Raw genomic sequence first — 121896 nt, 5'->3', positions numbered from 1 at the left:
CGCTTGCCTAGCAAGCGCAAGGCCCTGGGTTCGGTCCCCAGCTCCGAAAAAAAAAAGTTAGGAAGGATCTGGGAGGAGTTAAGGGAGGGGAAAGAATATGATCAACATATATTAAGAAATTATGAACCAAAAAACCCCTTAAAAATACCAGGCAGTGATGGCATATACCTTTAATCCCAACACTTGGAGCAGAGGCAAGAAGATCTCTGTGAATTTGAGGCCCGCCTGGTCTACAGAGTTCCAAGACATCCAGGGCTACATGAAGAAACCCTGTCTTAAAAGAAAACAAACAAAAAAATTAAAAAGTCATTGTATTTTCATCTTACTGGCTAATGAAATGTTTAATTATTCAATATTTTATATCATATTAAACCAGAAACTTCAATTTAGTTGGCTTTATATTATTGTGTTTGTACATTTGCTTGTGTTTTATAGTTACAAGTTAACAGCCAAAAATGATTTAAATTTTATATTTTATAAATCTAAGTGATCTCACAATTATAAATAATGCTTATGTTAAAATACGTATTTTTCCAACTATCATGTTTATATACAATTTTTGATTGATACTCTGTTATGTGCACTCACAACTAGATATCCTTAGTAGATATTACTCTTTAACAATAACTCTCTTTACATATTTAAAGAGATTTTGTCCTTTCAAATATCACATTGTCATTTTTGATGCATGCATATCTATTGTCATTGATTACAGAATGCCAGATAAAACTACAAACTATTCAAATAAAGTTAACTGTTAATAGTATATTTTGTATTTTAGATCTTTCTTGACCTATGCATTCACACACATATGAATTATAAAGTTTTAAACAAGAAGGGGAGATAATAATATATATGTTTATATAGAGAGATGTGCACACATATGTATATATTTATGATTTACATATGTTGATTTATTATACGCTTCAAATCCTCTTTTTGTTATAGAATAGAGGAATAATATAACCCATGCATATCTCTATCTCTTAAGTATTATTTTTTGTGATTAGTGGAACAGTCTTTGGTATGTTGTGAAGTACTCGGTAGTTTTGTAATATTTATTACTTAAATGTTTTGATATTTTTCCAGAGCACATGATAAATCTCTATAAAATGACTTTTCCCTTCAGTATTCAAATCACACTCAAGGCCTCGTGTATGCTAGGCAACCATTCTCTCACTGAGTTGTATCCCTAGTCCTATAAGGATATTTTTAATCAATTTGTTATAAAGTGACACCTAAGTAGCTTAGAAATTTACAGGTATTTATTACAGCTTTGTTCATCACCTTCTATCAGGTTTTGTTCAAATTTGGCAGTTAAAAAAAGAGGAGACAGGAGCAAAGAAAAATGTCATCCCTATTCACATTGTATAAGTGCTTCCATGGAAAATCTCAAATATCATACACACACACACACACACACACCTCTAGTAAATTTGGAAAGGTTTGTTAATGTAATATTAACACATAGAAACCAAATTTTTCTGTCCTAATAACTATTTTCATTGTTTTTTGACACAGGGTCTCACTTCTGGCTGTCCTGGAACTCACTGTATGGACCCAGCTGGCCTCAAAGTCACCAAGATCCACCTCCCTCCTAAGTGCTGGGATTAAAGGCTTGCACCGCCATGCCCCAGTGTATACTAACAACTTTTGATGACTCAAAAATTTTAGAATGTGGGTGAAAAGCTAACAAAACATTCAAAATCTTTATGATAAACACCTGCAAAGTGTTGAGAAAGAACTGTCCAAATGCTAAAACGAATGGATGGTGCATCATGCTTGTGGGTTATAATTCAAAATATATTTTTTTCTTCAAAAATTCTTTCTTTTTTTTTTTCAAGGATTTATTTATTATACAAGTACACCGTAGCTGTCCTCAGACACACCAGAAGAGGGCGTCAGATCTCACCACAGATGGTTGTGAGCCACCATGTGGTTGCTAGGATCCGAATTCAGGACCTCTGGAAGAGCAGTCAGTGCTCTCAACCGCTGAGCCATCTCTCCAGCCCCATCAAAATATATTAAAGATAAAGGCTCTATCCCAGTTTCAAACCTTGTGTGCTAGTCCCTTCTGTTGAGTCTCCTGGATCCTAACCCCCTTGGACCCAAACTGCAGGCCTAGCCTAAGACCAACAGTTGGGCATGGACCAAGCTTGGTGAGACACTGGAACCTCAGGAAAGTCAGTGAGACTTTACCTGCCTGCACCACTTCCAACCTTCAGGGCTTTCTTTGCTTGCACAGCATGTATGCCATCCTAGGAAGAGGGACTCTAGAATATTACACACAACCAATTAAAGAAGTCCATATGTTCAGTCTCATCACAAATCAGAAAATATGAAAGGCCAAGATAGTATATTTCCCCAGAAACCCAGCATTTCTATGAAAATATTCTCCAATGACAATTACCTAGATGAACACCAGGATACAGAACTTTAAAAAGCAACCATCAAAGAATCCAAGGAATTTTAAAAAGGTAAGAACAAATAGCTCAATGAACTAAAAGAAAATAACAATAAATGCCTGAGAGCGCCATGAAAACGCAAGTATCTGAGTGAAATGATAATGATGTTGATGAAGGAACTGAAAACTGAATTCACAGTAGAAACATTGAAGAGATCTTAAGCTAAAATGAAGATGCAATTGAAAAACTCTGTAATCCAACTGGAAAATTCAGGGCAAGGCATTACAAGTAGAATGGATCAAATAGAAGATAGAATATTAGAACTAGAAGATAAAGTAGAGGAATTAGAACACATAAGTTAAGAATAAGAAAAATTTTAAAATAACACATGAAAGAAATAAATATGGGATGTGGGTCACCATAGAAAGATTAAATCTTGTAATTATAAGTATAGATAAAAATCCCAGGTCAATGGAATAGACCAATCTCCAACAAGATCATAGAAGATAACTTCCTTAAATTAAGGAAAGACATATACACACCCATGCAAGGAGCACAAAGAATATCAAATAAATAGGACCAGAAAAGAAACTCCTCTTGACATATCATAGTTAAAATACTAAGTGTCCAGAACAAAGAAAGGGTAGAGAAGTATTGAAGAGAAAGGCTGCAAATCACACATGAAGGAAAACCCATGAGGATAACACCTGATTCCTCCATAGAAACTTGAAAAGCTGAAGGAGCCTGGAGCAATGCACCCCAAGTTCTAAAAGATCACAACCGCCAACTTAGACTACAGCACCCAGCAAATTGTCATAGTAGCTAGTAGAGGAGGAAAGAAAACCTTTCCATGATGCAAACAGGATAAAATAATTCATGCCCATCGAACCAGCTATACAGAAAATACTGGAATCAATACTTCAGACTGAAGAGGCTATAGAAAGAAAATAAACGAAGCTATAATGGCTGAAACACAAAATACTACAAAGACCACAAATAGCCAAATGCCAAACCAAGCGAGCAAGCAAGCCAATTAAAGGACTGCAACCAATACACAATTTTCAGTAACAAAACTACAGGCAACTGATGACTGTTGAGAGCAAGAATGTTAGCCTTTCCCGGGGATGAATCACCTCATGGTTGTCTAACATATTGTGCTCAGTACACAGAGCAATAAAAATGAACTCAATGGGTTATATCTATATATTTGTGCATATACATACATATACACACAGCACCTCTAGCAGTAGAAATTGGAGAAAGAGGAAGTTATTAGTTTGGGGAGGGGACAGAAAGGATTTGGATAGAGGAGACATAGGAGGTTCTATGGGGACAAAAGGGAAGGGAGAAAGTGATGTGATTATATTTTAATTAAAATGTACTAAAGAAAATAATATTTTTTTCTTTTCTTTTTTTCGGAACTGGGGACCAAACCCAGGGCCTTGCGCTCGCTAGGCAAGCGCTCTACCGCTGAGCTAAATCCCCAACCCCTAAAGAAAATAATATTAATGGTCTCATCTCCCCAGTAAAAAGAAGAAGGTTAGCTGAAATAAAGTAGGAAACAAAATCCATCTTCCTATTGTCTACAAGAAACCCAGCTTAGCTGTAAAGATAACCACCACCTTCTAGTGAAAGAATTGAAGAAATACACTCCAATCAAATGGAACCAGGAAACAAGCAGGGATTGCTATCCTTATATCTGGCAAAACAGACTTCATACTAAAACAAGTTAAAAGAGATTGCTTTTTAAAAGGACACCGCATTTTAATCCAGGAAATAATTCCCCAAGAACACATTATCATTCTAAACAAACATACACCGCACCAAGCTTTGGCATATCCACTTCCATAAAAAGTATATTATTAGACTTTTTTAAAACCAGAAAATAAAGAATGTAGAAATAAACCTAGTCAAGGAGATGAAGTTAGGCACATCCAGTCAATTGGCTCCAGTGTCTCTATGACCTGTGGCAATGGCTCCATTTTTTAACCTTAATTCACCGAAAAAGAAACATCGCAGTTCAGTATGGTTTCATAGAAAAGTACTTACTTTTCCTCTATAAATGTACCTCACTAAAATGCGTTAGGATTGCCTAACTTATTTGGTATTGCAGCATCAAAAGTAGTTTTATTCTCATTCTTTTCTATTCATTGAGGAAAATTAGCCTAGCAGTGGTGGCACTCGCCTTTAATCCCAGCACTCTGTGGGAAGAGACAGGCAGATCTCTGAGTTCAAGGCCAGCCTGGTCTGGTCTACCACCCAGGACTACACAGAGAAACCCTGTCTCGAAAAACCAAAAGAAAAAAACAAAAACAAAAACAAAACAGGATTTCATCTCAATAAATTAGTTTCATAGGCTATGCGTACTTTATGACCTGTTTGGAAACACTGCGCTAAGGATTAAGACATAATGATCTCTAATTCCAGAAGTATTTCAAGAAGGCATCAGTAGTAGCCTTGTGTGGGATGTTGTAGAGACCCAACCCAGGACAATGCTTCCACAATCCTATTTTTTCCTTCATCAGCCTTCCTGACCTCAGAACTCTGTCATCTAAATCAGTTGCTTTAGCAATGGGAAGGCCAGAGGCCTATTGGGTTATACAAGGAAGTCTGAGTTGTCCAAGCAACACATTTGGCTGCAATTAATTCCTGTAGTCACCTGCTTCAGCCTAGTTGATCTTGCTGCAATTTGCACTGGAGCCTGTTGTTGTTGTTTTTTTTTTTTCCTCCATCTTTATTAACTTGAAAATTTCTTATTTACATTTCGATTGCTATTCCCTTTCCCAGTTTCCGGGTCAACATCCCCCTAACCCCTCCCCATCCCCATCCTCCCCCCATTACCACCCTCCCCCAACAATCACGTTCACTAGGTGTTCAATCTTGGCAGGACCAAGGGCTTCCCCTTCCACTGGTGCTCTTACTAGGCTATTCATTGCTACCTATGAGGTTGGAGCCCAGGGTCAGTCCATGTATAGTCTTTGGGTAGTGGCTTAGTCCCTGGAAGCTCTGGTTGCTTGGCATTGTTGTTCATATGGGGTCTCAAGCCCCTTCAAGCTCTTCCAGTCCTTTCTCTGATTCCTTCAACGGGGGTCCCGTTCTCAGTTCAGTGGATTGCTGCTGGCATTCGCCTATGTATTTGCTGTATTCTGGCTGTGTCTCTCAGGAGCGATCTACATCTGGTTCCTGTCGGCCTGTACTTCTTTGCTTCATCCATCTTATCTAATTGGGTGGCTGTATATGTATGGGCCACGTGTTCCTTCTGTCTCTGTTCTAAATTTTGCCTCCCTATTCCCTCCCAAGGGTATTCTTGTTCCCCTTTTAAAGGAGTGAAGCATTCGCATTTTGGTCATCCTTCTTGACTTTCATGTGTTCTGTCCATCTAGGGTAATTCAAGCATTTGGGCTAATAGCCACTTATCAATGAGTGCATACCATGTGTGTTTTTCTGTGACTGGGTTACCTCACTCAGGATGATATTTTCCAGTTCCATCCATTTGCCTACGAATTTCATAATGAAAGCCGTGCTAAGAGGAAAACTCATAGCTCCGAGTGCCTGGAGCCTGTTTTTTCTTGCTTTTCCCAACAAGGATTTCTTCAACCTTGTTACATAGATGGATGGGTTCTTATTTCTCTTCTCTACCCTCATGAATGTTTGGACTCTGGCATATATCTCCTTGGCACTCTCCGCATCGCCAAATACTTGATTTGACATGATTAAACCTTCACATAAATGTATGGTTTGCATTTTGTCCAAATCACAAATACTGTCTGGCACCATGAACTCAAACATAGGCAGGTCCTAGCTGCTTACTTGGAAGCCTGAGTAGGGGACTACACTCCTTCCTAGAAGAAGTAGTGTCGCTCCATCCAGCTGAATCTGTCACTAAGAAGGGCACATTCACACAGCCAGAATCTCTGAATGTTTCTAGAGAAACCATTAAAAACTGTTTTTATATGGAGTGTACCAATTTGTATTTGCTAACAATTTAAAAATATTTTTTGAAAAAAAATGGTGGACCAACTCAAACACATCCATAGTTTGGATCGCTTCAACAAGCTACCAGTGTGCAGGATCTGTTTAAACCTCTTTTATCCTTTTGTCCTCTATTATTTAAAGGCAAGAACAGACAAACAAACAACAACAAAACCAAACCACCACTAACTGGGCTTAAATTAGCTCCAAAACTTACTTCCTCCCAGAGGGACATTCAAAGTAATCAAGTTCCCTAGTACTAGAATTTACAGGCATTGGCCTCCTCCACCCAGCTTCCACCTCCCTTCTTTTAAGACAACAATCTAAATCTTTAACTTTGTCTCTACTGTGGCAAGTGCAGTGTGGAGGTCAGACAGCTTTTGGGAGTCAGCATGCACACTCCTACTTTCTGAATTGAACTCAGGCCACGAGGCTTGAAGACAAGTGTCTCTACCCTCCAAGCCATCTCAATAGATGTTTTGTTTAGATGGTGTTCATACTGTCTTTGAACTCCTTCTGTTACCTCAAACTCCAGATTCTCTTAGCTCAAACTTCTGAGTAGTGGTATTCCAGGCATTCAATGCCACACCCAGGTTTGGAAACAATTGTCTTTGTGGGAGTGTGGTGGCTGGCATTCACCACACTGTGTTATCAGGAAAAGTGTTATCTGTGCGTATCCTTGAGAAAGTTTGCAGCAGTTCGTGTGGTGTCTGGAGCCCACAGGCATATAACTGACTTTAACATTTGAAACAGGGGTCTTATTCCATTGACTAGGCTGGCCTCAAACTCCTGGCCTAAAGTGACCCCCCTGACTTAGGCCCTCTGGATAAAAGCTGCCTTTCATAGAGGGCTTCAAAAACACAGTCCTCTGGTGCTTTTGACTTTATGGTATGGCTGAAGTCTAAAAGCAGCTATAAGTAAGGACATGCAGTGAATGCTTTTGTGATTGAGGCAGGGATTAGAGTATGGGGAAAGAATGGTTTAGTCTTGGTGAATGTTCATCTCAAAGCCAAGCTTTACTAATCAGGCCTTTTGACCATCAGAGGACAGAAATCCCCAGAGTTCCACCCTCAGCCCCACTTTCCCATTTTTCTCAGGCACAACTATAAACTGAAACTTGAACTGAAAAAAATAGTCAAATTCTTCGTGAGCCACAGAATAGTAAAGAGACTATATCTTGTATATTTTCATAGGTGGAATTCTCTCAGTGCTGCTTCTCTACCTTGTTCTGAATTGTAACACTTTTTTTCAATGTTAGGGATAGAATTAAGAGCCTTGTATATGTTAGGACAAGTTCTACCACTAAGCTGCAACTCTACTCCAGTCCATTTTTAAAGAACAAAAAGGAGGAGGGAAGGAAGGAGGGAGGGAGAAAGAAAGAGAGGGAAGGAAGGAAAGAAGGAAGGAAATCTAACAATTGTGAAGGACCTGTTTTTCTAAATCTCTGTGGTACATCTATAGGCTCCTAGAATTTTCCCTACCTCTCTGCAGGGTGTCTAGCTCTAGATTTTTTAATTACATAAACCATAATAGTGACTTTGTAATGTTAAGACTCAGACCTCGGTCTTAAAAGAAGGGAGGTGGTGCTATTAATTCCAGCACTTAGGGAAGCAGAGGCAGGCAGAGTTCAAGGCTAGTCTGGTCTACAGAGTGAGTTCCAAGGCAGCCAGGGCTACACAGAAAAGCCCTGTCTTGAAAAAACAAACAAACAAACAAACAAACAAACAAACAAACCCAACTAACCAACCAACAAGAAAAGGACAGGTGATTTTCCTTCAAGAACAAATAATGAAATTAGAATGCCTACCATATAAAGGATATAGTGAATTTTTGGAATGAGGTAGAGAACTACGTTGTAAAAACATGTTGTAAAATCATTAAAATTAAAAAAAAAACACTTTAAAAACTACCTTGTCTAGGAAAGTGGTTTGCTCATAAAATCAGATGTCTGGGGTTTAAGCTAAAATTCTCCAAGTCAAAAAGGCATGGGTAGATGAATTAACTGATAGGTTTTATCCGCTGAGGAAATGAGCCAACTCAGTCAAATAAAAAGTAAAAAATGCAGATTTATTTAGGAATAAATAAATAAATCCCAAGAGAGTTCACTAGTCTAAGGGGACAAGACAAGAAAAAGTTGCAGGCAGGTTATGGTGTGGAAGTTTTGATAGACTGTAGGCAAAGGAAAATTATGTGTCTGCCACATGCTGGGCTTACGCAGGAAGGTGGTGGGCCATTATGCTTGGGTGGTTGGTGACTTCAGGTGAGGGTCAGACAGTTGTCAGGAATGTTAGGAAATCTAAATGGGCTTTTTAAAAAGCACCTTATCTGTTTGTAGGTTTGTGGCTGGGGTTGGAGAGAGAGGTAGGAATGGAATTTGCTGGACCATGTCGGGGATGGGGGCAAGCCAGGAACTGCAACTGAACATTAACCTTAACAAAAATGTTGATAATTATCAAAGCCTTATTGAAGTTGAGTGATTGATTCCTTATACTACTCGTAGCAGTATAAGCCTCCCTAATTTTATGTACATTTGAAGTTTCCCATAATGTTAGAAAAGCTCAAAGCAAGCTTTGTTCTTACTGTTAAAGGAGGAACAGTGGGACAATAGGGGGAGAGGTCCAGGAAACTATATTGTTTAAGCTGGAGAATCAGAGGAATTTTCATGCAAAAATGTGAATTTAAACAGAAGCTAAACAGATATAAAGGGTAAGTAAGATTATATTCAAGTTCTGAAGGTCTTAAAGTTTTTATCACAAAACAGGGAGCTATTCTAATAGCTCGTTCTTAGGGGCTGTCAAGATCTCAATGAGACCAGCGGGAAATAGAGATTTTAAAAAGGCACCTGGAATTACTCTACCACCGGTGAGACTACAAGAAAACACTGTAGGCAAATCACTTCCCTCAAGGTGTTCATAGCCATTAGAACCTGTGAATACTGCAATCATATTTACATGATTAAAGCGAAATCTCGGGTATTATTAAGGATATGGACAGCAAGATAGGGAGATGGGACTAGATTATCCAAGTAGGCCCAATTTCATGATATCCTGAACCCCTAAAGGTAAAGAGAAAGAAAAAGACTGCAGAAAAGGAGAAATGGCAGAAGAGAAGTCGGAGAGACTAAAGTAGTATAGAGGATAACTATAAAGATGACAGAGAGTCTGCCTCTAGGAGCTAACTGTGGTCCTCAGCTGACAGCCAACATTGAAACAATCCTTAGTCTTACCAATGAAAGAGTTTGGGTTTGGAAAACAATCCAAAGAAACTCGAAAGCAAATCCTCCTTGAGCCTCCAAATAAGAGGCCAGATGGCTGATACCTTGATACTGGAAATCTGTTAGGGCAGTACACTCTTCTGGCACTAAAGAAACCTGAGAAAGTACACTCATATTTTAAGCTTCTAAATTTGTAGTGATTTGTTATACTAATAGGAAACTAAAACTATGTAACATTGTATTGGGTAGGTACATAAAATTTGAAGACACTTAAGGGAAAACTAAGAAGCTAATTGTAAATTATATTATATATTTTATACAGTTTTCAAGGCAACCCAATTAGGAGCTGGAAAACAAGTATAGCATGTTTTTGGGAGCACATATTAGGCACATTTTATGACTAAGATAAGAAAACAGGAAAGAAGAGACCTATTTGGCAGTGGGTAGGGGAGGGTATGCAAGTCAGTAATAGACTGCATTAAGCCTGGAATTGAGGAATTGAATTTAGTAGGAGACTATCTATTGGTGAAATTATCCAGTATTGCCTAGGTAAAAATCAACAAGAATGTTGAGCAACAGATGAATTTTCAAGAACCAGAATGTCTTGGTTGTATAAATTTCTCAAAAATAAATCTCACAAGAGATAGAGGGGTTTGCCAGGGAATCGAAAGACTGGGTCTGAAAGCAAAACGAAAGAAAGAAAAGAGAGGGTTAGAGGCGTACTTCATTGATAAAGTCTCAAAGGGTAAAGGGAACAGGCAAGGGAGAGAAAAGAAGGGGCAGGAAGGAAATGATTACATTGTGATTCAAAAGGTAGTAGCTATCAGGTCACATTCTGCTAATTATCCTCCAGTATCCGTTCTTGCCTTCTCAAAGTGCAGACGGTTCCCGACTTATGATAATTTGATTTAGGACTGCTGAAATTTATGATGATACAAAAGCTATATACATGGTTAAAGCCACACTTTGAATTTTACTTTTGTGTGTGTGTGCTGCTGAAGACTGAACTCAGGACCTTGCACACAACAGACAAGTACTTTATTACCCAGCTACTCCTGAATTTTTACTTTTGATTTTCTTTTTTTTTTAAAAGATTTTATTTTACTGTATATGAGTACACTGTAGTTGCCTTCAGACACACCAGAAGAGGGCATCAGATCTTATTACGGATGGTTGTGAGCCACCATGTGGTTGCTGGGATTTGAACTCAGGACCTCAGGAAGAGCAGTCGGTGCTCTTAACCACTGAGCCATCTCTCCAGCCCTACTTTTGATTTTCAAACTGATGTGGTATGATAGTCTTTTCTTATTCTGGGAAGTTTCCAGTCAGGATAAAACAACTGATACTTGTCAGCAATTTTTTAATGTTTTATTTTGTGTTGTCTACAAAAGGCCCAAGTGAGTTACTGAGTTTCTTGCTCTTAGTGAAAAGAGATGGTTTTTTTTTAATTCTCTAAAAACATTATTAACATACAAGTACTTTCATCTCTCTCTCTCTCTCTCTCTCTCTCTCTCTCTCTCTCTCTCTCTCTTTTCTTTCATGGACGGTGTTTTCTCTTGAGATGAAACTCAAAAAATTGGTCAGAATAAAGAGGGCAAGCCAGCATAGCTATTGTGTATGAGTGAGAACTTTCATGGTTGATTATCTCAACTGTTTCAAAGGATAAGAAGTGAACCTTGGGAGCTGTAGAGATGACTCAGCAGTTAATTAAGAACACTGGTTGCTCTTCCAGAACCCACATGGTGACTCACAACTGTTTGTAATTCCAGTTCCAGGGGATCTGACACCCACACATAGACATACATGGAAACTAAACAACAATGCACAGAAAATAAACAGGTAGGTAGGTAGATAGATAGATAGATAGATAGATAGATAGATAGATAGATAGATAGATTTTTTTAAAAAAAGAAATGAATTTCTCTGTGTGGGTGAAGGTGTCTTCTGTTGATCCTGACAATCCGAGTTAGAACCCTAGAACCCATGTGCTAGAAGGAGAGAACCAACTGTATAGAGTTGTCTTCTGAGCTCCACATGTGCTGCGTACTGTGGTATGTTTCTGAACTTTTTGGCATCAAAACTGAAAAGATTTTTTGGTGACATGCTGATCAAATCAGAGGAATAAAGAAGTAAAAAGGTGAGACAAAGAGGGAAGTTATACATGAAACCCTAGGAAAGTACACAATAAAGAAAATGGTTATGATTTAAACAATGGACGCCATAAAGTCACACCATATGACAGATCTCACTTGGGAGGTTTATTAGGGATGGGGTACGCAGAGGTTGCCTCTGAGCAAGGGTGGAAAGAAAAAGAGCACAGGGCGAGGAGGGATTGGCCTTTTACAAGGTGATGTACAGGGAGAGGATATGTGACTCCTGGCAACAGTGGGAATGTGTTACATCTTGGCAGCTAGTGATGAAGTCTGCTGTTGCTGGGTCACTGGGGACAGGCGGTAGAAATGCCTGGTTGCTGACATTTACTTCTTAGTAGGAGCCTAGAGTGTTACAGAAAGTGAAGGTCAATTATAATAAGCTCTTCGTAAGTGTTGATAGGCAGATACAGGGTATTCTTGTTTATTATCAAGCTATACAGGCAAAACTTATCTTTCAGAAAAACAATATACCTGATCTGTCAGCAAATGCTAATAAGAAGAGATAAAAATTGATGGCTTTAGACTGTGTGATGGTAGCTCAAACCTTTAAACCCAGCACTTGGGAGGCAGAGGCAGGCGATTCTCTGAGTTTGAGGCCAGCCTGGACTACAGGGTGAGTTCCAGGACAGCGAACATTACATAGAGAAACCCTGTCTTGAAAAAAAAAAACAACAAAAAGAAAAGTAATGACCTTCTATCTACAGCATTCTCATCATCCAGAAAATGAATTTTACCTCAACACTTCCAATATTTTCTAGGCATAGTCTGCTTCCAGCTGATAATGTTAACAGTGAATGGCCATATAACTGTCCTATTTTTCACTTCAATCAATAAATTACATGAACTATCATGTATTATTATATTATACACATCTGTTATCATATTAATATATAAATAACATAGAATATATTTAATACAAGTTATTTCCCTTTCTTCCAGCAGTTATCAATTGCCAATAGCTCTTTAGTTAAGAGTGGGACTTTATGTGTACCTTCCCTCTCCATGATGGGATTGGCTATGGTTTGCAACACCTGCTCATACATGTTTATTGCTGGTCTATTCACAATAATTAGGAAAAGGTAATACTCTAGATGTTCTTCAATTGATGAATGGATTGGGAAAATGTGGTACATTTACACAATGGAATATTATTTAGCTGTTTAACAATCTCTTATCTCTTTTGTACATAAAGCCATGAACTTGGCTGTCTAGTAGCTCAGGCCCCTTTCTGTTAGTCTTTACAAAGTATGTCCCTCTTGATGGAGCAGGCTGGTGCCTCAGTTGAACCCAGGTGTCTCTCTTTTTGGCTTCCTTTTTTTTTCTTTTTTCTTTTTTTTCGGAGCTGGGGACCGAACCCAGGGCCTTGAGCTTGCTAGGCAAGCGCTCTACCACTGAGCCAAATCCCCAACCCCTTTCCTTTTTTTTCTGACCCTTTTTCTTTATCTATTTCAGGAAGGTTTCTTCACTCTTAGAGTGTTTAATATGCTCAATCTACATTTATACAATTAATTTTCTTGGCAAGAGTCTTTCCCTTGACTTATTTGTTTACAGTAATGCTAAGTTGACATTGTGGGCAGCTTCTTTTGCCATAGTGATATTTATGGGGCAGTTTCTTTTTGAACAGTACACATTTTCCTGATGTTTATAGTATCACCTTTCTTGTAGATTTATATACATGTGGCCAAAGGAACAACTCCATGTTTTCAAAAAGGCTTAGAGAATATCGAACATGTGCCTCTCCACTTTTCCCTTTGTACCTGTCATCTGATGAATTACTAGAAGATGGCTGCTATGGTTGAAAAAATTTATAGACAAGGATATCAATGTAAATGATGGTTAAATGGAACACATTAGTTCTAGCTATAATTTTTTAACTTGTCAAAAGCAAGTATAACAAAATATCTACAATTCTGATTGACAGGAATAGAAAGTTTTACTATATTATTCTTTATTATTATGAAGCTTTTATTTTTATTTTATTTATCTACTTATGTATTTTTGTCTTCTTTTTCAAAGATTTACTTACTTATTTATTATATATAAGTACACACTGTATCTGTCTTCAGACACACCAGAAAAGGGCATCAGATCTCATTACAGATGGTTGTGAGCTACCATGTGGTTGCTGGAATTTGAACTCAGGACCTCTGGAAGACCAGTTAGTGCTCTTAACCACTGAGCCATCTCTCCAGCCTGTATTTTTGGCCTCTTGAGGCAGGGATTTTTAACATAGCCCTGGCTCTCCTGGAAATCACTACTTACACCAGGCTGACCTCAAACTCATAGAGATCCACTTGCTTCTGCCTCCAGATTACTGGGATTCAAAGTGTGGACTACCACACCCAAATCGTTCTGAAGCACTTAAAATAATATTTTAATGTATTCCTTAAGAACTTTATGCATATATACGATGTGTTTTAATTTTTTCCACCCATCATTTTCCATTTCCAGCTCCCCTTAGGCCACTCTGTAGTAACAGTCTCCCCCCCACCCCCAACTTTTCTAAAGTTTTTACACTTCTCACAATTAAAAGGAAAGAGGAAGTTTGGCCTACTTCAAAGAAGAAGGGCAGCCTTAAGAGTGAACAGAAAGTGTGGTTTCTGCCTGGGTATGGAGATACTGTAATGACTACACTCTAGAGATGGACAATAAGTTCCTAAGATTTGAACCAGTCTGGACTATATTCTGGCCTCTGTATTCCGAGCTGGCCTGGGTATTATGGTGTAGCTCAGGATGGCCTTGAATTCAGTCTGGTACTCTAGCCTCAACCTTCTCAAGGTTGAGCCACCACATCTAGCTTCTCTGAATGTTTCTTTTTTCCTACCAAGTGGAAAATATACTGCAACTACTGTTCCTCAGCCTTGTCTAAGTCAACTGCCTTAATTTTGCTAATTCAGTACATTTTCAATGTTCTAACACCTAACTTCTGTTCATATTTTTCTGAATGACCTAAAAATACCCCTCATAATTTTATCCAGATCAGTAGTCAATCCAGAAATACATTTCATATGATTTTTATGTCCTTTAACATCTGCTTTAATCTAAGCGAACCAGCATTTTTAAGGATTCTGACTTAACAATTGTATCAAGCTAATCTTTCTGTGGGATATTCTATTTACTGCATTTCTTTGGTTGCCCCTTTGCCTCAGTTTTTTTTCTAAATTTTATACATGGGGCATTGGTCCTGAGAAAGTTCTATGAGCCCAATTTACTTTTGCACCTATTAGAAATTGGGACATATAATAATTTTACAGATGGACTAATTCTGTCTTGGAAGTCCTGCAGAAATGTCACTAATTCCAGTAGACAACAGCTCAGGATGTAATTTCTGCCTATGTCTCAGAGCGAGACCCTTCTAACTGAGACCGAACTCCAAAAGAAATTGAAAATGAAAGGATTGGGACTTAAATTGCTTCTAAAAAACTCCACAAGTAGGGAGAAATCATATTGCTCACGCTTTGAACATCCATCTATTACTTGAGACATATTTGTGCTGTAATTTGATCTGACTGCAACTTCTTTTTAGTTCCTTTGGACAACATGACTGCCCATAACTTAGAATAGGAAAATGGTGGAAAATAAACTCTATAGCCAAAGATACAGAAAAGAATTTGGAGTTTATTTAGCTAATGTTCTGTTGTGAACCAGAACTTCTGGAGGCAAAACAGAATTACTCAGTGTTGGTCGTAAGAGGAACAGTAGCTGGGCATGATGATGCATGACTTTAGCCCAGCAGAGGAAGCAGAAGTGGGTAGATCTCTGTAAATTCAAGGTCAGCCTTATCTACATAGTAAGTTCCAGGATAGTCACAACTATGTATAGAGACCCTGTCTCAAAAGCAAAGCCAAACAACCAATTAAACAACAACAACAACAGAACCAGGGACAGGGTTAGTATTGGGAGGATGCTTTCGTGGACGTAGACCCTGAACTGCCTTGTTGAACTCTTATCTATTCTTTTTTTTTTTAAATCTTTTTTTTTTCTTTTTTGGAGCTGGGGACCGAACTTGCTAGGCAAGCGCTCTACCACTGAGCTAAATCCCCAACCCACTCTTATCTATTTTTAATGCACAGAACTACATTGCTGAACTACCAGGAGTTTGCTTATTAAACTTAAGGTCAAGATGTAAAAAAAGAGTTTGAAAAGTATTAGAGGAACTATGGTTTCCCTGGTTGACTATTGTCTGTTCAAGTTTTATATTGTGAAAAACCCCATCTCTAGTGTTTCAGAATATGTCTGTATTTGGGAACAGGATCTCTAAAGAAGTGCTACCCAGATTGCAACTGTAGCCAGACCAACTCTGAAACCCCCTTGGCATTACACATCGAGGCAGGAGGCATAATATCAGGCACTTACAGCATCATGTCATTTGCAACACTCATAATCAATTAAATTCCTTACACTTGAATAGTCTATTTCCACACAATTGAAATCATCTTATGAAAAGAATCCGTTTGCCGAAATCAGGTCTACTATATAAAGAACATCATGAATCTGTTTATTTTAATAAGTATTATAAAGTCTTTTTCCAGAGCAAAAGCTCTTTGAACAGGATGCAGGTTTCCTGCATTGCTGAACACATGCAGCCGCAGGCACTGAATTAGATGGTGTGGGAAAACAGTGGGTAGACTTATAGTCTTTAATTTTACTATTCACAACAAAACAGATATCTACAAAGATTTTTCTTCAATAGAAACTCTCCCTGGAAATATGGTTCCTTTGGTGTTCTCAGAAGTAAGACAAGCCTTTAAAGGAAATACAGGCAGCTAGTAGTGTAGATCTTCGAGTACATAGAATTGGACTCTGTGTGATTTAAGCAGCAAAACAATTCATTATAAACGTGCTAAGTACCTTCAAGATCCAGTAGGCAGGCTAAAAATAGGCAGGTTTGCATCCAGGATCAGCACTCAAAGCATAATGCAGGACTGGTCTGGTGAGGGACCCACAGCAGCACCTTGGCGGCTCTGGAGCAGAGAGAGAGAGAGAGAAAAAAAATCAACTCTTGCTCTTTCCTCAGTTCTTTGCCCCTAACACTTAAAACAAAGTCTAGAGTGACTGGACTAGGTTAGGCCTCAGAACCCTACCCTGGGAGGAAATTGAATGAGGCACTTTTGTCTAAAGGGAGAGATGGGTTCTGCCACCTTCCAAGAATCACGATGGGAAAGTCCCCAACCAGAGGAAATAGGTTTAAGTAAACACCCAGAAATGAAATGAATAGTACATGACCTTTGCACAGGCTATTTTGTGTCATGTGGTACTAAATTCTTCATTGTTAACTCAGGGGGAACAGAGGAAAGCAGAATAGACTGAATCAGAGGTGAGGAAAGTAATAAAAAAGAAACAGAAGTTCTATTTTTTCCCAAGATCTTACTTTGCTGTGAGATCAGAGGAAACTAGAAAGGTCTAAAGAGCTCGGAAGCTGTACTGACCCTGTATAAGCCAGATAAAGCCATTGGTGGTATTTGAATACAGGCTAGAGACTACATAATGACTTGGGGGGAAATCTGCGGACAAATGAATAGTGGTGATGTGGAGAAAAGACATTTTAGGAGTGTTTTTCTTCTCATCAAGTTATTGCCTTTGATCATGAATATAACAGGGACAAATTCAGGCACCACTGCATATTTTCTATCAAGTCTACAGGAATTTTACTCAGTATCCTTTAAAAATGATTACATCTATTTGTGTGTGTGTGTGTGTGTGTGTGTGTGTGTGTGTGTGTGTGTGTGTGTGTTGAAAATGTGCACATGCTACTACATACAGATAGAAGTCAGAGGACAACACATGGGAGTTGTTTCTCTATACTGTGTGAGTCCCAGAGATAGAACTCTGGTCACCAGGCTTGGAAGAAAATGCCTTTACATACTGAACCGTCTCACTGGCCCTCACTCAGTATTCTACTACTCTTGAGTCCTACGGGCTAGCAAGTGCTGATTCTCATCTCAACAATATAAAGAAAAGGCAAGGGTAGCCATAACGTGGCTGAGTGCTGTTATGAAAACTAGAGTTCTATGAGCAATAACAAGACAGCTACTCCCTCGCATTTGGTAAGGGACTTAGGTTCCTCTAATGTACAATGTATAAACAGAAAATGAGACAAGACCAATAAAGTGAACCACCCAAATAATATCTGCACACAGACATTATTTAGGAAAACTATTTCTTGGGCTGGAGAGATGGCTCAGTGGTTAAGAGCACCGTCTGCTCTTCCAGAGGTCCTGAGTTCAATTCCCAGCAACCACATGGTGGCTCACAACCATCTGTAAAGAGATCTGATGCCCTTGTCTGGTGTATCTGAAGACAGTTACAGTGGACTTATATATAATAAATGAATAAATCTTTAAAAAAAAAGAAAACTATTTCTTTATATTAGTGAGGAGACGGAATACGCCCTGCTTTCTTCTAGAAGAGAAGGAAGGAACAGAGTCCTGTAGAGCTTTCTTTCTTCCTTCCTTCCTTCCTTCCTTTCTTTCTTTCTTTCTTTCTTTCTTTCTTTCTTTTCTTTTTTTTTTTTTGAGCTTCGCTCAAATTTGAGGAATTTAGTATTTAAACTGAGAGTAAAGGAGCTGGTTAGTGAGTTTGAGTGAGGAGATAGCCAGTCACCTGTCAAAGTGTCCACCCACTCACAACCCTCTGAATTCCTGTGTAGCACCCTTGAACCAAACACCACAAGGAGGGAACCTGGATATAGTTGTGTAAAGAAAATGATTCTGGGTGACTGCTTTAATCTATCGTTCCATCTCCTTCCTTGCTGTTTTTGGTCCTGTTGTAATCACGTGTTTAGGAAAAGAGTCCTATCTCAGGACTATATTGGATGATGGTAGAATTTGAATAGTCAATCAGAAGTATGAATATACTCATTCTCCTTGCTAGTGGCTAGCTTAGGTGTGTGTGTGTGTGTGTGTGTGTGTGTGTGTGTGTGTATGTGTGTATATCTGTGTGTCTGTGTGTGTGATTTTGTCTTAAGATCTGAAAAGAAGTCTTCTGAGAAACTTTTGGGAAAGATCTCTCTGAATAATAAAAAGAAATGTATGGGAAGGAACTTCCCTTATGCTGGCACTGTTATAGCTACCTTGCAACCAGGATGCTGTGAGCAGAGAAGATCAGGGAAGAAAAAAGAAGAAAAAGAAGAGGAAGAGGAGGAGGAAGAGAAGGAGAAAAACCCATATGCCTTTAATGGTACCATTTGACACTGATTCTGAAAGCACACAAGTTTTTTTTTTCTATTTCTAAAAGATGACCACTTTTTTTCTTCTTTCTCTTTGAGTGAAGTAGTGTGTGTGTGTGTGTGTGTGTGTGTGTGTGTGTGTGTGTGTGTGTGTGTGTGTGGTGTGCTAGTACATTGTAAGAGCTCAAATTGTGACATACGCATTGTGGGAAGAAGCTCTTAAGTACTTGCAGACTGAAAAAATGTGAAAACATTTACTGGTCCCTCAGGATCATGGAGGCTAGCTACACATCTGTTCAGTGGCCTGAAAACTGCCTGGATACCATATCATGAGGAGTAGTGACATGAGAAACATTAATTCGGACCACAGAACTAAATCTAGAACCACAGAAGATAAACCTCAAGTTCATTTAGTTCATGAATGGGAACATAGCCTTACTTGTGTCTTAGAACTTGTCATAGGAGCATCTGTTAATGCAGGAAAGAACAATTGTCTTGCAATGTATAGTAGAACCTTACCTTTTGCAACCCTTTTGCTCCATGAATGGAATCAATATACTTTCTGCTTCAAAACCTTGACTACATCATCTAGTTAATACATTAGACATAGAACCTGAAGAGTCACTTTCAGGTAACCCTAAATATCTACTGGTATCAGAAAGAAGCGCTCATATCTACATTTTGAAACAAAGATTGGGGTGTGCTAGTATATTAGACCTCTAACAACTGAAATGTAGGTCTCACAGCAAACCTTATAAAAATCAGTAGTGATGGGGTTGGGGATTTAGCTCAGTGGTAGAGCGCTTGCCTAGGAAGCGCAAGGCCCTGGGTTCGGTCCCCAGCTCTGAAAAAAAGAACCAAAAAAAAAAAAAAAGAACCAAAAAAAAAATCAGTAGTGATGTGATTATTGAAATTATATTGCTGCATTGTATTATAGAGTGGTCACCCAAATATAGGACGTGCATATGATTATTACATCTAGATTATCATCAAAATTAAAATATGTTCTGATGAATCATGGAGAATTGAGGATACTTTTTGTTTGTTTTATGACAATCTTGATATATAGTCCAGGCTGAACTTGAACTCACAATCTTCTTGTCTCCAACTACTGAATGTTGTGATTATTAGTTTATTTATATGGGTATCTTGGTTGCATGTAGAGCTGTGCATTATGTGTATGTCTGGTACCCTTGGAGGGCGAAAGAAGGTATTAGATCCTGTGGGACTGCAGTTACAGATGGTCTTGAGCTACCGTAGGGGTACTGGAAATTGAACCTGGGTCCTCCACAAGAGTAGGCTTAGCTGTTGAGCCAACTTTCCTGCCCCATGAATGTTTTTAAATCTAACATGAGCCCTAATTTGAAAAATATAGAGTCAAAAGAGTCTCAAAGGAGATTATTAATATGAGAGGAAATAATATTAAAACTACAGTTAGATTTCCCCTTTTTTGGAGCGTCTTTCTATGTAGTCCAGTCTGGCTTAGAACTTGTAATTCTCCTGTTTCAGTCTCCAAACGGTTGGTATTATAGGTGGGTGGGTATCATTACACCTGCCTTTAGGTCTACTTTTATTTGTTTTGTTTTGTTTTTTTTGAGACATGGTCTCTCTACTAGCTCTGGCCCTCCTACAACTCACTGTGTAGACCAGGCTGGCCTCAAACTCACAGAGATCCACCTGTCTCTGTCTTCTTTCTGAGTGCTGGGATTAAAGGCATGCACTACCATGCCCAGCTAGACCTACATTTTCTTTTAAAAAATGATTTTGAACATAGGAGTGATGGTTCCAAGTAGGCTTCATCTTATTATACTTGATCTTGTTATGTTTTGTTGTTATCTCTTAAACGTCTGTTCTTTTCTAGTGAGAAACAGAAAGGGGGTGATTCCATAGTGAAGGGAAGGTAGGAAGGAACTTGGGGAAGTAGAAGAAGGGGAAACTTGGGTGGTGGCACACATCTTTAATCCTAGCATTTGGGAGACAGAGACAGGTGGATCTCTGAGTTAGAGGCCAGACTGGTCTACAGAGAAGAAAGGGAAACTATAATCAGGATATATTGTATGAGAAAAGAATCTATTTTTCGATAAAAGAAAAAAATGGAAAAAATTAATTTTTTAACAATACTAATAAAATTTTATCTACTTAGAAGCATTCAGATTGTCAACAAAACAGCCTCAATTTCTTTTTTCAATTACAGAGTGGTACTCAGCTAACAGAACAACAGTTATCTTTGTGTAAGCTGCATCAGAGACAACTGAAGATGAAAAACAAAACCCTCAAAAAACAAAAGAAAAAACCTTCTGCCCCATATATAACTAATTTGTGCTGTGCACCAACAAGAACCTGCTTTAAATTTCCATGCCAATTTACAACCCCCAGACTGTACCAGGCAAGGTTAGTGGCTATTGAAAATACCACCAGGACAGGGCTAGCTAAAGACACACTCCTTAGTGTGTTAGCTATACAAAAAGACACTGTACAGTTTAAAAACAAATCCTACACAGCCTTACATTTCAATTTTTTTCTTTAAAAGGAATGAGTTGTATACAAGGGGGTTAAATGCTTTATAGACAAGAAAAAACCTGCACTAGAGCCAAGTTAATTATCATCATCATCATCATCATCATCATCATCATCATCACCACCACCACCACCACCACCATCATCATCAATTTGAACTTCATCTTCATCTTCGTCTTCTTCCTTCTCATCTTCCTCTTCCTTCTTTTTCTTGCTCTTTTCAGCCTTGATCACACCATTTTTCACTGCATCAGGTTTTCCTTTAGCTCTGTAGGCAGCAACATCCTTCTCATATTTCTTCAGCTTGGTGGCTTTCTTCTCATAGGGCTGCTTGTCATCCGCGGCAGCGTTGTTCCACATCTCTCCTAGCTTCTTTGCAACATTATCAACAGATAAGCCAGGATGCTCGCCTTTGATTTTTGGGTGGTACTCAGAACAAGAAGGAGGAAGGAGGCCTCTTGGTGGATTGGGGTCCTTGAACTTCTTGTTGGTCTCCTACTTGGGCAGCGGGGGATGTAAGTTTTCGTTTCTTTATAATGAGCTTTGTCAGCCTTTGCCATATCTTCACATTTCCCCTTTTCTTTAGCAGACATGATCTTCTACATCTCTGAGCACTTCTTGGAGAACTCTGAGAAGTTGACAGAAGCATCCTGGCAGGTTTGCACAAAGAACAATATGAGGACATTTTGCCTCTCGGCTTCTTAGGATCTCCTTTGCCCATGTTTAGTTGATTTTCCTCCGCGAGGCACAGAGTCGCCCAGTGCTGGTCCAGCTCTTGCTTGCCCTGACTCTGTCCCTATGGAGCTCAATGCACTGCAATGGCCGTGTCTTGTTTTTGTTTTTGAGATGGGGTCTCAGTATGTATCCTTGGCTGTCCTGGAACTTACTATGTAAACCAGACTGGCCTCAAATGCAAAGAGATCTATATGTTTTTGCCTTCTGAGAGCTGGAGATAAAGGTTTGAGTCAGGGCCTGCATTGGTCTGCCCAAATGGAAGATTAGAGGTAAAAGAAGTGGAGGACTCATGCCTCCATCCTTAACCCAGAAGCTATCTCCAAACGATAACCATTTGCAAATGAAAAATTAGTTTTCCCCAAGGGAAACAAACCATTCTTAAGGGTAGGCCACATGCCTGGCAATGGCCAATACAAAATGAACTCAACAGCGTCTTTGGAGGTTGCCTCATAATGTTAATCAGGAAATTTTTTTAACCTTACAAGTTCTTTGCATATTTCTGTCTATGTACATTTCCTGTGCTTTTCCTTTGACTCTTTTTCTTGTTTTGTTGTTATATTATTCCAATTTGTTTGTTTTCATTTATGTCTTATTGGGTCTTATGTATTTTATTATTACTCCTTCTAAAGAATTCCTTCTCATTTGTTTTCTAAGAAAAGACAGAAAGCCTATGGATGGAAGAGTAGGTTGGGAGGGGACTGGAAGGTGTTGGAGGAGGGGTGTTGAAGTTAAGTTCTAGTTCTGCCTCTCAGCCACATGCTTCCAGAAATGAGACTCAGACTCAAATTATATTCACAAATATCTTGGCCATAGTAGCTAGGCTCTACTCTAACTAGGTCATATTTTTTTTAATTATTTATTTGTTTATTTTTATGTTATGAATATACCGTTTCTGTCTTCAGACACACTAGAGAGGCCATTTGACCCCACTATAGATGGTTGTGAGCCACCATGTAGTTGCTGGGGATTGAACTCAGGACCTTTAGAAGATCGGTCAGTGCTCTTAAATGCTGAGCCAATTCTCCAGCCTAATATCCATTTATTTTAACTTATATTTTGCCATGTAACTGATTACTGAGCTCAGGTACCAGGCAACCATCTTGTCACCTCTTTAAAAGGTTACTCTCTGTCTCCTTCTCTCCCATGATGCTTTCTTCTCCCAATGTCCCACCTCTACTTCCTGCCTAAGCCACAGGCCATAGACTTTTTAATTGACAGATGAGACATCCATACAATACACAAGATGGTCTCTCTACAATTCCCCACTTTAGTCCAATAAAAGGCTCCTTTTTCAGATATAAGTTAAATATAATTGTACCAATTATGAAAATTATAAGGGATAATATACATTTATAACATCCAGTCCATTATATCTGGCAATTTAGATAAAGTATTTTATCATCTATCTAATTTTGGTGAGTTAGAGTTTTGTATCTAAATTATTTTTCTTAACTTGTATTACCATCCTAAAAAACATCTTTTAAAATCCTAAACAACTTAAGTTTAATTGTGAGGATATAACTATCTAGTCTTCAATCCCATCAGAGATTTGAGAAGGAATAAATGTTTTTGAGTGTGCAAGAAGTACAGGAATGCAGCTTTCAAAAGTCATAGAAATGTTGGAGACAGCTTACTGCCTGGACAGTGCCCAATATGCCTTATACACTCTACAGATAATAGGTAGCTGGAGACAAGCAATGTTTGCTTGTTCAGATATGCTATAAAAAGCATCTGAGGTCCAGAAAGTGCAGCATTTAAAATCACTTTATTAATTTAAGATCTTTTTTGATGTTGAGACAGATCTCCACTTAACACTACCCCCTCTTCCACTTCAAAAAAAACATGAGTACAAGTGATCTTCATATGGAGTTACTTCAATTATGGCAAGATAGCCACTGTGCAAAAAAAAAAAATACCTTAACTTTTCTGCAGAAAAAAATGCCGTCCAGAAAGGACAAATGGATGCAAGATCATTGACTGCTAAGCTCTGCAAAAACAGGGTAAAGCCAGTCCTTCATAATTCCTGCTTCATTTAAGGTCTGTCAGATGTTTTGGGCCAGAAGGCTGAAGATAAATGCTCCAATGTTATAGAGGGGAAAGTGTAATCAGAATATATTGTATGAAAAGAATCTATTTTTCAATAAAAGTAAAGGTCACCATACCTAGCTTATTGTGGATAGTTCATGAATGTGGTTTCTCTGTCAACTGTAGAAGATATTAACTTGTTGATCATGTGGCTCTTACAGTCTTTTATTTTCTTTATTTAAAATTATTTTTATCTTATGTGCATTGATTTTTTTTGCCTACATGTTTGTGTGTATTAGGGTGTCAGATCTCCTGGAACTGGACTTACAGACAGCTGTGAACCTGGCTCTTACAAAAAATTTTTTTAAATAAAATTATTTTTACTTTATGTGCATTGATGTTTTCATGCATCTATGTCTGCGTGAGGGTGTCAGATGCCTTGGAATTGGAATTATAGCTGTGAGCTGCCATGTGCTGTGAATTGAGGTCCCAGGTCCTCTGGAAAAGCAGCCAGTGCTCTTAATCATTGAGCTATCTCTCCAGACTACGGATTGTATAATCTTTTGGTGCCCTCTTCCACAATGTTCATTGAGCCTTACATGTAGAGAATGTTTTATAAATAAATTCACCGGAACTGATAACTTTGCTTTTCATAGTGGTCTCATTCCTGCCTCATTCCTGATTTTAGTGGAATTGCTTCAAGTTCACCTCCATTTAGGATAATGCTGGTTGTGTGTTTGTCATACATAGCTGTTATTATGCTGAGGTATGGTCTCTCTAGTCCTAATCTCTAGGAATTTTATTCTGAAGGCATGTTGGATTTTTCTTTTTCTTTTTTTTAATCAACCCTCTTTCATTGGTCAACTGGAAAACTAGACAATCCTCCAATGCAACAAGGTATTAATTAATCCTCCTCCTCCTCATCAACAGCTCCAGCATCACCCTGGCCTTTCTTGGCATTCTTCCTCTTCACTCGGCCTGGGCGGTCACCACCATAAGGAGGCCTGGGTGGCCACACTATAAGGAGAACAGAGGGAGAAGTCAATGTGCTTCTGGGAGTCCAGACAAACAATGAAGGATGGGATGTTCATCACCTGCTTGTGGACCCTGATGTGACGTTGGCAGATGAGCTCACGGGCATGATGAATAGATTTGGTTAGGCCCAGCTCAAAGACCTGGGTCTGCAGCTGTCTCTCCAAGAAATCTCAATCTTCAGGCCCAGGATGTAATCCAGCTTCATCTTGCCCTCCCTCATCCAGCACCCCAAGGCGAACAAGTTGCTTCAATAGAGCACGTGTTCAAGCAGACACTGAGGATCCTTCTAGTCCAGCATCAACAGCTCTGGGGCAGCCTTATGGATCTTACACAGGGTAAATTTGACCCTCCACACCTCACGTTTGTTCCGTAGTCCATACTTTCCAATCAACTTTAGCTCCTGGTTGAGACACGATTTCTCGAAGGGTCTCTGTGGGGTCACATAGGTTTTGAGACAAACCAAGCTTCTGGAGACTGGCATGAAGACTTCACTAGGCCGCTGCACCTACGAACTCAGGTCCATGACAAAAAGAGCCACGTTGGAATTTTCAAAGTCCTTTTTTGCATATATTGAGATGATTGTGTGGTTTATTAAATTAATTGACTTGCTCTATTGAACCATTACCAAGCTAAATCAAGAACCACACGTACTCTAAAAAGACCAAATTTTCAAATTATAGGCATAGATGAGGGAGAAGACTCGCATATCAATGATGTAGACTATATGTTCAATGAGATCATAGAAGAAAGCCTCCCCCAAACTAAAAAAGCCATAACTATACAGTCACAAGAAGTACACAAAACATCAAATAGAAAAGAAGAGAAAAGAAATACTCCACAGCACAGTATTTTAGTTAGCATTCTACTGCTACAAAGAGGCACCAATGACCAAGACAACTTATAGAAGAAAGTATTTAATTGGGAGGATTGCTTGCCGTTTCATAGGGTGAATTCACGACCATCATGGCAGGAAGAAACATGGCAGCAGGCTGGCAAGCATGGTGCTGGAGCAGCAGCTAGGAGCTTACAACCTAATCTGCAAGCAGCAATTGTTGGAGGGAGAGACAGGCAGGCAGACAGACACAGGGGCTGGTGCAGAGAGACAGAGACAGACAGGCAGGTAGACAATGAGACAGAAACAAACAGAGAGACACAGAGAGAGGTAGAGAGGAACAGAGGCAGAAAGATTGGGCCTGGTATGGGTTTTTGAAACCTCAAAGTCCACCCCAGTGATCCAGCTCTTCCAATAAGGCCATACCTCCTAAACTAAACAATTAGGAAGGAAACATTCAAATATATGAGGCTATGGGGGCCATTCTTATCCAAACCAGCACACATAGGATAGTTAAAACACTAAGTATACATTACATAGAAAGCATATTGAAAGCTAAATGAGAAAAACACAAGTCACATATAAGGAAAAACCCATCAGAATAACATTTAATTTCTCATTAAACTCTAAAAGCTAGAAGGGCCTGAAATATTGCACTCCAAGTTCTAAAAGCCCATTACTGCCAACCTAAACTATTGTGCCTAATAAAACTATCTGTTGTAGTAGAAGGACAAAAAAAATGCTCCATTGTTCAAATAGGCTAAAAGAATTCCTGTGCAGCAGATCAACCCTAAACATAATACAAAAAGCAATACATTAGGGTAAACAAAGGAATAAACATAGCTAAGAGAATGTACAAAGAAAAAAAATGAATCCATAATTACTGAAACACAAAGCCTGACTGAGACAACAAAGCCACCACCAACAAAATGAGAGCAACTCACACATATCTTTCAATAATAACTTTAAATATAATGGCCTCAATTCTACGAATGAAAGATGCAGGCTGGCAACATGGATTAAGAAACAAAATCCATGTTTCTATTTTCTGTAATAAACTCACATCAAATCTAATGGTTGGCACCACCTTAAAATGAAAGAATGGAAAGAAATATTCCTTTTTAAAATGTATTCATTTAATGTATGAGTGCTCTGTTGCACATATATTGAAATGCCAGGAAAGGGCATCAGACCCCCTTATAGATAATTGTGAGCCACTATGTGGTTGCTGGGAATTGAACTCAAGACTTCTAGAGGAACAGCCAGTGCTCTTAACTGCTCAGCTATCTCAACAGCCTGAAAGACATATTCCTCATAAATGAGACCAAGAATCAAGTAGGCATCACCTGCCTAATGGCTGATCAAACTAAAACTAACCAGAAGAGATAAAGAGAGACATTTCATCCTAATCAAGGGAACAATTAACCAAGAGAACATAACTACTTGAAATATATATGCAATAAATTTGTCTGTACCCAAGTTCATACAAAGAGTACACTCGAATTAAAGACAAAGATTAATATTGACCCATTGATAGTAGGTGACTTAATATCCTACTTTTGGGCCAGGCAATGATGGTGAATACTTTCAATCCTAGCACTTTAGAGGCAGAGGCAAAAGGATCTCTGATTTTGAGGCCAGTCAGGTCCACAGAGTTCCAGGACAGCCAGAGCTATACAGAGAAACCCTGTCTTGATAAAGAAAGTAAATATCCTATTTTCTCCAATAGATATATTATCTGTACAAAAAATAAACAGAAATATCATAATTAAATGACATCATACATCAAATGGGCTTAACAGATATCTACATAATAAATTCTCTCATGAGTACAAGCAAACTTTTCTCAAACAAACCACATCCTGGGACACAAAACAAAACTTCACAAATTCAAAAGGACTTAAGTCTTATCTGACCATAATGCAGTAAAATTTATAATTGACAGTGCAAAAAAAGTCTAGTAAATATGCAAACTCATGGAGACTAAAAACTCATTCCTGAATGATGAGTGGGTCAAAGAAGAAACCAAGAACATTTTTTTTAAATTTTCTGGAACTAAATGAAAATGAAAAACACACACACACACACACACACACACACACACACACACACACACACACACACATCTGGTACACATTGAAAGCAGTCTTATGAGGGAAATTTATTGCTTGAAGAGCCTACATTAAAAACCAGAAAGAGCACAAATAAATGACTTCATGAAACCAAGAATTTGGAAGAACAAGAACAAACCCAAATCCAGGAGATGGTAAGATTAAAAAAAAAAAAGCAGAGCTGGAATTAATTAATAGAAACAAAGAAAACAATCCAAAGAATCTCTCAATCGAGAACCATTTGAGATCTGCCTACCTCTGCCTCACGAGTGCTGGGAGTAAGCTGTACACCACTGAGCTTAGAATTGTTTGCAGGTATTTTATTTTTGAGAAAATTTATGTCTACGTTCATGGACATTGATCTGTAATTTTCTTATTTGTTATTGTGACTTTTATTCTTTTACGTTTACTGATTTTTTACTTATTTTCCAAGGTCCTAAAAGTGCATCATCAAGTCATTACCTTTAGATCTTTCTGAATTTTTAATATAGACATAGATGGAGTTAGGAGCTTCCCTCTAAGGCCTGCTTTCATTGCATCTCATAAATTTTTAGGAAGAATGTGGGAGTTTGGAGCCGAGTTCAAGAAGTTCTGGAATGCTGTAATCAGAACTTAATAGGTCATTCTGCTGTAAATTTGGAAGACCAGAAGAAATGAGGATATGAGGATGATTTGACTCATGAAATTTCAGAGAACAACTGTCCACAGTATCTTCACTAAGAGGGTCTTACCTTTAAGTTCTAGGGGGCAATTAAGGGCACTAGCAACAGCCTGTAGTGTTTGGAGGATTTCATGGACTCCTGTGACCAATAAGTCAAAGGGAGACTACATATTTTGCACCAGGGTTTTCCTTAGATAGCCAATGGATCTTCTGGGGAGCATTATTCTCCTGTATGGTTTAATTTCATTTAAACTATATGTAAATATAATTTATATATGTATACATTATATGCATTTTAAGTAAGCTTGCAAAATATCATGTTTCCTTATGGCTTTATCAAATAACCTTAATGTTATTTATTTCTCTTTCTTCCCTCTCTCACTTTATTATCCTTCCTCAGTTCTTCGCAGTTACAATACCTCCCCTGTTATTCTCATTACCAACCTTATAGCACCTGACTCCTACTATTCTCTTTCCTAGAGCTCATTTCCCCACTCCCAACTCTATAGTCCCCTTCTTCTTTCCTGGCTTCTTTGGCTACTTGAGGTTACATATTGACTGCTAAAGATTTTGAGCTGGAATGCACAAGCAAGAGAGAACACATGTTATTTGTCTTCTAGATCTGGGTTATCTCCCTCAGAATAATATTTCCAGTTCCATGAATTTACCTGAAGACTTCATTTTTTTACATCTGAATAGAATTGTGTTGTGTATATGTACATGTTTTCTTTATCCAGTTGTCAGTCAAAGGGCATTTTGTTGTTACAATTTGTTAGCTGTATTTACTGAGCAAGTAATTGTGGAGTAGAATAATGGATCCCTTGGGTTTAAGCCAAGGTATGTTATAGTCACATTGCATGGTAGCTCTATTTTTAACTTTTTGAGACTTCTCCACATTGGTTTTTGCATCATACTATACTTGGCCCTGAAATTGTTCATGTATTGTTGTAGCTGACCTCTGGGATAAATGGGTGAGGAATCTTTTTTTTTTTTAAATACTGTTAGTATCTTTTCTCTAATTTTTAAAAAAGAGTATTTTTAGATTTCATTTTTGCTGATTTATAGATATGTGTGTCTGTGTCCATGTATGTCATGCCTGCCTGCCTGCCTGCCTGCCTGCCTGCCTGCCTGTCTTCAGTAACCATCAAAAGGTTTCAAATCCTTTGGAACTGGAGTTATAGGTGCTTATGAAAGAACTAACAGAAAATTAATGTGTTTTCTGGAATAACAACAAGTGCTCTTATGTACAAACCCATTGTTCCAGCCCACAAGTCTTCTCTCTTGATCAATTATGTGAGAAGACTGAACACCCTGTCCTCTCAGATGACCAGTATTGGTGTTTTGTAATCTCAGCTTTTGTGTATTAAATTCTCCCGTATTGTCTTGCCACTTATTTCATTCTTTGTTCTTTTTGTAATTTTCTAGCCTCTTAACTCTAACAGATTTTTTATTTCTTTTTTAATTGGATATATTATATTTACATTTCAAATGTTATTTCCTTTCCTGTTTTTTTTTTTTTCTTTTTTCTTTTTTTCGGAGCTGGGGACCGAACCCAGGGCCTTGCGCTTCCTAGGCAAGCGCTCTACCACTGAGCTAAATCCCCAACCCCCCTTTCCTGGTTTTCTGTCCATAAGCCCCCTATTCCATGCCCCATTCCCCCTCTTCTATAAGGATGTTCCCCCTCCCCAACCAACCCTCCTTCCCGCCCTGACATTCCTCTACATTAGGGGTTCCAGCCTTGGCAGGTCCAAGAACTTCTCCTCCCATTGGTGCCCAATACATATGCAGCTGGAACCATGGGTCTGTCCATGTGTATGCTTTGGATGGTGGTTTAGTCCCTGGGAGCTCTGGTTGTTGGTGTTGATGTTCTTATGGGGTTGAAAGCCCCTTCAGCTGCTTCTATCCCTTCTCTATCTCTTCCAATGGGGACCCTGTTCTCAATTCATTGGTTTTCTGCTAGCATTCACCTCTGTATCTGTCATGCTCTGGCTGAGTCTCTCAGGAGACAGCTAGATCAGGCTCCTGTCAGCATGCACTTCTTGGCATCAGCAATATTGTCTAGGTTTGGTGGCTGTATTGTAAATGGGCTGGATCCCAAGGTGGGGCAGGCCCTGAATGGCCATTCCTTCAGTCTCTGCTCCAAGTTTTGTGTCCATATCACTTCCTATGATATTTTTATTCATCCTTTTAAGAATGACTGAAGCATCTGCACTTTGGTCGTCCTTCTTCTTGAGCTTCATGTGGTCTGTGGATTGTTTCTTGGGTAATTTGAGCTTTTGGGCTAATATCCAATTATCAGTGAGTGCATACCATGTGTTCTTTTTTTTATGATTGGGTTACCTCACTCAGGATATTTTCTAGTTCCATCCATTTGCCTGTAAATTTGTTTCATGAACAAATGTCATTCTTTTTCTTTTTTTAAAATTTTTATTAGATATATTTCTTTACTTACATTTCAAATGTTATTCTCCTTCCTGGTTTCCTGTCCATAAGGTCATTGCTTTTCATAGCTGAGTAGTACTCCATTGTATGGATGTACCACACTATCTGTTCTCATTCTTCTGTTGTAGGGCATCTGGGTTCTGTTGATTCTTTGTATAGTTCTTTTTGTTTTTACTTGGTTGATTTCAGTCCTGAGTTTGATTATTTCCTGCCTTCTACTCCTCTTGGGTGTATTTGCTTCTTTTTTGTTCTAGAGCTTTCAGATGGGCTGTCAAGCAGCTAATGTATGCTCTCTCCAGTTTCTTTTTGGAGATAATCAGAGCTGTGGTGCTTTTCTCTTAGCATTGCTTTCACTGTGTCCCATAAGTTTGGGTATGTTGTTCCTTCATTGTCATTAAATACTATGCTCTCTACAATTTCTTTTTGGAGGCACTCACAGCTATAAGTTTTCCTCTTAGCACTCTTTCACTGTGTCTCTTAAGTTTAGGCATGTTGGGTCTTCATTGTCATTAAATTCTAAAAGGTCTTTAATTTTTTTCTTTATTTCTTCCTTGACCAAGTTATTGAGTAGAGCGTTGTTCAACTTCCATGTATATGTGGGTTTTCTGTCATTTTTTTGTTGTTATTGAAGACCAGCCTTAGTCCATGGTGATCTGATAGGATGCATGGGGTTATTTCAATCTTCTTACATCTGTTGAGGCCTGCTTTGTGACCAATTATATGGTCAATTTTGGAGAAGGTACCATGAGGTGCTGAGAAGAAGGTATTTTTTTGTTGTTGTTGTTTTAAGATGAAGTGTTCTATAATTATCTGTTAAATCCATTTGGTTCAGAACTTCTGTTAGTTTCTCTATGTCTCTGTTCAGTTTCTGTCCATTGATGAGAGTGGGGTGTTGAAGTTTTCCACTATTATTGTGTGAGGTGCAATGTGTGCTTTGAGCTTTAGTGAAGTTTCTTTTATGTATGTAGGTGCCCTTGTATTTGGAGCATAGATATTTAGGATTGAGAGTTCGTCTTGGTGGATTTTTTTTAATGAATATGAAGTGTCCTTCCTTATCTTTTTTTATAACTTTTGGTTGAATATTTTATTCAATATTAGAATGTCTACTCCCCTCTCTCCGCCCCGGGTCGCAGTCGCTAGTGCTGAGTTTGGGCTCAGCAAGCCTAAAGCAAAAAAGAGAAAAAGCTTAAAAAAAATTTAAAAAAGCCTCAAAAAACCTTAAAAAAAAGAAAAGAAGAATAGAATGTCTACTCCAGCTTGTTTCTTGGGACCATTTGCTTGGAAAATTGTTTTCCAGCCTTTTACTCTGAAGTAGTGTTTGTCTTTGTCACTGGGGTATGTTTCCTGTATGCAAGAAAATGCTGGGTCCTCTTTACATATCCAGTCTGTTAATCTATGTCTTCTTATTGGGGAATTGAGTCCATTGATGTTAAGAGATATTAAGGAATAGTGATTGTTGTTTCCTGTCATTTTTGTTGTTAGAGGTGGAATTATGTTTGTGTGGCTCTCTTTTTTTTGTGTTTGTTGCAAGAAGTTACTCTCTTGCCTTTTCTACAGCGTAGTTTCCTTCCTTGTGTTGGGCTTTTCCATCTATTATCCTTTGTAGGACTGGATTTGTAGAAAGATATTGTGTTAATTTGGTTTTGACATGGAATATCTTGGTTTCTCCATCTATGTTAATTGAGAATTTTGCTGGATATAGTAGCTTGGGCTGGCATTTGTGTTTTCTTGGGGTCTCTGTGACATTTTCCCAGGATCTTCTAGCTTTCATAGTCTCTGTTGAGAAGTCTGGTATGATTCTGATAGGTCTGCCTTTATATGTTACTTGACCTTTTTCCCTTACTGCTTTTAATATTCTTTCTTTGTTTTGTGCATTTGGTGTTTTGACTATTATGTGACGGGAGGAGTTTCTTTTCTGGTCCAATCTATTTGGAGTTCTGTAGGCTTCTTGTATTTAAACGGCATCTCTTTCTTTAGGTTAGGGAAGTTTTCTTCTATAATTTTGTTGAATATATTTACTGTCCCTTTAGGTTGGGAATCTTTGCTCTCTTCTACACATATTATCCTTAGGTTTGGCCTTCTCATTTTGTCCTGGATGTTTTGGGTTAGGAGCTTTTTGTGTTTTACATTTTCTTTGATGGTTGTACCAATGCTTTCTCTAGTATCATCTGCCCCTGAGATTCTTCTGTCTCTTGTCTTCTGTTGGTGATGCTTGTGTCTATGACTCCTAATCTCTTTCCTAGGTTTTCTATCTCCAGGGTTGTCTTGTTTTGTGCTTTCTTTATTGTTTCTATTTCCATTTTTAAATCCTGGATGATTTTGTTCTATTCCTTCACCTGTTTGGTTGTGTTTTTCTGTAATTCTTTAAGGGATTTTCGTGTTTCTTCTTTAAGGGCTTCTACCTGTTTACCTGTGTTGTCCCGTATTTCTTTAAGGGAGTTATTTATGTTCTTCTTAAAATCCTGTATCGTCATCATGAGATGTGATTTTGAATCCAAATCTTGCTTGTCCAGTGTGTTTGGATATCCAGTATTTGCTCTGGTGTGAGAGCTGGGCTCTGATGATGCTGAGTAGTCTTGGTTTCAGGTTGTCTCTGGTGTTAGCTGGTCTTGCTGTCTCTGACAGTGTCTTGACACTACTGTAAGCCTGTATGTCAGCACTCCTGAAGACCTATTTTCTTACAGCTGGATCTGAGTCCAGAGAGCTGTGGGACCGGTTAAGCTCCAGGCACAGGAAGAAACCGGAAGGGTCCTGTCCCAGCCTGCTCCTGGGTTTGTGTGTCCTGAGGCCTTCAGTTGGGTCACTTGGAGCAGAAGAGTTGGTCTTACCTCTGCTCTCAGGTGTGTCAGCGCTCTTTAAACTCTGGGCGCAGGCAGAAACTGGAAGGGTCCTGCCCCTGACTGCTTCAAGCTTCCTGTGCCCAGAGGCCACTAGGCAAGTTCCTCTTAGGCCAGGAATGTGAGCAGATGTGGCAGTCTCTCCTGAGCTCTCAGGAATTTCCATACTTCTGAGAGTCCAGCTCTTTCCCCCAGGGGATTTGTGTACAGAGGACTGTGGGACCCGCTCAGTTCCAGGCACTGGCAGAAAACCGAATGGTCCTGTCCCAAACTGTTCCTGGGCTTGTGTGTCCTGAGGCCTGTAGGTTCCTAACATAGATTTCAATGTCCAAGATTAATCGTTTGGAATGACAGTTCATATCATTTTAACGCATGACATTTTATTATTATAAAGCATACATCTTTTCTGGGTGGGGATATAGCTCACTAATCACAAAGCTCTAGGTTCAATATACCACAGTACGGAATAAGAAAAAGCCTTTACTTGCTGGAGTAGTCTATTTCAGCTACTTGTGAGATTGATGAAGTAAGATCTTGTTGAAAACCTGCCTATGTAAGTTAGACATTGCCTCAAAATTAAAAAAGCAAACAAACAAAAAATGAGGACTGGGCCTGTAGGTCAGTAGCAGTGAACATGGTAAGTTCAAGGCACTGGGGTCAATGAACATTATGGCAAAGAAAAAATTATAATATTGACCATAGCTTCTTTGTCCTATAAATTATTCCATGATGTAGTTTTAAAATTTCATATGACCAATGTGGAATTGCATACCTTTAATCTCAGCATTCAGTAGGCAGAGACAGATGGATCTATTTTAGTTCAAGGACAGCCTGGTCTATCTACATAGCAAGTTCCAGAACAGGCAGGACTACATAGTAAGCATAATAAAACCTATCTCAAGAAAAACAAGCAAACAAAATAAAACAAAACAAGAAATAATCCTTCTGTAGATCTGTAGAATGCAGTTCAATGGTAGACCACTTTACTATTGTGGTCTAGGTCCTGAGTTCACTCATTTAACATGACAGAAATAGAAGAAATCTGGGCACAGAGGCACATTGGTGATATCCAAACCACTGTAAGTTCTAGGCTAGACTTGTTTACAGTGTGAGTTCTGAAGGAAAGCCAGGGCTAGACAGAGAAACCCTGTCTCAAGAAATAATAAATAAATAAACAAATAAATAAATAGAAGTTCTTATATCCAAGCTTTTTCTAATTTTTAAACTGATTCCTAACTAAACTAAATAGTGGCAAGGAAAGTGATTTGCGTGATAAATCCTTTACATTTTGCTAGCACTGACTTCAGAGTATAGTGTTGGGCCAATTTACTAAATGATCATGTGAGGCTGAAAATAATGTATATTTTCCAGTGGTCCAATGCAAAACTCACTGGAGTCAGAGCATTAACTGTAATGTTCAGTTTTGCATTTCTTACTGCTTTCTTGCCTATATTCCTAGGTGCTCAACTTATAATTAAAAATTGTATCACCCATAATTTTTCTGCTATGACTGTACATTACACTTATTCTTTTTGCTCTTTCCAGGTTTGCCAGTTTTTTGTTTTATATATTTTGAAACTAATGTTACTAGAAGCAAACAAGTTTAACAATATCTGTCTTCTTTGTGAACCAAACCTTTTAACATCTTGTCTTGGTTTCCTTTGAGTGTAATGTCTTAGTCTATCTTCTGTTGCTATAAATGAATACCACAGACTGATCAATTTGTTAGGAAGGCAGTATCTTTTCTCGGTATTCTTTCTTTTCATTTAAATATAGTTATATCATTTCCCTTTCTTCTTCCCAATCTCTGCCATGTCTTCCCTTACTTACTACCTCTAAAATTCATGACCTAGAAAAAGAGATGTGTTTGCATCATGGGTTTGAGAGTTAGGAAGTTCAAGACTGGGCAGCCAGATGTCATAAGGTCCTTCTTGCCCTTCTTGCCAGTATAGAGCCTGATGGCACGGTAACCCACTTTGCTTCTTGTCTTATAAAGCTATAGACCCATTGAGTTAGGGAATCCCACACATTGGCTCACTTAACCATAGTTATATGTGACAGGACCCACTTTTTTTTTTTTCCGGAGCTGGGGACTGAACCCAGGGCCTTGTGCTTGCTAGGCAAGCGCTCTACCACTGAGCTAAATCCCCAACCCTGAGGGCCCACTTTCAAGTACTGTAGTTATACTAAATTCAAACCTGCATTAAACTTCCATCTTCTTATCAGGGTGTGTGTGGCACATGCCTTTAATTTCAGCACTCGGGAGGCAGAAGCAGGCTGGCCTCTCAATTCAAGGCCAGTCTGGCCTACAGAGTGAGTTCCTGAATTCAAGGCCAGTCTGGCCTACAGAGTGAGTTCCTAAATTCAAGGCCAATCTGGCCTACAGAGTGAGTTCCAGGACAGCTAGGGCTACACAGAGAAACTCTGTCTCAAAAAATCAATCAAAACAAATTAGGAAAAATAAATCCTCATCTTGTTTCATAACAGAGTTTAAACCTTACCACAAGTTTTGGTGGTGATATCCAAATCATATTAGATACCTTTTTTTTTGTTTTAGAATTTATCTTCTATGATAGTGGCTGCAGCTGTAGCTCGGTTTGTAGAGTGTTCTCCTCGTTTCTATGAAGCTGTGAGTTTGATCCCAGCACAGGAGGTGAGGCAGGATAAGCAGTTTATTGGCTACAGAGTGGTGACACAGAACATGTGGAAATAACAAAACAGTGTCTGGTTTGATCTAAGGCCCACTCCATGAGATGGAACCAATATCTGATCCCCTCCATACACACTCATGCACAAACATAAATATTACCTGCTAAACTCATTTTTGTTGTTTGTGTATATCTGGTTTCAGGGCTGACCACTTTACATTAGATAACCAATCAGGGGGCTCATCCCTAGGAGAGGTTAATTCTCTCTCTCCCAGCAGTCATTAATTACCCTATAGTTCTTTGTCTAGGGGTGGGATACCCTCTCCCTGTGAAAATTTCCCTCTTAGTGTTTAGCATGTCTATTGATATTGATATTGTTCCAATCTTGTTTATGCAGCCATTTCTATTTTGTTTTGTTTGGTTTGGTTTGGTCTTGTTCAAGACAAAGTCTCTTTATGTAACCCTGCTTGTCCTGGAACTCACTATGTAGTCCATGCTGGCCTTGAACTCACGGAGATACACTAGTGCAGCTATTCCTAGGAGAGACTATTTCACAGCTATCTCCCTGTTATTCTATCCCTTACAATTCTTACTCCCTCAATGTTCACTGGGCCATAGATGCAGGAGCTGGGATGTTGAAGTATTTACTGGGGATGGGATCCCAATGATCCTTTGATCCATGTATTAAGTTCAGGGTAAATATTAAATAGTAGGATTCCTTAAGGATTTGTCCCTTATCTCTCTTCCTTCTTTATTGACATCCCTCCCCCTCCCTAGGTGGAACCCTCTCCCAGTTTTTCAATTTCATACTTCATATCACCTGTATTCCTTTCTGAAATGTCCTGCTCCAACCCTACCTATGGCTCCTTTATGCTTTCCTCTTTTATGTAGTTATTCATGTTGTATACTCCCTTCTGAAGATTTGGATCTAAGAACTGCAGATGACAGAGAACATGTGGCATTTGTCTTTATAGATCCAGGTTACCTTACTCATTATAATATTTCCCAGGTCCATCTATTTAGATGAAAATGTCATGATTGTTCACTTGTCAGATGAAGACATTTCAGTTCTTTTCATCTTCTGGCTATTATTACTAGACATCTAGCAATGACCATGACTGAATGAATAATTGTGTAGTAGGACAGTGAATCATTTGGGTGTAGGCCAATGAGTGACATATCTAGGTCACATAGCTTTTTGAGACTTCTCCACACTGATTTCCAGTATTATGTTATGTTTTGCACTACAATTGTACATGTATAACTGACCTTGTGGTAATGGTTGTACATACTTCATTCTTAATACTGTTTGTGTTTCCCCTCTTGGCAGCAGGCACCTTTTCCAACTGAACCACCTAGCTGGCCCACAAGTGGACTTTTTGATTTGTTCTTTAATTCACTTTTCAACTATTTTGTTGAGAATTTTGCATGAATCTTCATCAAGGAGATTTGTCCATATGCAAATATATGGGATTTAATAGAATGGCGTAGAAGCTGTGGTCCAGCTCGTCCAGCAATGGCTGTTTCCCAGAGGAAAGGCCAAGAATTTGACAGTTCTTAAGTTCATAAGGCTGGGTGTCTTATCAGCCCCAATCTGATACTGGAGTGGTGGTGAATTCCCAGAGAGCTGAGCTACTCGTGTTTAGCCTATGTTGGAATCTTGAAGTAGATTTTGATGCTAGAGAAGGAATGTCTCAGCAGCAAGACAGAAGAGCTTGCCACCAAGAATGAAGGCAAGCAGGCAAAAAGCAAAAGCTCCCCTCTTTCATAAAAGGACATCTTCCATGTCCTTTTATGTGGGCTTCAACCAGAATGCATGGCCCAGATTTTGGGTGGATCTTCCAACTGCATATGATCCAATTAATAAATTATCTCACTAGCACACTGACACAAGCATGCCCAGCTGCTTAGGTTTTATTTGATTCCAGATGTAGCAAAATTGACAACAAATGTTGGTCATCACAAGTCAACCCATTGTCAACTTGACATAGATTCACATCTTATGTCATACTTATTTCCAAACAAAAACAATAACCAGGTCATTATTCTGCTATGATATAACTATCCCACATACAACTGTAAATTACATATTTTAGATGGTGGCAATATCCCTTGAGGAATGCTTAGTCTTTCGGCATCTCATAACTTAATATAATGACCACTGGTCTTATCTCAGATAAATTATACATACATATAAAGAAATAGAGGAAAGGAAACAAATATCTGCTTAATATATGTACAGACACATGTAGTTTTTGCAACTGGTTATGTGGCCTTAGCTGGTATTTATAAGTACCTTCTTCTACTACTCATTCTGTATTTCCTCCACCCTCAGCAGGTCTAGGCTCTTTCCCTTTAGGACTGTCCATACCTTCATTCCTGAAGAGTCTTTGCCCTTTGTCATCTTGCCTTGATTAGCATGTTTAATCACAGGACATAGTAGCACCAAGAGATGTTCTAAAGGATCTCCTGCACTCCAGACATAAGTCATCGTTCTTTTTGCTTCCATCGAGGAGAATCAGTCCAATTTCCCCATGGTAATCCTGGGCTCACTGCCCCTCTCCTGATCACCCCCTCCCACAATCCTTTCCCCATACTATCTTCCCTTCTCCTCTGAGCATACTGGTCCCCCTGGGTATCCCTCCATCCTGGCACATCAAGTCTCTGCAGGGCTAGGCGATAATATCCTCTCTCACTGAGGCCAGAAAAGGCAGTCCAGCTAGAAGAACGTATCCCCTGACAAGCAATAGCTTTTGGGATAGTCCCCATGCCAGTTGTTCAGGACCCACATGAAAACCAAGCTGCCCATCTGCTACATATGTACAGGGAGGACTAAGTCCAGCCAATATATGTTCTTTGGTTGGTGGTTCCATCTCTGAGAGCTCTAAGGGTCCAGGTTATTTGACTCTGTTGGTCTTCCTGTGGAATTCCTATCCCCTTAGGGGCCCTGCAATCCTTCCTCCTATTCTTCCTGAAGAGTCCCCAAGCTTCACCCACTTTGGCTGTGGTTGTCTGAATCTGTCTGAGTCAGCTGATGGGTGGAGCCTCTCAGAGGCAGCCATGCTAGACTTCTGTCTGCAAACATAACAGAGTATAACTAATAGTGTCAAGGATTGGTGTTTGCCCACAGGATGGGTCTCAAGTTCGGCCGGTGATTGGTTGGCCATTCCTTCAGTCTCTTCCATCCTCTGTCCCTGCATTTCTTGTAGACAGGATAAACTTTGGGTTAAAAGTTGTGTGGGTGGCTTGGTGTCCCTATCACTCCACTGAGGTTCCTGACTGGCTACAGGAGGTGGCCTCTTTGGGTTCCATATCCCCACTGCTGTGAGTCACAGATAAGGTCACCCCCATTGATTCTTTTTTTTTCTTTTTTTCGGAGCTGGGGACTGAACCCAGGGCCTTGTGCTTGCTAGGCAAGCGCTCTACCACTGAGCTAAATCCCCAGCCCCCACATTGATTCTTGGACACCTCCCTTATCCCAGCCTCTGTCTAGTTCTGGAGATGCTCCCTTACCCCTTGCTGTCAGTTGCAGATTTCCATTCATTTTCATGGCCATCTGGCCATGTCTCCTGTCCCTCCCCACACCTGATCTTGAATACCCCCATTCTCCTCCCTATTCCTTCTCTCATCCAGTTCCCTTTCTCCATCTGCCTCTTATGACTATTTTATTCTCCCTTCTAAATGAGATTCAAGCATTCTCGCTTGTGCCTTCCTTCTTGTTTAGCTTCTTTGGGTCTGTGGAGTATAACATGGTACCTGTTTATGGCTAATGTCCACTTATAAGTGGGGACATACCATGCATGTCTTTTTGGGACTAGGTCATCTCACTCAGGAGGATATTCTGAAGTTACCATCCATTTGCCTGAAAATTCCATGATGTCTTTGTTTTTAATAGCTGAATAGTGTTCGATTGTGTAGATGTATCACATATTCTTTATTCATACTTCAGTTGAGGGACCACTTCCATTTGATAATGGATTACTACTGTCTGGTTTGATAAATCAAGAAATACCCAGCTCACTATGGACAGCTCAGGTCACATAGTAACTCGGTGACTCATTGTCAAATGCTCAGTTTTCCCTAAGACCCAATAGAAGGCCAAGAGCTATCTCTCAAAGGGAAGATAGTTGTCTGCAGATGCATTGCTCCATAATCCCAAAGTTCTCTGTGATTTACCTATAGTATCTTGCCTAAGGCTCCAAAGAGTATCTTTCTTTGCCATTGACACCTCGAGTACCATTGGATCTGTTGGATCATATGGTTCAACTGATATAACAGCTTTCACAACTGCCTGAGCCTGTTGAAGAGCCTTTTCCTGTTCTAGGCCCCACGCAGAGCTAGCAACTTTATGAATCATTTGGTATATGGGCCAGAGTGACACACCCAAGTGAGGAATGTGCCGCCTCCAGACTCTGAATAGGCCCAGTAAGCATTGTGTTACATTCTTGGTGGTGGGAGGGGCCAGTTGCAGTAACGTCTCCTTTACTTTACAAGGAATGTCTCTGCATGCCCTACACCACTGAGCTTTTAGAAGTTTCAATTCAAGAGAGAAGTTTCTAAAATTTTGGTTGGATTTTATTTCTTACCCTAATATGCATACCAACCAGTCTAAAGTGGTTGCTATCTTCCGCTCATTTTCTTCAATCAGCATAATGTCACTAATGTAATGGACCAGTGTGGTATTTTATGTAAGAGACTGATGATAAAGTTTCCTCAGAACTAAGATATGACACAAGGCTTGAGGGTTAATATCCCCTTGTGGTAAAACTGTAAAGGTGTACCGCTGGCCTTGCTAGCTGAAATGAATTTGCTTCTGGTCCTTATGGACAGGTACTGAGAAAAAGGAATTTGCTAGATCAATAATAGCTGCATACCATGTGCCAGGAGATTTGTTAATCTGTTCAAGTAAGGATTACACGTCTGTCACAACAACAGCATTGCCTTGCCTTGATTAAATTTCTAATAGTCCACTATCATTCTCCACAATCTACTTGTCTTCTGCACAGGCCAAACAAGAGTGTTAAAGGGAGATATGGTGATAATTATTAATTTCATGAAAGAAATACTATTATATATAAAACAATAGATTGACCCTCAACACAGTGATAGCAATTTCAACACCCCAATCACCAGTAGATAAGTCACCTGGAAACAAACTAAACAGAAAAACTCTGGGATTAAATTACATCATAAATCAAATGGACCTAATGGATTTCTACAGAGCATTCTACCCAAACATTAAAGAATAGACTTTCGGGGCTGGAGAGATGGCTCAGCGGTTAAGAGCACCCGACTACCCTTCCAGAGGTCCTGAGTTCAATTCCCAGCAACCACATGGTGGCTCACAACCATCTGTAAAGAGATCCGATGCCCTCTTCTGGTGTATATGAAGACAGCTACAGTGTACTTATATATAATAAATGAATAAATCTTTAAAAAAAAAAAGAAGAATAGACTTTCTTCTCAGCAGTCTATAGAACTTTCTCCAAAACTAGCCACATGTTAAAATACAAAACAAGATTCAACAGATATAGAACCTGAAATAAATCCTGGCATTGTATCTGACTACAGTGGAGTAAAGATGGATATTTAAACAACAATAGAAAATACAAAAAGTATACAAACTACTGGAAACTAAAGAAAGTACTATTAAGTAATAACTCACAGAAGGAAGAAATAAGTTAAAAAATTCTCATAATGGAATTAAAATGGAAATACAACACAATAAAATTTGTAGTACACAGCGAAGGTGGTCCTAAGAGGAAAGTTTATAGCACTAAGTGCCTACAGCAAAGACTTTTGAGAGATTTCAAAATAATAAATTAAGGATGCATATGAATACCTTGGACAAACAAGAGCAAATAACATCCCAAAAACAGAAGCTGGGAAGAGATAATCAAAATCAGTACCAAACTAAATGAAATATAAACAAACCATACAAGGAATCAATGAAACAGTTGATTCTTTAAATGGTTTAACAAGATTAACAAACCTTTCCTAAACTAACTAAAAGAGAGAATCCAAATTAATTAAAACTGGGGACAAAAGAGAAACATTTCAACAGACACTGAGAAAATTCAGAGATTTATATTGTCATCTTTAATAATCTGTATTCCATCAAACTGGATGGAATTTAAATCTAAAAGTAATGAATGAACCTCTAGAGATGCATGGCCTACTAAAGCTAAACCAAGATGAAATAAACAGTTGAAAGAGACTCATGACATCAAATGATATAGAAGTAGTAATTGAAAAAAAAATCTCTCAACTAAAAAGCACAGAACCAGAAGGATCCAACTCAGAATTTTATCAGACCCTCAAAGAACTGACATCACTACTCCTCAAATTATTACACAAAATAGAAAAGTTCCAAGTTCTTTTTTATGAAGCCAGTGACATGCTGACACAAAACCCAGACAGACACAAAAATAACATTATCAGCTGTATCTCTGATGAGCACAAAAATTCTGAGTAAATACTTGCAAACCAAATTCAAGAACACATTTAAAAGAGTATTTACCATGATCATTTCAGTTTCATCCCAGAGATGCAGGAATGGTTCAACATATGGACATTAATAAATATAATTTACCACATAAAAAGACTCAAAGACACAAACCACATGATTATCTCACTGGATGGAGAAAAGACTTTTGACAAAAATCAATCATCACTTCATGATAAAAATCCCCAGATAATCTGGGAATACAAGGGACATAGTTCAACCTAATAAAGGCAACTATGTAGCAAACCTAAAACCAACATCATGCTAAATATAGAAAAATGAAAATAATTTCTACTAAAATTAGAACAAGTCAAGGATGTCTACTTTCTCCCCTCTTGTTTAACATATTACTGAAAGTCTTTATTTTTTTGTACAATATATTTTGATCATATCGTTCTTCCTGCTGCCTGCAAATCCAGATGTAGAACTCTCGTTATTTTTCTAGAACCATGTCTGCTTTCATGACACCACGCTTCCTGCTATGATGATAATAGACTAAGAACCTTTTAACTGTAAGCCAGCTCCAATTAAATGTTTTCCTTTATAAGAGTTGCTGTGGGCAAAGTGTCTCATTGCAGCAATAGAAACCCTAAGACAGAAGTTGATAACAGGGATTGGGCTACTGCTGTGAGAAGCCTGAATGTGCTTTGTTTGGAGGAATGTGGCCTTTGGATTAGATAAGCAGTTGAATGCTTTAAGTGCACCTTAATGGGTTGTACTAGTAGAAGCACTGAATACAATGGAGCTAGGAGGGGATTTGAATTGTGGGGCTTGGCTCAAGAGGTTTCAGAAGAGAAGAATAATATTATGTGGCCTAGACACTCTTCTTGTGATATTTTGGCAAATAATGTGGCTACTTTTTGCTCTTGTCCAAAAAAAAATCTGCCAGAGGCTAAATTGAATTTAGTTGGAAATTAATAGCCCTGGCAGAGAAAATTTCAAAACAGCCTAGTAGTATATGTTGTGTTGCTTGGTTATCAGTGGTTACACTTATGCAGATCTAAAATGAAAAGGATCAAGCTGAACAAGGAAGAATAAAAAATGCACAGTTTGAAGAGAAAAGGACCATCAGAAAAAGATTTAAAGAAAACTCTGGTCCTAAAGGGAATAAAGGGAGTGGTGACCTCAGGGCAAGACCTCACCTAGCTAAGCAGCCAACTTGTGAAAGAGAAAGAAAAGTTTAGGGCTGGATGTGGTGGTGCACTCCTTTAGTCCCAGCAGTGAGGAGGCAGAAACAGGCAGCTCTTTGGGTTCAAGGCAAGCCTAGTGAACAGATCGAATTTCAGGACAGCCAAGCTTGGGCAATGAAAGACACTATCGAAGCCAGAAAGTTGATGAAAATGTATTTGAACGAGGGGGCCATGTTCCATGCCAGCAAGCAAAACCTTATCAGCTTTGGTCAGTCAGGTGGCTTTGCATCAAGGATACAAGAAAGGGACTATGGAATCTCTATGACTAAGAAAAGCCTCTCAGGCCAGGCATGTTTCAGGGGTGTCCCTGGCATGGAGGCCTACAGAGGCTATGACAGTAAAGCTTGGATTGCTTTCAAGATCCCAAAATGTTAGAAATGCCAGAGTCATGGGATACCTGCTAAGAAGAGGTGCAGGGAGTAGAAGCAGCCCAAGAGAATGAAGTGTTTTGAAGGCAACAAAGCTAAAAGGAATTGGAGATCTGAAGAGAGCTTTGATATCAGACATGGAGATGCATAGTTTGGAGTTTGCCCAGCTAGTTTTCAATCTTTCTTGGGTCCAATATTTCCTTCCTTCCTGTTTGGAATGGTAATGTATATTCTGTGCCATTATATATTGGAAGTATGTGATCTGCTTTTTTTTTTTTTTTTACTTTTTAAATTACTTTTTTATTAAAAAGCCTATGTCTACACATAATTGCCTCTTTTTTTATTTTTGATTTGCTTTTAATTGGTGAATAGTATTTTATGTTTTGAGTACAAATGTGATATTAAATACATGCACATATTGTCAAATAATCAAACCATGTATCTATTACCTCATGCATTTTTCATTTCTTTGTGAAATTCCAAGTTCTCATAAGTAATTTTTCTTAGTTGAAATGTCTGAAACATAATCAGAATATATTCTATATGCACCTTGTGCTTTGAAGAATATTCTGTATCTGGATTTTTTTCCTACTGGAGAAGCCATTGTAAGTGTGAGCAAGATGGACACATCAATATTAACTCTTTTTTTTTTTTTTTTTTTTACAGTTCTGTTACTCTTGTGGTACCTGGCACCATTTTTTTTTAAATTAGCTTCTCAATCATCATCTGGAAAGAAAACATTCTGAGCAACATCATAAAAAACAGCTCTGATAAAGCACGGTCACTACTACGTACCATAAAGCAGGTACAAGCTATTTTACATCCACAGGGGTATGATACAGTACTGTCCTACATCTATAATACTAGAGGATACAATTTAAAAGGCATTATTTGAGACTTGATTCTACTTTTCCAGCAGAGGGCCCAAAGGATGGTGTGACACAGCTTTGTAAAGAAACATACTCTAGACAGGATTTCCTTTCACTAGTGGCACACTTCTAAGGATTCATTCTCTCCATGAATGTCAGCTAAAACCGTTATTAAAAAAATGAAATATCCCTAGAACAAAACCGTATAACCACCGGATTCACATGAAGATGACCTAGTGGAGACAAGCTGGACCTCACCTTACCAACAAGCTATCAAATCTGTTATGTTTAAACAGTGAGACCTCCAAGGAAGGAGATGCCAAGTAGTGCTTCAAAGCTTCGGACCACAATCAAACACAGCATCCTTTTCAACAGAAGCAGAAGCTCATCTGAATATGCTCATGGATGCTGACATCAACATTTAATCATCTCCTCACTCATCCAGGAAGAGGGGGAGATCAGTTACTACTGTACTTTATTGTGTTCAACCAAATCACCATGTTACAAAAATAGCAAGCTGCCATAATAAAAAATAAGGCTCCTCTATCCAGCACCAGATAGCATCATTTTACTTTCAAGCCTAGAAATTGCACACTTGTATATAAACCAATCGAAGATGAGGATTGAGAGTTCATCTTGGTGGATTTTTCCTTTGATGAATATGAAGTGTCCTTCCTTATCTTTTTTGATGACTTTTAATTGAAAATTGATTTTATTTGATATTAGAATGGCTACTCCAGCTTGCTTCTTCTGACCATTTGCTTGGAAAGTTGTTTTCCAGCCTTTCACTCTGAGGTAGTGTCTGTCTTTGTCTATGAGGTGTGTTTCCTGTAGGCAGCAGAATGCAGGGTCCTCATTGCGTATCCAGTTTGTTAATCTATGTCTTTTTCTTGGGGAGTTGAGGCCATTGATGTTGAGAGATATTAAGGAATAGTGATTATTGCTTCCTGTTATATTCATATTTGGATGTGAGGTTATGTTTGTGTGCTTTCATTCTCTTTGTTTTGTTGCCAAGCCGATTAGTTTCTTGCTTCTTCTAGGGTATAGCTTGCCTCCTTATGTTGGGCTTTACCCTTTATTATCCTTTGTAGTGCTGGATTTGTAGAAAGATATTGTGTAAATTTGGTTTTGTCATGGAATATCTTGGTTTCTCCATCTATGTTAATTGAGAGTTTTGCAGGATACAGTAACCTGGGCTGGCATTTGTGTTCTCTTAGGGTCTGTATGACATCTGTCCAGGATCTTCTGGCCTTCATAGTTTCTGGCGAAAAGTCTGGTGTGATTCTGATAGGTCTGCCTTTATATGTTACTTGACCTTTTTCCCTTACTGCTTTTAATATTCTTTCTTTATTTTGTGCGTTTGGTGTTTTGACAATTATGTGACGGGAGGTGTTTCTTTTCTGGTCCAATCTATTTGGAGTTCTGTAGGCTTCTTGTATGCCTATGGGTATCTCTTTTTTTAGGTTAGGGAAGTTTTCTTCTATGATTTTGTTGAAGATATTTACTGGTCCTTTGAGCTGGGAGTCTTCACTCTCTTCTATACCTATTATGCTTAGGTTTGATCTTCTCATTGAGTCCTGGATTTCCTGTATGTTTTGGACCAGTAGCTTTTTCTGCTTTACATTATCTTTGACAGTTGAGTCAATGATTTCTATGGAATCTTCTGCTCCCGAGATTCTCTCTTCCATCTCTTGTATTCTGTTGGTGAAGCTTGTATCTACAGCTCCTTGTCTTTTCTTTTGATTTTCTATGTCCAGGGTTGTTTCCATGTGTTCTTTCTTGATTGCTTCTATTTCCATTTTTAATTCCTTCAACTGTTTGATTGTGTTTTCCTGGAATTCTTTCAGGGATTTTTGCGATTCCTCTCTGTAGGCTTCTACTTGTTCTCTAAGGGAGTTTTTTATGTCTTTCTTGAAGTCCTCCAGCATCATGATCAAATATGATTTTGAAACTAGATCTTGCTTTTCTGGTGTGTTTGGATATTCCGTGTTTGCTTTGGTGGGAGAATTGGGCTCCGATGATGCCATGTAGTCTTGGTTTCTGTTGCTTGGGTTCCTGCGCTTGCCTCTCGCCATCAGATTATCTCTAGTGTTACTTTGTTCTGCTATTTCTGACCGTGGCTAGACTGTCCTATAAGCCTGTGTGTCAGGAGTGCTGTAGACCTGTTTTCCTGTTTTCTTTCAGCCAGTTACGGGGACAGAGTGTTCTGCTTTCGGGCGTGTAGTTTTTCCTCTCTACAGGTCTTCAGCTGTTCCTGTGGGCCTCTGTCTTGAGTTCACCAGGCAGGTTTCTTGCAGGGGAAAAGTTGGTCCTACCTGTGGTTCCAAGGCTCAAGTTTGCTCGTGGGGTACTGCCTACGAGCTCTCCGCGGCGGCAGCAACCGGGAAGATCTGTGCCGCTCTTTCCGGGAGCCTCCGTGCACCAGGGTTCCAGATGACGTTTGGTGTTTTCCTCTGGCGTCTGGATGTGCACAGAGTGCAGTCTCTTCTGGTTTCCCAGGCGTGTCTGCCTCTCTGAAGGTTTAGCTCTCCCTCCCACGGGATTTGGGTGCAGAGAACTGTTTATCTGGTCTGTTTCCTTCAGGTTCCGGCGGTGTCTCAGGCGCAGGGATCCTGCCGCTCCTGGGCCCTCCCCTACGGGAACCCAGAGGCCTTATACAGTTGCCTCTTGGGCCAGGGATGTGGGCAGGGGTGGGCAGTGTTGGTGGTCTCCTCTGCTCTGCAGCCTCAGGAGTGCCCACCTGATCAGGCGGTGAGGTCTCTCTCCCACGGGGTTTGGGAGCAGAGAGCTGCTGCGGGCCGGGATCCACGGGTCGTGATCTGCTTTTTTAATTTGATTTTGATTTTTACAGGGGATTATAGTTAATGTATTGCCATGTGTACTGTCTGGTTTTGTCTGTCAATTTGACACAAGCTGGAGTTATCACAAAGAAAGGAGCCTCCCTTGAGAAAATGCCTCCATGAGATCCAGTTCTAAGGCATCTTCTCAGTGATCAAGGAGGGGAGGGCCCCTTGGGGGTGGTACCATCCCCGGCCTGTAGTCTTGGGTTCTTTAAGAGAGCAAGCTGAGCAAGCCAGGAGAAGCATGCCAGTAAGTAACATCCATCCATGGTCTGCAGTGGCTCACTTGCTGTTCCTGCTGCCTGCTGATGAAGATGTATAACCCCCAGCTACCTCTCCAGCACTATGTCTGCCTGAGGTGCCACCATGCTTCTTCCCACCATGGACAAAACCTGTGAATTGTAATCTATCTCCAATTAAATGTTGTCCTTCATTAGAGTTGCTATGGTCATAGTATCTCACCACAGCAATAAAACCACCACTAAGACAAAGGGTAAAAGGAAAATAATGGGATTATTATTAGTGTTGAATGTGGAGGAAGATTAGAAGGCAGAGGGGGGCATACAGGGAGGGAAAACTATCATTAACATTTTTTGAAAGAGATTGTGAAAATATGTGTATACACACATATGCAAAAGAGTTCAAATGGAGTCATGGTGAAACAGGTTGATAATTATCCTATTAAAAATTATCAAAAGGATAGCAAATCAAAGCCTAGTGCCAGGAATGGGCTATCCTGTTTGAAGTTGGTAGCCAGTTGGTCCTACAGTTACTCAAATGATACAAGCTTTTGTCAGTGGAGTTGATTACATTCCTGAATTTGTCAACAGGGCCTATTGTTAAAGACATCACATACTTGAGCCATAGGGCGTGAAGAAATCGAGCTGGTACTCTACTGGAAGTTTCATTCCTATTTCATAGTACTGAAAGCTGAGTAGAAAAGGAATCACAAACCTTGCTCAAATGTGAAACTTCTGAGGCAATAAATGATCATTCTGGAAAGACATGTTCACTGGTGCCATAATGGCCCAGAATTATGGGAGTAACCAAGAACTTTCTGACTATATTTAAGGCCTGGAACCTGTGGCTAGACAGGTCATATGCCATAGATGAGAACCTGCTACTATTATTCTGCTAATGGACACACTAATAAACTAATTCCTAATGATACATCTTTAAACCCCTAGATTAGTGCTTCTGTCATCCCTCATCGAAGAAACTTTTTCTTGTAGTCAATGATTAATATAGATACCCACAACCAATCAGGGTGCAGAAAACAAGATGACCAGGGAAACCTGAGCCAATAAGTGAGACATCTATGTCACATTCCCTCCTCCTAACGTTCAAGGATCATTGTGGAGAGGTGGAAAGATTGTGAGATCCAGAAGAATGAGAAAACTGTAAGAAAACAGTGTTTGCTGGCTATAACTGGACCATTTCACATATAAAATCACAGCAGTTGAGACAGCTTGCACAAAACTTATTGAAGCTTAAGCCTGACAAATTCCAGCTTGGAAAATAGAGGCGGGTGGGTGGAGAGATGGCTCAGAGGTTGAGCGAAGTGACAACCTTTCCAGAGGTCCTGAGTTCAATTCTCAACAACTACTTGATGGCTTATAACCATCTGTAATGAGGTCTGGCATCCTTTCCTGGAATGCAGGCATACATGCAGGCCTAATACTGTGTACATGATAAATAAATAAATCTTAAAGAAAAGAAAAGAACAGAAAAGAAAAATAAAGGTGTGAACTCCCACACCTAGATATGTCAAAGTTTTTGTCTTCTCTCATTGCAGTAGGTACCTTTTCCAACTGAGCCTTCTAGCTGGGTTTTGTGACTGGGTTGGTGTCCCATGCCTCACACTCTGAGGTAGGCAGAAGTCTTGAGTATTCACAGAGCCTTCCAGGTCAGATGGCAGTATTTACCCATCTGGAATATGAGGCTACCAAATTAATTCTCTAAACCTAACTGTATGATGTTGAAAGCTATGACTAGGTCTCATGCTATTGGTAGTCTAGTCACAATTGTTAGATAACCATCAGAACAGGTTGTGTTGTGACAGGAAATATAGGTTGTCCATTACATTCAGTAATTTGTTGTCTTCACATTTATTTCAGTCCTGGTATTCAAGCTGTGGGTCCTGGTACATGTTAAGTGAGCACTGTACCAGTAAGCTACAATCCTAGCTAAAGATTTTAATATCAATAACAACATACTAATCTATTGGATTTAATATTGTCCCCCTTAGAATGAAAAAGCTCTATTGTTTTGCTTATAGAAGTTTTCTGGTAAAAAAAAATTAGAGGCATTTTCCACAAATGCAGTGCCTTTTTGAAGACTGAAAATTGGCCTCTAACAAACATGGTATGCAGTCACTTATAAGTAAATATTAGTCATTAAATACAGGATAACAATGTTACAATTTACAGACTTAAAGAAGCTATGTAATAAGCAAGGACCAAGGGAGGATGCTTGAATCTCACTCAGAAGTGGAAATAAAATAGTTATTCAAGGTGGAGGGAGGGAGGGACCTAAGTGGGAGAGGGGATGATTAGGGGAACGAGGTGGAAAGAGGGGTGGGGTAGAGGTAGAGATCTGGGAAAGGGAACTGGAATCCATGTTGGAGGGGCATCTCTGGGTTGAGCTAGAAATCTAGGACAATAGAAACTTCCAGGACTCTATGAGGATGACCCTAGCTAAGACTCTGAGCAATAGGGGATATGAACCTGAAATGGCCACCTCCCATAACCAGGTAAGACATACAATGGAGGGATGGGACACCAACCCAACCACAAAACCTTTGACCCATAATTTGTCCTGCCTACAAGATGTGCATGGACAAAGTTGGAGCAGAAATTGAGGGTATTGCCAACTAATGACTGGCCCAACTTGAGACCCATGCTATGAGAGGGAGCCTATCCCTGACACTATTAATGATATTGTGCTATACATTCAGACAGAAGCCTAGTATAACTGTCATCTGGGAGGCTTCATACAGCAGCTGATGGAAACACATACAGAGACCCACAGTCAAAAATCAGGTGGAGCTCAGGGAATTTTGTAGGAGAGGGGGAAGAAGAATTGAGGAACCAGAGAGGTCAAAGAAACCAGAAAAAAAAAAACTACAGAATCAACAGACCTGTGGGTCCTATAGAGACCCACAGAGTTTGAACCACTAACAAGAGAGCATGCATGAGATGGACCTAGGCCCTCTACACATATGTAACAGTTGTATAACTTGGTCTTCATGTGGGACATCTAACAGCAGGAGCAGAGGTTGTCTCTTACTCTGTTGCCTGACTTTAGATCTCTTTTCTTTAACTGGGCTGCCTTGTCTAGCCTCAATAGAAGATCTGAGTAGTGCTACTGCAAGTTGATATGCCAAGTCAGGTTGATATCCATAGGAGGTCTCCCTTTCTGCCCAGAGGATGGGAGGAGGATGGGAGGAGTTGAGGTGAGAGGGATGGACTGAGAGGAAAAGAGAGAGAAGCTGTGATGGGGATGCAAAATAAATAAATAAATTAATTAATTAGTGGGAAAAAAGAAAATAGGTCTCTGAAAATTGGGTTTTAAAATATCCAAACTTACTGAATAATACAGCTATTTTATTAGAGTATTAGAAAATTGGAATATTTTTAAACAAAACTTGCTTTAAGTAAAATAAGAGGTATGGATAAGTAAGCCATCATAACTAAAACATGATTAAAAAAAAAGACATCATCCTCATTTGCAGGTTTCTAAAGCTGACATCATTATGATTCTTACCATTTACAACATTATATAAAAGATAAATTCTACACACAAAGACGGCAGCAATCTGGGACAGGACACTTCCAGTTTCTGCCTGTGCCTGGAGCTGAACCGCTCTTACAGCCTTCTGTACCCAAATGCCATGGAGAAGAGAGCTGGACTCTCAGATGTTGGACAATCCTGAGAGCTCAGGGGAGACTGCCTCTTCTGTTCACATTCCTGGACTAGGAGGAACCCACCTAGAGCCCTCTGGACATAGGAACCTAGGAGCAGTAGGGGCAGGGCACTTCCTGTTTCTTCCTGCAAAGCCAGTCGCCAGGAGCATCAACATACCAGAGAGCAGAGGTAAGACCTAGACTTCTGCTCCAAGCGTCCTTCCTGGTGGCCTCAGGACACATAAAGGCGGAAGTCGTCTGGGACAGGACACTTCCGGTTTCGGCCTGTACCAGGAGCTGAACCATACCCACAGCTCTCTGCACCCAAATCCCGAGGTGGAGAGAGCTGGACTCTCAGAAGTACAGATATTCCTGAGAGCTCAGGGGACACCACCACCTCTGCTCACATTCCTGGCCCAAAAGGAACCTGCCTAGTGCCTCTGGATACAGGAACCTAGGAGCAGTCAGGGGCAGGAAACTCCTCGTTTCTGCCTGAGCCCAGAACTAAAGTCAGTTGCCTGGAGCACTGACATACCTGAGAGTAGAGGTAAGTCCAACTCTTCTATTCCAAGTGACCCACCTGCAGGCCTCAGAACACACAAACCCAGGAGCAGCTCTCTGTTCCCAGATCTGGCTGAAAGAAAACAGGTCTATAGGAGTGCTGACACACAGGCCTACAGGAGGGTCAAGGCACTGTCAGAGTCAGCAAGACAGCACCAGAGACAACCTGATAGTGAGAGGCAAGAACAGGAAACTAAGCAACAGAAACCAAGACTACTTGGCACAATCAGAGCCCAGTTCTCCCAACAAAGAAAATACTGGAAAATACACATCAGAAAAGCAAGCCTTGGATTTAAAATCACATCCTCTGATGATGATAGAGGACTTTAAGAAGGACATAAATAACTCCCTTAAAGAAATACAGGACAATGGCCTTTCCTTCAGTCTCTGCTCCAAACTTTGTCTCCATATCCTCTCCTACAAATATTTTGTTCCCCCTTTTAAGAAGGACTGAAGCACCGGAAGTTAGGGACACTGGAGCTGCAGGTCCCCTGTGCTCCAGACACTGCCGGGACCTGAAGGGACCAGATCAACAGTTCTCTGTACCCAAATCCCGTGGGAGGGGGAGCTAAACCTTCAGAGAGGGAGACACGCCTGGGAAGCCAGAAGAGACTACACTCTGCCCACATTTCTGACTCCAGAGGAAAACATCTAGTGCCATCTGGGAACCCTGTGAATGGGGGCTCCCAGAAAAGGCGGCTCAGGCCATCCTGGTTGCCGCCCTCATGGAGAGCTCAAAAGCAACACCCCATGAGCAAACTTGAGCCTCGGGACCACAGGTAAGACCAACTTTTCTGCTCCAAGCAACCTGCTTGGTGAACTCAGGACACAGGCCCACAGGAACAGCTGAAGGCCAGGAGACAGGAAAGACTACACACTTGAAAGCAGAACACTCTGTTCCCATAACTGGCTGAAAGAAAACAGGAAAACAGGTCTACAGCACTCCTGACACACAGGCTTATAGGGCAGTCTAGCCATGGCCAGAAAGAGCAGAACAAAGTAACACTAGAGATAATCTGATGGCGAGAGGCAAGCGCAGGAACCCAAGCAACAGAAACCAAGACTACATGGCACCATCGGAGCCCAATTCTCCCACCAAAGCAAACACTGAATATCCAAACACACCAGAAAAGCAAGATCTAGATTTAAAATCATATTTGATCATGATGCTGGAGGACTTCAAGAAAGACGTGAAGAACTCCCTTAGAGAAACGCAGGAAAACATAAATAAACAAGTAGAAGCCTATACAGAGGAATCACAAAAATCCCTGAAAGAATTCCAGGAAAACATAATCAAACAGTTGAAGGAATTAAAAATGGAAATAGAAGCAATGAAGAAAGAACACATGGAAACAACGCTGGATATAGAAAACGAAAGGAAGAGACAAGGAGCTGTAGATACAAGCTTCACCAAGAGAATACAAGAGATGGAAGAGAGAATCTCAGGAGCAGAAGATTCCATAGAAATCATCGACACAACTGTCAAAGATAATGTAAAACGGAAAAAGCTACTGGTCCAAAAGATACAGGAAATCCAGAACTCAATGAGAAGATCAAACCTAAGGTTAATAGGTATAGAAGAGAGTGAAGACTCCCAGCTCAAAGGACCAGTAAATATGTTCAACAAAATCATAGAAGAGGAGGCTGAAGAGATGGCTCAGTGGTTAGGAGCACTGACTGCTCTTCCCGAGATACTGAGTTCAAATCCCAGTAACTACATGGTGGCTCACAACAATTTGCAATGATATCCGATGCCCTCATCTGGTGTGTCTGAAGAAAGCGACATACTCACATACATAAAATAAATAAATCTTTTAAAAAAAATCATAGAAGAAAACTTCCCTAACCTAAAGAAAGAGATGCCCATAAAAATACAAGAAGCCTACAGAACTCCAAATAGATTGGACCAGAAAAGAAATACCTCCCGTCACATAATAGTCAAAACACCAAATGCACAAAACAAAGAATATTAAAAGCAGTAAGGGAAAAAGGTCAAGTAACATATAAAGGCAGACCTATCAGAATCATACCAGACTTCTCGCCAGAGACTATGAAAGCCAGAAGATCCTGGACAGATGTCATACAGACCCTAAGAGAACACAAATGCCAGCCCAGGTTACTGTATCCTGCAAAACTCTCAACTAACAAAGATGGAGAAACCAAGATATTCCATGACAAAACCAAATTTACACAATATCTTTCTACAGACCCAACAAAGAAAGAAAACTTCAGACCAATTTCCCTTATGAATATCGACGCAAAAATACTCAATAAAATTCTGGCAAACCGAATCCAAGAGCACATCAAAACAATCATCCACCATGATCAAGTAGGCTTCATCCCAGGCATGCAGGGATGGTTTAATATACAGAAAACCATCAACGTGATCCATTATATAAACAAACTGAAAGAACAAAACCACATGATCATTTCATTAGATGCTGAGAAAGCATTTGACAAAATTCAACACCCCTTCATGATAAAAGTCCTGGAAAGAATAGGAATTCAAGGCCCATACCTAAACATAGTAAAAGCCATATACAGCAAACCAGTTGCTAACATTAAACTAAATGGAGAGAAACTTGAAGCAATCCCACTAAAATCAGGGACTAGACAAGGCTGCCCACTCTCTCCCTACTTATTCAATATAGTTCTTGAAGTTCTAGCCAGAGCAATCAGACAACAAAAGGAGGTCAAGGGGATACAGATCGGAAAAGAAGAAGTCAAAATATCACTTTTTGCAGATGATATAATAGTATATTTAAGTGATCCCAAAAGTTCCACCAGAGAACTACTAAAGCTGATAGACAACTTCAGTAAAGTGGCTGAGTATAAAATTAACTCAAATAAATCAGTAGCCTTCCTCTACACAAAAGAGAAACAAGCTGAGACAGAAATTAGGGAAATGACACCCCTCATCATAGTCCCAAATAATATAAAATATCTCGGTGTGACTTTAACCAAGCAAGTGAAAGATCTGTACAATAAGAACTTCAAGTCTCTGAAAAAAGAAATTGAAGAATATCTCAGAAGATGGAAAGATCTCCCTTGCTCATGGATTGACAGGATTAATATAGTAAAAATGGCCATTTTACCAAAAGCAATATAGAGATTCAAGGAAATCCCCATCAAAATACCAATCCAATTCTTCATAGAGATACAAAGAACAATTTGCAAATTCATTTGGAATGACAAAAAACCCAGGATAGCTAAAACTATCCTCAACAATAAAAGGACTTCAGGGGGAATCACCATCCCTGAACTCAAGCAGTATTACAGAGCAATAGTGATAAAAACTGCATGGTATTGGTACAGAGATAGACAGATAGACCAATGGAACAGAATTGAAGACCCAGAAATGAACCCACACACCTATGGGCACTTGATTTTTTTTTAAATATTTATTTTATTTATATGTATACACTGTAACTGTTTTCAGACATACCAGAAGAGGGCATCAGATCCCATTACAGATGGTTGTGAGCCACCATGTCGTTCCTGGGAATTGAACTCAGGACCTCTGAAGAGAAGTCAGTGCTCTTAACCACTGAACCATCTCTCCAGCCTCCTGGTCACTTGATTTTTAACAAAGGAGCCAAAACCATCAAATGGAAAAAAAGATAGCATTTTCAGCAAATGGTGCTGGTTCAACTGGAGGTCAACATGTAGAAGAATGCAGATCGATCCATGCTTATCACCCTGTACAAAGCTTAAGTCCAAGTGGATCAAGGACCTCCACATCAAACCAGATACACTCAAACTAATAGAAGAAAAACTAGGGCAGCATCTCGAACACATGGGCACTGGAAAAAATTTCCTGAACAAAACACCAATGGCTTATGCTCTAAGATCAAGAATCGACAAATGGGATCTCATAAAACTGCAAAGCTTCTGTAAGGCAAAGGACACTGTGGTTAGGACAAAATGGCAACCAACACATTGGGAAAAGATCGTTACCAATCCTACAACAGATAGAGGCCTTATATCCAAAATATACAAAGAACTCAAGAAGTTAGACCGCAGGGAGACAAATAACCCTATTAAAAAATGGGGTTCAGAGCTAAACAAAGAATTCACAGCTGAGGAATGCCGAATGGCTGAGAAACACCTAAAGAAATGTTCAACATCTTTAGTCATAAGGGAAATGCAAATCAAAACAACCCTGAGATTTCACCTCACACCAGTGAGAATGGGTAAGATCAAAAACTCAGGTGACAGCAGATGCTGGCGAGGATGTGGAGAAAGAGGAACACTCCTCCATTGTTGGTGGGATTGCAGACTGGTACAGCCATTCTGGAAATCAGTCTGGGGGTTCCTCAGAAAATTGGACATTGAACTACCTGAGGATCCAGCTATACCTCTCTTGGGCATATACCCAAAAGATGCCCCAACATATAAAAAAGACACGTGCTCCACTATGTTCATAGCAGCCTTATTTATAATAGCCAGAAGCTGGAAAGAACCCAGATGCCCTTCAACAGAGGAATGGATACAGAAAATGTGGTACATCTACACAATGGAATACTACTCAGCTATCAAAAACAATGACTTTATGAAATTCGTAGGCAAATGGTCGGACTGGAAAATATCATCCTGAGTGAGGTAACCCAATCACAGGAAAACACACATGGTATGCACTCATTGATAAGTGGGTATTAGCCCAAATGCTTGAATTACCCTAGATGCCTAGAACAAACGAAACTCAAGACGGATGATCAAAATGTGAATGCTTCACTCCTTCTTCAAAAGGGGAACAAGAATACCCTTGGCAGGGAATAGAGAGGCAAAGATTAAAACAGACACAGAAGGAACACCCATTCAGAGCCTGCCCTACATGTGGCCCATACATATACAGCCATCCAATTAGACAAGATGGATGAAGCAAAGAAGTGCAGGCCGACAGGAGCCGGATGTAGATCTCTCCTGAGAGACACAGCCAGAATACAGCAAACACAGATGCGTATGCCAGCAGCAAACCACTGAATTGAGACTAGGACCCCCGTTGAAGGAATCAGAGAAAGAACTGGAAGAGCTTGAAGGGGCTCGAGACCCCATATGTACAACAATGCCAAGCAACCAGAGCCTCCAGCGACTAAGCCACGACCTAAAGACTATACATGGACTGACCCTGGACTCTGACCTCATAGGTAGCAATGAATATCCTAGTAAGAACACCAGTGGAAGGGGAAGCCCTGGGTCCTGCTAAGACTGAACCCCCAGTGAACTAGATTGTTGGGGGGAGGGCGACAAGGGGGGGAGGATGGGGAGGGGAACACCCATAAAGAAGGGGAGGGGGGAGGGGGTTGTTTGCCCGGAAACCGGGAAGGGAATAACACTCGAAATGTATATAAGAAATACTCAAGTTAATAAAAAAAAAAAGAAAAGTGGACATTGAACTACCTGAGGACCCAGCTATACCTCTCCTGGGCATATCCCCAAAAGATGCTCCAACATACAACAAAGACACGTGCTCCACTATGTTCATAGCAGCCTTATTTATAATAGCCAGAAGCTGGAAAGAACCCAGATGCCCTTCAACAGAGGAATGGAGACAGAAAATGTGGTACATCTATACAATTTCATATTACTCAGCTATCAAAAACAATGACTTCATGAAATTCACAGGCAAATGGATCGACCTAGAAAATACCATCCTGAGTGAGCTAACCCAATCACAGAAAAACACACATGGTATGCACTCATTGATAAGTGGCTATTAGCTCTAATGCTCAAATTACCCAAGATGCACAGACCACATGAAACTCAAAAAGGATGACCAAAATGCAGATGCTTCACTCCTTTAAAAGGGGAACAAAAATATCCATAGGAGGAGATAGGGAGGCAAAGTTTGGAGCAAAGACTGAAGGAACGGCCATTCAGAGCCTGCCCCACATTTGGCCCATATATATACAGCCACCAAAAACTAGATAAGATGGATGAAGATAAGAAGTGCATGCTGAGAGGAACCGGATATAGATCTCTCTTGACAGATGGAGCCAGAACATGTCAAATACAGAGGCGAATGCTAGTAGCAAACCACTGGACTGAGAACAGGACCCCCGTTGAAGGAATCAGAGAAAGAACTGGAAGAGCTTGAAGGGGTTCGAGACCCCATATGTACAACAATGCCAAGCAACCAGAGCTTCCAGGGACTAAACCACTACCTAAAGACTATACATGGCGGGTTGGGGATTTAGCTCAGTGGTAGATCGCTTGCCTAGGAAGTGCAAGGCCCTGGGTTCGGTCCCCAGCTCCAAAGGAAAAAAAAAAGACTATACATGGACTGACCTTGGGCTTCAATTGCATATGTAGCAGTGAATATCCTTGTTGGGGCATCAGTGGAAGGGGAAGCCCTTGGTCCTGCCAAGGTTGCACACCCTGTAGGGGATTACTGGGTGGGTATTGGGGGGACGATAGGGAGGGGAACACCCATATAGAAAGGGAGAGGGAGGGGTTAGGGGGCTGATGGACAGGAATCCGGGAAAGGGAATAACATTTGAAATATAAATAAGAAATACTCAATTTAATAAAAATTGAAGAAAAAGATTATGACCCCCACTAACCACTCCTGAGAATATACTCAAGAGATATTTGCATATCTGTGTTTATCACTTCTTTAAAATGAAAGTTTAAGGAAAATGGATGGAACTGGGAAATATCATACAAAGTAAGATAAGCCAGGCCTAGAAATACAAATATCGTATGTGGATTCAAAACTATTGATTTTTATGTTTGACTTGGCGTACCTGATGATGGGGGAGAGGAAGAATCGTTCATAAAGGAGGGAAATGGCAGAACACAGGCAATGTTGAAGCACAAATGGGAAATTAGGGAGTGTTTTTTTTTTAAAGATTTATTTATTTTATGTACAGCATTCTGCCTGCATATGTGATTACAGGCCAGAAGAGGGCACCAGATCTCATTACAGATGGTTGTGAGCCACCATGTGGTTGCTGGGAATTGAACTCAGGACCTCTGGAAGAGCAGTCAGTGCTCTTAACCACTGAGCCATCTCTCCAGCCCATAGGGAGTGTTTTAGTTTAGTTTCTATCACTGTGGTGAAGACAAACTTGGGGAGAAACGGGTTTACTTAGTTTATACTTCTGCCTCACAGTTCATCATTAGGGGAAGTCAGGGCAATAATTCAAGTAAGAATCTAAAGGTGGAAACTGAAGCAGAGGCTACAGAGGCTTGCACTCCATTGCTTTTTTAGTTACCTTTATCATAGCCTCAAGGCCATGTGGGCCTCCAATCAGGCCCACATCAGCCACCAATCAAGCAAACACCCTATAGCTTTCCTTATAGCTCAGTCTCATAGAAGCATCTTCTCAATCAAGGTTTCCTCTTCTGAAATGTTATGTTAAGTTGACAAAAAAAATTCACTAGCACAGGGGGCTTTAAAAGGTTTGATAGGAGATGGAGGCAGGTGACGAGGGAGAGGAAGAGGTAAGGGATAAGTCAATGAAAACTAAGGCTTTATAATCTTTATGATATACACTACTTTGCAAGCTAATTTAAAATATACATTAAAAACAAAGCCCGATGGAGTTTAAATACAGGAACACTGCAAATGGAGAGAATCCTGCTCCCAGAAAACACGGGTTATTAAAAAAAAGGAATCTCAGTGTCAGGCATGGTATACTTTCTTATGAGTTGTGCACCTTAATTAACATAGGCTATTGCCAGCGCAATTCACCATAACTACATAGTAAGACCCTATTGCTGAACAGTTTGACTAAAGGATATAGAAAAATCAATCCAGAACTAACCAGGAAGCTTCCTCCCTTCTGGCTAGCATTCATAGTGCTGGAAGGTACTATGAATTAGCTTTGCAAAGGCAGGCATTACTTTTTCTAAAGGCTTTTGTGTTAATTATCTCTCCTCTATTCTATCCTCATGCTCTCCATCACAATTAAACCTTTCTTGTTTCATTATTTTCCTTTAACTCTTTATACCATTGCATTTTATTTTCCCCCATAAGAGCCCATGATCCCTTACTAACTGCCTGATCTCTATGGGTATTCCAAATAACATACACATGTCTGAAGATCTAAAGCTAACTACGGTAAGTAAGAGAAAGCATGCAGAATTCATCTCTCTGGGTCTCGATTATCTCACTCTGAAATATTGTTTCCAGCTCCATCCATTTACCTGTGAAATTTGTAATCTCTTTGACAGGGTACCTCTAAGTAGTCCTTGTTCTGGAGCTTGTTATGTAGACCAGACTGACCTTGAACTCAATAGAAATCCCCCTGCCTTTGCCTCCTGAGTATTGGGATTAAAGAAGTGTTACTCGTGAAATGTTCTTATATATCCATTAATTTTAAGAAATAATTTTGTTGAAGACAACAACCTTTGTTGACAGCTCAAGTAGCTTGCCAAGCCTGGGGTATATCTAAAAGCTATCCTGGTTTTTAGGTTGCCTATAAGCAGAGTGATGTTATACTGATTTTTCTGTCTTAATAGGCGATTTGACATATATCTATTATATGTTTTAATATAGTTTCTTGGCTGTGTAGTTTGAAATTTTGGATGTGCTGTGGAAAGGGTTTTAATCTTGCCCTGTCTACTTGGAACTCTAAACGAGTCTTGTGTTTGGATGCCCATTTTTTTTCCTCTAGGTTTGTGAATTTCTTGTTAATTTTATTATCTTGTCTCTTGTCTCTGCACAGTATTATATTTGACCTCTCAAATACATCCCCAAGTTCCTGGAAGTTTTTTGTCATGTTTGTTAATTTTCCTTTTTTATATGTTAATAATGTACTATTGTATAGACCTTGTCTTCCTCCAAATTCCTTCTTCTGCTTGGTTTTGTCTGTTGGTTCTACTTTTCACTGTGTTTTTATTTAATTGGTTGACTCTTGTTTCTAGCATTTCTGTTCAGTTCCTTTTCAGAGTCTCAATTTCATTTTTGATATTTTCCCCTGTGTTTGAAGATTTCTCCTATAAATTAGGAAGCATTTCATTCATTTTGCTACCTATCTCTTTTGCATCCTGAATTGATTTTCTTACTTTACTCATCTGTTTGTTTGACTCTTCTATATGGTCATTGATTTAAAAAAAATGATTCATGGGCTGGAGAGATGGCTCAGTGGTTAAGAACACTACTCTTCCAGAGGTCTTGAGCTCAAATCCCAGCAACTACATGGTGGCTCACAACCATCTGTAATGGGATCTGATATACTCCTCTTTTGGTGTGTCTGAAGACAGCTACTGTGGGATCATATTCATAAAATAAATAAATATTTTAAAAAATGATTCATTTTATTTTAAATATGTCTCTCTGGGTTATGTGCATGAGTTTGGGTGCCTGCAGAGGCCCGAAGAGGACATCAGACCCCTGGATCTGATGGCAGTTGTGAGCCACCTGACATGGGTACTGGGAATTGAAGTAGGGTCCTCTGGAAGAACAGCAAATGCTTTTACTTTTGGAGGCATCTCTCCCACAAATCACTGATTATCTTTTTTTTTTTTTTGGTTCTTTTTTTTTCGGAGCTGGGGACCGAACCCAGGGCCTTGCGCTTCCTAGGCAAGCGCTCTACCACTGAGCTAAATCCCCAGCCCCCTGATTACCTTTTAAAGTAGGATTCAACTATTTTTCTGGCACTTCATTGTCTTTGGTTTCTAGCATTTTAGGAGCTATCAAGGTGTTTTAGTGGGCCAATGTCTCACAGTTTTGTTTCTTTCTTGTGTTTTACACATCTCTTGGGATGAAGATTTCCTCCAGTTTTTTTTTTTAAATCTTTTCTTTCCCATTTTATGTATGTATGTATGTATGTATGTATGTATGTATGTATGTATGTATGTATGTATGTATCTATCTATGTATCTATGTATCTATGTATGTATCTATGTATGTATGTATGTATGTATGTATGTATGTATCTATCTATCTATCTATCTATCTATCTATCTATCTATCTATCTATCGTTGTTGTTTTGTCCTCCTTGTGAATTATCTTTATTTCATTTTATGTTTCTTATTTCTTCTCTTCAGAGGTGAAACCAAATACAGTAGCTATAAATGGATGCTTTCAACCTTTATGGTAGATTTTAGAAGGTTGCTTTCAATCTCTTTATCTGCTGCTTTTAGTAAATGATACATTGTTCTGGGTCAGGGGCATGGAATGATTCATATCTTAAGATTACAGCTAAGCATTAGCTTAGGTTGTAAAAGTTGATTACATGGGAAATCCAGGACTAGCAGGATTGGTTGCTACATTGTTCTCTTAAAGGCACATTATATATACAAATGAGATGAGTACACAGCAAGATAGCAGTCTTAAGAGACCTCAAGTGTATTATTAACTTCAGCTATGAGGTCCAGCAAAAGTTCCCGTCTCCTAGAATGCAAGATCTATTTTCAGAATATTGTATCACCACACTTTCATTTTAGAAACAAGAGCTATTGTTTTTCTGTCTTAACTTTCTTTTCATCCAGTCTCACAGACGCAGACTCCAACTGACTGTCTTACTTAAACTTTTCTAGTCCCCTGATATTTTAATACATCTTTCTATGTCTCTCCTCAAATTTGCTAATGGATTGTGTTGCATGGCTAAGGTCTCCGATGTGAGGTACACACTTGTAATTGTAATCACTTTTTTGGTGACGTAACATCTTTTTTTAAAAAAAGAAATTTTATTTATTTTATGTATGTGAGTACACTGTCGCTGTCTTCACACACACTAGAAGAGGGCATCAGATCCCATTACAGATGGTTGTTAGCCACCATGTGGTTGCTGGGAATTGAACTCAAGATCTCTGAAAGAACAGTCAGTGCTCTTAACCACTAAGCCATCTCTCTGGCCCCAATACCCTTATTTCATAATGCCTTTTTTGTCTCTTTTTCCAGTTTTTAAGTGAAAAATCTTTTTGTTGGTATAAAAGTAGCTATTTACTCTCTTTTGGTTTTCATTTGCATTGAATTTATTTTTATATTTTTACAACCTTTCACTTTATGGTTGTCTTTAAAGTGCTAGTCTTTTGTAGGTATATAAGTATCATTTATATATACATATGCATGCATACGTGCCACATGTATGCTTGGTAGCCATAGAGGCCAATTCCTGGGCATTGGATTCCCCAGAACTAGTGTTACAGAGTCAGTTGCCATGTGGGTGCTGGGAACCAAACCCTGAGTCCTCTGCAAGAGCAGCAAGGGCTCTTAACTGCTGAGCCATCTCTCCACTGTACCTAGTCTTGTTGCACCTTGTTATACCCTGTTTGGTTGAGATCCCTAGGAGGCCTGCTCTTTTTTGAAGGGAAAAGGAAGAGCAGTGGATCTAGAGGAAAGGTAAAGTGGGGGAGGGTCCAGGAGGTGGGGAGGGGAGGCTGCTGTTGGAATGTATTGTAATGAGAGGAAAATAAAGGAAGGAAAAGAAAAAGAAAAACGGCATTCAATTAAAATAGTACAATTTTCTTGAAGTGTTATTATCTCCAGCCTATTACACTTTGTATTAGTAGAATAACAAGTAGTACGCCGAGACTTTAAAGTCATACTTGCACCAATTTCTTTTGAAATGCGTGTCTTTATTACTTGTACCATACAAATACGAGGAGTAAGGAAAGGCCAATAGGGATGGGAGAAAACTCTCAGATAAAGAGACACGCATAAAAAGAAAAAAGCAGACGACCCCCATAAACATCCCCTGCCACCCCACCCTTCCTTTCTGAAATCCGCCTATTCTGGAGGTGTGGTGGGAGAGCAAAACCAGGAAAACTCATTTCAAAACATCCAGAGAGATTGAGGAGGGAGAGACATGGCCAGAGCAGCAGGCAAATCGCTGCACTTGCTGCCCCGCATGGGATCAGACACTCAGGCTGGGTTTGGAGCCCAAGCCCACTCACATAAGTGCTGCAGACAGCTGTGGGCACCAGCATCCCAGGAGCCTGAGATGCTCACTGCTAAGCCAGGGTGCACACTCGCACCCATAGCACTGACACAACTCTCACTCAAACATTCGCTTTAAGGCCCCAGAACAGGGGCTCTGGAGATGAGGCGGCCTCCACCCCACTGTGTATCAGAGACACCTGTCCCCATCTCTGTCCCCTCTCAGACCCCAGTCAAGTCCAAGGGACCCAATACTGTCTGGGTGTGAGATGTGTAACAGCCAAGGTTGGCCTCCCTCTGCTCCAGGCAGAGAATGGAGCCATCCAAAGGGGCCCAGAGGGAGGCAATGCTGGCTAGAAGGAAGCCCTGGTAAGGCACTGGGCTGTGGGCAGGAGGGCTGCCCCGGAATGTTCCTCCTGCTTTATCGAGAATCAAGAGAGCAGCTTGGGAGGAAGACGCAGGTGCAGGAGGCAGTTCCTGCTCCTGGATCCCCCATGAGGACACCAGGACTTGGTTCCATTTTCCATGGAACCGAACCCAGATGCCTCAGCTTCCAAAGGCTTCTGCCTGTCCCTGGACATTATTGCTTTTCTGCCCCAGGTGGGGTGGCAGCAGGTAGACTGCCCAGATGACAACATAGAAGGCAGCTGGGGTGCTGGGGGTGGGGGCAACTTTTAGATGTGTTCTCCGCTGGCTTGCCTCCAAATCTAGGTGACTCCATGGCTCCCCACTTTACCCTTTTGAAGGCTGGTGGTGATTAATGACCTCACTCTCCATCCTCCCAACAGCCTGTCCTTGGGCAAGTCCCCAGCACTCTTCTGGGAACAGAGGAGAGGGTCGCCAGGACCGCTAAGTCTGAGCAAGAACTGAAGAAGAAACTGGGTATGAGATGAGGGCACAGGGAAGGGAACACAAACCAAAAGGCAAAGTAAAGTTTTGTTTTGTTTTTTTAAAGCTACCCAGGCAGTGGATGAGGGCCATGCTTATGTCCTGTGGTGGCAGAGGGCTTCTCACTCTCAGATGCTGGCTGAGTAGGAGAACTGGGGGAAGTGTGTCTGCTGGTCTAGTTCCAGCGAGCCCAGGCTGTCATATCGCTCTGGGGGTGTGATTGTGATGGACTGGGCGGTGAATTCATCATCGAAGTACCTTGTGTCCACTTCGGAAGTGACCTGAGGTTCGAAGGGTGGCAGGAACTTTTCTTGTACCACATCCTGCCAGTTGGTGCTGAGGAAGAACCTATGCTCCATGCCTTCTGTTGCATCACTGGAACCTCCACCAAGCCTCTGCTTAGGGCCCTTCTTCAGTAGCCCAGCCAGCAGGGATTGGCCTCTGACCCAAGTGTGTGTGGGAAGCAGATCTCCATAAGGATGAGCTCGAAGAGGCGCTCATGGTCCTGGTTGTAGAAGGGCAGGTGGCAGCACCAGTCCACTCCACGCCCGTGGTCATTGTCCTCTAACACCTCAGGCGCCAAGTACTCTGGGGTACCACAGAAGGTTTTCATGGTGGCCCCATCACTGATGCCCTCTTTGCACAAGCCAAAGCCAGCGATCTTGATGTGGCTATCTTTGTCCAGTATAAGGTCTTTCAGCTTGATGTCATGGTACACCCCATCCCTTGAGTGCAAATACTCCAGAGCTGACACAGTCTCCATAAAGGTGCATCCGATCCTCCGTGAAGACTCGCTCCCTAGAGAGGTGAAAAAGCAGCTCATCCCTGTTGGTATGCTCCATCACAAAGCATAGGCAGTCATGGGTCTGGAAGGCATACTTCAGGGCTGTAAAGAAAGAGGGCCTGGTATCCTGCAAGACCCGCTCTCCTTGACTGTGTGGACGACTTCATTCTTTGCAATGAAGACTTCCTTCTGCAGGATCTTCATGGCATAATAGCGGCCAGTGGCCTTTTCTCAAACTAGAATGACTTTGTTGAAGGTGACCTTGCCGAGGAGTTTGAGATAATTGAAGTCACTGGGGGAGCCATACTTATGATCCATGGCATTCTCACCTGGCACTGCTAGCCATCTGGATAGCTCGTATCCACTCTTCCCTCTCATCTGGAGAGGCTACATGGAAGGTCCTCTCGATGACTGTGGTTCACTGCAGGCAGTATATGACAAAGGTCGTGGGCTCTCATTCTTCATCAGCTGGCATTCTGCTATAGAGAAACTGTTGGGGGGCGGGGGGGGGGGCTCGGGACTCTCCTTATACCCAATGAAAGATCCATCACTCTTCAGAAGGAAGTACCAAGGCCTCTAGGTCTTGATGTATTTACGTTTGTGGAGCTGAGCTCATTCCTGCTCCTTATTTATTAACTGGCAACTGCCGGCAGCAGTGATGTCTTCTCAGAGTCAGGCCCAAAGGCTACTGCTCCCGCAGCGCGCTGTCCCTCCTCCCAGTGAGACCCCCACCCCGCCCACTCCATAATTGCACCAATTTGAAGGGAATAAAATTATCACTGATTTATTATCATTTTACAATTTACCACGTTTATTATGTATTTCTCTTTTAACGAGGAACACATGATAGGTCTTTTAAGATAGATAAACCTCATTACTGCCATTTTGAAAATTATTTTGTTTGCTTTGTAAATTGTTGGTTACTTTCTTGCTTTTCCTTTTTGCCTAGTTTTTTTTCTAGTAATATGCTTTAGTACCTTACGTTTTACTTTTTGGTATTTGTTATAAAATTTTGATTTGTAATTATTGAGGCTTATATAAAGTATCTAATAGGGGACTGGAAAGATGGCTCAGAGGTTAAGAGCTTTTATTGTTCTTCCAGTTCCATGCACCTACATCACGTAGCTCACAATCCTTTAAAAACGTAACTCCAGAGGATATGGTGCCTCTGGCTTCTGCAGTCTCCTACACTCACATAGTGTGCAGACACACACCCCTATATATTATTAAAACAATAAAAGTAAATACATTTTTTCAAAATCCAAGTTGTAACAAGAGAGTTTAATCTTGTAATTTCAATTGCATGAAAACATTTTTATTTCATTCCCCCCACATATGCTTTGGTGTTAAAATTTACATATTTAAAAAAGAAAAGAAAAATTACATATTTTATATTGTATTTCCCTTAACAAATCATGATAACTAGCATTATTCTAAATAGTTTTAGTCTTTATATTAAAAATATTTATTTATATGTCCATTATAATATTTGAATATTTTTGAACTGGGTAATGAACTTACTATAACCATTGTACTGTATTTTAAATATTTTGTATGCTCATACTATTTGGCACCATTTTCTTTCAGCTTGACACATTCCCTTTAGAATTTTTTCTTTTCTCTTTCTTTTTTCAATACAAGGTTTCTCTGTGTAGTCTTGGCTATCCTGGAACTTGCTCTGTAGACCAGCTTGGCCTCAGAATCAATCTGCCTGCCTCTGCCTCCTGAGTGCTGGGATTAAAGGTGTCATGCACCCCGCCCTGCCCCCTTCTTTAGCATTTTTAATAAGTTAGGCATGCATTCCTCAAGCTTTTCTTTGGGAAAATCTTTTCCTTGCATTCATTTACTTTCCTTGCCAGCACACACTCTCCAAGCCTGTATTAGTCACTTTTCTCTTTTGAAGAAATAACCTGACTAAAATAATTCAAGAAAGAAAGAACTTTCGAGCTACAGTTTGAAGGGACACTGTCCATCCTGGTAGGGAAGGCACGGTGGTGAGAGGGTGAATGAATAGTTCCCATGCCTGCTTCCTCCCACAGCCAGGAAGCAGGGCTGATCACTAGTGCTTAGCTGGCTTTCTCATTTCCGCCCATCTTAGTCCCTCTGGGGACCTAGCTCAAGAAAAGTGTTGCCCATGATCATGCTTATCTTCTTTGGAACACCCTTACAGACATATTTAAATCTGTGCCTTATTAATGCTCTAGGTGTTTCCTAATCCAATCAAGTGTGTGAGTGTATGTGTGTGGGGGTATATATTTGTGTGGTACATGCACTTACGGAATGTCTTCTCATTTCACTTTCCACTTTCTTTTTGGAGGCATGATCTCTCATTGTGCTGGTTAGTTTTTGAGAACTTCACACAAACTAGAGTCACTTGTGAAGAGGGGACCTCTCCTGAGGAATAGCCTCTATCATAATAATCCATAGGCATGTCTTTGGGTCATTTTGTTTTTAATTAATGATTAATGTGAAGGGATCTAGTCCATTTTGGGCAGTGCCATTCAGGACAGGTTGTCCTAGGTTGTATACAAAAGCAACCTGAAAAAGCCAGGAAAAGTGAGCCAGGAAGCAGAATTCCTCTTCGGTCTCTGCTTCAGTTCCTGCCTCCAGAGTCCTGACTTGAAGTCTTGCCTTAGCTTAAAGTCCGACATGACTCTTAAGCTGTAAGATGAAATAAACTGTTTCTTCTCCAATTTGCTTTTTTGGTTATGGCATTTATCACAACAACAGAGAAGTAAACTATGACACTCAATGAATCTGGAACTCACCAAATTAACAACATTAGCTGACCAGCAAATACATCCATAGACTCCATGATGGGATTACACAGATGTGCCACCAAGCTAGCATTTTAATTATTTTTAACATGAGTTGTTAGCTAGGATCTGGAATCAGGACCTTCATCTTGTATGCCAAATACTTTACCAATTAAGACATTGTCTTAGGGTTTCTATTGCTGTGGCAAAACATCATGACCCAAAGCAACTTGGGGAGAAAAGGGTTTGTTTGACTTACACTTCCACATCACAGCCCTGAGGCTAAACCTGTACTAATGGCCTCTCATGGTACAAGCTTTAGTCAGTCTCTATGACCTCTTCATGCCTTCAAATCTAGTACCATGTGGGAAATATCACGTTACCAAGTTTGGCTGCCACCATGAGGTACAGTATTGTCCCTTTAGCTTCTATGTGCTGACCCTGAGGAAATCCCAGATTTACTATCCTCAGTGATGGTGACCTCTTTTTTTTTTTCTTTTTTCTTTTTTTCGGAGCTGGGAACCGAACCCAGGGCCTTGCGCTTGCTAGGCAAGCGCTCTACCACTGAGCTAAATCCCCAGCCCCTGGTGACCTCTTTTTAATCACCACCAATTTCTCAACTCCAGGTAGTGAGCATCAACGTCAAACATCCTAGCAATGCAGAGATTTTACTTCAGTGCTGCTGGTCTCTTGTTAATCAAGGGTGAATTTTCAGCCCCAGCTAGTCACTCTTTTTTTTTTTTTTATTCACAATATTACTCAAATGTCCCTGTACAGTCTTTGCTTCCCTTGGAAATGTCATAGGTAGGCATCCATTGTCTGAGTTGCTCTCAGCATTATCTTACAAGATCCCATAGAGCACCCCATTAAGCTCTGAGAACAATGGCTTTTTCAGAACAGTTCTTTCCAAAACAAAACAATTGTTTGCTACAGCAATATTCCAGGATCCTAGTACCAATTTCTGTCTTAGTAAGGGTTTCTATTGCTGTGGAAAGCAAAACAAAACAAAACCAAACATGACCAAAAGCCATTTAGGGAAGAATGGATTTATTTGGCTTACACTCCCACATCACAGGTCATTATCAAAACCAGGACAGGAATCCAGAGGCTAAAACTGAAGCAGCAACCATAGAGAAATGCTGCTTACTGGCTTGCTCAACCTACATTCTTATCCAACACAGGACCACCTGCCCAGGAACAGCATTGCTCACCGTGAGCTGGGCACTCCCCCATCAGTCATTAATCAAGACAACGATCCACAAGCTTCCCATAGGCCACTCTTATGGAGGCATTTTCTCAGATAAGATTCCCTGTTTCCAGATATGACTGGATTTGCGTCAAGTTGATGAAAACCAACCAGCACTTCCATCTCCCCCGCCTCTCTGTTGCATTTTATATCTCCTTCATTGTATATATTCTTAATGTCCAGAATTTTTGTCTTATCCTTAAAACCCGGTGCTTTCTTTTTGGGTCTTTTCGTTTTTGCTATTATTGAGTCACTTCTCTGCTTTCTCTTAGAACTTGATGTTTGATGAACAATGATTTTTAGATTTTCAATCTTTACAGATTAAATTTCAATCTAATTGGTGTTTTGGTGAGTTCATGTTTCCTTGATGTTTTCTGTTCCTTCAAGTCCTGTCTGCTGTTTCCAAAGGAGAAGTCAAATCCTCTAGGTGTTACTGATTGGTTTTGAGAGGGAAACAACTTCACCGCTCAGTCCATCTAGGAATTCCTAAAATCTTTCTGACCTTTACTTTAGATATGCCGGCTCATGCTGATTGGTTCTTATCTGAAGATAATTTTTAACCATGTATGCTTTTTCTTGATTGTGGATGCCCGAACTAGTTCTCAAGAGATTCTTAACTCTCACACACAGCCATAACATGGAACCCTTAAATGCTTAAGTTTGTGTGCTTTCTCCAAATCTTACAGAGCTGACCTGGCTGTGTGAGGCATCTTTGCCATCCATGGAGTGCATGGGATCTGGCCTAGGAAGTCTAATACATGAAGAACATTTGGGATATCCTTGGGTTATCAGGAATTATCTGAAGGTAAGCTATTCCAGAAAGTTTAAGATTTTACTTTCTCATGCAACCCAAGTAGAGTATTTAGTCTTTATGGCTTCTTTATCTTGCTCTCAGCAAGTTCTAACCTCTTTGATGCATTATTACACTAATAATATGGATAATGCAATAAAGCAGTGAATATCTTGAATGGCATCTTGAAAAACGGGAGATGCCAGGCATTTTAACTCATTTTATTCTTATCACAGAGAGGAATTGCATTATCAAAAGGTCTGTCTTGTTTTGACCTATTCTACAATATGTGGAGTGAGATTAATAAAGTGATAAGCTTTTTTTTAGCCTCTTAATGCATCTATGCTTAGATTTTCTGACCCAGTTGTACAGCAGAACATCTTTGTGGACTTTGTGCTCCTACCAGAGCAGTGCTGGAGAACTCACCCTGGTGATACAGATAAGGGAAATCTGGTGGGCTGACAAGTTCAGCTTCCACACAGGGTCAGATCCAGGGCTCTGAATTGGCCCAGGCCAACATCTATATTATCTGTGAAAGGTTGGGACATATAAAAGGGCCAGTCTTGCTGTTCCAAAGCTGTAAGATTTCCATGACACAGGGCAACAACAGGATAACTGGGAGGAATCCCAGTGAAGTTCCAATATTGATGGTGTCACAGAAACAAGAGATCTTGAACCAGATCAATATAGAAATGAACATTTGCAAGTGAAGATGTGTGGACAGAGGGATATACTGTGGGACGTACTGTGACATACTACAGCTTCCACAATGAGATATTTTCTTATGCTTTTTTGTTGTTGTTTGTTTATTTGTTTTTGTGTATGTGCTCATGTGTTTTATTTGAGAGGGTTGCAAAGGTGAAGGATGAATATGAGGGAATGGGGAGATGTATGATGTAAAAATCATAAGGACTCAATAAGAAGCTAAAAAAACCAAATAACCCAATTTTTAAAATGGGGTATAGATCTAAACAGAGAATTCTCAACAGAGGAAACTCAAATGGGTGAGAAACAAAGAAATGTTCAACATTCTTAGCCACCAGGAAAATGCAAATCAAACATACTTCAAGATCCCATCTTATACGTGTCAGAATGGCTAAGATCAACAACACAGCGACAGCTCATGTTGAGGAGGATGTGGAGCAAGGGGAACACTCCTCCATTGCTGGGAGGGTATGCCACTATGGAAATCAGCATAGCAGTTTCCCAGAAAGTTGGAAATCAAGCTACCTCAAGATCAGCTATACCATTCTTGGGTGTACCCCAAGAATATGCCATCCTATCACAAGGACACATGCTCGACTATGTTCATTGTGGTTTTATTCATAATAGCCAATTATTGGACACAACCTAGATGTCCATCAAAAGAAGACTGGATAAAAAAAAGGTGGCATATTTACACAATGTAGTATCACTCTGCAGTTAAAAAAATGACAACATGAAATTTCCAGGCAAGTGGATGGGACTAGAAAGAAAATCATCCTATCAGTATGAGGTAATCAAACCCAGAAAGACAGATATAATATGTATTCACTGATAGATATTAGCTGTTAAGTAAATGATAATAAAGCTATAATCCAGAGACCCAGAGGGGTTAGATAAGGAAAAGGGGTCTAGATGGGTTGCATGTATTTCCCTTGGAGGGGTAATGGAATAGATTTTACAGGTGGACTAGGGGACTATGGAGGATAGGAGCTGGGGAATCAGGTAGAGCAGATGGGGTGGACACAAACCCAGCTGCAAAAACTTTGACCTACAATCTGTCCCGCTTTCAAAATATGTTAGGGCAATATCCAAAATATATAAAGAACTCAAGAAACTAGATATCAACAAAATAAATATAGAGTTAACTAACATTATAAACCAAATTAACTTAACAGATATTTGCCAAATATTCTGCCTAAATACAAAAGAATATACCCTTTTCTCTGCACCTCACAGAACTTTCTCCAAATTTGACCACAAAGCAAATCTCAATAGATAAATTGAAATAGCTCCCTGAGTCCTATCAGACCACATGGATTAAAGCTGGACATCGACACAAACAACAGAAAGCCTTCACACTCATGGAAACTGAACATCTCTACTCAATAACACTGGGTCAAAGAAGAAATAAAGAAGAAAACCAAAGATTTTCTAGAATTCAATAAAAATGAAGGCACAACATACACAAATTTATGGAACATAATGAAAAGAAGTGCTAAGAGGAGAGTTGATAGCACTAAGTGCCTTCATAAAGAAATTGGAGAGATCATGCACTAGCAACTTAATGGCACACCTGAAAGCTTTAGAGCAAAAAGAAACAAACACATCCAAGAGAAATAGACAGCAGGATATAGTCAAACTCCAGGATGAAATCAACCAACTAGAAACAGAGTACATTCCAAAGAATCAACAAAACTAAGAGCTGGCTCTTTGAGAAAATCAACAAGACAGATAAACCCTTAGTCAAACTAACTAAGGGTAAAGAGAGAGCATCCAAATTAACACAATTAGAAATGAAAAGGGGGACATGACAACAGACACTGAAGAAGGAGAGGGAGTGGGGGGGAAGACTGTGGGAGGGGGGACAGGGAGGGGGACAGTGAGCAGGATGTAAAGTGAATTAATGATAAAAAGAATTGCAATAAGTACATACAGTAGTGTGTGCTTTACACTTCAGGCTCTGGTCTTGTAGGGATGCATATATCTTTAGAGTTTGGAAGACCCTTAGTTTCCCATGTTAATGTCATTGAGAGCCATGCCCCACCTCCTGCTCTGCAGGCTGTGCATACTGGTCTCTCTGTCCAGAGAATTTTAGCAATTAAACAGAATTATCATTTTGATAAGTTTTTTATTGTGTGTTTAAATATTATACTGCCTTCCTCAGCCTCTGCAGGTAGAACCATGCAGGAAGTTACTACAGCACTGTGGCATTTACAAAGGCATGCTTTTAAAAACTAAGGTTAGCAAATGTCTAGATCTTATCTGTTACTGTATTCTCATTTTAAGATGCTTTATTTACCCTATATCATAGTTTAAAATAATTGTTAACAAACATTTAATTTCTGGTTAAAGAAAAAAAACATACACAGAGGAAATCCAAAAGATCATTAGGTCTTACTTCAAAAACCTGTACAACACAAAAATGGGAAAATCTAAATGAAATGGACAATTTCTTGTTATATACCACTTACCAAAGTCAAATCAAGATCAGGTAAACAATTTAAATAGACATATAACCCCTAATAAAATAGAAGCAGTCATTTAAAGTCTCCCAACCAAAATAAGCTCAGGGCTGGATTGTTTGTATTGCAAAATTCTACAAGACTTTCAAAGGAGAGTTAACGCCAACACTCCTCACCATATTTCACAAAATAGAAACATAAGGAATATTGCACAACTCATTTTATGAGGCCACAGTTACCCTGACACCCAAATCACATAAAAATACTCAACAGCCTGAATTACAGACCAAATTCCTTATAAATACAGATGCAAAAATAATAAAATACTTGCAAACTGAATCTAAGGACACATAAAAAAGATCATTCATAGTGATAAATAGGCTTCATCCTAGAGATGCAGGGATGGTTCAACATATGAAAATCAGTGAATGTAACCCACCACGAAAACATACTGAAAGAAACAAACCACATGATCATTTCATTAGATTCCAAAGAAGCCTTTGGCAAAAATCTAACAACCCTTCTTGATAAAAGTCCTAAAGAGATCAGGGATACAGGGGACACACCTAACTATAATAAAGGGAATTACAGCAAACCTGTAGCCGACATCAAATTAAATGGAACGAAATCCAAAGCAATTCTAGTAAAAATCAAGAACAAGACAAGGTTGTCCACTATTTCTTTATCTATTTGATACAGTACTTGAAGTTTTAGCTAGAATAATAAGTAACTGAAGGAGCTCAAGAGGATACAAATTGGAAAGGAAGAAGTTAAAGTATTGTTATCTGTAATATGTTGCAGTATGATAATATTCATAAGTGAGCCTAAAATTTCTACTAGGGAGTTCCTACAGCTGATAGACACTTTCAGCAAAATGGCTTGATACAAGACTAACTTAAAAAAAAAATCAGCCACCCTGCTATATACAAATGGAAAATGGACTAAGTAAGAAATCAGAGAAACAACACCCTTCACAATAGCTTCGAATAAGATAAAATATTTTGGGATAACTCTAACTAAGCAAGTGAAAGACTTGCATGATGAAAACTTCAAGTCTTTGAAGAACGAAATTGAGGAAGACTTCAGAAGATGGAAAGATCTTCCATGGACATGTATTGATAGAATTAGCTAGTAAAAATGGCAATCCTACATACCAAAAGCAATCTACAAATTCAACACAATCCCCATCAAAATGCCAACATAATTCTTCACAGACATTGAACGGAAAATCTTAACTTCATATGGAAACATAAAACCCCAGATAATTAAAACAATCCTGAGCAATAAAAGAACTGCTGGAGGTCTCACCATTCCTGATTCCAAATTGAAGTATAGAACAGAACAATAGTAATAAAAACCACATGGTACTGCCATGAAAACAGACAGGTTGCTCGATGAAATTGAATTAAATATTCAACCATAAATTCATATACCTATGGATACCCAGATTTTTGATTAACAATCCAGATATTGACATTGGAAAAAAAAGCATCTTCAACAAGAGCTGCGATCTAACTGATGTCTGCGTGTAGGAGAACACAAATGGATCCATATTTATGACCTTACACAAAATTCAAGTCCAAATGGATCAAAGACATCAACATAAAACCAGACACACTGGCCATGATAAAAGAGAAAATGGGTAATAACCTTGAACTTATGGGAGATACTTTCCTGAACAGAACACTAATAGCACAGGCATTATGATCAACAATTAATAAATGGAACTCCGTGAAACTGAAAAACATCTGAAAGGCAAAGGACACCATCATGCAGACAAAGTGGCAGCCTACAGAATAGGAAACGATTTTCACCAACTCCATATCCAATAGAAGAATAATATTCAAAATATATTAAAAACTCAAGAAATTAGGTGTTTAAAACCTAGTTTTAAAATGGGGTATAGATTTAAATAGAGAATTCTCAACGAAGACTAATAGCCAAGAATCACTTAAAGTAATGTTCAACATCTTTAGTCATCAGGGAAATGCAAATCATACCTACTTTGAGACTCCGCCTTACACGGGTCAGAATGGCTATGATCAGCAACACAAACAATAACTCATGCTGGAGAGGATATAGAGCAAAGGGAACACTCCTCCATTGCTCATGGGAGTGCAAACTTGTACAGTCACTATGGAAATCAGTATGATGGTTCCTCAGAGAGTTGAACATACTTCAAGATCCAGCTCTACACACTCTTAGGCATACATCCAGAGAACGCTCCATCTTAACACAAGGACACTTGTTCAAGTACAGTCATAGCAGCTTCATTCATAATAGCCAGTTATTGAGAACAACCTAGATGTCCTTCAACTGAAGAATGGGTAAAGAAAACATGGTATATTGACACAATAGAGTATCATTCTGCAATTTTTAAATAATGACCACGTGAAATCTTTAGGCAAATTGATGCAAGTAGAAAAAAAATCATCCTGAGTGAGGTAACTTAGATGCAGAAAGACAAATATGGTATTTATGTATAATTGGATATTAACTCTAAAGTAAATGATAATCAAGCTATAGTCCAGACACCCAGAGAGGTTAGGTAAAGAGGAGGGCTATGACAAGTGGGAGAGCATGGGATGAGGAAATAGATTCTACAGGTGGACAATGGGCAGGTGGAATGGTCACATTGTGAGGACAAACAGCTAGAATTGGGTGGCATTTAGGTGATGGTGGTGTGGAAACCTAGTGCACTGGAAACTTCCTGGGAACTATGAGAATGACCCTCGTGAAGACCCCTAGTAATGAAGGACATGGAATTGAATTGGCCATTTGTAGCCAAGCAAGGCCTCTAGTGATAAAACTGGGTTACATTTGGATGAGCTGTTGGCCAAGGAGGTCCTGAGGAATGAGATCCATAAACAACCCAGTTTGATGCTAGGACAGAAGATCACTTTCTGAAAATTGATGGCGGGGTCTGATTTCCAAGGACAATTTCCTCACAGTTCACTGAAAGTAGAAAGGGTGAGGTGGTGAAGGCTTGGAGCCTTCACCCCTATTTCTAGCCTTTTTGGTGCAAGAGGTTACTCTGCAGGCTTTAGAAATAAAACCTTGGACACCAACCCAGCCAAAAAAACCTTCCACCTACAATCTGTCCTGCAAGCAAAATATGCTGGGGCAATGGTGGCACAGATCTTGTGGGAATGACCAACCAATGTTTGGTATAATTTGAAGCCCACGCCATGAAAGAGTCCATGCCCTACACCTCCTGGATGGCCAGGAACTGGAGACTGGACGTCTCAAAGATCTAGGGTAGAACCAAATACAACTGGCAAAAAAAATCAATGCAATATAATTCCTCAAGATATTCTTCTATACTCATAGATCAATGCTGTGTCCTATCATCATCAGAGAGGCTTCCTCTAGCAGCAGATGGGAGTGGGTACAGAGACCCACAACCAGATATTATGCAGAGAGTCTAAATCAGAGTCTCCATAGGGTTACTCCTCTTGGATATTGGGAAACCCTGTGGAAGAGGGGGAGGAAAGGTAGGAGTCAGAGTGGAGAGAGAACACCAGGAGAATGTAGCCTACCCAATCAGCTAAGCAGGGCTCATCTGGGCTCACAAGGAATGAACCTGCAAGCATGGCCCACGTGGGTTTGCACCAGGTCCTCTATGTAAAAAATGTTGTGTCTGTGAGTTTGGTGTCGTGGGACTCCTAACAGTGCAAGCGGGTATGTCTCTGACTTGTCTGTCTGCTCCTGAGACTCTTCTTCCTATTGGCTTGCCCTGGGGCTTTCATCTTGTCTTATTGTATCTTATTTTGTCCTATTTGGCTGTCTTCTCTTGGAGGCCTGATCTTTTCTAAAGAGGAAATGGAGGGGGATTGTATCTGGAGGCACAGAGGAGGTTGAGGGGAGCTAGGAGGAGTGGAGGGAGGGGAAACTGGTTGAGATGTATTGTGTAAGGGAATACTATTTTCAAGGAAAATAGATAGATAAATGAAAATAAATAACCTAGTTAAAATGGGGTAAAAATCTAAAAGGGAATTCTCAAAAAAGGAAACTCAAATGACCAGGAAACAAAGAAATGTTCAACATCCTTAGCCAACAGGGAAATGCAAATCAAAACTACTTTGAGATTTTATCTTATATCTGTCAGAATGGCTAAGATTAACTACATAAGTGACAGCTCATGCTGGTGAGGATGTGGAATAAGGGAACTCTCATCCATTGCTTGTGGGAGTGCAAACTTGTACAGCCACAATGGAAATCAGTGTGGTAGTTACTCAAGAAGATGGGAATTGATCTATCTCAACATCTAGCTATCCCAGTCTTGGGCATATGCCTAAAAATCACTTCATTCTACCAGAGAGACACTTGTTTAACTGACTTAATTGGTGTTCTGTTCATTTTAAAAAAATATTCCTTATTTAATGTATATGAATACACTGTAGCTATCTTCAGACACACCAGAGGGCATCAGATCCCATTACAGATGGTTGTGAGCCACCATGTGGTTGCTGGGAATTGAACTCAGGACCTCTGGAAGAGCAGTCAGTGCTCCTAACCGCTGAACCATCTCTCCAGCCCTGGTGTTCTGTTCATAATAGAGAGAAACTGGAAACAACCTAGAGGCCTTCAACAGAACAATAAAGAAGATGTAGCACATTTATACAAGAGAGAATTATGAAGCTATTAAAAAAGAAAATATGAATTTTTCCAGGTAAATGGATGGAACTAGAAAGAAGTCATCTCGATTGAGGTAACCCAGACCCCAAAAGATAAATATGGTATATATTTGCTTATATGTTGATATTAGTTGTTAAGGCAATAATAGTCAAGCTATAATCCATAGAACTATAGATGATAGGTAAGGTACTGGAGGTAGATCAGATAAATCTCCCTCGTAAAGGAAAATAAAATAGATGTTATAAATTGATGGGAAACTGGAACGAGAGGATTAAGTGGATTTGGGGAAGGAGAGGAGGGTTGTGGGAGTGAATACAGGGAGAGACAGCTAAAATTAATGGCCATTTGAGGGCTAGTATAGAAAGGTAATACAGTAGAAACTAAAAAATATATACATATATGAAAGCAATCTAAATAAAAATCATCAAATACAGAGCCTCAATGAAGTCCAGTGGTAACCCCTAAACAACCCAGACTATTGCCAAGACTATAGGTTGCTGTCCACAAACTGATGGCAAGGCCCCATTGCTGAAGGCCACACCTACCCAACTCATTGAACACAGGGAAATTGAGCTGATACCTACATAGGATCTTTGTCTCTATGTGCTAGTGTCTTTGCTACTAGAGGGTACTCTGCAGGCTACCAAAAGAGAAACATAAACACTAAAGCAACCACAAACCCTTTATGCACAATGGTGGACTATCTATAAGATATGCTAATGCAATGGTGGCACAAAGCTTGTGGGAATAACCAACCAATATCTGGTTTGACTGAAGGCTCTCTCTAGGAGTTGGAATACTGCTTGGATGACTAAAAACCTGAGACTAGCCCAGGAACTTAGGGTATAACCAGATACTAATGTTATATTAAACGAATGTGCCAATAAAACGGCTCCTAATGCATTCTGCTATACTCATAGGTTCGTGTCTTGCTGAGCCATCATTACAGAAGCTTCCTCCTGCAGTAGATGGGAACAAATACAGAGACCACAGCCAGACATTGTGAAGAGAGTAAGAGACCTAGAAATTCTCAGTCCTAAATGAGGTATCTCCATCAAATTCCTTCCCTCAGGCCTCAAGGAACTCCACAGGAGAGGAGGCAGAAAGAGCCAGAGAGGGCAGAGGATGCTGGGAAAACGAGGCCCTTTATCTAAATCAACAGGATTAATGCAGATATGAACTCACAGAGACTTAGGCAGCAAGCACGGGTCCTGCACGGGTCTGCACCAGATTAGGTCCTAGAGCTGTAAGGAGAAGTGGATACCCCCTCCTCTGCAATCCCCCTGCCATTTTTAACCCAGAAGCAATAATCGATAACCACTTGCAAATGTAAATTTAGTTTTTTCACTGGGCTCTCAGCAGGCGAAAACCATTATAATAAAGGGTAGGCTACATGCCCAGCAGCAGATGCCAACAGAAAACTAACTCACTGGCATCTTCGGAGGTTCCTTGTCACTTAATGTTGTGTTAGGGCTCTTCCTTGTTTGAAAACATTTTTTATATTCTTATTTTATCTTTCATTTTCATTTTATTTATATGTCTTTTGTTTCTCTTTATACCCTATAGGTAAAGGGAGAAAAGAGAAAGCCAGCTGGAATATCAGCATCATCTGTCTGTGGGTGCAATGTGAGCCACCACCTTGTTCTTTTGCTACTACATCTTCCCTGTACCTTCACACTGTGAGCCAAATAAATCCTCTCATCTTAAATTGTGTTTGTTGGGTATTTTGCCACAGCAATGAGAAAAGTGGCTAATACAGACATCCCTACGTGTGATTGAAGGGGTTACAGGGAAGCGGTATGTGACCAGAATATGTGTGCTTTTGAAGGGCATCAATGGCCAAGACAGTTGAAGCAATATTGCCATGGGAGGCTCTATCTTGGCAGTCAGGACAGAGGCCTAAAGAGATCTATAGTCTCAATCTTAGAACTTCTTTGTGATGCCCAGGTTGTTTTAAACCACTCTGGGTCCTAGTTTCCCCTAGGAACAACACCACCAAAAAGGCAGGCATGTATTGTGGGGGAAAATGGACAAATTGCTCTCAAGAGCTTATTTACTCCAGGTTATACAGTTCCGCCTCACAAGTGCTTTAAAGAAAAGGTGTGTGTGGGGGATTGTGCCCTGAAGAGCCTAGCAGACTCGGGATCCATCCTTTCTACTTGAACACTACCTCCCTTCTGGCCTGTGCCTTCTGCAGGGGCAGATCATTAGATTGCCCCTCTGAAGACCCCACAGTCTGAAAGCCTCCTGGGAGATCTGCTACAGCCAGGAACACAGGACTCCCAGGAGACCTGCAACAACCCAGGAACACAGGAAGCAGGTTCCAGATAGAGACACCCGGACCACTTAACACCAGAGATAAGCAGATGGTGAGAGGCAAGCACAAGACCATAAGTAACAGAAGTCAGTATACTTTGGCACCTAATTCTCCCACCACAGCAAGCTCTGGATACCCCAACACACCTGAAAACCAGGATGCTGACCTAAAATACTATCTCATGAAGATAATACAGTCCTCTAAGAAGGATATAAATAACTCACTGAAAGAAATACAAGAAAACACAGGTAGACACCCGCGGATCCCGGCCCGCAGCCGCTCTCTGCTCCCAGACCCGGTGAGAGAGAGACCCAACCGCCTGGTCAGGTGGGCACTCCTGAGGCTGCAGAGCGGAAGAGACCACCAACACTGCTCACCCCTGCCCACATCCCTGGCCCAAGAGGAAACTGTATAAGGCCTCTGGGCTCCCGTGGGGGAGGGCCCAGGAGCAGCAGGACACCTGCCTGAGACACCACCGGAACCTGAAAGAAACAGACCGGATAAACAGTTCTCTGCGCCCAAAACCCGTGGGAGGGAGAGCTAAACCTTCAGAGAGGCAGACAAGCCTGGGAAACCAGAAGAGACTGCTCCCTGCACACACATCTCGGACGCCAGAGGAAAAAGCCAAAGACCATCTGGAACCCTGGTGCACTGAAGCTCCCGGAAGGGGCGGCACAGGTCTTCCTGGTTGCTGCCGCTGCAGAGAGCCCCTGGGCAGCACCCCACAAGCGAACCTGAGCCTCGGGACCACAGGTAAGACCAAATTTTCTGCTGCAAGAAAGCTGCCTGGTGAGCTTGGGACACACGGAAGCAGAATTTCTCTAGGACCAGGCACGTTCTGTGTTTACCGGAAGTCCCACACCCGCGGATCCCGGCCCGCAGCAGCTCTCTGCTCCCAGACCCGGTGAGAGAGAGACCCAACCGCCTGGTCAGGTGGCCACTCCTGAGGCTGCAGAGCGGAAGAGACCACCAACACTGCTCACCCCTGCCCACATCCCTGGCCCAAGAGGAAACTGTATAAGGCCTCTGGGCTCCCGTGGGGGAGGGCCCAGGAGCGGCAGGACCCCTGCCTGAGACACCGCCGGAACCTGAAAGAAACAGACCGGATAAACAGTTCTCTGCACCCAAATCCCGTGGGAGGGAGAGCTAAACCTTCAGAGGCAGACAAGCCTGGGAAACCAGAAGAGACTGTTCCCTGCACACACATCTCGGACGCCAGAGGAAAAAGCCAAAGACCATCTGGAACCCTGGTGCACTGAAGCTCCCGGAAGGGGCGGCACAGGTCTTCCTGGTTGCTGCCGCTGCAGAGAGCCCGTGGGCAGCACCCCACGAGCGAACTTGAGCCTCAGGACCACAGGTAAGACCAAATTTTCTGCTGCAAGAAAGCTGCCTGGTGAACTCAAGACACAGGCCCACAGGAACAGCTGAAGACCTGTAGAGAGGAAAAACTACACGCCCGAAAGCAGAACACTCTGTCCCCATAACTGACTGAAAGAGAGGAAAACAGGTCTACATCACTCCTGACACACAGGCTTATAGGACAGTCTAGCCACTGTCAGAAATAGCAGAACAAAGTAACACTAGAGATAATCTGATGGCGAGAGGCAAGCGCAGGAACACAAGCAACAAAAACCAAGACTACATGGCATCATCGGAGCCCAATTCTCTCACCAAAGCAAACACGGAATATCCAAACACACCAGAAAAGCAAGATCTAGTTTCAAAATCATATTTGATCATGATGCTGGAGGACTTCAAGAAAGACATGAAGAACTCCCTTAGAGAACAAGTAGAAGCCTACAGAGAGGAATCTCAAAAATGCCTGAAAGAATCGCAAAAATCCCTGAAAGAATTCCAGGAAAACATAAATAAACAAGTAGAAGCACATAGAGAGGAGACACAAAAATCCCTGAAAGAATTCCAGGAAAACACAATCAAACACTTGAAGGAATTAAAAATGGAAATAGAAGCAATCAAGAAAGAACACATGGAAACAACCCTGGATATAGAAAACCAAAAGAAGAGACAAGGAGCTGTAGATACAAGCTTCACCAACAGAATACAAGAGATGGAAGAGAGAATCTCAGGAGCACAAGATTCCATAGAAATCATTGACTCAACTGTCAAAGATAATGTAAAGCAGAAAAAGCTACTGGTCCAAAACATACAGGAAATCCAGGACTCAATGAGAAGATCAAACCTAAGGATAATAGGTATAGAAGAGAGTGAAGACTCCCAGCTCAAAGGACCAGTAAATATCTTCAACAAAATCATAGAAGAAAACTTCCCTAACCTAAAAAAAGAGATACCCATAGACATACAAGAAGCCTACAGAACTCCAAATAGATTGGACCAGAAAAGAAACACCTCCCGTCACATAATTGTCAAAACACCAAACGAACAAAATAAAGAAAGAATATTAAAAGCAGTAAGGGAAAAAGGTCAAGTAACATATAAAGGGAGACCTATCAGAATCACACCAGACTTCTCGCCAGAAACTATGAAGGCCAGAAGATCCTGGACTGATGTCATACAGACCCTAAGAGAACACAAATGCCAGCCCAGGTTACTGTATCCAGCAAAACTCTCAATTAACATAGATGGAGAAACCAAGATATTCCATGACAAAACCAAATTTACACAATATCTTACTACAAATCCAGCACTACAAAGGATAATAAATGGTAAAGCCCAACATAAGGAGGCAAGCTATACCCTAGAAGAAGCAAGAAACTAATCGTCTTGGCAACAAAACAAAGAGAATGAAAGCACACAAACATAACCTCACATCCAAATATGAATATAAAGGGAAACAATAATCACTATTCCTTAATATCTCTCAATATCAATGGCCTCAACTCCCCAATAAAAAGACATAGATTAACAAACTGGATACGCAACGAGGACCCTGCATTCTGCTGCCTAAAGGAAACACACCTCAGACACAAAGACAGACACTACCTCAGAGTGAAAGGCTGGAAAACAACTTTCCAAGCAAATGGTCAGAAGAAGCAAGCTGGAGTAGCCATTCTAATATCAAATAAAATCAATTTCCAACTAAAAGTCATCAAAAAAGATAAGGAAGGACACTTCATATTCATCAAAGGAAAAATCCACCAAGATGAACTCTCAATCCTAAATATCTATGCCCCAAATACAAGGGCACCTACATATGTAAAAGAAACCTTACTAAAGCTCAAAACACACATTGCACCTCACACAATAATAGTGGGAGATTTCAACACCCCACTCTCATCAATGGACAGATCATGGAAACAGAAATTAAACAGTGATGTCGACAGACTAAGAGATGTCATGAGCCAAATGGACTTAACGGATATTTATAGAACATTCTATCCTAAAGCAAAAGGATATACCTTCTTCTCAGCTCCTCATGGTACTTTCTCCAAAATTGACCATATAATTGGTCAAAAAACGGGCCTCAACAGGTACAGAAAGATAGAAAAAATCCCATGCGTGCTATCGGACCACCACGGCCTAAAACTGGTCTTCAATAACAATAAGGGAAGAATGCCCACATATACGTGGAAATTGAACAATGCTCTACTCAATGATAACGTGGTCAAGGAAGAAATAAAGAAAGAAATTAAAAACTTTTTAGAATTTAATGAAAATGAAGATACAACATACTCAAACTTATGGGACACAATGAAAGCTGTGCTAAGAGGAAAACTCATAGCGCTGAGTGACTGCAGAAAGAAACAGGAAAGAGCATATGTCAGCAGCTTGACAGCACACCTAAAAGCTCTAGAACAAAAAGAAGCAAATACACCCAGGAGGAGTAGAAGGCAGGAAATAATCAAACTCAGAGCTGAAATCAACCAAGTAGAAACAAAAAGGACCATAGAAAGAATCAACAGAACCAAAAGTTGGTTCTTTGAGAAAATCAACAAGATAGATAAACCCTTAGCCAGACTAACGAGAGGACACAGAGAGTGCGTCCAAATTAACAAAATCAGAAATGAAAAGGGAGACATAACTACAGATTCAGAGGAAATTCAAAAAATCATCAGATCTTACTATAAAAACCTATATTCAACAAAATTTGAAAATCTTCAGGAAATGGACAATTTCCTAGACAGATACCAGGTATCGAAGTTAAATCAGGAACAGATAAACCAGTTAAACAACCCCATAACTCCTAAGGAAATAGAAGCAGTCATTAAAGGTCTCCCAACCAAAAAGAGCCCAGGTCCAGACGGGTTTAGTGCAGAATTCTATCAAACCTTCATAGAAGACCTCATACCAATATTATCCAAACTATTCCACAAAATTGAAACAGATGGAGCCCTACCGAATTCCTTCTACGAAGCCACAATTACTCTTATACCTAAACCACACAAAGACACAACAAAGAAAGAGAACTTCAGACCAATTTCCCTTATGAATATCGACGCAAAAATACTCAATAAAATTCTGGCAAACCGAATTCAAGAGCACATCAAAACAAACATCCACCATGATCAAGTAGGCTTCATCCCAGGCATGCAGGGATGGTTTAATATACGGAAAACCATCAACGTGATCCATTATATAAACAAACTGAAAGAACAGAACCACATGATCATTTCATTAGATGCTGAGAAAGCATTTGACAAAATTCAACACCCCTTCATGATAAAAGTCCTGGAAAGAATAGGAATTCAAGGCCCATACCTAAACATAGTAAAAGCCATATACAGCAAACCAGTTGCTAACATTAAACTAAATGGAGAGAAACTTGAAGCAATCCCACTAAAATCAGGGACTAGACAAGGCTGCCCACTCTCTCCCTACTTATTCAATATAGTTCTTGAAGTTCTAGCCAGAGCAATCAGACAACAAAAGGAGATCAAAGGGATACAGATCGGAAAAGAAGAGGTCAAAATATCACTATTTGCAGATGACATGATAGTATATTTAAGTGATCCCAACAGCTCCACCAGAGAACTACTAAAGCTGATAAACAACTTCAGCAAAGTGGCTGGGTATAAAATTAACTCAAATAAATCAGTTGCCTTCCTCTATACAAAAGAGAAACAATCCGAAAAAGAAATTAGGGAAACGACACCCTTCATAATAGACCCAAATAATACAAAGTACCTCGGTGTGACTTTAACCAAGCAAGTAAACGATCTGTACAATAAGAACTTCAAGACACTGAGGAAAGAAATTGAAGAAGACCTCAGAAGATGGAAAGATCTCCCATGCTCATGGATTGGCAGGATTAATATAGTAAAAATGGCCATTTTACCAAAAGCAATCTACAGATTCAATGCAATCCCCATCAAAATACCAATCCATTTCTTCAAAGAGTTAGCCAGAACAATTTGCAAATTCATCTGGAATAACAAAAAACCCAGGATAGCTAAAGCTATCCTCAACAATAAAAGGACTTCAGGGGGAATCACTACCCCTGAACTCAAGCAGTATTACAGAGCAATAGTGATAAAAACTGCATGGTATTGGTACAGAGACAGACAGATAGACCAATGGAATAGAATTGAAGACCCAGAAATGAACCCACACACCTATGGTCACTTGATTTTTGACAAAGGAGCCAAAACCATCCAATGGAAAAAAAGATAGCATTTTCAGCAAATGGTGCTGGTTCAACTGGAGGGCAACATGTAGAAGAATGCAGATCGATCCATGCTTATCACCCTGTACAAAGCTTAAGTCCAAGTGGATCAAGGACCTCCACATCAAACCAGACACACTCAAACTAATAGAAGAAAAACTAGGGAAGCATCTGGAACACATGGGCACTGGAAAAAATTTCCTGAACAAAACACCAATGGCTTATGCTGTAAGATCAAGAATCGACAAATGGGATCTCATAAAACTGCAAAGCTTCTGTAAGGCAAAGGACACTGTGGTTAGGACAAAACGGCAACCAACAGATTGGGAAAAGATCTTTACCAATCCTACAACAGATAGAGGCCTTATATCCAAAATATACAAAGAACTCAAGAAGTTAGACCGCAGGGAAACAAATAACCCTATTAAAAAATGGGGTTCAGAGCTAAACAAAGAATTCACAGCTGAGGAATGCCGAATGGCTGAGAAACACCTAAAGAAATGTTCAACATCTTTAGTCATAAGGGAAATGCAAATCAAAACAACCCTGAGATTTCACCTCACACTGTGCGATTGGCTAAGATCAAAAACTCAGGTGACAGCAGATGCTGGCGAGGATGTGGAGAAAGAGGAACACTCCTCCGTTGTTGGTGGGATTGCAGACTGGTAAAACCATTCTGGAAATCAGTCTGGAGGTTCCTCAGAAAATTGGACATTGAACTGCCTGAGGATCCAGCTATACCTCTCTTGGGCATATACCCAAAAGATGCCTCAACATATAAAAGAGACACGTGCTCCACTATGTTCATCGCAGCCTTATTTATAATAGCCAGAAACTGGAAAGAACCCAGATGCCCTTCAACAGAGGAATGGATACAGAAAATGTGGTACATCTACAGAATGGAATATTACTCAGCTATCAAAAACAACGAGTTTATGAAATTCGTAGGCAAATGGTTGGAACTGGAAAACATCATCCTGAGTGAGCTAACCCAATCACAGAAAGACATACATGGTATGCACTCATTGATAAGTGGCTATTAGCCCAAATGCTTGAATTACCCTAGATCCCTAGAACAAACGAAACTCAAGACGGATGATCAAAATGTGAATGCTTCACTCCTTCTTTAAATGAGGAAAAAGAATACCCTTGGCAGGGAAGGGAGAGGCAAAGATTAAATCAGAGACTTAAGGAACACCCATTCAGAGCCTGCCCCACATGTGGCCCATACATATACAGCCACCCAATTAGACAAGATGGATGAAGCAAAGAAGTGCAGACCGACAGGAGTAGATCGCTCCTGAGAGACACAGCCAGAATACAGCAAATACAGAGGCGAATGCCAGCAGCAAACCACTAAACTGAGAATAGGTCCCCTATTGAAGGAATCAGAGAAAGAACTGGAAGAGCTTGAAGGGGCTCGAGACCCCAAAAGTACAACAATGCCAAGCAACCAGAGCTTCCAGGGACTAAGCCACTACCTAAAGACTATACATGGACTGACCCTGGACTCTGACCCCATAGGTAGCAATGAATATCCTAGTAAGAGCACCAGTGGAAGGGGAAGCCCTGGGTCCTGCTAAGACTGAACCCCCAGTGAACTAGTCTATGGGGGGAGGGCGGCAATGGGGGGAGGGTTGGGAGGGGAACACCCATAAGGAAGGGGAGGGGGGAGGGGGATGTTTGCCCGGAAACCGGGAAAGGGAATAACACTCGAAATGTATATAAGAAATACTCAAGTTAATAAAAAAAAAAAAAAGAAAACCCAGAAAAAAAAAAAAGAAAACACAGGTGAACAGGTAGAAACACTTAAAGAGGAAACAAATAAATCCCTTAAAGAAATACAGGAAAACACAATAAAACAGGTGAAGGAATTGAAGAAAGTGGTCCAAAATCTAAAAATGGAAGTAGAAACAATAAAGAAAACACAAATGGAGGCAATTGTGGAAATGGAAAACCTAGTAAAGAGGTCAGGAACTACAGATGCAACAACAGAATACAAGAGATAGAATCTCAGGTGTAGAAGATACCTTAGAAAATATAAACACAATGGTCAAAGAAAATTCAAAACATAAAAAACTCCTAACCAAGACCAAACCTAAGAATAATAGGAATAGAAGAGAGAGATTCCCAGCTCAAAGGACCAGAAAACATCTTCGACAAACTCATAGAAGAAAACTTCCCCAACCTAAAGAGAGGGCCACAAATGTACAAGAAACCTATAGAATGCCAAATAGATTGGACCAGAAAAGAAACTCCTCCCGTCACATAATAGTCAAAACACCAAACACACAAAATAAAGAAAGAATATTAAAAGCAGTAAGGGGAAAAGGTCCAGTAACATATAAAGGCAGACCTATCAGAATCACACCAGACTGCTCACCAGAGACTATGAAAGCCAGAAGATCCTGGACAGATGTCATACAGACCCCAAGAGAACAAAAATGCCAGCCCAGGCTACTATACCCTGCAAAACTCTCAATTGTCATAGATGGAGAAACCAAAATATTCCATGACAAAAGCAAATTTAAACAGTATCTATATACCAATACATCCCTACAGAGGATTCCAAAAGGAAAACAACACAAGGAGGGTACCTACACCAAAGGGAAAAAACAAAAACAAGAAATTAATCATCTCACAACAAAACCAAAAGGAGAGAATCACATATACATAAAGCCACCTACAACAACAAACATAACAGGAGCTAACAATCATCTGTCTTTAATATCTCTCAATATCAACAGACTCAGTTCCCTAATAAAAATACACAAGCTAACAAACTGGATATTGAAGCAGGATCCAGCATTTTGCTGCAGCAAGAAACACACTTCAATGACAAAGACAGACACGACCTCAAAGCAAAAGGCTGGAAAAAAAGACTTCCAAGTAAATACTCCCAAGAAACAAGAGGGAGTTGCCATTCTAATAGCCAATAAAATAGACTTTCAACCAAAAAGTTAATTGGGATGGGGAAGGACACTTCATATTTATCAAAGGAAAAATTCATCAAGAGAAAGTCTCAATTCTGAACATCTATGCCCCAAATGCTAGGGCATCCACACTCATAAAAGAAACTTTACTAAAGCCCAAAACACACATTGAACCCCCAACACAATAGTGGGAGAATTCAACACCCCAGTCTCACCAATGGACAGGTCATTGAAACAAAACTAAACAGAGACACAGTGAAACTAATATAGGTTATGAGCCAAATGGATTTATCAGATATATACAAAACATTTCACCCTAAAAATGAATAAACCTTCTTAGCACCTCATGGTACCTTCTCCAAAATTAACTATATAATTGGTCACAAACAAGCCTCAGTAGATACAAGAAGATTGAAATTATCCCATGCATCCTATCAGATCACATGGACTAAGGCTAGACTTCAACAACAACAACAACAACAACAACAACAACAACAACAACAACAACAACAACACCCCAGAAAACCCACATACTCATGGAAACTGAAACACTCTACTCAACAATAACTTTGTCAGGGAAGAAATAAAGAAAAAAATTAAAGACTTCCTCGAATTCAATGAAAATGATGACACAGCACACCCAAACTTAGGGGCTACAATGCAACAAGCGATAAGAGGAAAATTCATAGCACTAAGTTCTCTCCTAAAGAAATTGGAGGGCTCCTATACTACATAACCAAGAGGAGTAGATGGCAGGAAATAGTCAACACAGGGCCTAAATCAACCAAAGAGAAACAAAGAGAACTATACAAAGAATCAACAAATCCAAAATCTGGTTCATTGTGAAAATCAACAGGATATGTAAACCCCTAGCTAAAGGGTCCAGAGAATTATCAGAGTCAGAAATGAAAGGAGAGACATAACAACAGAAACTAAGGAAATTCAAAGAAACATCAGATCCTATTATAAAAGCCTATATTCTACAAAACTGGGAAATCTGGATTAAATGGATGATTTTCTAGACAGATACCAGGTACTAAAGTTAAATCAAGAGCAGGTAAACTATCTAAACAGTCCCATATCCCATAAGGAAATAGAAGTCATTAAAAACATCCCAACCAAAAAAAAAAAAAAAAAAAAAAAAAAAAAAAAAAAAAAAAGCTCAGGGCCAGATGGCTTTAGTGCAGAATTATACCAGACCTTCAAAGAAGACCTAATACCAATATTTTTCAAATGATTCCATAAAATAGAAACAGAAAGAACACTACCTAATTCATTCTATGAAACTGCAATTACTCTGATACCTAAACCACACAAAGACCCAACAAAGACAGAGAACTTCAGACCAATTTCCCTTATGAATATCGACGCAAAAATACTCAATAAAATTCTGGCAAACCGAATCCAAGTGCACATCAAAACAATCATCCACCATGATCAAGTAGGCTTCATCCCAGGCATGCAGGGATGGTTTAATATACGGAAAACCATCAACATAATCCATTATATAAACAAACTGAAAGAACAAAACCACATGATCATTTCATTAGATGCTGAGAAAGCATTTGACAAAATCCAACACCGCTTCGTGTTAATAGTATTGGAGAGATCAGGAATTCTATGCCCATACCTAAGCACAATGAAAGAAACATACAGTAAAACAACAGCCAATATCAATTTAAATGGAGAGATACTGAAAGCAATCTCACTAAAATCAGGGACAAGACAAGGATGCCCACTCTCCCCGTATTTATTCAGTACTCAAAGTTCTAGCTAGAGAAATAAGAACAAAAGGAGATCAAGGGGATACATATTGGCAAAGAAGAAGTCAAAGTATCACTATTTATTTGCAGGTGATATGATAGTATACATAAGCCACCCCTAAAATTCCACCAGAGAACTTCTACACTGATAAACAACTTCAGCAAAGTGACTGGATATAAAATTAACTCAAGCAAATCAGTAGGCTTCCTTTATACAAATGATAAACAGGCTGAGAGAGAAAATAGTGAAACAGCACCCTTCACAATAGCCACAAATAATATAAAATACCTTGGTGTGACTCTAACCAAGCAAGTGAAAGATCTTTTATGACAAGAACTTCAAGTCTCTCAGGAAAGAAATCGAAGAAGACCTCAGAAAATGGAGAGATCTCCCATGCTCATGGATTGGCAGAATTAACAGTAAAAATGGCCACACTACCAAAAGCAATCTACAGATCAAAATTCCAATACAATTCTTCACAGACATGGAAATTCCAACACAATTCTTCACAGACATGTAAAGAGCAATTCTCAATTTCATATGGAAAAACGCCACCACCACCACCACCACCACCACCACCACCACCACCACCACCACCACCAACAACAACAACAACAACAACACCCAAGGATATCAAAAACAATTCTTAACAATAAAAGAACTTCTAAGGAATCACCATCCCTCACTTCAACTTGTACTAATTACAGAGCAACAGTGACTAAAAACTGCATGGTATTGGTACAGAGACAGACAAATTGATGAATGGAGTAGAATTGAAGACCCAGAAATAAAACCACATAATTATGGACACTTGATCTTTGACAAAGAAGCAAAAAATATACAATAGAAAAAAGAAAGAATCTTCAATAAGTGGTGCTGGTCTAACTGGTAGTTGGTATATAGAAAAATAAAAATAAATCCATATTTGTCACCTTGCACAAAGCTCAATTCCAATTGGATCAAGGACCTCAACATAAAACCAGATACACTGAATCTAATAGAAAAGAAAGTGGGAAAGAGCCTTGAACTTATTGCACGGGGAGGGTGTTGTAAACAGAACCCCAATGGCTCAGGCTCTAAGAACAAGAATTGATAAATGGGACCTCATGAAACTGAAAAGCTACTGTAAGGCAAAGGACACCGTCATTAGGGCAAATTGGCAACTTACAGATTGGAAAAAAAAAAACCTTCACTAACCATACATCTGATAGAGGGCTAATATCCAAAATATATAAAAAAGAACTGAAAAGCTAACCTCCAAAAAAACAAAAAATCCAATTAAAAAATGGGGTATAGAGCTAAACAGAGAATTTACAACAGAGGAATCTGGAGTCGCCAGAGAAGCACTTAAAGAAGTGTTCAAACTCCTTAGTCATCAGGGAAATACAAGTTAAAAGGACCCTGAGATTCTACCTTATACTAATTAGAATAGCTAAGATCAAAAACTCAGGGGACAGCACACATTGGTGAGGATGTGAAGAAAGAGGAACACTCCTCCATTGCTGGTGGGATTGCAAACTAGTACAACCTCTCTGGAAATCAGTCTGGAGGTTCCTCAGAAAATTGGACATTGCACTACTTGAGGACCCAGCTATACCTCTCTTGGGCATATACCCAATAGATGCTCCAACATACAACAAAGACACATGCTCCACTATGTTCATAGCAGCCTTATTTATAATAGCCAGAAGCTGGAAAAGAACCCAGATGCCCTTCAACAGAGGAATGGATATAGAAAATGTGGTACATTTACAGAATGGAGTACTACTCAGCTATTAAAAACAATGACTTTATGAAATTCATAGGCAAATGGATGGAACTAGAAAAATATCCTGAGTGAGATAACTCAGACCCCAAAGGACATAGACCCCAAAGGACATACATGGTATGTACTCACTAATAAGTGGATATTAGTCAAAACAGTACGGAATACCCAAGATACAATCCATAGAACTCACAAAGGGTTAATGAGCTGATGGGCCCAAGTGAGGATGCCTCAATTCCACTTGGAGGGAGAAGAAAGCAATCACAGGAGGGAGAGGGAGGGAGGGACCTGGGTTGGAGAGGGGAAGGAGAGGGGGAAAGGGAACAGGATCAGGTACAGGGAGGTGGGAACAGGAGAGAAGCATTGAAGACCAGCAGAAAGAATGGCAACAGGCAACCTCGGGAGGTGAGAGGTTGGGGAACTCTCTAGAAAGTACCAGAGACTCTCAGGATGCAAAAGAAGGGACCTTAGATAAACTGTCCTACAGTGGGGAGAGGGACCCTGTAGAGTTCACCTCCAGCAGAAAGACAGGCCATCAAGTGGAGGGATGGAGTTGCCATCCCACAGTCAAAAACTCTAACCCAGAACTGTTCCTGTCTAAAAGAACTGAAGGAACAAAAAAATGAAGAAGAGTTTGAGGGAAAGGTGGTCCAGTGACAAGGCCCAACTTGGTATTCATTTCAAGGGGAGGCTCCAAGGCCTGACACTATTACTGATGCTATGGTGTACTTACAGACAGGAGCGTGGCTGTCCTCTGAGAGGCATTACCAGCAGTTGACTGAGACAAATGCGGATACTTAGACCCAACAAATGGATGGAAGTCAGGGACCCTGTAGTTGAGTAGGGAAAGGCTGGAGGAAGCTGAGGAGGAGGGAGACCCCATAGGAAAACCAGCAATCCCAAATAACCCAGACCCCTGAGATCTCACAGACACTGAGCCACCACTCAGGGATCATGCACTAGCTGGTTCAAGGCCCCAGAGGACTGACTGATCTGGCCTCAGTGGAAGAAGAGGTGCCTAACCCTAGAGAGACTTGAGGCCCCAGGGAGTGGGGATGCCTGGGGGAAGGGGTATAAGGCAGCAGGGTGGAAAGACATCTTTTTGGAGACAGGGGGTCGGGAGAGGGGGGGAAGATGGGATGAGGAACTGTGGGAGGATGGACCAGAAAAGGAAGGAGGTGAGGTTAACGAATGGATTGTGACAAAATAAAAGTAAAAAAAGGGGGGGGGAGAACGGTGCTAGTACTCTCTCTGTCTCTGACTTGTTTTGTGGCCTTGAGCCAGCTGCTGGACCTCTCTCAGCCTATTTCCACATCTGAAATACCAGGAGATTGGGGAGGAGAGGCCCCGACATCCCATGATTCTCCCCAGAGGATGCTCACCCTCTTCTGCAGCTGAAAAGCTTTGGGCAAATCAGAGGAAAGTGAGCCACTGGTCACAGATGAACCCTTTTCCAAATCTTCTGTCTTCTCCCACTGCCCTCCCCGCCCCACTGTCAGGAGCTTGCAGCACTGGCTCGCTCGCCAAACGTGTTGCCATGACAACGGGTTACAAATAACTCAGATGCCTGCAAAGATTTTAACCCAAGAGCTGCTGGCTGCTGGGCCAAGGGTTTCTTGCTCCTTTCCCAGACCCAGACTAAGGGAACAATGCCCAGGAATTCTTTAGGATCAATTCTCTCCCCTGATGACAGGCCTGCCAAGGTTCCTCAGTGTCACAAGAATAAGACCTGGCAATCCAGGTTCTCTGAAAACCTGATTCAAATCTTTCCTATCTTATTTCCCATTCTCCCCCATTAAGAAATGATCGCTCCTATTTTTGACAGCTGCTGTCTGACAGGCCTGGTGTTGGATGCTTTATATGCAATATCTATGAAAATCTCCCCCAAACTTCTATTAAGTAGAAGGTATTGTCCCGCCTGAGACTATACGCTGCCTGAGACATTTACAGTGAGGATGGAGACTTTTGGATATAAGGAACTCAAACTCAAATCCCTAAGATTCCCAAACCCAGGCATTTTGTCTTGCCCATGGTTCAAAAAATGTAGGCCTACATAATTTGTATATCCAAATAAAACCATGGACAAGTAAAACTCTATATCCTAACATTTAGTTAAGAAGATAGAAATACAGCTGGGCACAGCGACACATGTCCGTAATCCCAGCTACTCAGGAGGCTGAGATAGAACGATCCAGTGCCAGCCTAGATAATTTAGTGAGATCCTGCCTCAAAAACTGCTTTGGGCATAGTGGCAAATGCCTTCAATTCTAGCACTCCTGAGATAGAGTCAGAGGCAAGTGGATCTCAGAGTTTGAGGCCAACTTGGTCTACACAGCGATTTTCATGCTATCCAAACTATAGAGTGAGACCCAATATCAAGCAAAAAATATACTTAAAACTGAATTCAAGAATACATTAAAAACACCATTCATCATGAGTAAATTGACTTCATTCCATACATGCCATGAAATGGCCCAAATATATCCAAATAAATAAATATAATAAACTACATAACTGGACTAAAAGAGAAATCTCATGGCCATTCTAATAAATAAGAAAATTCCTTTGACAAAGTCCACTCCATTCATGATAAAAGACCCCAAAACAGGCTGGAGAGGTTTCTCAGTAGTTAATGGCATCTGTTGATTTTACAGAGAACCTGATTTCAGTTCCCAGCACCTATATGGTATCTCACAATAATCCACAACTCCAATTTCATGGGATTTTTATACTCTCTTCTGACCTCTGTAAGTTTCAAGCATGAAGATGGTAAACATACAGACATACAGGCAAGATATACTTCTGCATAAAAAAATACATAAATCTTAAAGTAATTTAAGATTCCAGGACACTAAAGACTGGGGAACATGCCATTAAAAGCTATATAGATAAATTTACAGTAAATATCTTGATAATTGAAGGAAACCTCAAAGCATCCCCATTAAGATCATGAATAAGACAAAAGAAGAGATGCTTTTAAACTCTTCTAAAGAACCTAGCATTCACACCTAGGCCCACATCCCTGGTCCAAGGGGAAACTGCACATTGCCTCTGGACAGAGACATATAGGAACAGACAGCCTGGTCTGCGCCCAGGACCGAACTGATCTTGCCAAACAGCTCCCTGCAACCAAATCCCATGGGTGAGAGAGCTGGACCCTCAGAAGTGTGGACACTCCTGAGAAGTCAGAGGAGACTACCCTCTACCCACAGTCCAGACTCAAGAGGGAATCATATAGTGCCAACTGTGCCCGCTGGGTGCAAGGACCTAGGAGCAATCAGGGGCAGGACCTTTTGATTCCTGCCCGCTCCCTAAGATTCCCAAACCCAGGCATTTTGTCTTGCCCATGGTTCAAAAAATGTAGGCCTACATAATTTGTATATCCAAATAAAACCATGGACAAGTAAAACTCTATATCCTAACATTTAGTTAAGAAGATAGAAATACAGCTGGGCACAGCGACACATGTCCGTAATCCCAGCTACTCAGGAGGCTGAGATAGAACGATCCAGTGCCAGCCTAGATAATTTAGTGAGATCCTGCCTCAAAAACTGCTTTGGGCATAGTGGCAAATGCCTTCAATTCTAGCACTCCTGAGATAGAGTCAGAGGCAAGTGGATCTCAGAGTTTGAGGCCAACTTGGTCTACACAGCGATTTTCATGCTATCCAAACTATAGAGTGAGACCCAATATCAAGCAAAAAATATACTTAAAACTGAATTCAAGAATACATTAAAAACACCATTCATCATGAGTAAATTGACTTCATTCCATACATGCCATGAAATGGCCCAAATATATCCAAATAAATAAATATAATAAACTACATAACTGGACTAAAAGAGAAATCTCATGGCCATTCCAATAAATAAGAAAATTCCTTTGACAAAGTCCACTCCATTCATGATAAAAGACCCCAAAACAGGCTGGAGAGGTTTCTCAGTAGTTAATGGCATCTGTTGATTTTACAGAGAACCTGATTTCAGTTCCCAGCACCTATATGGTATCTCACAATAATCCACAACTCCAATTTCATGGGATTTTTATACTCTCTTCTGACCTCTGTAAGTTTCAAGCATGAAGATGGTAAACATACAGACATACAGGCAAGATATACTTCTGCATAAAAAAATACATAAATCTTAAAGTAATTTAAGATTCCAGGACACTAAAGACTGGGGAACATGCCATTAAAAGCTATATAGATAAATTTACAGTAAATATCTTGATAATTGAAGGAAACCTCAAAGCATCCCCATTAAGATCATGAATAAGACAAAAGAAGAGATGCTTTTAAACTCTTCTAAAGAACCTAGCATTCACACCTAGGCCCACATCCCTGGTCCAAGGGGAAACTGCACATTGCCTCTGGACAGAGACATATAGGAACAGACAGCCTGGTCTGCGCCCAGGACCGAACTGATCTTGCCAAACAGCTCCCTGCAACCAAATCCCATGGGTGAGAGAGCTGGACCCTCAGAAGTGTGGACACTCCTGAGAAGTCAGAGGAGACTACCCTCTACCCACAGTCCAGACTCAAGAGGGAATCATATAGTGCCAACTGTGCCCGCTGGGTGCAAGGACCTAGGAGCAATCAGGGGCAGGACCTTTTGATTCCTGCCCGCTCCTAGAGCTGGAAGACAGTCTCCAGGAGTGCCTCCACAGCTGAGAAAAGAGCACCTGTTCTCAGGAAAGGCTGAAAGAAAACAGGAAAACAGTTCTACAGGAGTACTGACACAGAGGCCTATAGCAGGGCCAAGTCACATGCAGAAACAGCAAGACAAGCAAACACCAGAGACAACCCAATGACTAGAGGCAAGTGCAGGAAACTAATCAACAGAAACAAAGACTACTTGGCATCATCAGAGCCCAGTTGCCCCACCAAAGAAAATACTGGATATCCAAACACACCAGAAAAGCAAGATTTAGATTTGAAATCACATTTTTTTTGATAATGATGGAGGACATAAAGACATAAAGAACTCCCTTAGAGAAATGCAGAAAAGCACAAGTAAACAAGTAGAAGCCCTTAGAAAGGAAACACAAAAATCACTGAAAGAATTACAGGAAAAACAACTGAAAAGGTGAAGGAATTGAAAATGGAAATAAAAACAATAAAGAAAGCATAAAGGGAGACAACCCTGGATATAGAAAACGAAGGAAGAGACAAGGAGCCATAGACACAAGCATCACCAACAGAATACAAAAGATAGAAGAGAGAATCTCAGGGGCAGAAAATACCATAGAAAACATCAACACAACTGTCAAAGACAATGTAAAATGCAAAAAGCTCCTAGCCCAAAACATACAGGAAATTCAGGACACAATGAGAAGATCAAACCTAAGGATAATAGGTATAGAAGAAAGTGAAGACTCCCAACTTAATGGGCCAGTAAATATATATCAACAAAATTATAGAAGAAAACTTCCCTAACCTAAAGAAAGAGATGCCCATAAACATACAAGAAGCCTACAGAACTCCAAATAGATTGGACCAGAAGAGAAATTCCTCCTGTCACATAATAGTTAAAACAGCAAATGCACGAAATAGAGAAAGAATATTAAAAGCAGTAAGGGGAAAAGGTCAAGTGACATATAAAGGCAGAGCCATAAGAATCACACCAGACTTCTCACCAGAGACTATGAAAGCCAGAAGATCCTGGACAGATGTCATACAGACCCTAAGAGACACAAATGATAGCCCAAGTTACTGTATCCGGCAACACTCTCAATTAACATAGATGGAGGAACCAAGATATTCCATGACAAAACCAAATTTACACAATATCTTTCTACAAATCCAATGCTACAAAGGATAATAGATGGAAACCTCCAACACAAGGAGAGAAACTACACCATACAGAAAGCAAGAATATAATTTCCTTGCAATGAAACCAAAAGAGAGACAAATAAACATAATTCCACCTCTAACAATGAAAATAACAGGAAGCCATAATCACTATTCCTTAATATCTCTCAACATCAACGGACTCAATTCCTCAATAAAAAGACATGGACTAACAGACTGGATATGTAAAGAGGACCCAGCATTTTGCTGCATGCAGGAAAAACACCTCAGAGACAAAGACAGATACTACCTTAGAGTAAATGGCTGGAAAACAATTTTACAAGCAAATGGCCCGAAGAAACAAGCTGGAGTTGCCATTCTAATATCAAATAAAATTGACTTTCAACCAAGAGACATTAAAAAAGATAAGAAAGGACACTTCATATTCATCAAAGGAAAAATCCACCAAGGTGAACTCTCAATCCTAAATGTCTATGCTCCAAATGCAAGGGCACCTACATTCATAAAAGAAACCTTACTAAAGCTCAAAGCACACATTGCACCTCACACTATAATAGTAGGAGATTTCAAAACCTCACTCTCATCAATGGACAGATCATGGAAACAGAAATTAAACAGAGATGTAGAGAAACTTACAGAAGACATGAACCAATTGGATTTAACAGATATTTATAGAACATTCCATCCTAAAACAAAAGGACATACCTTCTTCTCAGCACCTCATGGAACCTTCTCCAAAATTGGCCATATAATCGTTCACCAAAAAGGCCTCAACAGATACAGGAAGATAGAAATAATCCCATGAATCGTATCAGATCACCATGCACTAAGACTGGTCTTCAACAACAACAATAGTGACAGTAAGCCCATATAGATATGGAAGTTGAACCATGCTCTACTCCATGACAACTTGGTCAAGGAAGAAATGAAGAAAGAAATTAAAGACTTCTTAGAATTTAATGAAAATGAAGATACAACATTCCCAAACTTATGGGACACAATGAAAGTGGTACTAAGAGTAAAACTCGTAGCTCTGAGTGCCTGCAAAAAGAAACAGGAGAGAGCATATGGCAGCAGCTTGAGAGCACACCTTAAAGCTCTAGAACAAAAAGAAATAAATAAACCCAAGAGGCAGGAAATAATCGAACTCAGGGCTCAAATCAACCAAGTAGAAACAAAAAGGACTATACAAAGAATAAAAAAAACAAAAACCAAAACAAAAAACCACCACCACCACCAACAACAACAACAAAAAAAACCCCAAAAACAAAAAAACAAAAAAACCCCCCAAACAAACAGGGGCTAGTTCTTTGAGAAAATCAACAAGATGGATAAACCCTTAGCCAGACTAACAAGAGGACACAGAGAGTGTGTCCAAATTAACAAAATCAAAAATGAAAAGGGAGACATAACAACAGAGCCAGAGGAAATTAAAAAAAACCATCAGATCCTACTACAAAAGCCTATATTCAACAAAACTTGAAAATCTGGAGCAAATGGACAATTTCCTAGACAGATACCAGGTACCAAAGTTAAATCAGGAACAGATAAACCATTTAAACAACCTCATAACTCCTAAAGAAATAGAAGCACTCATTAAAAGTCTCCCAACCATAAAGAGCCCAGGTCCAGATGGATTCAGTGCAGAATTCTATCAGACCTTCATAGAAGACCTCATACCAATACTATCCAAACTATTCCACAAAATTGAAACAGACAGAGCCCTACCGAAATCCTATGAAGCCACAATTACTCGTATACCAAAAACCACACAAAGACCCAACAAAAAAAGAGAACTTCAGACCAATTTCTCTTCTGAATACTGATGCAAAAATACTCAATAAAATTCTTGCAAACCGAATCCAAGAACACATCAAAACAATCATCCATCGTGATCAAGTAGGCTTCATCCCAGGGATGCAGGGATGGTTTAATATACGAAAATCCATCAATGTAATCCACTATATAAACAAACTCAAAGATAAGAACCACATGGTCATTTCATTAGATGCTGAGAAAGCATTTGACAAAATTCAACACCCTTTCATGATAAAAGTCCTGGAAAGAATAGGAATTCAAGGCCCATATCGAATCATAGTAAAAGCAATATACAGCAAACCAGTAGCTAACATCAAACTAAATGGAGAGAAACTTGAAGTAATCCCACTAAAATCAGGGATTAGACAAGGCTGCCCACTCTCTCCCTACTTATTCAATATAGTACTCAAAGTCCTAGCCAGAGCAATCAGACAGCGAAAGGAGGTCAAAGGGATACAAATTGGAAGGGAAGAAATCAAAATATCACTATTTGCAGATGATATAATAGTATACTTAAGTGACCCCAAAAGTTCCACCAGAGAACTACTTAACTTGAGAAACAACTTCAGCAAAGTGTTGGGGTATAAAATTAACTCAAACAAATCAGTAGCCTTCCTCTACTCAAAGGATAACAGGCTGAGAAAGAAATTAAGGAAATGACACCCTTCACAATAGTCCCAAATAACATAAAATATCTTGGTGTGACTTTAACCAAGCAAGTGAAAGATCTGTATGACAAGAACTTCAAATCTCTGGAGAAAGAAATTGAGGAAGATCTCAGAAGATGGAAAGATCTCCCATGCTCATGGAGTGGCAGGATTAATATAGTAAAAATGGCTATTTTGCCAGAAGCAATCTACAGATTCAATGCAATCCCCATCAAAATTCCTACTCAATTCTTTATAGAGATAGAAAGAGCAATTTGCAAATTCATTTGTAATATCAAAAAACCCAGGACAGCGAAAACTATCCTCAACAATAAAAGGACTTCTGGGGGGAATCACCATCCCTGACTTCAAGCAGGATTACAGAGCAATAGTGATTAAAAACTGTATGGTATTGGTACAGAGACAGGCAGGTAGATCAGTGGAACAGAATTGAAGAACCAGAAATGAACCCACACACCTATAGTCATTTGATCTTTGAAAAAGGAGCTAAAACCATCCAATGGAAGAAAGATAGCATTTTCAACAAATGGTGCTGGTTCAACTGGAGGTCAGCATGTAGAAGAATGCAGATTGATCCATTCTTATCATCATGTACAGAGCTTAAGTCCAAGTGGATCAAGGACCCCCACATCAAACCAGATACAATCAACCTAATAAAAGAAAAAGCGGGGAAGAGTCTCGAATACATGGGCACTGGGGAAAATTTCCTGAACAAAACACCAATGGCTTATGCTCTAAGATCAAGAGTCAACAAATGGGACCTCATAAAATTGCAAAGCTTTTGTAAGGCAAAGGACACTGTCATTAGGACAAAACGGCAACCAACAGATTGGGAAAAGATCTTTACCAATCCTATATCTGATAGAGGGCTAATGTCCAAAATATAGAAAGAACTCATGAAGTTAGACTACAGAGCCAAATCAGCCTATTAAAAATGGGGTACAGAGATAAACAAAACATTCTCAGCTGAGGATTATCGAATGGCCAACAAGCACCTAAAGAAATGTTCAACATCCTTAGTCATCAGGGAAATGCAAATCAAAACAATCCTGAGATCCCACCCCACACCAGTCAGAATGTAAATAATAAATAAAAAATATAATAAAAAATAATAAATAAAAAATGTAAGATAAAAAACTCAGGTGACAGCAGATGCTGGCGAGGATGTGGAGTTAGAGAAACACTGCTCCATTGTTGGTGGGATTGCAAACTGGTACAACCATTCTGGAAATCAGTCTGGAGGTTCCTCAGAAAATTGCACATTACATTACCTGAAGACCCAGTTATACCTCTCTTGGGCATATACCCAAAAGATGCTCCAATATACAAGAAAGACACATGCTCCACTATGTTCATAGCAGCCTTATTTATAATAGCCAGAAGCTGGAAAGAACCCAGATGTTCTTCAACAGAGGAATGGATACATAAAATGTGGTACATTTACAGAATGGAGTACTACTCAGCTATCAAAAACAATGACTTCGTCCACAGCTCCCTGCTCCCAAACCCCGTGGGAGAGAGAGCTCACCACCCGGACAGGTGGGCACTCCTGAGACTGCAGAGCAGGAGAGGCCACCAATACTGCCCAATCTTGCCCACATCCCTGGCTCAAGAGGAAACTGTATAGGGCCTCTGGGAACCGGAAGATAGGGGCACTCAAGTGGCAGGTCCCCTGCGGTCCAGACACTGCCTGGACCTGAAGGGACCTGATCAACAGCTCCCTGCACCCAAATCCCATGAGAGGGAGAGCTAAACCTTCAGAGGGGCAGACACGCGTGGGAAGCCAGAAGAGACTACACTCTGACCACACTTCTGACTCCAGAGGAAAACACCTAATACCATCTGGGAACCCTGTGCCCAGGGGCCCAGGGAAAAGGAGGCACAGGCCCTCCTGATTGCCACCCTCACAGAGAGCTAAAAAGTAGGCCCCCAGGAGCCACTTCAGCTATGGGACCACAGGTAAGACCAACTTTTCTGCTCTAAGTGACCTGCCTGGTGGACTCAGGACACATGCCCACAGGAACTGCTGAAGACCAGTAGACAGGAAACACTACACGCGTGAGAGCAGAACACTCTGTTCCCATAACTGGCTGAAAGAAAACAGGAAAACAATTCTACAGCACTCCTGACACACAGGCCTATAGGACGGTCTAGTTACTGTCAGAAATAGCAGAACAAGGTAACACCAGAGACAACCTGATGGCGAGAGGCAAGCGCAGGAACCCAAGCAACAGAAACCAAGACTACATGGCATCATCAGAGCCCAATTCTCCCACCAAAGCAAACACTGAATATCCAAACACACCAGAAAGCAAGATCTAGATTTAAAATCACATTTGATCATGATGATGGAGGACTTTAAGAAAGACTTAAGAACTCCGTTAGAGAAAAGCAGGAAAACATAAATAAACAAATAAAAGCCTAGAGAGAGGCATCACAAAAATCCCTGAAAGACTTCCAGGAAAACACAATCAAACAGGTGAAGGAATTAAAAATGGAAATAGAAGCACTAAAGAAAGCACAAAGGGAGACAACCCTGGATATAGAAAACGAAAGGAAGAGACAAGGAGCCGTAGATACAAGCATCACCAAGAGAATACAAGAGATAGAAGAGAGAATCTCAGGAGCAGAAGATTCCATAGAAATCATGGATACAACTGTCAAAGATAATGTAAAACGGAAAAAGCTACTGGTCCAAAAGATACAGGAAATCCAGGACTCAATGAGAAGATCAAACCTAAGGATAATAGGTATAGAAGAGAATGAAGATTCCCAGCTCAAAGGTCAACAAAATCATAGAAGAAAACTTCCCTAACCTAAAGAAAGAGATGCCCATAAAAATACAAGAAGCCTACAGAACTCCAAATAGATGGGACCAGAAAAGAAACACCTCCCGTCACATAATAGTCAAAACACCAAATGCCCAAAACAAAGAAAGAATATTAAAAGCAGTAAGGGAAAAGGGTCCAATAACATACAAAGGCAGACCTATCAGAATCACACCAGACTTCTCACCAGAGACTAAGAAAGACAGAAGATCCTGGACAGATGTCATACAGACCCTAAGAGAAAACAACTGCCAGCCCAGGTTACTGTATCCAGCAAAACTCTCAATTAACATAGATTGAGAAACTAATATATTCCATGACAAAACCAAATTTACACAATATCTTTCTACAAATCTAGCCCTACAAAGGATAATGAATGGTAAAGCCCAACATAAGGAGGCAAGGTACACCCCAGAAAAAGCAAGAAACTAATGGTCTTGGCAACAAAACAAAGAGAAGAAAAGCACACAAACATAATCTCACATCCAAATATGAATATAACAGGAAGCAACAATCACTATTCCTTAATATCTATCAACATCAATGGACACAATTCCCCAGTAAAAAAACATAGACTAACAAACTGGATACGCAATGAGGACCCTGCATTCTGCTGCCTACAGGAAGTACACCTCAGAGACAAAGACAGATACTACCTCAGAGTGAAAGGCTGGAAAACAACTTTGCAAGCAAATGGTCTGAAGAAGCAAGCTGGAATAGCCATTCTAATATCGAATAAAATAAAATTGATTTTCAACCAAAAGTCATCAAAAAAGATAAGGAAGGACACTTCATATTCATCAAAGGAAAAAATCCACCAAGATGAACTCTCAATGCTAAATATCTATGCTCCAAATACAAGGGCACCTACATACATAAAAGAAACCTTACTAAAGCTCAAAGCACACATTGCACCTCACACAATAATAGTAGGAGATTACAACACCCCACTCTCATCAATGGACAGATCATGGAAACAGAAATTAAACAGAGACATAGACAGACTAAGAGAAGTCATGAACCAAATGGACTTAACATATTTATAGAACATTCTATTCTAAAACCAAAGGATATACCTTCTTCTCACCACCTCATTGTACTTTCTCCAAAATTGACCATACAATTGGTCATAAAACAGGCCTCAATAGATACAGAAAGATAGAAATAATCCCATGTACCCTATCAGACCACCACAGGCTAAAGCTGGTCTTTAATAACAATAAGGGAAGAATAAATGCCCACATATACGTGGAAGTTGAACAATGCTCTAGTCAACGATAACCTGGTCAAGGAAGAAATAAAGAAAGAAATTAAAGACTTCCTAGAATTTAATGAAAATGAAGGTACAACATACCCAAACTTATGGGACACAATGAAGTGCTAAGAGGAAAACTCATAGCGCTGAGTGCCTGTAGAAAGAAACAGGAGAGAGCATATGTCAGCAGCACCGAAAAGCTCTAGAACAAAAAGAAGAAAATACACCCAGGAGGAGTAGAAGGCAGGAGATAATCAAACTCAGAGCTGAAATCAACCAAGTAGAAACAAAAAGGACCATAGAAAGAATCAACAGAACCAAAAGTTGGTTCTTTGAGAAAATCAACGAGATAGATAAACCCTTAGCCAGACTAACAAGAGGACACAGAGAGTGTGTCCAAATTAACAAAATCAGAAATGAAAAGGGAGACATAACTACAGATTCAGAGGAAATTCAAAAAGTAATCAGATCCTACGACAAAAGTCTATATTCAACAAAACTTGAAAATCTTCAGGAAATGGACAATTTCCTAGACAGATACTAGGTACCAAAGTTAAATCATGAACAGATAAACCATTTAAACAACCCCATAACTCCTAAAGAAATTGAAGCAGTCATTAAAGGTCTCCCAACCAAAAAGAGCCCAGGTCCAGACGGGTTTAGTGCAGAATTCTATCAAACCTTCATAGAAGACCTCATACCAATATTATCCAAACTATTCCACAAAATTGAAACAGATGGAGCCCTACCGAATTCCTTCTATGCAGCCACAATTACTCTTACACCTGAACCACACAAAGACCCGACAAAGAAATAGAACTTCAGACCAATTTCCCTTATGAATATTGATGCAAAAATACTCAATAAAATTCTGGTAAACCAGATCCAAGAGCACATCAAAACAATCATCCATCATGATCAAGTACTCTTCATCCCAGTCTTGCAGGGATCGTTTATTATACAGAAAACCGTCAACGTAATCCAGTATATAAGCAAACCTAAAGATAAAAACCACATGATCATTTCATTAGATCCCTTCATGACAAATGTCCTGGACAGAATAGGAAGTCAAGGCCCATACCTAATCATAGTAAAAGCCATATACAGCAAATCAGTAGCTAACATCAAACTAAATGGAAAGAACTTGAAGCAATCCCACTAAAATCAGGGACTAGACAAGGTCCCCCCCCCTCCCTATTTATTCAATATAGTTCTTGAAATTCTAGCCAGAGCAGTCAGACAACAAAAGGAGATCAAAGGGATGCAGATTGGAAAAAATATCACTATTTGCAGATGATATGATGGTATATTTAAGTGATCCCAAAAGTTCCACCAGAGAACTACTAAACCTGATAAACACCTTCAGCAAAGTGGCTGGGTATAAAATTAACTCAAATAAATCAGTAGCCTTCCTCTACACAAAAGAGAAACAAGCCAAGAAAGAAATTAGGGAAACGATACCCTTCATAGTAGTCCCAAATAATATAAAATACCTCGGTGTGACTTTAAAGAAGCAAGTGAAAGATCTGTACGATAAGAACTTCAAGCCTCTGAAGAAAGAAATTGATGAAGATCTCAGAAGATGGAAAGATCTCCCATGCTCATGGATTGGCAAGATTAATATAGTAAAAATGGCCATTTTACCAAAAGCGAGCTACAGATTCAAGGAAATCCCCATCAAAATACCAATCCAATTCTTCATAGAGTTAGCCAGAACAATTTGCAAATTCATCTGGAATAACAAAAAACCCAGGATAGCTAAAACTATCCTCAACAATAAAAGGACTTCAGGGGGAATCACTATCCCTGAACTCAAGCAGTATTACAGAGCAGTAGTGGTAAAAACTGCATGGTATTGGTACAGAGACAGACAGATATACTAGTGGAATAGAATTGAAGACCCAGAAATGAACCCACACACCTATAGTCACTTCATTTTTGACAAAGAAGCCAAAACCATCCAATGGAAAAAGGATAACATTTTCAGCAAATGGTGCTGGTTCAACTGGAGGTCAGCATGTAGAAGATCCATGTTTATCACACTTTACAAAGCTTAAGTCCAAGTGCATCAAGGACCTCCACATCAAACCAGATACACTCAAACTAATAGAAGAAAAAGAGGGGAAGCATCTTGAACACATGGGGGCTGGAGAAAATTTCCTGAACAAAACACCAATGGCTTATGCTCTAAGATCAAGAATCGACAAATGGGATCTCATAAATCTGCAAGGCTTCTACTGTAAGGCAAGACACTTTGTTTAGGACAAAATGGCAACCAACAGATTGGGAAAAGATCTTTACCAATCCTACAACTGATAGAGGGCTTATATCCAGAATATACAAAGAACTCAAGAAGTTAGACTGCAGGGAGACAAATAACCCTATTAAAAATGGGGTTCAGAGGTAAACAAAGAATTCACAGCTGAGGAATGCCGAATGGCTGAGAAGCACCTAAAGAAATGTTCAACATCTTTAGTCATAAGGGAAATGCAAATCAAAACAACCCTAAGATTCTACCTCACACCAGTGAGAATGGCTAAGATCAAAAACTCAGGCGACAGCAGTTGCTGGCGAGGATGTGGAGAAAGAGGAACACTCCTCCATTGTTGGTGGGATTGCAGACTGGTACAACCATTCTGGAAATCAGTCTGGAGGTTTCTCAGAAAATTGGACATTGAACTATCTGAGGACCCAGCTATACCTCTCTTGGGCATATACCCAAAAGATGCCCCAACATATAACAAAGACACATGTTCCACTATGTTCATAGCAGCCTTATTTATAATAGCCAGAAGCTGGAAAGAACCCAGATGCCCTTCAACAGAGGAATGGATACAGAAAATGTGATACATCTACACAATGGAATATTACTCAGCTATCAAAAACAATGGCTTTATGAAATTCATAGGCAAATTGTTGGAACTGGAAATATCATCCTGAGTGAGGTAACCCAATCACAGTAAAACACACATGGTATGCATTCATTGATAAGTGGCTTTTAACCCAAATGCTTGAATTACCCTAGATGCATAGAACACATGAAACTCAAGAAGGATGACCAAAATGCTAATGCTTCACTCCTTCTTGAAAAGGGGAACAAGAATACCCTTGGGAGGGAATAGGGAGGCAAAGTTTAGAACAGAGGCAGAAGGAACACCCATTCAGAGCCTGCCCCACATGTGGCCCATACATATACAGTCACCAAACTAGATAAGATGGATGAAGCAAACAAGTGCAGGCAGACAGGAACCGCATGTAGATCTCTCCTGAGAGACACAGCCAGAATACAGCAAATACATAGCCGAATGCCAGCAGCAAACCACTGAACTGAGAACGGGACCCCTGTTCAAGGAATCAGAGAAAGGACTGAAAGAGATTGAAGGGGCTCGAGACCCCATATGAACAACAATGCCAAGCAACCAGAGCTTCCAGGGACTAAGCCACTACCCAAAGACTATACATGGACTGACCCTGGGCTCCCACCTCATAGGTAGCAATGAATAGCCTAGTAAGAGCACCAGTGGAAGGGGCAGCCCTTGGTCCTGCCAAGACTGAACCCCCAGTGAACGGGATTGTTGGGGGGACGGCGGTAATGGGGGGAGGATGGGGAGAGGAACACCCATAGAGAAGGGGAGGGGGACGGGCTAGGGGGATGTTGGCCTGGAAACCGGGAAAGGGAATAACAATCGAAATCTTATTAGAAACACCCAATTTAATAAAGATGAAAAAAAAAGGAAAAGAACCCCCCACATGCCCTTTGTGTAAATATTGTATAGACCAATGAGACAAGGGGCCAAAAGGCAGGCTTTGCACTCTGACTCTATCTTCAGCTTAGCATTCCAGCAATATACCATATGGCTCCAACTGCTTGATTATTCCTTATGGCAGAATCTCTGTTCCCTCTCCCAGCAGAAGCTGGTCAGGTATAGAGCTTGGACTAAAGAAGAGAAAGTGACTGTACATTTATTTTTTACTTCCCCCCTGTTTTAATTTCCCCAAATATTTCACAATATTAATATTTCATTGCTCTCTTCTTTATACAGCAAATACATGACACAGTTGTACAGAAAAAAAATGGTGATGTTTGATGGGCTGATTACTACCCATTGTGAGGTTCAAGGTTGTGACCATCAACACCTTATTGAATTTTAACGTGATGTGAAGTCATTACAGTTACTCTGTCCAATGTGCTAACATTTAATATAATGTATTAAAGAAACTAGTAAATTAAAAAAAAACAACAAAAAAACAATGACTTCATGAAATCCATAGGCAAATGGATGGAACTGGAAAATATCATCCTGAGTGAGGTTACTCAATCACAGAAAAACACAAATGATATGCACTCATTGATAAGTGGATATTAGCTCAAATGCTCGAATTACCCAAGATGCAATCTACAGACCACAGGAAGCTCAAGAAAAAGGATGACCAAAATGCAGATGCTCCCACTCCTTCTTAAAAGGGGGAAAATATTCATAGGAGGCGATATGGAAGCAAAGCAAGGAATGGCCATTCAGAGCCTGACACACATGTGGCCCATACATATACAGCCACCAAAACTAGATAAGATTGATGAAGCTATAAGCAAAACTAGATAAGATTGATGATGCATGCGGAAAGGGACTGGATATAGATCTCTCCTGAGAGACACATCCAGAGCATGTCCAGTACAGAGGTCAATGCTAGCAGCAAACCACTGAACTGAGAATAGAACCCCCTTGGGGGGAATTAGAGGAAGAATTGAAAGAGTTGAAGGAGCTTGCAACCCCATAAAAACAACAATGCCGTCTCTGCACCCAAATCCCGTGGGAGGGAGAGCTAAACCTTCAGAGAGGCAGACAAGCCTGGGAAACCAGAAGAGACTGCTCCCTGCACACACATCTCGGACGCCAGAAGAAAAAGCCAAAGACCATCTGGAACCCTGGTGCACTGAAGCTCCCGGAAGGGGCGGCACAGGTCTTCCTGGTTGCTGCCGCTGCAGAGAGCCCCTGGGCAGCACCCCACGAGCGAACCTGAGCCTCGGGACCACAGGTAAGACCAAATTTTCTGCTGCAAGAAAGCTGCCTGGTGAACTCAAGACACAGGCCCACAGGAACAGCTGAAGACCTGTAGAGAGGAAAAACTACACGCCCGAAAGCAGAACACACTGTCCCCATAACTGACTGAAAGAGAGGAAAACAGGTCTACAGCACTCCTGACACACAGGCTTATAGGACAGTCTAGCCACTGTCAGAAATAGCACAACAAAGTAACACTAGAGATAATCTGATGGCGAGAGGCAAGCGCAGGAACCCAAGCAACAGAAACCAAGACTACATGCCATCATCGGAGCCCAATTCTCCCACCAAAACAAACATGGAATATCCAAACACACCAGAAAAGCAAGATCTAGTTTCAAAATCATATTTGATCATGATGCTGGAGGACTTCAAGAAAGACATGAACACACTTAGGGAAACACAGGAAAACATTAATAAACAAGTAGAAGCCTACAGAGAGGAATCGCAAAAATCCCTGAAAGAATTCCAGGAAAACACAATCAAACAGTTGAAGGAATTAAAAATGGAAATAGAAGCAATCAAGAAAGAACACATGGAAACAACCCTGGATATAGAAAACCAAAAGAAGAGACAAGGAGCTGTAGATACAAGCTTCACCAACAGAATACAAGAGATGGAAGAGAGAATCTCAGGAGCACAAGATTCCATAGAAATCATTGACTCAACTGTCAAAGATAATGTAAAGCGGAAAAAGCTACTGGTCCAAAACATACAGGAAATCCAGGACTCAATGAGAAGATCAAACCTAAGGATAATAGGTATAGAAGAGAGTGAAGACTCCCAGCTCAAAGGACCAGTAAATATCTTCAACAAAATCATAGAAGAAAACTTCCCTAACCTAAAAAAAGAGATACCCATAGGCATACAAGAAGCCTACAGAACTCCAAATAGATTGGACCAGAAAAGAAACACCTCCCGTCACATAATTGTCAAAACACCAAACGCACAAAATAAAGAAAGAATATTAAAAGCAGTAAGGGAAAAAGGTCAAGTAACATATAAAGGGAGACCTATCAGAATCACACCAGACTTCTCGCCAGAAACTATGAAGGCCAGAAGATCCTGGACTGATGTCATACAGACCCTAAGAGAACACAAATGCCAGCCCAGGTTACTGTATCCAGCAAAACTCTCAATTAACATTGATGGAGAAACCAAGATATTCCATGACAAAACCAAATTTACACAATATCTTTCTACAAATCCAGCACTACAAAGGATAATAAATGGTAAAGCCCAACATAAGGAGGCAAGCTATACCCTAGAAGAAGCAAGAAACTAATCGTCTTGGCAACAAAACAAAGAGAATGAAAGCACACAAACATAACCTCACATCCAAATATGAATATAAAGGGAAACAATAATCACTATTCCTTAATATCTCTCAATATCAATGGCCTCAACTCCCCAATAAAAAGACATAGATTAACAAACTGGATACGCAACGAGGACCCTGCATTCTGCTGCCTACAGGAAACACACCTCAGACACAAAGACAGACACTACCTCAGAGTGAAAGGCTGGAAAACAACTTTCCAAGCAAATGGTCAGAAGAAGCAAGCTGGAGTAGCCATTCTAATATCAAATAAAATCAATTTCCAACTAAAAGTCATCAAAAAAGATAAGGAAGGACACTTCATATTCATCAAAGGAAAAATCCACCAAGATGAACTCTCAATCCTAAATATCTATGCCCCAAATACAAGGGCACCTACATATGTAAAAGAAACCTTACTAAAGCTCAAAACACACATTGCACCTCACACAATAATAGTGGGAGATTTCAACACCCCACTCTCATCAATGGACAGATCATGGAAACAGAAATTAAACAGTGATGTCGACAGACTAAGAGAAGTCATGAGCCAAATGGACTTAACGGATATTTATAGAACATTCTATCCTAAAGCAAAAGGATATACCTTCTTCTCAGCTCCTCATGGTACTTTCTCCAAAATTGACCATATAATTGGTCAAAAAACGGGCCTCAACAGGTACAGAAAGATAGAAATAATCCCATGCGTGCTATCGGACCACCACGGCCTAAAACTGGTCTTCAATAACAATAAGGGAAGAATGCCCACATATACGTGGAAATTGAACAATGCTCTACTCAATGATAACGTGGTCAAGGAAGAAATAAAGAAAGAAATTAAAAACTTTTTAGAATTTAATGAAAATGAAGATACAACATACTCAAACTTATGGGACACAATGAAAGCTGTGCTAAGAGGAAAACTCATAGCGCTGAGTGCCTGCAGAAAGAAACAGGAAAGAGCATATGTCAGCAGCTTGACAGCACACCTAAAAGCTCTAGAACAAAAAGAAGCAAATACACCCAGGAGGAGTAGAAGGCAGGAAATAATCAAACTCAGAGCTGAAATCAACCAAGTAGAAACAAAGAGGACCATAGAAAGAATCAACAAAACCAAAAGTTGGTTCTTTGAGAAAATCAACAAGATAGATAAACCCTTAGCCAGACTAACGAGAGGACACAGAGAGTGCGTCCAAATTAACAAAATCAGAAATGAAAAGGGAGACATAACTACAGAGCCAGAAGAAATTCAAAAAATCATCAGATCTTACTATAAAAACCTATATTCAACATAATTTGAAAATCTTCAGGAAATGGACAATTTCCTAGACAGATACCAGGTATCGAAGTTAAATCAGGAACAGATAAATCAGTTAAACAACCCCATAACTCCTAAGGAAATAGAAGCAGTCATTAAAGGTCTCCCAACCAAAAAGAGCCCAGGTCCAGACGGGTTTAGTGCAGAATTCTATCAAACCTTCATAGAAGACCTCATACCAATATTATCCAAACTATTCCACAAAATTGAAACAGATGGAGCCCTACCGAATTCCTTCTACGAAGCCACAATTACTCTTATACCTAAACCACACAAAGACACAACAAAGAAAGAGAACTTCAGACCAATTTCCCTTATGAATATCGACGCAAAAATACTCAATAAAATTCTGGCAAACCGAATTCAAGAGCACATCAAAACAATCATCCACCATGATCAAGTAGGCTTCATCCCAGGCATGCAGGGATGGTTTAATATACGGAAAACCATCAACGTGATCCATTATATAAACAAACTGAAAGAACAGAACCACATGATCATTTCATTAGATGCTGAGAAAGCATTTGACAAAATTCAACACCCCTTCATGATAAAAGTCCTGGAAAGAATAGGAATTCAAGGCCCATACCTAAACATAGTAAAAGCCATATACAGCAAACCAGTTGCTAACATTAAACTAAATGGAGAGAAACTTGAAGCAATCCCACTAAAATCAGGGAATAGACAAGGCTGCCCACTCTCTCCCTACTTATTCAATATAGTTCTTGAAGTTCTAGCCAGAGCAATCAGACAACAAAAGGAGATCAAAGGGATACAGATCGGAAAAGAAGAGGTCAAAATATCACTATTTGCAGATGACATGATAGTATATTTAAGTGATCCCAACAGCTCCACCAGAGAACTACTAAAGCTGATAAACAACTTCAGCAAAGTGGCTGGGTATAAAATTAACTCAAATAAATCAGTTGCCTTCCTCTATACAAAAGAGAAACAAGCCGAGAAAGAAATTAGGGAAACGACACCCTTCATAATAGACCCAAATAATATAAAGTACCTCGGTGTGACTTTAACCAAGCAAGTAAAAGATCTGTACAATAAGAGCTTCAAGACACTGAGGAAAGAAATTGAAGAAGACCTCAGAAGATGGAAAGATCTCCCATGCTCATGGATTGGCAGGATTAATATAGTAAAAATGGCTATTTTACCAAAAGCGATCTACAGATTCAATGCAATCCCCATCAAAATACCAATCCATTTCTTCAAAGAGTTAGCCAGAACAATTTGCAAATTCATCTGGAATAACAAAAAACCCAGGATAGCTAAAGCTATCCTCAACAATAAAAGGACTTCAGGGGGAATCACTATCCCTGAACTCAAGCAGTATTACAGAGCAATAGTGATAAAAACTTCATGGTATTGGTACAGAGACAGACAGATAGACCAATGGAATAGAATTGAAGACCCAGAAATGAACCCACACACCTATGGTCACTTGATTTTTGACAAAGGAGCCAAAACCATCCAATGGAAAAAAGATAGCATTTTCAGCAAATGGTGCTGGTTCAACTGGAGGGCAACATGTAGAAGAATGCAGATCGATCCATGCTTATCACCCTGTACAAAGCTTAAGTCCAAGTGGATCAAGGACCTCCACATCAAACCAGACACACTCAAACTAATAGAAGAAAAACTAGGGAAGCATCTGGAACACATGGGCACTGGAAAAAATTTCCTGAACAAAACACCAATGGCTTATGCTCTAAGATCAAGAATCGACAAATGGGATCTCATAAAACTGCAAAGCTTCTGTAAGGCAAAGGACACTGTGGTTAGGACAAAACGGCAACCAACAGATTGGGAAAAGATCTTTACCAATCCTACAACAGATAGAGGCCTTATATCCAAAATATACAAAGAACTCAAGAAGTTAGACCGCAGGGAGTCAAATAACCCTATTAAAAAATGGGGTTCAGAGCTAAACAAAGAATTCACAGCTGAGGAATGCCGAATGGCTGAGAAACACCTAAAGAAATGTTCAACATCTTTAGTCATAAGGGAAATGCAAATCAAAACAACCCTGAGATTTCACCTCACACTGTGCGATTGGCTAAGATCAAAAACTCAGGTGACAGCAGATGCTGGCGAGGATGTGGAGAAAGAGGAACACTCCTCCATTGTTGGTGGGATTGCAGACTGGTAAAACCATTCTGGAAATCAGTCTGGAGGTTCCTCAGAAAATTGGACATTGAACTGCCTGAGGATCCAGCTATACCTCTCTTGGGCATATACCCAAAAGATGCCTCAACATATAAAAGAGACACGTGCTCCACTATGTTCATCGCAGCCTTATTTATAATAGCCAGAAAATGGAAAGAACCCAGATGCCCTTCAACAGAGGAATGGATACAGAAAATGTGGTACATCTACACAATGGAATATTACTCAGCTATCAAAAACAACGACTTTATGAAATTCGTAGGCAAATGGTTGGAACTGGAATATATCATCCTGAGTGAGCTAACCCAAACACAGAAAGACATACATGGTATGCACTCATTGATAAGTGGCTATTAGCCCAAATGCTTGAATTACCCTAGATCCCCAGAACAAACGAAACTCAAGACGGATGATCAAAATGTGAATGCTTCACTCCTTCTTTAAATGAGGAAAAAGAATACCCTTGGCAGGGAAGGGAGAGGCAAAGATTAAAACAGAGACTGAAGGAACACCCATTCAGAGCCTGCCCCACATGTGGCCCATACATATACAGCCACCCAATTAGACAAGATGGTGAAGTAAAGAAGTGCAGACCGACAGGAGCCGGATGTAGATCTCTCCTGAGAGACACAGCCAGAATACAGCAAATACAGAGGCGAATGCCAGCAGCAAACCACTGAACTGAGAATAGGTCCCCTATTGAAGGAATCAGAGAAAGAACTGGAAGAGCTTGAAGGGGCTCGAGACCCCAAAAGTACAACAATGCCAAGCAACCAGAGCTTCCAGGGACTAAGCCACTACCTAAAGACTATACATGGACTGACCCTGGACTCTGACCCCATAGGTAGCAATGAATATCCTAGTAAGAGCACCAGTGGAAGGGGAAGCCCTGGGTCCTGCTAAGACTGAACCCCCAGTGAACTAGTCTATGAGGGGAGGGCGGCAATGGGGGGAGGGTTGGGAGGGGAACACCCATAAGGAAGGGGAGGGGGGAGGGGGATGTTTGCCCGGAAACCGGGAAAGGTAATAACACTCGAAATGTATATAAGAAATACTCAAGTTAATAAAAAAAAAACAGCAATGCCAACCAACCAGAGCTTCCAGGGACTAAACCACTACCGAAAGAGTATACATGGACTGACCCAGGGCTCCAACTGCATATATAGGAGAGAATAGCCTTGTTGGGGCACCAGTGAAGGGAAGCCCTTGGTCTTGCCAAGGTTAGACCCCCAGTGCAGGGTAATATGGGGGAGGACACTAAGGAGGATGTATAGGGGGAATACCCGTATGGGGGGAGGAGGAGGGGAGGGAATGGAGGCTTATGGACAGGAAACCGGGAAGAGGAATAACCTTTGAAATGTAAGTAAAGAAATATATAATAAAATTTTTTTAAAAAGGTAAAAAAAAAGTACCTAGCATTCATATTTGATATAGTGCTTAAAGTTGTAGCTAGAGACATTCAGAGAAGGGGAGGGGAATGGGGGAGGGTTTCTGTGTGGGGAGAAAAGGGAGGGAGGGCAGTGTTTGAGATGTAAATAAAGAAATATTAAGGGGTTGAGGATTTAGCTCAGTGGTAGAGCACTTGCCTAGCAAGCCCAAGACCCTGGGTTAGGTCCTCAGCTCTGAAAAAAAAAAAAAGAAAGAAAGAAGAAATATTAATTAAAAAAGAAAGTGACAAAATGAAAAAGGGATATAAATAGGAAAGGAAGTCGGCAAAATAACTTCATTTGCAGTTGATAAAATTCTACATGTATAAGAGACCGTAAAAAGACTCCACCAGAAAATTTCTAGAGCTGATAAACTCTTGCAGCAAAATGCTATGACATGAAAGTAATACACAAAAATCAGTAGCTTTCCTGTATACTGGTAGTAAAAGAAATTAAAGAAACAATGACATTCACAGTAGACAGACACACAAATACACACACACACACACACACACACACACACACACACACACACACACACACACACACACACAACCTGGGAAGAAACATAACAAGGAAGTGAAAGATCTCTATAATGAAAACCTTAGAATAGTGAAGCTGAGAAAGACACTAAAAAATTGAAAGCACCCCTATGCTCATGATCAAAATGAATGCAAAAACTGTCATCCTACCAAGAGCAATCTATGATTCAATATTATCTCAATCAAAATTCTAGTAATGATTCTTCAGAGAAATGTAAGAATTCAAAAATTCATATCGAAGAACAATATGGTCTTGTGGGTAGATATGGGCTTTTGTTTGTTTGTTTTGTTTTGGGGTTTCTGTTTTCCTCTTCAGTTGAAAGGATTCCTTTGAGCATTTCCTGAAGAGTCAGTTTAATAGTCACAAGTTTAGTTTTCTTTCTTTTTGTTTGTTTGTTTAAATTATGACAGTCAGTTTTCCTGGGTATAGTAGTTTGGATTACCAGTTCTTGTCATTCAGAACTTGAAATACATAATCCCAAGGCCTTCCGCCTTTTAAATTTTTTAGTTCAGTAATCTGCTGTTATTCTTTTATTTTATTTTATTTTATTTTATTTTTTAACTCGAGTATTTCTTATTTACATTTCGAGTGTTATTCCCTTTCCTGGTTTACGGGCCAACATCCCCCTAATCCCTCCCCCTCCCCTTCTGTATGGGTGTTCCCCTCCCCATCCTCCCCCCATTGCCGCCCTCCCCCCAACAATCACATTCAGTCTTAGCAGGACCCAGGGCTTCCCCTTACACTGGTGCTCTTACTAGGATATTCAATGCTACCTATGAGGTCAGAGTCCAGGGTCAGTCCATGTATAGTCTTTAGGTAGTGGCTTAGTCTCTGGAAGCTCTGGTCGCTTGGCATTGTTGTTCATATGGGGTCTCGAGCCCCTTCAAGCACTTCCAATTCTTTCTCTGATTCCTTCAACGGGGGCCCTGTTCTCAGTTCAGTGATTTGCTGCTGGCATTCGCCTCTGTATTTGTTGTATTCTTGCTGTGTCTCTCAGGAGAGATCTACATGCGGTTCCTGTCTGCTTGCACTTCTTTGCTTCATCCATCTTGTCTAATTGGGTGACTGTATATGTATGGGCCACATGTGGGGCAGGCTCTGAATGGGTGTTCCTTCTGTCTCTGTTTTAATCTTTGCCTCTCTATTCCCTCCCAAGGGTATTCTTGTTCCCCTTTTAAAGAAGGAGTGAAGCATTCACATTTTGATCATCCGTCTTGAGTTTCATGTGTTCTAGGCATCTAGGGTAATTCAAGCATTTGGGCTAATAGCCACTTATCAATGAGTGCATACCATGTGTGTTTCTCTGTGATTGGGTTACCTCACTCAGGATGATATTTTCCAGTTCCAACCATTTGCCTACAAATTTCAGAAAGTCATTGTTTTTGATAGCTGAGTAATATTCCATTGTGTAGATGTACCACATTTTCTGTATCCATTCCTCTGTTGAAGGGCATCTGGGTTCTTTCCATTTTCTGGCTATTATAAATAAGGCTGCGATGAACATACTGGAGCACGTGTCTTTTTTATATGTTGGGGCATCTTTTGGGTATATGCCCAAGAGAGGTATGGCTGGATCCTCAGGCAGTTCAATGTCCAATTATCTGAGGAACCTCCAGACTGATTTCCAGAATGGTTGTAACAGTTTGCAGTCCCACCAACAATGGAGGAGTGTTCCTCTTTCTCCGCATCCTCGCCAGCATATGCTGTCACCTGAGTTTTTGATCTTAGCCATTCTCACTGGTGTGAGGTGAAATCTCAGGGTTGTTTTGATTTGCATTTCCCTTATGACTAAAGATGTTGAACATTTCTTTAGGTGTTTCTCAGCCATTCGGCATTCCTCAGCTGTGAATTCTTTGTTTAGCTCTGAACCCCATTTTTTAATAGGGTTATTTGTCTCCCTGCGGTCTAACTTCTTGAGTTCTTTGTATATTTTGGATATAAGGCCTCTATTTGTTGTAGGATTGGTAAAGATCTTTTCCCAATCTGTTGGTTGCCGTTTTGTCCTAACCACAGTGTCCTTTGCCTTACAGAAGCTTTGCAGTTTTATGAGATCCCATTTGTCGATTCTTGATCTTAGAGCATAAGCCATTGGTGTTTTGTTCAGGAAATTTTTTCCAGTGCCCATGTGTTCCAGATGCTTCCCTAGTTTTTCTTCTATTAGTTTGAGTGTATCTGGTTTGATGTGGAGGTCCTTGATCCACTTGGACTTAAGCTTTGTACAGGGTGATAAGCATGGATCGATCTGCATTCTTCTACATGTTGACTTCCAGTTGAACCAGCACCATTTGCTGAAAATGCTATCTTTTTTCCATTGGATGGTTTTGGCTCCTTTGTCAAAAATCAAGTGCCCATAGGTGTGTGGGTTCATTTCTGGGTCTTCAATTCTGTCCCATTGGTCTATCTGTCTGTCTCTGTACCAATACCATGCAGTTTTTATCACTATTGCTCTGTAATACTGCTTGAGTTCAGGGATAGTGATTCCCCCTGAAGTCCTTTTATTGTTGAGGATAGTTTTAGCTATCCTGGGTTTTTTGTTATTCCAGATGAATTTGCAAATTGTTCTGGCTAACTCTTTGAAGAAATGGATTGGTATTTTGATGGGGATTGCATTGAATCTGTAGATCGCTTTTGGTAAAATAGCCATTTTTACTATATTAATCCTGCCAATCCATGAGCATGGGAGATCTTTCCATCTTCTGAGGTCTTCTTCAATTTCTTTCTTCAGAGTCTTGAAGTTCTTATTGTACAGATCGTTTACTTGCTTGGTTAAAGTCACACCGAGGTACTTTATATTATTTGGGTCTATTATGAAGGGTGTCGTTTCCCTGATTTCTTTCTCGGCTTGTTTCTCTTTTGTGTAGAGGAAGGCTACTGATTTATTTGAGTTAATTTTATACTCAGCCACTTTACTGACGTTGTCTATCAGCTTTAGTAGTTCTCTGGTGGAACTTTTGGGATCACTTAAATATACTACTATTATATCATCTGCAAAAAGTGATATTTTGACTTCTTCTTTTCCGATCTGTATCCCCTTGACCTCCTTTTGTTGTCTGATTGCTCTGGCTAGAACTTCAAGAACTATATTGAATAAGTAGGGAGAGAATGGGCAACCTTGTCTAGTCCCTGATTTTAGAGGGATTGCTTCAAGTTTCTCTCCATTTAGTTTAATGTTAGCAACTGGTTTGCTGTATATGGCTTTTACTATGTTTAGTTATGGGCCTTGAATTCCTATTCTTTCCAGGACTTTTATCATGAAGGGGTGTTGAATTTTGTCAAATGCTTTCTCAGCACCTAATGAAATGATCATGTGGTTTTGTTCTTTCAGTTTGTTTATATAATGGATCACGTTGATGGTTTCCCGTATATTAAACCATCCCTGCATGCCTGGGATGAAGCCTACTTGATCATGGTGGATGATTGTTTTGATGTGCTCTTGGATTCGGTTTGCCAGAATTTTATTGAATATTTTTGCATCGATATTCATAAGGGAAATTGGTCTGAAGTTCTCTTTCTTTGTTGCGTCTTTGTGTGGTTTAGGTATAAGAGTAATTGTGGCTTCATAGAAGGAATTCGGTAGTGCTCCATCTGTTTCAATTTTGTGGAATAGTTTGGATAGTATTGGTATGAGGTCTTCTATGAAGGTCTGATAGAATTCTGCACTAAACCTGTCTGGACCTGGGCTCTTTTTGGATGGGAGACCTTTAATGACTGCTTCTATTTCCTTAGGAGTTATGGGGTTGTTTAACTGGTTTATCTGTTCCTGATTTAACTTCGGTACCTGGTATCTGTCTAGGAAATTGTCCATTTCCTGCAGATTTTCAAGTTTTGTTGAATATAGGCTTTTATAGTAAGATCTGATGAATTTTTGAATTTCTTCTGGCTCTGTAGTTATGTCTCCCTTTTCATTTCTGATTTTGTTAATTTGGACGCACTCTCTGTGTCCTCTCGTTAGTCTGGCTAAGGATTTATCTATCTTGTTGATTTTCTCAAAGAACCAACTTTTGGTTCTGTTGATTCTTTCTATGGTCCTTTTTGTTTCTACTCGGTTGATTTCAGCTCTGAGTTTGATTATTTCCTGCCTTCTACTCCTCCTGAGTGTATTTGCTTCTTTTTGTTCTAAAGCTTTTAGGTGTGCTGTCAAGCTGCTGACATATGCTCTTTCCTGTTTCTTTCTGCAGGCACTCAGCGCTATGAGTTTTCCTCTTAGCACAGCTTTCATTG

At 40.2% G+C, this 121896-nt stretch overlaps 1 long non-coding RNA gene and 2 pseudogenes across 1 annotated transcript; all 3 read right to left on the bottom strand.

The window, feature by feature from the left end:
- Window positions 1-11434: 11434 nt before the first annotated feature.
- LOC134484046 (uncharacterized) lies at window positions 11435-94950 on the bottom strand. The gene is made up of 3 exons (XR_010061365.1): window positions 94836-94950; window positions 16596-16708; window positions 11435-12086 (listed from the first exon to the last, which is right to left on the bottom strand). It is a non-coding gene; the product is annotated as an uncharacterized LOC134484046 (long non-coding RNA).
- Rps9-ps3 (ribosomal protein S9, pseudogene 3) lies at window positions 24854-25802 on the bottom strand (annotated as a pseudogene).
- On the bottom strand, window positions 64698-68827 carry Akt2-ps1 (AKT serine/threonine kinase 2, pseudogene 1; annotated as a pseudogene).
- Window positions 94951-121896: the final 26946 nt, after the last annotated feature.

This window comes from Rattus norvegicus, chromosome X, assembly GCF_036323735.1.
Source record: "Rattus norvegicus strain BN/NHsdMcwi chromosome X, GRCr8, whole genome shotgun sequence".
NCBI classification, from domain to species: domain Eukaryota; kingdom Metazoa; phylum Chordata; class Mammalia; order Rodentia; family Muridae; genus Rattus; species Rattus norvegicus.
This window is presented reverse-complemented; position numbering and strand designations above follow the sequence as displayed.